The following is a 124049-nucleotide window of genomic DNA, read 5'->3' as shown; positions in this document are numbered from 1 at the left end:
TATGTGCTATCACGTTCTTCCTTTAATCGAGTCAAATCGCACACTCAGTTTCCATTGATGTGTATTCTGGGATTTGTACTTTTCCCTTGCACACACACACAAACAGAAAAAAGATGGTTGGTGCCAAACGATGATGTAATACTTAATTTGTATCATATGATTAAGTCATGTCTAATTCGATTTTAATGCGACATCATTGGAAAAAATACAACAATTTTTTACTTAATGACAAAAATTTGAGAATAGAATTAGATTCTAAGAAAATGTAAGAGTTTATTCACAAACTAAGAAACAACTGAAGAAAACAACATTAAGCTGGTTGGTCAATATGAAGCAACATTTGTTGTTCTTGAGAACAATGTAAAATAAGGTTTTCTTGCTTGTGATTATCTCTGCTCTATAGCTGATTGTTGGGTCATGGTGCTTGGTGGAGACTTTGTTGGGTGTGAACCAAGAACCCTATCTCAGGCTGCGGTGACATACAGGCCTGATAGTTGGATGACATCATGTATCCCTCGTAGGTTTTATCGTAACCTCTGACCTCGCTCCATTCTTGCTCCCAGGGAAGGAAGGAAGAGAGTCAGAGCCGAAGGAACGGCAACAAGCTCCAGGTCAGACTCCATAGCACCAAGCTGCTGGTCAGTTGTATTTATATGTAATCTAAGAAGTGATTCTGTTTTCTTGCACTTTGCGTCGACCTCCCTGGTTTTTGTTTCTATATTAAGCTTTGACAGAGTTTGTTTTGCCGGCTCTGGGTCTTCCCCCTCTACACCCTTGTGAATCCATCGCAGAGCTTTTTCTCATGGCCTTATGTTGTCGCCCCCAAACAAACAAGTATCTCAAGTCAGAGAGGGCCTCACAAGCCAAAACAGAAGCTCCGATTTCACGACAGATAAAAAGACAACGCTCGCTGCACTTTCTGATTTAGAGGACGGAACCATGCGCCTTACTACGTGTGAGGAGGACCGAGGGCATGTGTTAACCGCACGCCATCAATTGAGCCGAGCGTGTGCCTGATGGATCTAACACTTCTCACGGTGGCTCAGGTGTTCGCCTACTATCACACTGCATGCCTGTACACATCTTTGTTATTTCATATGTCCAACACCTTCCGTCAACACTTCACATTTGTGTTTTTCTTTCTGCCACGTATTATAATTGTAGCTGCACACTCTCCCTGTTTTTTTCTCTCTTTCATCCCTGTGTTTCCCACACTACGTGCACCTCAAGAGACCTAGCCCCTTTTGGCGTCAGTCCATTTGGCCGCCACACCAACAGAAGGACCAGCATGTGCGTGGGCTTCATAATAAAATAATCTTTGCCCTGGGGTGCAGAAACTCCACAGCTACTCCCTGAGAGTTTCACTTGCCCTGAAGAGAGCGAGAGGGCGAAAAAAGAGCTTTCATTGTCTGTACTGTAATTACTGTACAATAGTATATGTTGAATGAAACCGAGAAATACAATGTAAAATGCTTCACTAGAGTGATTCTAAATGTGTATTTAAGACCCTGTAAATTGCGGGAAGTTTTGATATGAAAATGAAACTGTAACAAGAACTTAACTATATCTCTATTACACAAAATTAAGTTTCTGTGGTTTGGAGGCATCAATTTACAAGCTGATACAGGAAGAGCCGGATTCTCAAACCAGAAAGTGTGAAGTGCAGTGGATTGGATCGCCGGGCTTTTGATGTAACATTAAATATTAACTTCTAGTTGTGCAACAGTTATAATGGTGCTTTACACCTAAAATGGTAAAAGTACACAAGTATAATCTGCAAAATGTAGTATCAAAAGTAAAGTCTGCCATGTAATATGGCTGAGCGATATGGCCAAAGATTATATGTGCACAGACATTGTAGTAAAAAATTCTCAAAGAAATTAATATCAACCGATCCATATTGATGATTATCAGAATAAATGTTACATTATTGCCTCTTTAAGTTTAAAGAATGAATTTTGCTCCTGAGTGAAGGTTATTGTTTTAAACATGAGCAGAGATCCCTTAGATGAATGGATGGATAAAAAGATAGATAGAAAAATAGATAGATAGATAGATAGATAGATAGATAGATAGATAGATAGATAGATAGATAGACAGAGAGACAGACAGACAGACAGACAGATAGATAGATAGATAGATAGACAGATAGATAGATGGATGCACTGCGTCCACATTATAAATTTTATAAACTAAGGTGAAATCATGATTTCTACAGTATTTATATAACTGCCAGATACATATAGAAATTGAATACAAGTGCCTTTGTATCCAAATAAGTTGAACACTTGAGTAAATGTGTTTATTCTCCACCAATGTGTAATGTTGTTAATTTCAAAAGACTACACTGGACTGCAAGAGGAGAGAGTGTGTCTGTGCCTCTAACAGCGCGTGGAGAGAGAAAGAGGCAGCTTTTATCTGGAGTCTGAAAAGGACAGGGGGAGAGGAGGAGGAGGAGGAACAGGGGGGGGAGGGGAGGACGAGTGGGAGGAACTTGTAGAGTTGCCTCTAGATTTCATTGAGAACTCAGAAAGCACCCGGCTAACATCTATGCAGTGATTCCTGCGCTTTTCCGTCTCTCTCCTCCTCTTCTCTGTGTCGGATTTAACTTTTTCCCCATACAGAGGAATACTTTTTCTTCACCTCAAGCCCACATCTGGAGTGTACCAAACTGGTGGATCTATGAGAGCCCTACGCGGGATTCAGCGACATTTGTGAAGTTGAAGAGGAGGAATGTATCGTTTCTTTGTGAAACTGACATTTCTGATTCCAGCGATCGTCCTCTCACAAGGTAAACTGAGACTCACAGACACTCACAGACACACACAGACTTACACACTCGTACAGGCAGGAGGCTGCGCACCACGGCCGATTCTCAGGAAGGAAGCTCCACCAAATCTAATCTTTCCTCTGAGAAGTTGGTGCAAAATCCTATAAACTTGATCAGCACCAGGTTCAATTCTAAGAGCCATTTCACTGTGAGCAGAAGATTAGGACTCCAATGAATCCCCTACCCTCCATCTTTTATTTTAGTAGATCGTGTTTAATTGGCACACAACAAGTGCAGGAGCCATACGCTGCGGTGCGCTGTGGCTGTGCACTTAAAAGTTAACTGTTTAGTAATGTCTGCACAGGTAATCAACTTTATGGGCCTACTTGTAATGCACAAATTAATTCTAAACGTATTATCATGTGGATTTAAACGTATACAACTGCCTCTAATTGGCTGTTTTCTTTATTCTAACCACACAGTTTCATTATATTTAACTGGAAAACAGTGAGTTTTAAGTAGTAAAGGGAATTCCCTCTCTTTTTAAATTGCTCCGAGAAACCGGTTTTAAATAACATGGGAGATAATGGAAGTCCGTGCGTGTGTTGGGGGGACGCTGGGGAGGGGTGCACCTTTTGTCTGCAAGTGTGGGAGAGTGTGGTGGTGGCGGGGGGAGGAGGAGGGGCTGTTCTTCCCGTCTGCCGGTGGTAAACAATGCCCGAGGAGAGTGTTTTATGGCTCGTGCTGGACTCTGGTTTCTTTTGTTCCGCATCTTGAGCCCCGCAGCTGCTGCTGCTGCCGCGCGTTCACCCCCACGCAAGCCACGCACCACGCGTCCGCTCTGGACTCACCGCTGTCCACTGTAAACCCCCCCCAGCCACCCAATATTCCCCACGGGCGACTGTGTAACAAATCAATTAAAAAGATCAACCAGGACTTGCAGGCGTGCGCAAGTGTGCATTAAATATTACATTCCTGTGAATAAAGTTGTATCCAGAGAATCTCACTGATGAATAATTTAAATTGGGATGCCTAATCCAACTTAATCCCAAACGGCTTGTTTGACAATGCACTAATAATATGTGTAATTTTCCATGCACTATAAATAAATGTCTGTTATATGACTTCATGTTGGATCAAGGATGAGTTTTAATGTTTTTCCTGCATTCAACAGGTCTAAAATGCTCACTACCCACTGAATCATGCCTGAATGGAGGAAGGTGTGAGGCCACCTTAAATGGAAATGGAGAATGCAAGTAAGTAACAAGCAAAACTAAAAAGCAGCAACATGCAATGCCCCATATGTTGCAGTTTAGACCTCAACTGCATTAACATTTAATGCTATCTTGCCGCTTTGTAGCATAGCTCATTGTGGTGTTGTGGAACTTTTAGAAGTGCAGTGCAGTGTAATTTTGCTACTTGAAAGGATTTTTTTTTTTAGTTGCAAAGAAAAGGGGGCCACATATTCCCCCTCTTCATTCCAGCCTTTGAGCGGGCCCCCGTGCCCAGCAACCAGAGGAGGCCCTTGAGTTTCCTCTGGCCCGGTGTGGTGCTCCTGTACCCCTCCAGGAGTCACATTGCCCTGTGAGGCTGCACACATTCCCCCGGAAGAAGAAAAGAGTTTAAGAAGTGAAGAAGTGAAAAGAGTGCAATTCCAGAGTGCTGGAGAGGTGAGAGAGGGAAGGCTGCAGACAAAAAAGCAGCCCCCCCCCCCCACCCCCCACCTCCATCAGTAGGCTTGTTAATGAATGCAAGACCCCTTCGCCGGCAAAGTGAGAGGACGCGTCCAGTCTTAAATCTTGTTTTTCTGGTCTTTCACGGGCGACAGCTGGGGCTCGCCCGCCGCCCGTCGCCTATTGTCCTGCAGTCAGAATAATGCTCTGTGACTAATCTGAGTGGGGCTTCCCATCATGCCACAGCCGCCCCACAACACACACATCGAACCACTGCCACAACCCCCACTAACCTTACCCCCCCCCCCCCCCCCCTTCTGCTATCTGAATGGATGCATCCCCCTCCTCTGTCTCCGTCCCCCACCACCTCACCGGCCTGTGATCTCCATTAGAAAGCCAGATGGCCGAGAAATGTAATTGGATTGGATGTCGAGAGAGTGAGATTAATTGGAATAAAGTGCAGAAATTTGAAGGCAAACAAGTGGGAAAAGGCAGAGAGGCAGATTGTGGGACGTTTCTTTTGGCGGGGTTGTCACTAATTTGAGATACTTAATACGCTGACATATTCCCATTAGCTGCTACATGGAAGTCTGTGAGTTGCTAACTTGTTATGTCTTGAATATTTTGTGCAAGAGGAAAAATATCTGGGATATCCACCTGTGTTATATTGTCTGTATCTGTAAAAAGCTCAGGGGTGGCCTGATCTACCCTCAGGGCATGTGGTTATGGGGCGGGTGGCAATTCACTGGTTTGCTGGGAAAAGGGGGGACCATCTAAGAGCCCATGCTACTAGCCCACGGCCACTAACTCACAATATCTAATCTGCACACTCCGCACACACACGCACACACGTGTGCACATTGAAAGTCTCCCTCCACCCTCCTCCTCCACAAAGCTGTTATTGTGGTGCCCATCTCTGCTCGGGCCCAATTAAAAAAAAGGGACAGGATAAGAGCATCTCTTCATCCAGCTTCACTCTCTCTTCCTCCTCGCTTTCCCTCTCATTAATCATTCATCCCTGCCAAACCGAGCAGCCAGCAGTCACAGGGTGCACGGGGGGGGGGGGGGGGGGGGGGGGGGGGGATTTAGCGTCGCTGCTCCCTGGGTCAGAGTGTAGCGTCCCTATACTGGGGTGAGGGGGGCTGATGTTGTGCCACAATAACTGCCAAATGTCCCTCTGAATGTGTGTTGGTGACGTGTGGAACGTCCTCCTGGGGAAACTTATCACTGACACACAGTTTGAGGAGAAGAAGAGGCTGGCACCGTGACAGCCGAGTTAATGCGATGCTCCAGATTCAGACTGATACGAGCCGCGTGAGGTTAAGATGTTTATTCCAGTTACACAATGTTCAATGGGAGGTCATAGGTCGCAATGCAAAACATGATTTAAACCCAGATATGCAGCTCCTGGATTTAGCTGCGAGTCATGTTGTGCGTTGTGTTTTTTTGCTGCTTGAGTTTAAACATATGGCGACATAGATTTGAGTGGTAAGATTTTAGGCTTAAATCCTCTTTTAGCACAGTTCCCACGAGTGTGAGAGCAGAGAGTAAAATCACATGTTGGCATAGAGAACAATGTTAGGCTTGGTATAAACTGTGGTAATCACATGTCTAATGGAAGGGTTTAGTGGGATTATGTTGGGACAAAACTGATATTCAATTGCCTTTCCTGCAGAAAGGTTGTTTTATGTGCGTCCTGGTGGTAAAAAAATATATCTGCCCTTGTTAATTTGAGTCTCGTCAATCAGGATCATCCCTGAAATTGGATCTGGCTTATGTCTTGTTTATTTAACTGCTGTGTATCTCTCTCTCTTAGTTTTATTAGGCTCAGCTTTAGTTTCAAAGCTCTCTTGTTAAATGCTGCTACCTACACTGGTAAAAGGGCAATAACAACAGAGGAGGTTGAGAAACATGTTCAGTCTGTCCAACAAACTGCATTAGAGAACAGTGGATAATGTTTTCAATATATATATTTTTTAAAGCTGATTATTTCATCAGAATAAAAGAAATAACAGGCACAAACCCTAAATGAAACACAGCCTCAGGGTATGCGAAGGAAAATCAAATTTTAACCAAACAAAACATTTCCATCCACTTTGTTAAAACAGTATAATCTGCATAATTAGGTTATTTTCAAAATAATACATTTAAATTTAATATAAAAGTAACATAACCTCAAAATATCATAAACTCAAGAGGTTAAAGATAATATTATATCGCAATTATTGTTACTTTGCTAAACTAATTACCTTCAATACAAGTTATGGAGTTTTTATTCTCATCCAGTGAATTCTACTAATGTTGTTTTTAACCCGTGGTTATGTCATGATAGATACTTTTTTTCTTTTGTCTTAAGCTAAATAACAACTCATTTTGTTCATCATTTGTTTGAAGCTATACTTCCTATGACTACCTACCTATGATGTTTTCGTACGTTAAAACAAAAGTCAATGAGTCAGATTTCGGTTTGATTTCTTTGAAAAAATACAGGATAATGTTGTATTTTATACACTCAAAATTAACAAAGAGGGAACAGCATATATTTGATGGATTAGACTTGCTTAAAATCATATTCAGTCAAACGCTTAGTTCAAAACAGGAAAGGGTTTCAGCCTGTGGAAAACTTTGTCTAGACTCGAAAGTGTGCTTTAGTTTGTGGTGGCGAATCACCATAATGGGGAAGATCTGGTCATGATTCTGAGAGGTTATCTCAAGGTCTGGGGCTTCCTGTTTCCCATGGCGCCCCAGTCATTTAGTTGTAGGTCTCTTAAAACATGTGAGGGCACAGCACCGTTTGAGTCAAATTTAGTTTCCACTTGTGAGACAGTAATGGGGGCAAGGCGAGGTCGAAAGGTTGTTGCCTTTCAACCTTGCCTCTGCGTTGCTGGCTGACTGTCGATGCCGCTTTGCTGAAATAGACACTGTTCTGGTCTGAGGTGAGTGTTAATTATAAACCCAGAAAACATCGCAACTGTCTCGCTACATATCTCAAATACTGCAAGAAGGCAAACCGAAATAGACGCAAGATAGAAAATTTAGTGAAAGTCTGATGTGGTTGTTTTGATCACATCTCTATGATCTTGCACGGAGCTTTGTGATGTTGCATGTTGACGATAAAAGGCCTCACCATTGAAGACAGTATTGAGAGAGAACAGTACCAGTAGCAAGAAGATGTTTCGCTCTCCCCTAAGGAATGCTGCTCTGCATTTGTCCTACTATAGGATTACCGGGCAGGTCTCTGTTAAAGCTTAGCTCCATGTGGGTTTAAGCGAATCAGGAGCATGGTTGGGTCAAGTGTGCCTGCTGGTGTTCAGCTTTTATTGGGGTTTAAGCTCTGCGGCTGCCACTCCCCAAGTTAGGCCCATTCCCAAGATGCCAGGGCCCCTGAGATACAGCTGTGAATAAGGTTGGGGGGGACACTAAGGAAAAAGGTTCGATCATTATTACCCTAGAGAAATATAGAAACTCTATATTGCTATTGACGTTTGATTGAAAGAAGCTGAGCTTAACCGTAAGAAAATAATCAATACATAGACTTACATTTAGTGTTGAGGTGGCCTCAGAATAACACTTAGAGACCGGGCAGTGATTGGGGATCCAGGGGTCTGGGGATCCTCAGAGCGGGATGATCAAAGCTGCACTGTCAGAGCAGAGAGATAAGAGGCTGTTTGGCTCTAGTGGGCGCTGAAAGTTTACATGCACCAGCACAAGCATACACATGTAGAGAACACAGACTGCTCTGGCAGATCAGTCAGAGCAGTTGGGCTAAATGGGTTAAATGTTCGTACACTTACACGTTTCTTTATCTGCGTTTAAATGACATGCCAGAGTGGAAAAGCTATCCGTTTGGAACAGATGGTTACCTCTCATATCCTTAATGCTGTTGGTATTTCTACTCAGACAACCAAGAAAGAGTGGGGATTAAATCATAATTGTCCCAGTTCAGTTTCCAACTCCGGATGTTGCGGCTACATGTTACGTATGCACCTGATTCATGGACTCCAGGCTATGAGGTACTTAGGCAGATGTGTTGTCCCTGATAAAGATCGTAAAGAAAAGTGGAGTGGCAGGCAGGTGCTTCTCCTTGTTGGACTGCAAGGTGGGACGTTGTGTTTTGAGAGTAATTGAATTGAATGTGCTGCCAGTAGCTGGAGGTGTATCACTCAGTCACACGCAGTGGACCTCACTGTGGAAAAGTTACGACCCTGGTGGTTTTTAGCTGGTGTTTGAGCATGGAAGTGGGCGCTGTGTCCTGGTTGGTGTGACTGACCTCATAAATCTTCTTACTGGGAAAGGAAATGGCTCAATCACTGTAAATTTATCTCTTTGATGCGTGTTAATTATAGACAATATCTTAGACAATAGTTTCAGGACCCTGTTTAAAAAATCCAACTCTATAAAGTGACAACTTCAATTTTTGATTTGCACCTCAAAATGTCACATTTTCTCACCGATTATGTCCCACTTTAAGGGTTTGCTTGAATAAACAAGACCTAGTAAGAGGGGGAATCGTTTTACAGGAAAGCTTTTGAAAAGAATAAAGTCACTTGACCAAATAATTCAATCTATATCTTTTTCTATGTATGGTGCACATACTTTTGTTTTCAGTGTTAAGCCCTTACTGCAGTTTTAAAGTCACTGATCCTTGTGCTGGGAGTTCAGAGCCCTCCAGGCACAGCACATTTTTCATTTCCTCGAGCCATGCTTTGCTGTTCTGCTCTCTGTCTTACCAACAGATGTGTACCCCGGGGGGTCAGACTTGGCTAATTATTAGGGAACATTAGCTAACTAGACAAAATGCATGAAAGAGAAAAGGACAGAGACAAATGGCTGCTCAAAGAGAAAAGAGGGTGTGGTGAGAGCGAACAGAGAAGAGGGTTATGTGTAATACTTTCGTAAATAATATGACATGAAGCGACAATCCCACACAGTATAAAAGTGAAACTCACACACAGACACGAGGACTGTACACTGGCCGCAGTCATTTACATAAGATTTTCCGCAGCGCTGGCATTTCCACCACACACTGGGGCTGGTTTTGTGTCGGCAGGATAAAGTCACCCCCAGAGTGGCAGATGGCAGATCAGGCCCCGTGGGGAGAGAGGAGAGAGAAGGCAAAGAGGCCATCCCACAGTCACAAAAGTGTTGGGGGGGGGGGGGGTCAGAGGTCGGGGAAGCATCTGCTCTGGCCTGAGGGGACATTGCATCGCGGTGAGAGACCTGTTGCCGTGGTGTGTGTGCGGCGTTTTGCAGCATGTGTGGGGTGGATCTTTATCTCTGACGGGAGTGACTTCAGGACAAAGAGTATCTATTACAGTTAGTCACACACATACACACAACCACACACACACACACAGAACGGATTTTTATACCAAAACAGTGATCATTCAGTGTGTTTTCTTGGTAACGTAAAGCAGAGAAACTTCAAAGCCTCCCCCGAAGCTTTTACAATCGTCTGCCAATTGCAACTGTCTGGGATGTGTGTGTGGGGCACACGGGACTGTTAAAAACTCCCAGATTTGGTCTCACCTAACTAAGTCAAGAAAGGGAGTTTTCAGCAGTCCCATGTGACAAAAGGGGAACGCTGTAAAAAGCAAACTGCTGGGAACTGTTAAGAGTCAACGCAGGGGGAGAAACGAGAAAAATAGATCTGTACGAGAGAGTCAAAGGGGAGAAAGAGTTGATGCTGGGATGGGAAAAAAAGGGAAATTAAATGAGGAACAGGTAAGAAAGAGGACAATCAAGAGTGAACTAGGTGGTTTGGCGATGAAGGTGCGGGGGGGGGGGGGCGTTTCAAGAGACAGAAGTTGCAACAGCTGACTTCACATGGGCTCTTTATATCCCCGGAGGAGAGGTTGGCTTGTCGGCACCCCCATCTGACAAGGGGACAGAGGGGAGGGAGGGATGGATAAGGGGAGAGAGAGGAGGAGAAAGGAGGGGGGTGGGGGGAGGAGTCGTGTCCAACAGCTGCCTTCATTAACATGCGCACCTGCTCCCTGCGGAGATAGTGGGGAGGCCAACAGATGCCGTTCCTCGCACATAAACACTTCTCATATGCACAACCACACACTCTCGCACAAGCCCCAATTCAAACATAAACACCTTTTTTTGCTGACTTAAAAAGGATCCTGCACGTGACCAGAGAACTTTGCCGCTGTACAAGCTGCATGTAAAGTCATGTCTGAGCATGGTGCAGGTTGTAAAACACAATAATTGAGATCCTCATGATTTGTCACGTTGCCAAAAAAAAACTATTCTGTGCTCGTCTTTGTCCAGCTTCTGTGTGTGAGTCTTCTCCAGTCATAAGCTGCCAGTATGAGCTATGTGACTGTAGCAACTTCTATCCTGTCCTTGGTCTGCATGGGAGAGAAGCACCAGGGGCTTAGGGCCTGAATTCATTGCTCAATATAGGACATCCTGAGGCCGGCACAGTCCCCTTGATCTCTACGATCATACAGGATGAGTGCGGACAGCGTGGGTCCGAAAGGTAGATGGGAACGGGCTGTTACGGCTAGACAATTTTGTGGCATCTGTTGTCCCAGCAGAGTGTGTTTTCAGGGTTTTGAGGGAGCCTAATCCAGAGAGACACACTAGAACAACATGCCATCCCTGTCCTGCAGCAGTGGGACATTGCTGGGCGGGAAACTTTCAGTCCCCCTCCTCGTCTACCCCCTCCTCTCATTCCCTTTTGTTTAGATAATTGTTCCCATGATAAAAAAAAGATCCCACTTTTCTAACCACAATTGCTTCCCCCCTCTCTCTCTCTCTCTCTCTCTCTCTCTCTCTCTCTCTCTCTCTCTCTCTCTTCTCTTCTCCAAGGTGTCCCAGTGACTACGTAGGCAGCCGGTGCCAGTACCCAAGCCCCTGCAGCCCTTCACCCTGCCGCAACGCTGGCGAATGCCGTCCAGTTTCCCATGACAACACCTTTGATTTCCGCTGTGTGTGTCGCCTGGGTTTCACCGACCGTCTATGCCTGACCCCCAACAACCATGCCTGCATGAGCTCCCCTTGTCGCAACGGAGGAACATGTGATCTCATTTCCCTGACGACCTACCGCTGCCGCTGCTCACCTGGGTGGTCAGGTATGCAGCAAAAACTTCATATGCTCAATGTGCATTTTTGCCTCATCTCTGCATGAACCATAATTATGAATAACATTCTTTTGGTGTGTTGTTCTCCAGGCAAAACATGCCAGCTCGCCAACCCGTGTGCCTCCAACCCGTGTGCGAACGGCGGCCAGTGCTCGGCCTTCGATTCCACCTACATCTGCACCTGCCCGCCCTCTTTCCACGGTCAAACCTGCAAGCAAGATGTCAACGAGTGCGCTCAGAGTCCTTCCCCCTGTGTCAACGGTGGCGTGTGTGTGAACGAGGTGGGCTCGTACCACTGCCGATGTCCTCACGAGTACACCAGCAAACACTGCGAGACCCGCTACATGCCATGCAGCCCCTCACCTTGCCACAATGGAGGCACCTGCGTCCAGAAGGGAGACACCATCTATGACTGTAGCTGCCTGCCAGGTATCTCACACTAGACATACTTCTACTCATAAGCATCCTCACAGCCAATCCGTTCAATCGATTAAAAAGCCGACAGCTAATGCATTTCCACCTCTTTTGCTCTCCACGCGTACTGTTTTACCTGCAGACAATCAAAGCTTGCTCAATGGTGATTGGTCAAACAGAAAGCTTCCGGCCCCATAATCATGTCACTAGCCTACTGCTTCTGCAGTTCAAATGCAGAGTCTGTTTATAAAAATAAACGCGTATGTTAGCAGAAAGAGATAGTGGTTATCTTGCAATACGGAGTTGGATCTGGTTCGTCTAGCAACAAAAACACAAACACTTTTGTTTTTCTCTTACATCAGTTGACCTACAAACCAGCCTGTTATTGTAGTAAATACTGATTGGGTGGAGTGAGCACCCCCTCCGCTCTCTCTCTCCCCCTGCCAGCCTCCACCGACAGGATGCAGTCGTACAGACGTTTCCTTCAGATAATCCTCAACAGCCACACGTACAGATGAATGCATAGTCAAACACACACAAAAATACACAACAAAAACTTTCTTTTAAGCTTAATAAAGTCAATCTATTTGGTATTTTAATTGTGTTGCAGTGTTTGAAAATCATGTGTGGTTTTTATTACTGCTTTAGCGTCAGTGGAGCAGCTGAGGAGAAACTTTTTCCCTTTAAGCCACATTGTACAAAGCACATTTCTATTGCTCTGAAAGACTCAATGCTTTTGCTGTTCTACTGTCTGATTGTGTGTGTATGACCAGCACAGAGCAGGCTGTTTAGATATGCAGATGAATAAGGATGATGTGCTGTTGTGTGTTAAAGTTTAACCCACGCTGTGTGTCTCTCGTGGGTGTCCGTGCCGGAATGCGTTTAGATAGCGGAGCTGCACAGGCACCTGCAGAGCTGCGGTTTGATAGTTAATCAGACACCCACTTGGCTGTTTGATGTTTGAGGAGGAGACAAGCCGCTCTGTCATCTACAGGGCAATAAAACAATCTGCCACGAGGATAAGGAAAGGATAAATGGACCTTATCTCTCACTTAAGTGCAGCGTGATATCGAGAGGAAGAGGGAATCTTGATTGTTAACCGTAAGCAAGTGTTGCCAGATCCTTTTCTATGACTCACCACAGCCTCCTCTTCCTCTCTGTTCAGGTTTCACAGGTCAGCACTGTGACATTAACATCGACGACTGTCCAGGTCACACCTGTCAGAATGGTGGCATGTGTGTAGATGGTGTGAACACCTACAACTGCCAGTGTCCACCACATTACACAGGTAATTGTTTTTAACGTTTTTGAAGAATATCTTCCTTAAAAAAAAGAATTTGCCCATTCTTAAACGTTCCCTTACACTGTGCTCATGCCCCTTTTTCTTTCTACCTGCCAGGTCAGTACTGCACCGAAAACGTGGATGAGTGCGAGCTGATGCCCAACGCATGCCAGAACGGAGGCACGTGCCATGACACTCACGGCAGCTACCACTGCGTCTGCGTTAACGGGTGGACTGGCGACGACTGCAGTGAGAACATCGACGACTGCGCCAGCGCAGCTTGTTACCACGGCGCGACCTGCCATGACCGCGTTGCTTCCTTCTTCTGCGAGTGTCCTCATGGGCAGACAGGTACGACTCCTCCTGGCAGAGTGTGCCCATCAGAGGTGGATCAAGGATTTTTCTAAATCAGGGGCCACAATTTACACAGAGGGGCCAATTATGGGTCCAACATCCATGCAACATTCCTGATTCAGTAAAATGCACATTTAAGCCATTATTTGATTACTGTTAACTTTATGGCTTTGAGCAAAGCCACACATTGTCGAATATGTTGTAGCATATTGTGTACTTCAAAAACAAAGAACATTTTAATTCTTAACAAGGGATACTTCAGGCCAATCAGATTTCAGCTGTGGCCACTACCCCCCCAATTCCCACCCCTGGATCTGGCCCTGGTTTACCCAGATCCTGATCTCTTTTTATATAAATTTAGTGATGAGACGTAATGATACATTTTTGACAAAGACGTGTATTTTGTCCGGCTCACAGGTTTGTTGTGCCACCTTGATGACGCCTGCATCAGCAACCCGTGTCAAAAGGGCTCCAACTGTGACACCAACCCAGTCAATGGCAAGGCAATCTGCACCTGCCCCCCCGGTTACACTGGGTCAGCCTGCAACCTGGACATTGACGAGTGCTCTCTCGGTAAGTTACAGAGCCGGCTGCTTCCTTCCTCTTCTTTAGATCAGAAGCTCATTCCTTCATAGTTATTGAACATAAAGGACCACATATGTGTGACATCTTTTTTTTTTTATACGCTTCAGGTGCCAACCCCTGTGAACATGGCGGCCGCTGCCTCAACACCAAAGGCTCGTTCCAGTGTCGGTGTCTTCAAGGATATGAAGGTCCTCGTTGTGAGATGGACGTCAACGAATGCATGTCTAATCCCTGTCACAATGACGCTACCTGTCTGGACCAGATCGGAGGGTTCCACTGCATCTGTATGCCAGGTAGGAACATCAAAACGTTTTAATCATTTTGGAGCATTATTCAACACTTGGACAATGATTTGGGTACGAAAAGAAACACATTTTCACTAATAACTGTGTAACTTTCAGGATATGAGGGTGTGTTCTGTCACATGAACACAGACGAGTGTGCCAGCCAACCATGCCTCAACAATGGCAAGTGCGTTGATAAGATCAACTCCTTTCACTGCGAGTGCACCAAAGGTGAGAACATTATCTGGTCCGGAGATATGATAGCGTGAATGGAGTCTTGGAAATAGGTTATTCAATCCTTGGAGTAGGGAAGTGGCTATAAAAGAGTGGATCATTAACGTATATATCTGTCAATGAGTAGAGTGTGCATGGTTCTTAGATTGATGTAAATGATTTACTATCTTCTAATCTTGTCAAACACACTTCTTTCGGGTGACCAGCGTGCAGCACATCAGATTGCAGAAACATTAGCATATTTGGCGGGCATGAGAGTTTGTTTTGGAGCTTAGCGCCAAAATTGGGGGCAGGGATTGGTTTAGGCCTGGTAAGCTGGAGGCTATTATGCTGTGGTTTGAAAGAGAGATTTCACTGCACAGTAAGAGCTGAACGGGGGGGGGGGGGGGGGGGGAGTGTCGAGGAATGGTTCGTTAGGACCTCCAGTGTCCTCCAGAAATACTTTAGTTGCAAATTCGTTTTTCTCTTCTTTGTTTATTATATTTCGCGCGATGGAAACGAGATGATAAAAAAATTCACCTTTAAAGCATAATCTAAACATGACTTAAATGTTGTTTTTTGTCCGATCCGATTGCAGGTTTTGCAGGTCACCTGTGTCAGGTGGACATTGACGAGTGTGCCAGCACACCCTGCAAAAATGGGGCTAAATGTACAGACGGTCCAAACAAGTACACCTGCGAATGTACTGAAGGTAAACCTGATTTTTTTGGTGCATATGTTTTACTTTAAAACTCACTTTGAGATGGTTTACACCACTAGCTCAAGCACGTCACTAGTGGAAGTACTGACTGCCTTAATTTCTGTGCACAGCTGTAATTGTCTGTGTCACTGACTTTAATGAGCATTACCATTGTCCGTCTTGATACTAATTTTTTGTATTCTTCTCATCCAGGTTACACAGGGCAGCACTGTGAGGTCGACATCAATGAGTGCTACTCTGACCCCTGCCACTACGGCACCTGTAAGGACGGCCTGGCCTCCTTCACTTGCTACTGCCACCCCGGCTACAATGGCCGCCTGTGCGAGACCAACATCAACGAGTGTCTGAGTCAGCCCTGCAAGAATGGCGGCACCTGCCAGGACAGGGAGAACACGTATAACTGTGCCTGCCCCAAAGGCACTGCAGGTGAGACTTTAAGACTTCCACATTTAACTGTGACAAATTCTTAAGCTTAAATCTCTACATTCCCCTCATGTGAACTTTGCTCACTTCTGCTCCAATTCTATAGGTTTCAACTGCGAGGTGAACCTGGACGACTGTAAGAAAAAACCCTGCGACTACGGGAGATGCATCGACAAAATCAACGGCTATGAGTGTGCGTGCGAGCCGGGCTACACAGGTGAGAGAGCACTGGGTGGAGTTTACAGGCTGCGGTGGGATTGTCCCCTGAGCTTTGGGAGGGGTAGGTAGGACAGCTGGCTGGCGGGACCACTCCTCCGGAACAATGGTGTCGGATTGCCTGTTCGGGATGTGTGTGGGTAATAGAAAGAGGCACACAGTCCCCAACCAGCTACACATGCAAACACACACACAAAGCACTAACTTTGCCGGCCGCTTGAAAGGGCTGTGATGTTTCAGCCTGTAAAGAGTCTGTAAGATGATACTTTAAAAGGAAAATCACTTGGCATTTAATCACATGTCGGATGATTAACAACCAAAAATCCCACTGATAACTCACATTGCTACTTTAAACTTGACTACCTGTAATAAACTAGAATATATAAAACTTAAATTACAAAGTTTCATCCCAATCACAACCCTGGACCTCGCTTGTCTTCGTCCCTTTCATGGGGCCAGCAGATCCGGTTCTGACCGGTAGCAGCTGTGTCATTATGCTCAAAGTGGGGCAGGGAGGAACAAGTGTGTGTGCAGGCTGCTGTGCATCCCTCCTCCTCTTTTCTCCCGTCCATCTTTTTGTGATGACGGGGTGAGTGTGGAGGGCACGGCGGGACTGAGACACAGAGGGACAGAGGACTATTGTAACTGAAGATCAGGCAGTTGGGCTCTCCCTCCCTGATTGATGAGGAACAGAGGAGGAGGGAGCCGGGCTAGGGGATCAGAGGGGGGTTTAATTGTTACTCGGCCGTGTGTGAAATGGGTCTGGCCTTCTGTCCCTGTAAACAGCCCTGGGTGAGGTTACTTCTGTGGGGGGTGGTGTGGTGCATGTGTGAATAGGGTGAGTAGCGACAGCCCACCCCCCCCCTCTCCCTGCAACACCAACCCCCCCCCCATCCAGCTCCTTATGCCTATTCAACAGGGCCCCATTCAATCAATGAGGGAGAGGCAAAAGGGCCTCCAGGGGCCGCCAGGCTAGGCACACATTGAAGCTGCCACAGCTTCAGCCTGTTGAATGTGGAGGGAGTCTTTAGTGTCAGCTCTCTCTATTGTCCGAAAGCCACACAGTGCACCTCAGCTAGCAGCGTATAAAGGCTCAAAGAATACGACAACACAAAGTGAGGTGTCCGACAGTGCAGATATTTATCAGTTCACGTCTGTCTGAAGGAATATTTGCTGCAACTCCTAAAATCAAATGTTATTGTCTTTCAGGAGCAATGTGTAACATCAACATCGATGATTGTGTCATTAACCCCTGTCACAACGGGGGCACATGTGTGGACGGCATCAACAGCTTCACCTGCCTGTGCCCAGAGGGCTACAATGACCCCACCTGCTTGTCTCAGGTGGACGAGTGTGGCAGCAACCCCTGCATCCACGGCAGATGTCAGGACCTTATCAATGGGTGAGCAAAGATCAAATTTCGAGATGAATGAGCACCCAAAAGTATTACAGGGGGACTCATTATCTAGTTTTTAAGTTTGAAAGTCAGACAAAAACACGACATCCTACGTGGAGTTAATAAACACAACTGACTTTCTCTTGCATTTTTTACTACAGCTACAAATGTACCTGCGACTCTGGATGGAGCGGGGCAAACTGTGACATCAACAATAACGAGTGCGAATCCAACCCGTGCATGAACGGGGGAACCTGCAAGGACATGACCAGCGGATACCACTGCACATGCCGAGCTGGCTTCACTGGTCAGTTATAACCCCCTGTGACCCCTCATCACTACCTTCCTTTTGCATTGCTCATGGACATTGAGTGCGTGTCTTTGTTTGCTGATATCTAACCCAAGTGTGATCTCTAATCACTGTAGGACCTAACTGCCAAACTAACATCAATGAGTGTGCCTCCAACCCCTGCCTAAACCAGGGCTCCTGCATCGATGATGTGGCTGGATACAAGTGCAACTGTTTGCTGCCCTACACTGGTATGACACATAGCTGCTTTTAAACTCAAAAGATTAGACTATTACCTGGATCGTTACTTAAGTTAAGACTCAGTTTGCTATCCTATCCTGTCCTGTCCTATCATACCCTCTACCATCCCTTTCCACCTGGCCCTGTCCTACCCTATCTTCTGTTGTTTTAAAAAACATCAGCCAGTAGCCACTAATAGGGATGGTCTGTTTTTGGCACCTCTGTGTGGAAAGATCTGCTTGTCTGCTTTGCCGGGATAACAGAGTTTGTGTGTGTTTAGGAATAACATACCACAGTGGCTAATATAAGCTGGAGTACTGGAGCCGGCTCCAAGCCCTATTCCCACTTCCGCCCTGTTCTGTTTCCTGTCTGTGATCACACAATAGCAGGAAACAGGAAGAACAGGAAGGGCCTTCCTGTTTAACAAAGTCGTCATGGAAATGGATAAGGAAGTGGGATTCAGAAACGAAATCTTTAACATTGATTTAGAAACATCCTTTTTGTGGTTTCGTTATTTGTTGTTGAAGTCGTAAAGCAGGAGCAGGTTCTCTATGTAACCAGTGCAACACATATACTGATGTTGTCCTTTGTCCTCATCCAGGTGAGAACTGTGAGATCCTGCTGGCCCCCTGCAGCCCCAGACCCTGTAAAAACGGTGGGGTATGTAAGGAGGCGGACGACTACCAGAGCTTCTCCTGCATTTGCCCTGAAGGATGGCAAGGTATATACATCCCCTCATTTCTGTTCATCATCTGTTAGACGTCCTGCCAGTTCGTCTATCCATCCACTGGACATGGCAAATCTTTTTACTTAAACTATATTTTTTCTTTATCTCAAGGTCAAACATGTGAGGTTGATATCAACGAATGTGTGAAGAGCCCATGCCGCAATGGTGCAATTTGCCATAACACGATGGGTGATTACCAGTGCAAGTGCCAGCCGGGCTATTCTGGCCAGAAGTGTGAGACAGACATGGACGACTGCAAACCAAGTATGGAACAGATTCACACCTTTGCAACTTCCCATATTGTCTGCAACTTCAAACCAGCAAACAGCAAACTTACATCCTCCTTTTTCTGTGTTTCAGATCCCTGCAGTAATGGTGGTCTGTGCCGCGATGGCATCAACACCTTCACGTGTACCTGTCTGCCTGGGTTCCGTGGAGGCAGATGTGAGCAGGACATAAACGAGTGCGAGAGCAACCCCTGCAGAAATAGAGCCAACTGCACGGATTGTGTCAACAGCTACACCTGCACCTGTCCGCCCGGCTTCAGTGGCATCAACTGTGAGATGAACACCAACGACTGCACTGACAGGTACAGGAACAAATATTTGTACTCTACTCATTCAACTGTCAAGCTTAGCGGAATTATCAATCTACAGTGAGCAAAGAAATATGTTAACATTTTTTATTCTCTTGTGTTCCTGCAGCTCTTGCTTCAATGGTGGCTCATGCATGGATGGAATCAATGCATTCACCTGCCTGTGTCTCCCTGGATTCACCGGCAGCTACTGCCAGTACGATATCAACGAGTGTGACTCCAAACCGTGCCTCAATGGAGGAACCTGTCTTGACAGTTATGGGACGTACAAGTGCACCTGCCCCAATGGCTACACAGGAGTCAACTGTCAGGTGAGGAAAAGTCTTATTTTGTCTGAGTAACTGTGTCCGGCTTTGTGTCTGTTTCACACGTTGCCTCCATTTGTACAGGTCATTAAATATGTTCTCTTTTTGTTTCTGTGATAGAATCTTGTGCGCTGGTGTGACTCTTCTCCGTGTAAAAATGGAGGTTCATGCTGGCAACAGGGAGCCTCTTACACCTGCCAGTGCCAGACTGGATGGACTGGCATCTACTGTGACATCCCTAGCGTGTCCTGTGAGGTAGCAGCCAAACAGCAAGGTACGATAGGCCGCCAAAACTTAATTGCTGTCACATGATATAACCAACTTTCCTCTCTTGAACATGTGAGTCCTGAGAGTGATTTTGGACATTCTGTAACTTCCTCCTTGTGGATTTCAGGTGTGGAGGTGGGTCACCTGTGCAGAAACTCCGGCCAGTGTTTGGATGCTGGAAACACACATTACTGCCGCTGCCAGGCCGGCTACACAGGGAGTTACTGCCAGGAGCAAGTGGACGAATGTTCACCCAATCCATGCCAGAACGGAGCCACATGCACTGATTATCTGGGAGGCTACAGTTGTGAGGTAGGGATGATAGGTTTAATAAAAGCTCGTTAGATATACCCCTTGGGTGTTAGAACCCAAACAAAGTAGATAAAAAACTTTCTTAGTTGCTTTTGAATAAAATGTTATTTAAGTGACTGATTTACCTATAATGATTAATCTTTATTTTTCTCTCTCAGTGTCTCCCTGGCTACCATGGTGTAAACTGCTCCAAAGAGATCAATGAATGTCAGTCTCAGCCCTGCCAGAATGGAGGCACCTGCATCGACCTCATCAACACATACAAGTGCTCCTGTCCCAGAGGAACACAAGGTAAACTCAACCCCTAAATATAACGTCACATGCACACATACAGGGGGTAGAGATTTCCCCTAACCCACTGTTTCCTTGCCCCATAGGTGTCCACTGTGAGATTAATTTGGATGACTGCAACCCCTCCACTGACCCACTGACCAACGAGCCCAAGTGCTTCAACAATGGCAAGTGTGTGGACCGCATTGGAGGCTACCAGTGCACGTGCCCGGCGGGTTACGTAGGCGAGCGCTGTGAAGGCGACGTGAACGAGTGTCTGTCCGACCCCTGTGACCCTAGAGGGTCGTACAACTGCATTCAGCTCACCAACAGCTACCGCTGCGAATGCCGTACTGGATATACAGGTACAGATGTTCACCTAATGGCTAATAACATGAATGCAACATGCCTGTCTGCATTGTCTAAATGTTCACGAGTGTGTTTAACCGTTGAACCTCTGTTCTCCAGGTCAGCGTTGTGATAAAGTGTTCGACGGCTGCAAAGGAAGACCCTGCAGAAATGGAGGGACATGTGCTGTTGCCAGTAACACACCTCATGGTTTCATCTGCAAATGTCCACCTGTGAGTGCAGCAATGAGATCTACTGAGACCATCACATCCCACAAAATACTGTTTTAACCTCAGGTATAATACAATATCATAACCTCCTTGCATTTCGGTCTCTTTAGGGCTTCACTGGCTCTTCTTGTGAGTATGATTCCCGCTCCTGTGGGAGTCTGAACTGCAGGAACGGAGGCACCTGTGTGTCAGGCCACCTGGTCCCACGCTGCTTGTGTCCACCATCCTTCACTGGCCCGGAGTGCCAGACCCCCACAGACAGCCTCTGCATCTCCAACCCCTGCTACAATGGCGGAACGTGCCAGATCACCGTAGAAGCCCCGTTCTTTCAGTGCAGCTGCCCCAGCAACTTCAACGGCCTGCTGTGCCACATCCTGGATTATTCCTTTATCGGAGGTTTCGGTCGGGACATCACCCCGCCTCCGGAAGTGGAGGTGAGCTGTGAGATTCCTCAGTGTGACGAATGGGCAGGCAACCACATCTGCGATTCCCTCTGCAACAACCATGCTTGTGGTTGGGATGGAGGAGACTGCTCGCTGAATTTCGATGACCCGTGGCAAAACTGCTCGGCTGCTCTGCAGTGCTGGCGATACTTCAACGACGGGAAGTGTGATGGTCAGTGCAACAGCCCCGGCTGCCTTTATGATGGCTTTGACTGCCAAGGACAGGAAGGCCAATGCAAGTAAGTATGGAAAACAGATGGAAATATATGTTTGTATTGGTTGTTTGCCATATATTTGGTCTTTTGCAAACATTTCAGTATACTTAACTGGTCTTTTTTCGGTTTTTCAGCCCACTTTATGACCAGTACTGTAAAGACCACTATGCTGACGGTCACTGCGACCAGGGCTGCAACAACGCAGAATGTGAATGGGACGGTCTGGACTGTGCTAACAACATGCCAGAGAAGCTGGCTGATGGACACTTGGTTCTGGTGGTTCACATTTCACCAGAACAACTCAAGAATCGCTCCTCGACCTTCCTCCGAGAGATCAGCAGCGTCCTCCATACCAACGTGGTGTTCCGACGCGATGCCAAAGGGGAACCCATGATCTTCCCTTACTATGGCAACGAACAGGACCTGGTTAAACATAATGTGCTGAAGCGCTCTGCAGACGGCTGGCCTGAGTGGGCTTCAATGCCTTCCAACGTTTTGGGTCAGGTGAAGGAGCGGGTTTCTGCCGTCATCAGCCCACGAAAACGCAGAGAGTTGGATCCTTTGCAAGTAAAAGGGTGAGTACCACAAGAACTGAGTGATAAAATGATTTGAATTGGCAATACAGAAAAATCGTATGAATGTTAACATATTATTTTAATTTCTGCTTGCAGGTCTGTGGTGTACCTGGAGATCGACAATCGTCAGTGTTACCAGCAGTCTTCAGAATGTTTCCAGAGTGCAACAGATGTAGCTGCGTTCCTCGGAGCCCTGGCCTCCAGCGGGAATCTCAATGTTCCCTATATTGAAGCTGTCACAAGTATGTTCCTTATAGTTAATATGTGTAAGGTTAAAAGTGGTCACAAAATTTAAACCTAAAGTAACCCTCTGTGACTTTGACTATCTCTTCAGGTGTGAGACCAACTCCACCTTCTTCAGAGCTCTACCCCATGTACGTGGTCTTCCTGGGCTTGGCTGCTCTGGGTTTCATCTGCTTGGGTGTTCTGGTGTCTCGTAAGCGGCGGCGAGAGCACGGCCAGCTCTGGTTTCCAGAGGGATTCAAAGTGTCCGAACCCAGCAAAAAGAAACGCAGAGAGCCACTGGGAGAGGATTCTGTTGGACTGAAGTAAGTAGACTTTGAAAGTGGAATTTAAATTCTACCTTTAACTGTGTTTTCTTGGCTTTTACTGGCAGCACTGGTATCGCGTGCTGTTTGTATTTAATGTCATGTATGTGGTCTAATCTGCTTCTTTTCAACAGGCCTATGAAAAACCCGGACATCAATCTCATGGATGACAATCAAAGTGAATGGGGTGATGAGGATCTAGAAAGCAGGCGCTTCAGGGTAAGATTAGCGATTTTCTCATCTTACAAAATGCTCCAATCACAACCATTTACATTTTTGCCGCCTACCGATGCTAACGTTGTAATTATCGGTTTGTCTTTCAGTTTGAGGAGCAGGCGATGTTGGATTTGAGCGACCGTACTGACCACAGGAAATGGACACAGCAGCACATGGATGCTGCTGACCTACGTATTCCATCCATCGCCCCCACGCCTCCTCAGGGAGAGATAGAGAACGACTGCATGGATGTGAATGTTAGAGGACCAGGTGCGTACATTTACATTACTGGATGTCAGACTTTCTCAATCAATACAACTTTTATCTCCTGTAAATCATGACAAATTATTGGGAACACATTATAATCCTCGCCCTTCCTCCTTCAGATGGCTTCACTCCCCTGATGATCGCCTCCTGCAGCGGTGGAGGACTGGAGACTGGAAACATCGAAGAGGAAGAAGACCCCTCGGCAGAAATCATCACTGACTTTATTTACCAGGGAGCCAACCTCCACAACCAGACCGACCGCACTGGGGAGACCGCCCTCCACCTGGCTGCTCGGTATGCCCGCTCTGATGCCGCCAAACGCCTCCTCGAGTCCAGCGCCGACGCCAACGTTCAAGACAACATGGGCCGTACTCCACTTCACGCCGCTGTGGCTGCAGATGCACAGGGAGTCTTCCAGGTAACCTCATCTCTCCAGGTCTTGATTTGAGTTTGTCCTGCAGCTTGAAAGCACTGAACTAAACAAACCTTTGTTCATGCAGATTTTGATCCGAAACCGTGCCACCGATCTCGATGCCCGAATGCATGACGGAACAACGCCACTGATCCTTTCTGCCCGATTGGCGGTTGAGGGCATGGTGGAAGAACTTATCAACTGCCACGCCGATGCCAACGCCACAGACGACTCTGGTAGATAACGTTTTATCAACATCGAGATTCACAGGATCAACAGTCCTTTAAGATCCCTCAGTTTGCTCAGGTCTCGTGTGATATTAACTCTCTTTGTTTCCTCTCTCTCTGCAGGTAAATCTGCTCTCCACTGGGCTGCGGCTGTAAACAATGTCGAGGCAGCTTTGGTGCTGCTGAAAAATGGTGCCAACAAAGACATGCAAGACAACAAGGTATGTGAAATGACATGTAATTACTCCCTTTCATGCACAGTAGTATATCTTGTGTATTGTGTATGCCTTGTATATTTCCAGTTTTTGACCTGTCTTTTTTTTTTTGTCTTTTAGGAGGAGACACCGATCTTTCTCGCAGCCCGTGAAGGCAGCTTCGAGACCGCCAAGGTCCTTCTGGAGCACTTTGCCAACCGTGAGATCACCGACCATCTGGACCAGCTGCCCAGAGACATTGCCCAGGAGCGCATGCACCACGACATCGTCCGCCTCCTGGACGAGTACAATGTGGTGAGGAGTCCTGGGCTTCACAGCGGCCACATGAGCACCTCCAGCCTCTCTCCGCCTCTCTGCTCACCCAATGACTACCTTAGCAACCTGAAGCCCAACCTCTCTGCTAAGAAGGTTCGCAAAATTAGCTCCGGGGGAAAAGGAGGGAAGGACGGGGGCAAAGATAATAGGATGAAGAAGAAGAAGTCTCTAGATGGGAAGAATAATTTGCTGGACACGTCAGCTGTCCTCTCGCCGGTTGATTCCCTTGAGTCTCCGCATGGCTACCTATCTGATGTGGCCTCTCCTCAAATGACGTCACCCTTCCAGCAGTCCCCCCCTATGTCTCTAAATCACCTACAAGGCAATGGAGACTCTCATATGGGCCAGATGAGCATGGGTAAGGATATGGTCTGCATGTCTTTTGACCTAAACCCACCGCGTCTCTCTCACATGCCTGTGTCCAGCCCAAATAGTCAGGGCACGGCTTCCATAGGTGGAGGCAGAGGAGGCCAGTGTGACTGGGTCTCCAGGATGCACCCTGGTATAGGCCAGCAGGGAGGCTTCACGCAAGCAGCGCCCTTATCCCACAACATGATGGGTCCCCTGCATGGCGTCAGCACCGCCACTCTGTCTCAGATCATGGGCTACCAGAATATGCAGACCAGCCACCTCAGTTCATCCGCGCACATGATGCAGCAGGCACATTCGCGGCAGCTCCAGCACCAGAACTCCAACTCCACCACAGTCGGCCAGTCCCTTAACCAGACCTTCCCCAGCATTGAGCTGACCAGCTCCGACATGCAACAGAACAACGTCTTGGGCCGCTCCATGCAGATCCACACTGTGATGCCGCAGGAGACACAGATCGTCGGCACCCAGTTTCTCACCCCTCCCTCCCAGCACAGCTACTCTGGCCCCATGGACAACACACCTAACCACCAGCTACAGGTCCCTGACCACCCGTTCCTCACTCCCTCCCCTGGCTCACCTGACCAGTGGTCCAGCTCGTCCCCACATTCCAACATGTCCGATTGGTCAGAGGGCATCTGCAGCCCGCCCACGAGTATCCACTCACAGATGAATCTGATCCCAGAACAGTTTAAGTAGAGACTTGTTGAATTGACTCTTAAATTCAAAGAGAAATATATAAAACAAAGAAAGAGTGACAAACCTATCCAAGACTGAAGATGCTCCTTTTTCACTATCAGCTTTTATACTAACGATAAGAACCGTTTTAGTAATTTTGTATTTATTTATGTGCTTTTTTTGACCTGAAATTTAAAGAAGATGCTTTTATATTTATGCTTTTTATTTTATTTTTTGCTTTGTTATGTATGGGGAAGATTAGAAACGAAGGAGTGTATATCAGAAATAAGTGACTCCTAGATGTGTACACTGGCTATTTATTTGTCTCTTGTGTTGCTATATTCACTGGATTTATTTTAATCTTGTTTTGCATTGGTCTTCAAAAATGGTATGTTTTGGGATTTGCATTGCATTAAGTTTGTACAGACTTTTTTTTTCCCCATTTTTATAGATTATTTTAAAAATTTCAGTATTAATTAATTATATTTTAACCTCTTTTGTCTTTTTAAGTGACACAGGTTTTTGTTACTGAACTACATTTATAAGTCTTATCACTGAGTAAGTTAATGATCAAATATATATGAGTCACCTCTCATGTTACTTATTACACTGTCCACTCATGTTCAGAGAGCGAGAGAGATTCGTAGGAGATTTTGGACCTGAAAGCACAGAACAAACTTCTCTCAGCTGGTGCTGAGTATTTAATTTGTGATCATTTATGATGGAAGGACTGTTTATCTTTATGTCATGTTGCCTCTCAAATCAATGGTTGTGGTTACCACGTTTAACCTGTAAAGTGTTAAATCGGCAGACCTGCTGTGGGAAGTTGAAATGTTACATTTGCCACGGTTTCAAATAGTGCCAGTGTGATTTTTGTTTTTCCTCAGAAAAGCAATGTCTTTGTGAGATTTCTTGTAAAAAAAACAGAAGATGTCTTCATGGTGGAGAACGTTGTTTGTGAAAGAACCGGGGACCTTTGTGTGTCTGATGGCATCGCCTGCACTTCGTGAAGGAGTGTTGTCTAAAGTGTCAAAATGTCATGTTTTATAAACTAATCCAGAGATAAAGATGTTTTTAAAGAGAAGATGTAATTCAAAGATAATGTTCATGCAAAGTTGTAGTTTGCAAAGTATTTCCTGATTCAAAATGTTTTGTAAAAATTGTCTTGATTCAATAAAAGCTACTGTCAAGCTTCAAATTTCCTATTTTCTGAACATCATTTATTTTTCTGAAATATTCTATGGTTGTCAAGTAGATTAAATGCAACAGCCATCACAGTAGAATGAACAGAAACTACCCCATCACAGCAGAAGGTGGTGTATGTCGCCCCCTAGTGGTGGCATACTGGTAGTACCATGGTACTATGGACTGCTGCTGCTAAACCATATAATTTACACAAATCAATATTCTTATCATTGATAATAGATTTTCTAATTGATTGATCAACATTACTTCAGTTATGCACTTTACTTGAGTACTTTAACCATGATCAGTACAACCTTTTCTCCTACAAGTATACCCTTTTACATGCAAACTATATACATAAAGATCATACAAATATCATCCTATAAAATGCAATATAAGGTGATATTTTATAAATTAGATTGTAAAAATAAAAATATGCTGTTAAAAATCGTCTAATTTTAGATGTATCGATCATATCATTAAATGCTGCTATCTTGCTAATGCTTTCTTGCTAAATATGATTTCGTACAGAAGACCAACTTTTCAATAGTAGAGTTACATCCTCTACTACTGAGTTATGGATCTAAATCTACTGCCACGAAACCTTCTTACCACCACGAAAGCTGCTAGTAGTGCAGAATTTACCTGGAAATGTGAGGTAGCCTAAGACTTTTTATTCTTTTGCACTTATCTGAAAGCTCTTCTTCTGAAATTATTTTTCGAAGAATGTCATTGCGCTTTCCATTGATTCCTATGTATGTCTGCTCTGTGCTTTAGTCCCTGTTGTATTTATGCTTTTTTAATTAATGTGCTGTCGATATTGACCAGGTAGAGGAAGAACTTCATGACAATGGGATGTTACTGGTCAAATAAAGGAGAAATAGAAATATACAAATAAATAAACTTAGATATGAATACTCCTTCTCAACAAAGTTGCATTGTGGGACATGTAGCATCTGGCCAGTGTCTTTGGAACCAGATCACAGACTGACCCAGTACGTCTTGGCCTCTGTTACTTTGAATCTTTCTCTGATGTCGAGTCCACTGACCAACTTTAACAACGCAACATTAAATCTCTGGACTCTTCCTCCAGGTCGATGTAGATGCAGCATCATCATACGCAGCGGATGAATCATTAAAAAAAAAAAAAATGTAAACACTTAATAATATATTGAGATATGACGAAGACAGTGGTGTCGGTGTCAGGGCTCCCTCCGCAGCGCCCTCGGCAGGTGAACAGGTGCACTACACGGATAACCCTGGTCCCCATAGAGACAGGCTCCCACAAACAGCGCTGCCCGTCAGAGCCGCTGCTCCTCGGCCTCTGTCAGCGGCAGCCTCGGTGCCACTCCGCCCGGACATGGTTCATTCCCTCGAGAGCGGCCTTCCCGAGCGGTTGCCAGTGAGATTGTACGTTATTTTGTAATTACTATTGGATTAGCTCGCATCAAGCCGCGGGTTTATCCTGCGAGGCCGGAGATTTGCGCCTCGGGGGCGGGGAGGAGTCCTCCGTTATTCCACCTCCGTTATTCCACCGTCAGCTGAGGAGCGCAGGGCCGGTATGTCGGTGTGGTAACATCGCAGTCACCTCGAGGCAGGACTCCATGAGCTGGTAGAGGTGAGTCTTTGTCTAATATCAGGTGTGTGTGTGTGTGTGTGTGTGTGCGGGTCAGAGAGCTAACACACACACACCCGGTTCATCTCCGGCCATCCCCTGGTCTCCCTCCACTGGAACAGGCGAGGAAATAACCACCAGCAGCAGCAGCTAGCAAAGATGGGTGTTATTGTTAGCATTAATTAGCTAGCTCTCATAGACAACATCTGCTTGTTCAATGCATTAACAGCATAGCAGCTAATAACTGCACCAGGGTGTGATTCAAAGGGGCACATGCATAGATTTATGGTAGTAACTTATGAATAGTGACAGTAGAGACACCTGCAGCACCAGCAGGTTGGACCCGTGCAGATAGCCCCTCTGTGTGCAGTGTTTTCTGGGATGAGCAGAGCAGGTGGTGTCTGTCAGGGAGCCGGGCCCCTTCCGTGCTTGTTGTTCTTTAGATCTACTGTGTGATGTCATGGCCCTGGTTGGGTCTGGCATTAATGTTTATGTGTCTCGTCCATTGTGCAGGATGGATGTGGAGGTGAGTGCTGGCAGGGACAGCACCTGGAGGAGGGCAGCAGCAGCATCCGCAGCAGCAGCAGCAGATGATGATGATGGAGGAGGAGGAGGAGGAGGACGAGGAGGCATGGAGGCTCAGATCGTACCACTGGAGCTCTATGACTCTGCCAGGGCCAAAATAGAAGCAAATCTCCGCTGGTTGTTTGCCAAAGCCTATGGAATCGGTAAGGCTTGCTCTTTATGTTTTAACTAGCACCATTGAGTCTCTGAAAGGGGCCTGTTTCTTTCACAGTATGATTTCATTTGTTTTATTTAATGTATTAGAGCAACCATCTACTGTACATGAACTAAACCACATCAGCAGCTTAGTGTGTTAAGGCCAAATTGTATATATGCCATCTAGTCCCTGCATTGTAGTAGCATGAACAGTTTACTTAATACAAATCCTGCTAATTAAACTCAAATTTAATTTCCTGCCAATGTCCTGGAGAGCAGGGAAAACCATACTCATTCATGAAGCTGATGAGTTTAGCACAGGACAAAATGTATGCTGCGACTAATGATTATATCCATTATTGACAAAACTCAGAACATTCTGTCTATTAATCAATAAATCGTTCGATCAATAAATGTCAGAAAACAGTGAAAGAAATGCCCAGTATTTATTATTATTATTAAATCAAAGATACTCTGTTTACTCAATGACAAAAATATGATCAAATTCTCATTTAAGAGACAGTTTTTTCTTGAAAAATAGTTGCTGTTTAATTTGCTCTCAACCAACAAATCAATTTATCGACTAATTGTTGTAGCTTTGAATGAAATAACAGAACCTTTCCAGTTCATTGCAGTATTTGAATGAGTAGAGAAAGTGCTAATTAGCAGGTTAATTGATAAATTATGATTTTTTTCATTTCTAATAATCATTATTTGGTGGTATAACTAGCAAGAAATACTTTAGTCCTATTCCCAGTTTCCGTAAACCTCCTAGGACTTTACATATCTGGCCTCAGTATCATTATGGTTAGCTGATGACTGTCTTGACAACAGCCACACTCAATAACTACATGCCTTATGTGAATGTGTGCATCTGCTCTAGTCTCATGAAAGTGAATGTTTTATTTGATTAGAGTGTATATATGTAGTAGTCTTTCTTTATGGCGAGAGGGCCCACCACTACTAAAACATAGAAAGAATCCCTGCAGTCACCATCAGCTATTAATAAATAAAACATTTCAATAGATAAATAAGTTGAATGCAATAAATGAAGCTATGAATAATGGTATTTTGACATGATGTTGTCATTAAATGGTTTATATCAGTATTATTAAAAAAAACAATAATTATTAACTGTATCTTCACCTCCATTTCTCACTTCATATGACGTCAATCTTACTGTTTACAATGATGGATTCATAGGTTGTTTCAGTTTTTAACTGCAATGTTGTGTGTAAGCAAAGTTCCCTGAGGAAAAGATGCTTACATCTCAAGAGCATAGCAGCACTCCAGACCTCGGTGGTTGTGAGTGAAGGCCTAGGTCGACATCTCTTCATCATTTATACTCAGGTCACTGGGCTTGCCAGCTCTGATGAGCTGTACTAAAACATAAAAAACTAGGGCTGCGAAGCTGCACTGTCTGGGCCTGAGCACTTGCAATCTCTAGACCTGATGTGGCCACGGGGAGGGTGGACAGGGATCGGGTGAAACATCTCTGAGGCACGCCCGTTTTGCAATCCGTGGGAAGGAAAAACGCGTGAATTTGAGAGCAGATCGGACAATGTACAGTGGTCTGATCATAGGTTTTAATGCAATGCACAGTGGAGTTAAAAAAAAAGTCCTGTTTCATGGTGAAATCAGTCGGTGACACTATGACCCTGAGTCAACATTGAAATATGGAGCTGTACAGGGCGGGACTTTGATCATAGGTGAGAGTTTTGGTGCTTTTAATCTCCATAAAGTTAAGATGACTCTCATTGAATTTAAAGTTGATCTGATGAAAGCTCTGGGGTCTGTTGTTACACACATGTAGTTTAAGGGACATTGAACAAAGTACACTGAAGTTACAGCAATTTCGTGTGTCATGACGAAATGTTTCCCGCCCGGTCATGATACATGTGTGTACAACATTTTGTGAAGATGTTGCCACCGCTGTTTCTAATTACTCCAGAATACGTACATTTTCACCAGGCCTGACGCTGAATAATCAAACGAAAAGCAATTGGTGATGATCGCTGATGATGATTGCGATGGCTGTGAGGAAATGTCTGGGAAGGACCTACTGAATGTGGGTTTTTGTGTCACTCACTGACTCCTCCTTGGGGAGTGTGAACAGGACGTCAGCTGTGCTATTCATGCAGGCCTGGGGGGGTCTCCCTGATTCTACCATCCTTATGAGCAATAATAATGAGACATTTGGAAGGAGAAACAGCGAGAAAGTTCTTCAGTAATGGAAAAGCCTTTGTCATCATAGCCAGACATAAACCGTACTTTAAGTCTTTCCATCACTGCAGGGAGATACAGATATCCTGTGCTGCAGGCAATGACTCAGGAAATGGACTGGTTCAAAATCCTGTAATTCAGAGTTCGTCATGTGTGGTGGGATAAATAGCAACCAAGCCAAGAGATAAAAACAAAGATATCAAATAGATATAAGAAAAAACTTTCACAAATATAACACATCTGACAACAAGTATTGCACCATATCAGCATGACCAAGCAACTGATGCCTTCTCATGCCCAGTGTCAGTTCCTCTCTGTGACGCTGTAATGTTCTAGGACAGACATCAGACACCGATAATAAACATCAAACAATTACCCTTTCCTCTATCAGGCTTCCTGCTTCCCATAATCTCATTGGCTCCTGCTGTCATCACTGTGCCAGGAACAGTAAAGAGCCCAATGTGATTTGACATCAGTCTAATCTACTTTTCTCGGTTAGCTAACGTTGTGTACGACTGTAACTAGCAGTTATATTCAATATCGTTATTGTTATTAATCTTCCGATTACTTTCTTAATTGACGCACAACAAGTAAGAGAATTGTGAACAATTTTCAACACAATCTCTCAGAGCTTAAGATGGCAACCTCATATTGCTTGTTTTGTTCAACCAATAGTCTGAAACCCAAAGGGATTTAGTTTAGGATGAATAAAGAAAAGCAGCTAAGTGAAAATTAAGAAATGTAAAATCTTAAAATAGAGCTTTGCTTATCAGGGAAGTTGCTTACTCACCCCCAGTTCAATGATTAATTGATTAAATAACAAATTATTTCAGTTGTAATGTTGCTGAAATTACACATTTTACATTAAATCCTAAATTTCCGAAGTATTATCTCCTTATGACTAAAAGCAACCAAATAGGACTCCAGCTAATGGCTGTTATGATTATAGGATAATCTGTCAATTATTTGTGTCAGTTACAGTTTCATTCTCACATTGCTTCTAGGCAACAACACCAAATGATGCTCAGTTTACTATCACTTACGACAACACAAAAGCAAAAAGAAGGAAATCCCCACAGTTGAGAATTTGGTTATTTTTACTTGAAAAATCACCAAAACAATAAATCTGTTATTGCAATAGTATTGAACGACGAATTGTTTCAGCTGTAGATCCAGCTTTTTATCTATCTATAGCAATTTCGATACCTCAACTCAGAGTATCTGCTGATACAGAGTACCTGTTCCAGTCCATCTTTCCATGGGTCTTTTTTTGATCAGCAGCAACAGTGGCCTCTGCAGCCAAAAGAAAAAAATCATTACTGATTTGCAGGTGCATTAAATTATATGTGGCTGCGAGCAGTCAAGAGTAGTGGAAGAAGCGTAACCCCTCGAAGCTAAGAGCTCATATATTGAAAACTATCTGCCATGATGTCTGTATACTGAAAATGTTGACTTAAAACTAACGAAGACCAGGTGGTGTGTGACGTCTGCCTGTGTGTCATCAAAAATTATTTTGAAATGTTTCTTTAAAATCTGGGTACTTTACTGCAGGGAAGTCATTGCACTAATTGTTATGTGGGTTAACACGAGGCCAGGGATATCAGGATTATCTCCCACTCTACCACAGTTAAGTGAACGTGCTATGGGATAACGTAAACACATCATTTTATCCTGACGATACAGTGACAGTGCATTTTCTTGGCCAATGCCCATTCATACCACTTAGTGAGTTGTTCTAGCCAGTATGCATCTGGTGTATCTGACCGGTGCATCCTACTCACGCTAAAGCTGGCTTACTTACTGTGTTATCACCACAGTGATGCAGTGCCAAAGCAGACGTGGACTTTTTGTTTTGGGCAGGATCTAAATATGTTGGTTGCATACTGCAGGTTGTGAAACTGCATTACAGCTAACTACCTGGAATCTATTAGTTCAGAGATTAGAAAACAGTATCTCTCATTGTAGTGGAGAGTGTCAGTGTGAAGGTCAGAAGAACCAAAACACGCTTATTAGATTAGAGTGCAAACCAAGCAACACGGTAGTGCTGGGAGGACTCTGTTTGTCTGTGTGTGCTGGAGTGAAAGTCAGAGCCAGTCACATGTTTAAGTGTTTAATGGGATTGGATCGAAAGGCTGAGTCCTTGTTCACAACACAGCCTGGTTGTTTAGACTCATGCCAGTTGGACTAATGGCCTTCGGGGAAGCATCGAAATGATTTCTAAATGTTGTTACTAGAAACTAAGAGCAGCTTTAGTTCTACAAAGGTCTGACTAGAGGAATCATGTTTTTCCAGATTTTCAAGTTGCATTTGAGACATTTTGAATCGAAAAATGTAACAAATAAAAATATTAGAGACCTGTAATGTTGAACTGGATTATGCTTCTTATTTTGCACAACTTCAAGGAAACTAGTTGTATAAAATTTGTGTCTAAATTATAATTGTGCAATGCTCCTAAGTCATGAAGTATTTGTTAACAGTATTTTTTCATAAACACAAAATAAATACAAATATAAAAACAAATATTTTGAATGAAAATTACTTTAAAATCGTTTTAGAATAATTGCAAGATATATATTGAGCAGAACATTTTAAAGTTCGAAAAAGTTTTAATACAAATTGTGTTTGTGGACAAATTTGTGTATCCTAACTATGTCAAGCATATCTTTGGAAAATCTGTTACTGCAATTTCTTTTTACCTACGTAGTGTATACACCAATAGATATATCTGTAATTAGCTAATGTTGGCTCCTGCTGTATTGTAGGATGTAAATAATACCTGCAATAATAATATTTCCAAATAACTTCTTTAATTGTGTGTGGATATAAAATATAGTGTGGTCAGTCAAGAGCCACAAATCAAACCGTACTAAGCTGAAGAACTGGGCGATTCCATAAGAGACTTTAAATTGTTTCTGCATGGTCAGACTTTCAAGTGTCACCACAGGCTTCATCAGCTTAAAGGCTGTGTTTTCTCAACATACTGTCTTCTGCAGGATTCTCCATTAAGCCTTCTTACTGGAGAGAATGGTTGTGTCTTTCCCCAGCAATGCCCAGAGTCTGACAGCCCTTCCCTGACTGTCAGCAAGATCCCTGCTGATCTATCTGACCTCGTGTCCAACAGAATAGGCACAATAGCTTTCTCCAAACCCCTCCTCTTGATTTACCCACATCCCGGGTGGGCTTTAACGCTTGGATCGGCTGGATAATAAATATCTAAGTATTATAAACTGGGATTACAGAGGAGCTCCTGCCTCCCCCCTCTGCTGTTCTCCACCACACACACACACACATACACACACACACACACAACCACCTCCTGATGTCAGGGACCATAAAACGACCCAATGAGCAGGCCTCTGTAATGAAATGGGACAGCAACCCAGCCCCAACCTCCGGCCAAGCTGGCATTCCCCCCGCCACCGTCTCCACGGCAACCAGGCAGGAAGAGGGGACACTGTGGGACAGCTGAGACTGAGGACGTGTCAGTGTGAAGAGTGTTGTGTTAAGAAAGGGGCTGGTGGGGGGCTTGTGTGATTTGTTTTTGTGGAGAGAAACACGATTGAGAAGAGAGAAGTGGCGGGTGGATGTGTGGAGTATTTCTCACATGATCTGGGATTCAGGAACATATGGGCGCAACAGAGAGTGAGAGAGAATCTGTAGGTTCACAGTCTGATGTGAAAGACACATCCGAGGTCTTCACAGTGTTTGTGAGAGTGAGAGAGTGCTTGTTTGCCACTAATCATTCATTTTGTGTTTTTTATCTTAGTCATCATGACAGTGAATATTGTGGTTACCGCACCTCAGCTTTGATGCTTTTAAAGTAGTTAAATATTGATGCGCGAATCATTGATCACCAGCTGTTCTGGTTTTCCCAGTTTTGATCTGACTCATTATCACGTCCTCTGCCAGTTACGTTGTGTTTCCACCCCTGTTTGTCTGTTTGTCTGTTTGTCTGTTTGTAAGCAAGATACTTCAAAAACAACAGGACAGCTTTCCAGAAAGCTTGGTGGAAAGATACAGTACACGGGTGAGGGAAGAACCCATCAAAATTGGATGCAGATCCAGATAAGAGGGCAACTTTCTTAGGCATATTATTTGGTAAAACTGCACTGAGACACCACGCTCCTCATAGTTGGAATAAACTTCAGGACTCAATTAGACTATATCTTTTTTTAAACCTTAGAACAGTTTAGGTTTTTGGTAAAGGAAGTTTTAGTTGATGAATGCTCCTGGTTTTCTTGCTGTGGCTATCTTATACCTTTTTTAAGAAATGTTTACTCCTCTGTATTCTAACCTTTACTTGTTTATGTAAATGCAGGACACCATTGTAAACGAGAGCTCTGGTCTTAATTGGTTTATACCCTGTCTAAATAAAGGTTATCTATGTATCTATCTACTAAACTGCGTGTGTACACAACCTAAGGTTATATCGTGGTTGAGAAAGCTGCTCAGCCCAATCTAATGGACGTGTGCAATGATCTAGCTGCCTATTCGGCATTGCTCTATTGTCAAAGGAGCAGTTCATCATTTTGGGGAAATGCTTATTCACTTTGTGCTGAGAGTTAGATGAGACGATCTATACTACTCTGCTTGCCAGAGCCAGAAGGTCAGAAAATGTCAATGTACTCCTTTAAGACATGTTTACTAAGAGAGCATGTGCCTATACCACTAAAATTCATGTGGACAGTAAAATGATTGGTGTGATAGACAGAAGTACTAATGTAATAAAAAAATTACAAATTCAGTTCAGTAATATTGATAATAAATGTAAGAAAAAATCATGAACTTCCTTTTATTTTCTTTCGTTCCTCACCTTAAACGTACATAACCAACTCACTCAATAACTCTGTCATGCACCAGTCTCTGTATTTTCTTTCTGAATCTTCCCTGAAAGCACTGGAAGCTAGATTTCGTGAGTGCTTGAGACCTTAGCTCTGGATTAACGTGTCCAACTCATATAAAAATAGCTGCCCCATGTCTGTGTCCATGAACACCAGGCAGGCTGGGACAGCACCATCAGCTTAAGTATCCCCGCTAAGTCCTGTTAGCTCATTGGCTTCAGGCCTGATGTCCACCTATCAGCCCACATTGCTACCTGGCACACTGTTGAACTGTCGACTTTGTCTCAGTGCTTTCCTCCTGCGCTGGTTTCTTCTTAGACTGTCTAATACCTTCACAGTCTGTGTCCTGGAAGCTTCTCTGTTACGTCACATTGTGATGCATTGCTGGACACGTGCAGAACCTGTTTGCGTGTGGATGCACATGATGTGATTTGTGGCTTAATAGAACTATAGATAGAAAAGCAAGTCACTGTCTAACCCAGTCTCACCAACCAGGCTTAAAAAGATTTCATTAGTTTGACATGTTTATGATCCTTCCTCTTTCTAGACAACGTCCCTGCAGACCAGCGAAACCCCTTCTACACCGACCAGTATGAGCAGGAACATATCAAGCCCCCCATCATCCGCCTGCTGCTGTCTGGAGAGCTCTACTGCCGTGTGTGTGGGCTCATCCTGCACGCTGAGCAGGCTGCCTCGCTCCAGAGCCACCAGTCTGTCATCCAGGCCCTGTCCAGGAAAGGCCTCTATGTCCTGGAGGCTGACAACACCCCCGTTTCTGATCTGGACCTCAGCTCTGCTCCCTTAAAGATGGTGGATATCTCTTAAATAACCTTTTGTCTAGTTATATACCAAAATTGATATTTGAGTGAATTACATATTAACAAAGGAAACAGGATCTGCTGGCCAATGCTTTCATACTTTTCCCCCAATCTCTTAATAGATCAGTTTTAAATTGGATTAGAGAACATTGCTCAAAAAGTAATAGATGCAGTTTTTCTGAAAATGTCGAATCATAAATAAGGCATTTGCTGATTAACTGTACTGCTCACGTCCTCGTTGGTAACGGGATCTGTGTATGAAATGCCCTGGAGTATTCTGCAGCATTTAATTTCAGATGAACCTGAACCCATTTAAAAAAAAAAAAAACATTATTACGGGGTTAATATGACTTTGGTTTCCAGAGCCAAATGCCTAGTGAGCCACGAGTATTTAAATATATAATTAATCTGTGGATGTGACTGTTTTGAAGGTTTTAGAGTGTGTATCTAAAATATTCATGAAGCAAAAATATTCAAAGACTCAGTTCATATGAATATACAGTAAACCCACTGTCTCAACGTATTAGTCGTATCCCACAGTTGTTAAAACACAAAAGGCAACTACCTGCCCAAGAAGCAGTGGCTGACGCTTTGTCCCTCATAGTATATATGAGTGTAAAGTTTGCTCTAGGCTACTTAGTTTTGTATCAAGCTCAATAGGAGACATTGAAGAGACTCTCAGACTGTCATAGTCACATATAATAGATAAAAAAAAAAAACTATGAATCGACTTATCATCTAACTGTCTTCTTTCAAAGTGATTGGAAATTAGTTGTTGATATTCCAGGGTGTGCCTATCATTTTGAAGTAAAGGGAATCAATGTCTCGGGCGTACAGCAAAAACACACACAACAACATTTTACACAGCTGTGGCTCAACCCTGGCCGTTTAGAAGCAACAGAAACAGCGTGTGTGAAACTAAATAAAGACAGCAATTGTATCATGTGTAGGCTGGTTAGGATTTTGCTATTAGACCTCCACACGTTTCAGTCTCAAAATTCAGCCCTGTTTCCATGGCGACTCAGAGCAAAGTACTACCTTATCACAATTATTTTAGGCAATATATTCTCCTATGAACAGAGCACGGATTCTAACACAGATATACACATTAGAGATACTTCTCAAGTGACTTATTATCATTACATTTTTGACATTGCAATATAACTCACAATCTGTGTTTTCCCAGAGCTCCCACATCCACCTCATTGACGCCCTGATGATGGCCTACATGGTGGAGATGATCAGCATAGAGAAGGTTGTGTCCAGTGTCAAGCGCTTCTCGAACTTCAGTGCCTCTAAGGAGCTCCCTTTTGATATGGAAGACGCAATGCTTTTCTGGATCAACAAGGTAAAAAACCAAACCACCATTGATATTGTAATGGCAGTGTTAGTTCATTCATTTGTTTGCTGTTGACTCACGGTGTCTCTGCCACTTCAGGTGAACATAAAGATGAGGGAGATCACAGAGAAAGAGCTGAAGATGAAGCAACATCTGCTGGAGTCGTCCAGTCATCAGAAGGTAAGACCTGTGTGCCTCGATTTATTCCCCTCGTTTCACACTCTCTTTGTTTTGTCTCTTTGTCCCTTTTTCCTAAAGCATTCTCTTTGTTTAACACTGTCTTTCTTGAGTAATGTTGTTGCCTTTGTCTGTTGTTCCTCTGGCTGTCTTATACACAAGCATCCTCTGCTCACTGGGTGCATTAGCTTTCAGATATGTCGTTTTTTGTCATTATAATCCAAACATTCCATGGATTATGATGTGATGAGCACCTCGTATCACCTTCTGAAAACAGATTCAAACATTTTCTCGTCTCTCAAATGTGGACACCCTGAGTCAGGGGTTTTCAAAGTCTGACACTGCGCCTCGGCCCACTCACTCAATCGATTTTCTATCTCTACTTTCATTTCGAGGATCGTTCTCCAAATCCTGGAACTTCTGCCGCCTTAATTTGAGGTCATTGGGGCATTTTAACAGGAAGTATGGTATTGCCATGAAATCGTACTTATTGAAACAAAATGCACAAACACCTCCAGTCTCTTCATTTGCCTGCTCACTAAATATTCTTAACACTTTCTGTCTAACCCTCTCTAGTCGTTAAGATCAGATCTGTCCCCATGGTAACAGGGGATAATCTGATTCCTTGTCTCTGTTTCTCACCCTTGTCTGCTGCTGTCCCTGTTTGTGTCTCCCACCTTAATTCTATTCCTTCCTGTCTCTAGTCTCCCTCCAAATGGTACTGGAAGCTTGTACCAGTAAGTGCAACTGCTAGCGATCTCTTGTGTGAATGTATGCGTGTCTTTGTGAGGTGTGTGTGTGTCTACGTGTGTGTGTGTGTGTATGTGCGTGTCTGATCAGATAGAACAGAGGAGCCTTAAAAAATAATGACTAATTTGACAGATAGTAAAACACAGACATGGATCAAAACCAATTTTACAGAGAAACCAGTGATGGTCAAAAATTGAAGATGTCACAGTGCCCCATGGTGGCAAAGGAAGGAACAGCACGCTCCCAACCCCTTTTCTCCTCTGCGTGTTTGTTTTGAGTTTGCATGAAACCCTTTAGTAATTTCTTCTTCAATTTCCATGTGTGCTTTTGCATCTAACATCTTCAAACACATCCACATCCACTTTTCCTTTCAAAACTTTTTCTGCTGTCCCCCGGGAAAAGCTACATGGCACTTTAACTCACTGTCACCATCACGCAACATGTGTGGAGCCAAGTGTTAAAATTGCTCAAATCCATTCAACCGGCCCCGGCTCTTCTCATTTCATTAACTTCCTCCCACTCTTTTCTTTCTTCCCTCACCAGCCTGTATTGCACGCTCTGGTCCATTGTGTATCAGAGCCTGTGGAGTTCTTTTCTGTGGGAATGTACCAACCATTGACCCCTTCCTTTATTTATTCCTGACCTTTACTGTTTTTGCATTTTTAACCATTTATTACATGCACAAGCGATGAAAGCCATCTCAGTGTTGTATCTGGTTTGCACTACACAATATCAACCTGATAATTACATCAGGCCTCTATGCCCAAAAGTGAGGATTTATGGCTCAACAATGATCATTTTATTCTGCAGTGTATAGTAATGGACACATCTGGGAAACTTCACATCATGGCACAGTGGCCCTAGGGACATACTTCCTGAAGAACCTGTGGTCTGTCATGTCTCACGGCCAAGTCAGCAGAATCTATGACTCAGTATTCGCTAACAATGACTTCAGTATAAGACAAGAACTTTGTGCTGTCTGAACCTGGCAATAAGTTTCATATTACTACGTGAAAGTGATAAATATTCTTGCCAGTGGAGTGAGACACAAACATTATCAATGTAAACGATCGAAGTTTGCAACATGTGACACAATCTGATACAGATATTTAAATATCATCAAAAGCTTTTACAGACAGCCGCTCACTGAGAATAATGACCTTGAGAATAATAAGTCTAATGGAAACTGATATTTCCAAATATTACATGAGAAATGGTGTGTTTGTGTGAGAAGTGAGCATGTGACTCAGTGTTCTGATCTTATGAATTTGTGTACTATATGTAAAGTCGGGCTCTCGCTTGCTGTGTAGGTGCGATACCGCAGAGATCACCTGTCAGGTCGGACACTTCAGCACTTCCCCCTGCTGGACGACCTTTTGAAGGACGTGTGTGACGGAACAGCTCTGCTGGCTGTGATCCACTTCTATTGCCCTGAACTCATCAGACTCGAAGGTATGGTAACACAGGGTGACTGAATCCAATGAAGAAAAAGATAGTTGCCTAAGGTTGTATGATTTGTTTGTCAGTCTGACGTTTTGGGAAATATATTTATATGTACGCTTTCCAAGTGAAATAATTAGATTTACACAAGAAACAGGTTAGAAAAAGCTCTTGATCTGCTTACTACAATTACCCTATGCAGTATTAGCCTGATAGTAATGACCATTGTTACCCTGTTCTGTGTAGATATCTGTCTGAAGGAGGTTCCTTCCATAGCAGACAGCATGTACAACATCGAGTTACTGCGGGAGTTTTCTAATGAGTACCTGAGCAAATGCTTCTACCTGAAGCCCGAAGACATGTTGTATTCTCCACCGGTCCTGAAGGTAAGACCAAAAACACTTACCAGCCGGAAAATACTTTAAAAGCAGGATCCAATGACACGGTCCTATTGTCCCATTGATCTGGTTTCCTGACAGAATAACATGATGGTCTATATTGCTGAGCTGTTCTGGTGGTTTGAGAGCGTGAAGCCAGACTTTGTTCAGCCCAGGGACCTTCACGAAATCAGAGACGGTAAAACACACTCACAAAAATACACTTTTCCTTTTTGTAAACACTATCCGTAACCTGTAATGGTTTTATATCTTTTCTACACTTTTTCTAGTGAGATTGTTGCTCCAGCCTAAAGCTTCTCGATCTCATACACCAATCTCCAACGTCACAAAACGTAGTTTCCTGACGTCATCCAACTCCGCTGATGTCTTGTCCATGCCCCAGAGCTCTGACCTCAGGTATTACACAGTGACTGTTTCCTGTAACACCACACAGAGAGTTTTACTTTCAACCCACAGGTTGACCAATTCATATACTGTAGTTGCTTTTCACATAACAGTTCTGAGAAATATCTCATGTATGAATATGACAAAAACCAAGTGCACTTATCGTAGCATCTTCCCATATATTTTTATTGTGAAACCTCACTACAATTGTTATAATGGATACATACGACTAGATTAATGTTATCAGAAAACCTTTCACTATATTAAAAAATTTTCTTAGATTCCAGCAGCTAAATTCAAACCTGATTTAATCTAAAAACTCAAGCATCTGACTTTTTCTTACAGCTCTTTACAAGGCACTTCAAGCTCCTCTCAATCTTTACTGCCCTTGAGGCAGAGACAACAGAAGGTGCTTGAGGAGAGCACTTCAGGTAATACAAAATACTTACTCTGTGCAGAGTCAGATCCATTAAGTCACAAAGAAAGTTCTTCAGGAAGAGAAAAGGGAGAGGAAACAATAAACAATGGGATTGTTTTTTTGTAGGTGATCTTCATGTTCCTCACGTGATGTGTGCTCTTTTATCTTTCTTAGTTTACCTCTGACTTATTCATTTAACCATTTAACTGGAATATTTTAGAATTGTAACTCTAAACTGTAAAATCATTTTTTAAAATTCTGTCTAAGTAGTTGCAACTTCAAATGTTGCATGTTTGCGAATTCCCTTTTCTGATATGGATCCTGTTTTCTTTGGTTAGTGCTCAGAAATAGGTCTGTCTCTATGGCTCGTGCAGATGGGCCGCACCAGGGCTCAGTATCGGCCTGGCAAGAGAGGAGGCAGAGGTGAGCAGCGGGATTACAGCCTTTACAGTTTCTGTTTCCATGATTCATTACACTTTGCTCATTTAATTTGTATTCCTTCCTCTGTTCCTGTCCAGGCCTTTATCGCAGCCAGTGCCCTATGCCCTGCATTATCCCATGGAGGACGACGCCGACAGTATCAGCCTTGCTCGCTCCATCAGCAAAGACAGCTTGGCCTCGAACATAATGAGCATTACCCCGAAACACATGCTGGGGTCAGGTCCTCGTCTGTCTCACCACAGACTCAGTGGTCAGAGCCTTCTGAGTCACATACGCATAGAAGACGAAGAGGAGGAAATAGAAGAGGAGGAACTTGTCGCTGTGATCCACCCCTATGCATTTTCTCGACATCGGCTTGGCAGTGACATGGAACAAGATGAGCTAGAAATCCAGGATGCAACCTCCACCTCAAAGGTTTCTAACCCTCATTGCTCTCCTCGCCCTGACCCTGGTTGTTTTACTTCGGATCATCAGGCAGACAGCTACTATCTGGAGCCTCTGATGCCTGCCATCTCCAAGCCAGCGAAAGAGAAGAGTATCAGCCTGAACAAGCAGGAAGAAAGTGGTGAGGGTCGCTGTAGAGCAGCGGCTGCAAGGAAAGCGGCCGCCATTGTCTCGAAAACGTCACAGAGAATGTCCCCTGGGGCTGAGTCTAACAGAAGTACCTTTACATTACCTGTTGCAGAGTCAGTGCCTAGCTGCCTCAGGCCGCCCACTGAGGGTTCATTGGGCAATTCTCCGCCCGGAAAACAACAGTCCCAAGGATTTTTCCTTCATCTGTCGCCGGAGCACCACAGTTCTTTCTCCAATACACTTGAGGTGGGATACGACTCTGACTCAGACATTGCAGACCTTGAGGAAGATGAGGAGGACGATGATCAGATAGAGCAAACAAGAGAAGTGATGAAGAGAGGAAAGGGAAAATATTTATATGAGGGGGAGGTGTGTGAATTCGGTGAGGGCGAGTCAGCCAAGTTGAAAGAAGACTTGAAGGTGAGTGAGCGGGACGATAAGGAAGGCGGCAGTGGACGCTCGAGCCCTTGCCTCAGCACCGCATCCTGGGCAAGCAGCTGCAGCGCTTCGGGCAGCGCCAGTGTCAAGATGACCAGCTTCGCAGAGAGAAAGCTCCTGAAACTTGGCCTCCGGGATGGATTTTCTAGTACCAGTAGCTCCCAGAAGACCACCCCTGATGGCTCTGAGAACAACCCCTGCCCTCCCTGGCAACTGAAGACTGACTGCACCTCCAGTTGGCTTGGGAAGGAGCCTGGTTCTGGGCTGGGGAATACTATGATGGGGAGCCTCCCAGTAGTGCCTTCAGAACTGCTGCAACTTCACATGCAGCTAGAAGAACAAAGACGTGCAATCGAATATCAGAAGAAGAAGATGGAGACCCTGTCAGCACGGCAGAGACTAAAGCTAGGGAAAGCTGCTTTCTTGAACATCGTCAAGAAGGGTGGAGGCAAGAGTGAAACACTTCCTTTGCCCCTGAAACACTCCCAGGAATCTGAAACAGCTGCTTATAGGAATAAAGTGAAGTCCCTGTCCAGCAGGGATGACTCTTGTCTGGATAAGCTGAAGGTCCAAGCAAAGATGGGCCATCAAGAGGGAGCACACATGAACAGAGTCAACAAGCTGAGCACCCTGTCTCAAAATAATGGGGCTGATCCTGGCTGCCCTGAGTATTCCCGCTCCATAGATCTTCTCAATGACGCGATTAGTTCCATTCAGCAGCAGATGATGCAGCTCTCGTTACAGCAGAACCTGCTGATGAAGCACAGTGTGGCCTCACCTCCAGAACGAGTAGAATCTGTAGCTAGCCCAACCCGCACAACCCCCACAACCCCCACAAGGACACAAACAACATCCACCACCTCTACCTCAGAGTCCAAATCTTTTGCAGTCCACTTTGTAGATATCGGTGGCGGCAGTTCTCTCCCTGTAGGCCGACCTCCTAAGCTTAGCTCCAGCCGCAGCAAAGCCTTGGAGAGAAAACAGAATAAAGAGAACAGCAAGCTGGCCTCTATAGCGGCCTCTAATACTGAGACCCCAGAGTGCACTCCCTCTCCTAGTGAAAGTCCATGTGGAGACCAGGGGACCAAGGCTTCTATGGAGAGCTCCAGGTTAGAGAGAAACATTCAGAGAAAGAGCACCTTCAGAGTCCATGGCTTAGCTGCAGAACGATTAACGCGCCTGCAAGACCAACCCCAGTCCCAGGACCCACCAGTCATCTCCGGTACAACTGTATCTGCCTCACAGGCGGCAGATCCAGAAGAAGCTGACAACTCAGGAAAAGAGGCTTTGGCTGGAGAAGAGAGTACCAGGGTCAAAGGTCAGCTGATTGAGGTCGACCTGTCAGAGCTTATTGATACACTGGAGGACGGCAATCAAGATGGCACAGACTGCACAGCAGAGGGCGAGCAGAATATTGGGCTGGGCTTCTTCTTTAAGGTAAAATTGCGATGTTTAGCATTTTGTGATATGGCATCATCAAGGCCACATCAATGACACGGAGAGTAGCGTCTGAGAAACACAGTGAGTTAGTGAATACATGTAATTTATCTACCAGGATGAGGAGAAGGCAGAAGATGAATTGGCGAAACGTCGCGCTCACTTCCTCCTCAAACAGCAGCGCAAAGCTGAAGAGGCGAGACTACGCAAACTACAACAGGAAGCCGACAGTGAGCTCAAACGTGATGAGATACGGTACTTTTTTCTTTTCACACACTCATACACTAATTATAGAGTTAAAGGTTTGTGTGTGTGTCATGCCGTGAAAATCTGATTGGGTTCAACTCTCCATCCTGCTCTTCAAGGCGGAAGGCGGAAGAGGACCGTGTGCGTAAGGACGAAGAGAAGGCGCGGCGAGAGCTAATTAAACAAGAATACCTGCAGAGGAAGCAGGAGTCCCTGATGGAAGAGCAGGGTCAAGGTCAGGTCAAGCCCCGTCCAAGGATGAAGTCCCGCAGGAGCAGGCCGAAATCCCTCCACCGTGAAGAGTACAACAGCCTCTCCAAAGGATACACCACACGTAAGGACACCCTAGGTACTTGAACAGCATATATGTTTCGTCTAGTGTTGTCCATTTTGTCTTGTTGTCATGTTGTTTGTGTACAACATAGACTATATATAAAGATGATCGACATGACAGCTCCCCAAAAGTGAAGTTATGTCCTCTTGATTGCCACCTAGTGACTGGCTGATGTATAGGTCACAAACCCCTGGTCAACACTATGTTTTAATTTGTTATAAAAAAATGGGGTTAAACGTCAAGTGGAGAAGCGTCGTCCATCTTCAAAATACAGTCTGCGGTTGAGAATAGTTTGTTGTATGGTTTGATTTGCTGTTGTGTGTTTGTGTGTGTTTTCAGTTAACCTCACTCATGTAAATGTTGTCAAGCACTGAGTGTGTGCGTGTGTTGTGCAGGTAATTCTCTGAAGGTGTCCATGTTGATCAAAGCCCAGGGCTCAGCAGCAGGCTGCGGGGGAGGTGAACCTTCTATCCTGCTCTGCATGATGTGATATGAGCCAAACACATCCCTTAAAATCCCTGGACTGTAAAAGACCAGATTTATACAGTAGCTGGTTCAGAATAAATTATGATCCACTTGTCTTTTAAGCAGATTTCTGTCCCTTGTTTGAATCATGGGGTTGTAGGCTGTTTGTATTTAGAGTAACGTTACATTATTCATTTGAATTCCTGCTTGCATATGGAAATAGAACAATGGGGGAATCGGGCAAACAACCATTAGGCATTAAGTCCATCTGTCATTTTCAGCCGATCTGAGCTGCAGTCATCGAGGATCGACGCTCTCTCTGGCGACGGAGACAGACAGTGTGATATCCGGAGGGGCAGAGCCGCAGAGGTGAGAATTACCAAGTTGTGTGTTAAGTCAAGCGATGATAGACTCGTCCAGTCTGCCTATCATAGTAGTAATTTCATTGACCTATATGTCTGTGCTTCAGGGCTGCTTCTGTTTGCTCTGTGGAGTCATTCCCGATGCTGAGCAGAGCATCCAGCAGGAACATGGAGAGGGACTGGGAGAACGGCTCCATAGCCTCCTCCATCATGTCCACCGAGTACAACGGTGAGTGGAGATGTAGAAAAGCTTTTAATTTATTGATACTATCACCTAAAAATTATTTGAGCATAAAAATGTCAAGACAAAGTTAAATTCAAAACATACTTTTGATCATTTTGGTGAAATGTGCTTTTTCGTATTTTTTGCTGAGAGGTAGATGAAAACCGTTATTGATTGATCAAATCTGTAAATATGAAATCAGAACCATCAGCCAATCAGAGTATAGTTTTCTGATGGGATATGCCCTGGAAACTGGACCTTTGTCTTATCAACCCAAGAGGTCGCTGTATCCAACCCAGCTGCCAGACTTATGCTCATCTAAGATAGCTAAGCTCCAGCCCCATACTTTATTTACAGATATGGGATATGTGATATCAATCTTCAAATCCCGCTAGATTTCCGAAACGATTTCTTTCAACACCTACAGAGTGACTTTAATACATTTCTCTCTCTCTCTTGTTTGTAAAAGGTCCTAAACTCTTCAAGGAGCCGAGCTCTAAGTCCAACAAGCCAATCATCATCAATGCCATCGCTCACTGCTGCCTGGCTGGAAAGGTTAATGAGGGCCAGAAGAATGTTATTCTGGAGGTCAGTGTCATCACTTGAAGTTCAATCGTTATATCTATTAGTAAACTTTGTGTCATTTATAGAGAAAGTTAAGAAAAACTGTTAATCTATTATTCTCACAGTAACATTTCCCTTCCTGTTCGATGCGATGTGCTGAATCGGGTCTCATGTCTGTTTCACAGGAGCTGGAAAAGTGCGACGCCAACCACCTGATCATCCTCTTCCGTGACGGCGGGTGCCAGTTCCGCGCCATTTACTCATACTCCCCAGACACAGAGGAGATCGTCAAGTTCACCGGCACCGGGCCGCGCAACATTAGCCGGAAGATGATTGACAAGGTCTATAAATACAGCTCTGACCGCAAGCAGTTCACTGCCATCCCCACCAAGAGCGTGTCGGTCAGCGTGGACGCCCTGACTATCCACAACCACCTCTGGCAGATCAAGAGACCAGGGAGCGCACGGAGGAAGTGAGAGGGAAAAGAAACCCTGATTTCCAGCTTCTGTTTATTTACATGCGTTGGGCCGGACCCAATAATCCTGGAAATGATTGACATGCGATCATGTTAGATGGAGGGCGTAGATGTCAGTGTGTGGCAGTGCAAGAGTGTGAACCACCTGCCAATTGAATGCATTCCTTTATTATTTTTTTAATTTATTTTTGCTTTTCTCCTGCTTGTCACACTGATTGGATTTGTTGGGACGTCCTACAGTGACTAGGCACCGTTCATGATGGATTCTTATGTAGCAGCGAAGAGGAGATGGACCCTGGAGTCGATTACTGCTGAATACTACTGACAAAAGCTAACACACACTTATACCAAGTGCGACTACAGACAGGCAGTGTTGAACAATCACTCGACAATATACCGTAACGTTTGCTATTTCAGCTCGGCAAAAAATGTACACCTTCAGCTGTGATTATTATGAGTCCGGGTTCGACATACAGAGCTCCTGTTTGTTCACCAGTAACTTCTACTGGTCAATGCTTTTCTGAAAGTAAAGAAACTTTTCTATGTAAGTATGGGATGGATGTTAGTGAGTGGTCCACGTCCAGTGTTGTTTTTCTATTTTAGTGTGTTTGAGGAAGTGTGCGAGTATTTGTGTTAGGGAAGTGGGTGGGGGGGGGGGGGGGGGAGCTGAAAGCGATGACGCCTGTGCATCCATCTCTGAATGTTTACTCTCATTTATGCTTTAAAACTGTCATGAAACAGATCGATGGAGCAAAGCAACAAGACAACTTATGTTTCTGTTTCTGGACCTGCTGTTAGGTTTTTGTGGAGGAGAGATTACGTCTTTCGAGAGGAGGGTGTATTGTACCAGTATTTATTCCACACAGGAAGCGCTTTTCGAGACTCAGTGCATTATACTTCATCAGTAGTGCATTATATATCCGTACCCACACGAGTCATCTGAGATCCCTGACAGGCTCGTATTGCTGAACCAAAATGAACTGAGCTATGCCACTGAGCCGTTCGCTGCTCATTAACAGCTCACAGGATTCTGGTGAGCATTATATTTCAATGTAGCTTCTGGCATTGTACACTAGTAATATCCCTGTGATGACTGTCAGCGGCTGGTATAATGTCGGGGGGGGGGGGAGGAATTGCACAATACTTGATATTTGTTTGCTGCATTTGTACATTTTTGAGTAGTATTTTTTGTACTTTATGTACAAGTTATGTTTACTAAAAAGCAGGCACTATTTTGAGGTTTATTCTGTCACAGGCTGTTATCAGAGACGTTATCAGACTTATTTCATTGTGTTATGTTGTTTATTTATTTTGAAGAAATATAATAAAGTGCAACTAGGTATGTTTTCTTGCTAAAGTTGTCCTGGTCTGTCTGGATCTTTATTTTTCCAATATGTTCATCTGTTACTCACCACTTCTTTCTAAGGCAGAGGGAGTGAAACATTTACAATACCAATATGTCGGCCGATATATTTACAAAAAAATAAACACCAGTACAAATACAACCAAATATATAGCGCTTATATTAAGAGAATAACATTTTTTCTAGAGTTAAATGTAAACATGATAAATGATATAGATAACAATATGGCTCTTATCGGCCATTATTAGCGACCAAGTGATGAATCAATCGAGGTCAGAGTTTTTCTGTGTCACCTGCCTTCCTGTTTCACTCCTCTTCTTGTGCACTCTGTTTCTCTGCTGCTCTCTTTTCTCTGTCTCCTCTGGATCATAAATACTAAATAGTGTTTTTATGAAAGGTTATTTCATTTTGTGTGTGTCGATGTGACACTAAACGTTAAAAGTCCTCACAGAAAATATGTACTTTGAGGAACTCTAAATTCAGAGAATATAAAATCATTGCTCAAAATTATGACTCAGATTTCTGCACTGAGCGTTTTAAGTGTTCGGCCTTGATTGCCTTCCTGAGTGTGTCACGTCAGTTGCAGATTGATGTTCTGGTACACTCTGTTCACTTCTCCCTGGTACCTGTGGCTCACTTTGGGTTGAGTCATGGTTTGCATTATCTTTTCTTCCGGCTGCTGTTTCTCTTTGGATTTCCATGCGGCATGCTGGGTAAGCTTGACAAGCCCAAACTTAAACAGGCACATGTCATGATTCTGCCACTTTGGCTCTGAACTTTTTAAGTATGAACGACTATTTTGCTTCTGTTTATGACTTTTACCTGTGTTTCCTTGTGTTACATTTGTGTACAGTTGTCTCCCCCCTGAGTTCTCCGCTCCCTTTTGTATTTTGAAATTATAAAAATTCAAAATACAGTGTCTGAAGCTTAACTTCCTGTCTTTGTACTGTCTTCCTGCCCCTGTGATCGTCTGCACCTGTTCCTCATGTGTTTCACCTGTGTTCAATCATCCCTGCAGCCCCTCTTGTGTATATAATACTCTGTGCTGCCCTGTGGCATCTTTTGTGTGTCATCTTGCTCGTTTGACATGTGCTTTGCTGCTTTTCCCTGTTTCCCTAGTGTTTCCTTTCATGTTGAGCTTTGATCTTTGTTTTTTGGAATCGTGTTTTTGCATTTTGTTCCCTTTTCTTGTGTTTTGTCACAGGAATCTGTGGTTCCTGCTCTCAGTTTGTGACAGCACATGGTTGAAGAATGATCAGAAAATGAAACAGTCACACACTGATCTCCCTTCAAAGTGTATTTTGAGCAGCATCAAAACATTTTGGCATCATACATTAGTCAGGAAGTTGACCAAGAACCTTCTTGATGAAGTTAAAAACTTCTCTCTTTATCAATCAGTCGAGAGTTTCCCAAATGACACAAAAAAAAGATTTGTGCCATAATGGCACAAAAAACGAACTGGTTGCTGCACCTGAATAATGCAGAGAATTTTTGGCAACATGATGCTGATGAAACTTTTTGAGGATTATGTGATTACTCACCTCAGCATCTCACTCTGTATACATGAAGGAAAAGTGGCATTAGAATTTACCAGCGGCTTTTATAATCTATATTTCTGTTTTGATTCTATATCCTTGGGGAAGGTTTGTTCAACACCTCAGATTAGTGATTTATGTTCACCTCTGACACTCTACACAAAGTCCTGAAAACATCATTACATAAACCAAATGACATTCAGTCGAGCTCATACCTCTGCCAAAGTCCAACAGTCCCCTTATGAAACCACATTTAAATTCACAAGATCCATTTTTGCTTTTTCTTTTTAAATCAAGGTCAATAAATTGTTTTTTGAGAACTTAATGAAGATTTTGAAAAACACACAATTTTGAAGAACGTCAAAAGAAATTCCTGGACCTGCTTCCTTGGGTCATACCCCACCCCTCTACATAATATCAAATAATTAACCCTGGCGTATTGTAGACCTGTTTAATTCCTCATTAAATGTTTATTCTTTCTGATGAGCATTGAACAGAGGATATATAACATGTTTATTAATGCATAAATCTGAACTAAACTATCTATAACTATTCCTTCATATTGCCATACTGAAGTTGAAGGCATATATCAACTCAAAGGATAATTATTAGACAACTCAATCAATTCTAATTTGCTTTGTTCTTATTGTTGCACTTTAATGTGCAAATGACGGTCAAATTAAACTCACCTACAAATATTTTCAACATTTAAATATATACCAACTCTTAAAGTTGCAATCCAAAACTCTTGTGTACAAGATGTAGCATTTAAAAAATACAGATCTCAGCCACACAGCCACAAATCACTGAGCAGTGGTGAAAGTGGAATGAGGTTCTCTGATTACTAATATACTGTAGTACGAAATCAAATGAAACCTTTATGGCACAATACAGAATATATATGGCATGGCAAATGGTTAAAAGGATTGAACTAAGCTCTAGTGGTGCAAAAACCTCATCCAACCTCAGACAGCAAACATATAAAGATACCACCAGTGTTTGTAGACGCTGCTACTACTACTACTTCTATAGTTCAGCTACAAAAGTAGGCTTCAAATAAAAGCTTTAAATGCACATTTTATTTAAGTCACATTGTGTTGAAGGTTTTTTAATGGTATATAGGTAAGAGTATGGTTCAGGTAAGTTTAGAATATCTGCATGTGGTTTCTAGGTCATCTCAAAAAGTAAAGATGAGACCGAAAATCCTCATATTTGCAACCTCTGATGCTGAGGTTCCACTTTTTCTGAGGGAGCAAACATTCGGAAAGAGAAAAGGTATAATTCTCTTGAGAAATGACAGTAAAACCAATAAAGGGTTGTCCTCTGATCTTAATTCTTTTGTTTGGCCTATCAGTTTAACTTGCAGGCGACCTGACTGAAATAGTTAAATCGATTGAGAACAAGTGCGTCCTCGACTGTCCACTGGAGCGAGCTCTCACAGAAACGACCACTCCTACATACTGTGTCTCATGAAAATGTCACAGATGACGTCAAACTGTCATCTGCCGAGGAGTAGGCACTCATATAATATAGCTGTAGACTGCAGCTCTGAAACGTTATGCCACAGGTCGTCCTCTGTCAGTCTGGACCCGTGTGGACACAACCAGACCCCCCCCCCCCCCCACTGAACAGTGCAGGGGGGTGGTGAGGAGGAGTAAGTGTACCGGTGAAGGTCAGCGTGCCATTAGAGCTGCGTGTCCCCTCTGGTGTCCAGGCCGGACTCGTGCATCTCCTTCAGGCTGCTGCTGTGGGCGGGGGGCTCATCAGGGACGTGGGCCAGAGGGTCCGAACGAATCAGGTACCTGAGAGAAAGAAAGAGGTGGGGGGATGAAGAGGATGAAATGATGGGAGCACTGCACTCCACCAACCCTTCACCATTGAGGTCACACTCTCAGCCACGCGGCGCACTCTCCATCGAACAAGAGGAGCTAAATATTGCTCACTCAATACACTGCAAAATATATGAGGGGCTGCGTTCTCTTTTTGCTGCACTAATAAATGATCACCTTATAAAGCTCTAACGGTCAATTGAAGCATGAAGCAACATTATTATTTATTTGGAGTCCTGTCTCTCAGCACCTTAAAGTGTCAACAAATGTTTCATTATTGTAATTTGATCATTCCCACTTCTCCCAGCGTCTCTTCTGACTCTATGTTACTCTGGTGAGTGGGTAAACAACCATCCACTGAGAAGTGTGTAACTCTCTGAATTGAATCAGATCCAGAATATTGAAGCCAAACTGTAGATCAGTTATAAAGAGAATTCCTTCAAACCAGTGTTTATCTCCAACATTCAGCTCTAGAGAACTTTTGAAATATGAAGAATTCTGAACAAAGGTTGGTGTATTTCGAACAGCAGCAGCTCTTCTGGCTCCTGTCAAGAGACTGATACACTTAGTTTTTTCTCGACATGAAAACCACTGGAACACGGAGCCCAGCATACTTCATCACCAAGAGTGACTGCACACTTTCTTCGGAGTTTGCCTTTCCACATTAGAACAATGCTGCAGGGGATTCTCCCCGCACATACAATTAAAATACAATTCATTACAAGACAGAAATGCAGTGCAGCAGACAGACCCGGAATGTAACACACTAATTCGATCGCGTGTGCTTGTTTACAACACATCGATACCACAAACACATATGTTATGTATATTTTTCCCTTTTGTGCATCAAACTGTTTTGCTTGGAATCATCTCTTGCACATGCAAAAATCCACATCTCATACAGTTTGAGAAAGACGAGAGGAAACTGTTATAATAATAATAATGATATGAACAGATAAAAACTGAAAACCAAAAGACACAGAGACTTTGCCATGAGGGCCCCTAACCTTAGGAAAAATCTGCCAGAAGATATAAGACTAGCAGAAAAGTGCTTTATAAATAAAGTTATTATCAATATCATATTATATTCAGTGACTTGGGAGCAATACAAAGTCAAAGTCATGCTTACACGATGTCGTTGAGCTCCAGCCTGGTGTCCGGAGAAGGGTTTATCAGGACATAAGAGAGGGTGTTTTGATGATCGTTCTGTTCATCTGAAAGACAAAAAGTTCACTCAGCAAACTGGACCAATCCCATCTGGATGATGATGATGTAATGCCTGCTGTCTGCCATAGGATCCTGTCTTAGATACTGACCTTGTAAATAGCCCAGGTTGACCCTGTTCATGACGTCACTGGCTGTCAGGTTAGTAAGGTCTTCTATAAGCAGCAGTGACACGAGAATCAGACAAACACGAAGGTTTAGAGGATGAATGCAGGGAGCTGTTGTGTGTCTCAGTTGAAGATGTGTCTGAACTCACCATATCCGGAGGTGGGGAGGCCCAGGTGCCTCATGCGGTTGCGGACCAGCTCGGACAGCTCCTCCCTCTCGGAGCGCCGGTACAGGTTGAGGCGCTGCTGGGCGATGCGCTGGGCGTGGTCCCTGCTCGAGTCCCGGCTCACCCCCTGCCACTTGCCGCTTCTCTTACTGAGCCGCCGGGCCCACTGCATGCTCTTCTTCCTCAGCAGGGGGTGATCGGACTGGTCGTTGCTGCGGGCCTCGTCCCCCTTGTCCTTGGTGTCCTCGCAGTCGTCCACACTGACTGACACCTGAGACTGAGAAGAAGATGAAGTGACCTCTGCAGCTTCCACAAGGACTCTCTGATGATGTGATAATATTGAATACTAATACATCTGTAAATTTTGTATTTTTCCACCACTGACAGATATTAGCTCAAAGCCCTGCAATGCTCAATTACAACCTAACATAGCTGGTGCATGAGAGGCATAGTCTGGTTTGGTATTCTATTGTAAACCTGAGACTACAAGCCTATTTGAAAAAATAAATACAAATATATTTTTGGAAGTTTGATATTTAACTTGAAGACTGCTCTTTGAGATCTCACCTCAGACGAAGAGAAAATGTGCGATTCTGTCCGGTAGATCCCGATGGGAATTTCGGCACTAGAGGAGCAGAGTTTCTGGAAAAGTCGTCCATAGGTGCTGATCCACAGATCCTCCTCACTCACCTTCATCTGGAACAAGAGATACATAGATGTGCTTTTAGTTTATGCAACATGAGCATGGTATTGTTTTTTTTGTTTTTTCCTGTTATTAACTAACTCACAGCACAGAGGTACCCTGATCCTGGAGTGGTGTCCAGTCCCAGCAGCAGCCTCGCAATAAGGATCATGTAGTCCTTCACAAACGACTGAGAAGGGAATCACAGAGAATAATTTACCACAGTGCACATGAACAAACCAGCGACTGAACACTAGAGGGCACTTTTGCCTTGTGATGCTGCTCTGTCTCAGCAGGTGATCGTGTTCCTCTGCTGCTTTAAAACACATCCATCTCTTTTATCTGCTTTTGAAAAGTCACATGAGGATAAATGCTCGGCCGTAGGTGTGCACCAACCTGATAGAGCAGCGTGTCCAACATGCTGATACTGAACACTCGGCCTGCAGCGAAGGGGAGTCGGAACATGAAGGCCAAGTTGGAGCCTTTATCGCGCTCTTTCTGTCGACAACGCACAAAGCAGAGCAACGACCAACAGCGTTCAAAGGTCTGTGGCTTTCTCTGACAGTGCTGAATGTTTCAATGAACTGGCGTGAAACATAAAACATTTTTTCATATTCCTCGCCGTCTGCCCTCTTACCTTCTCCAGCTTGGAGAGAGCCAGTGAATAGCAGTCCTTCGCTCGGAACTGCATGAATCTCATGTTGGACGGGTGAGTGAGCTCCGTGATGATGCTGAGACTGGGAAACAACCTGCGACAGGGAAAAGGAAAAAGAGGAGTCAGAAGACGTGACTTACGATTCGTTGTGCAAACATGGAGGCTCACATCTGTAGGTTTTATATCAAACTGGCGGGACATAATTCATCAGTGATATTGTGATGAGAACCGATGAGTTACCTGAACATCGTCTGCACATTGACAATAGTTTTGGCATCGGCCATGTAGTCCTCCTCGGCACTCATTGTACTCTCCTTATCCACAACAACCAAATTATCTGCGTAGATGATTCCACACTGCAGCAGGCTGTCAAGGCTGAACCACACATACACACACACACACACACACACACACACACACACAAAATGAGCATTAGAGCATATGACGCCAACTTACTGAGAACGTACTGTGCATCTAAAAAGAAATAAAATGTCAGAGAAAACTCAGGTTTGATTTAGGTGAGGAAGTAAATTATATATGATAAAATGCATGAACAACTGAAGATTATATGACAGCCTTACTTGTCTATGGTCCCAGCCATGTAGTAAACCATAGGGAAACAGCTGATGGCCTCCAGAAAGTGATTATCAGGCCTAAAGGAAGCATATATATATAAATGAGTGAAATGGAACCATTCTCTTTTCTATTCTCCTTTTAACATTAGGTAACGAAATACATTGTTTGGTGTTTGTATAAAATGAAACGACTATGATTGAATTGGCTGCTCACACGAGAGACATTCAGTTCGTCAGTTAATTGGAGCAAACCTGAAAGATGAATCATCATAAACCCTGAACATTTAGCTTTAGTTTTTAGTCGTTCCTTCAGGCAGATGAAGCATCAGCGATTTGCCTCCATCTGGGCCTGTCCTGGCCTCACGATGATTTCCTGAGGCATCCATTGTTCGTTTCACCTTTCTCTACGCGCCAGCTTTCTTTCTGATGGGCTGGAGTCTTGCAAATGCTCCGGCTGCTTTCCAAAACTTTTCTCAGACCTCCTCATGTGCTGCATCGTCTTTACTGACAAAGCTGCCAAGCTGGGGGAAGTCCTCCACATAGTCAGGTGGGTCACCGTCCACTGTGATGGGTGCATCTGTTTCTGCTCAGTGCACATGATATTTTAAAACTATGGCCAACACGCGTTACCTGACATTATTGACACACAACCATAATATTATTTGAGATATGATGTTTTGTTTGTGATATTTTGATATTCTGAACGGGGCAAACGTAAAAAATCAATAAAGAGAATAGCTGATCTGCATCATACCAAGCAAATATTGGTCGACAATTAAAATCTCTACGTTGCTTTCTAAAATGACTCTTCAATCGTGCCTGTTTCAGGCCTAGTAAACACTCGCTCTACTACTTTACGGCTGCTTAATGACTGTGTGTGGCTACTGTGAGATGCTATAAAGCAGTAGCCTAATAACCAGGGTTACCCTACGGTCGTGGAGCTCTCTAGTTAGTGTGTCTTTCGGCTGAGGGGTGAGTCCATCTGTTGCTAAGCAATAAAGCAAGATATTTGTCGCTTTATTGCTGCCTGTCCTCCAACATGAGCCCTGACAGAACATTACTTTATGCATCTGCCTTGTCCTGCTGATTAGAGACCCAAGGCTGTCGTCAGTGCCTGAATTACCTATCAGAGTGTGTGGGTGTTTGTATTTGTGTGTGCAAAAGTGATGGAGGGGGGGGGGGGGGGGGGCAGGCGGCATGGAGGAAGCGCTTATTGTTATGTGCGTGTGTTCTGTGCGGGTCCTGAGAGCTCGCATGCGGGGGCTGAAAAGGAACACAACAGGGCGGTCGATGACAGCCTGCTTTGGGGTTGTCCAAAGAAATCCTTTTCTCCATCGTTCTTTTCCCCTCGTAGCGATAGAATGTATAATGTTCATGTTCAAGGCACAGCATGTTACCATGGCGACTGTCTGGTGATACAGAGAGAGCCAGTTTTTTTTTTATCTTTTTTCTTTGTTGCTTAAAACACACCGTCAGCGTGAGTGGCAGCAGTAACCTATCATCCGGAGGGACAATGGAGTCCCGCCTCCACAGCCTTGGCCTAAGTGCTCTGCTGACGTGCGCTCTCGGCGTGCTTAACATTTCCCACTTGGCGGCGTTGAAAAGACAAAATGAAGGCGAGAGAAAGTGGCAACGTGTGCGTCGTACGTGTGTTGAGATGAACTCACGGGTTGTCCAGCAGCAGGACGATGGGGTTGAGCTCTTTCCTGGGCCTGTAATAAGCTCTGAGAGGCACTATGAAGTTGTAGAGGCCATTCCCGGCAGTCTCAGCCGACACTATGATGAGTTTGTTTTTAAAACCATACGCCTTAGCATCCTCAAAACTGTTGTGCCTGCAGCCCTGCACAGGAGGAGAGAAAAACAAATCGTACTCTCGGTTGGCTTTTATCAGGTGAAGGACAGAGAGTGTAAGGAATGATGAAGGCAATAAATAACTGGGTGACTAAGTTGGAGAGACTGCGACTGCCCACCTGGTCCAGTCGTAGGCAGCAGAACAGGGCTTTTTCAGCCAACAGATGGCACAAGGTGGGCGAGCTCCCGATGTACGGTGAGTTGGGGGGATAACCTTTCACATACCTGGCAACAAATCCAAAAAACATCAAACATGGCATACACTTTACAGTTTCAAAACTGGTCAGGTTAGCGGGTCGTGATTTCTTGTTTGCAGATTCACTAATTTTCTACCTTTGCCAAGGAGTTCATGTTTTTAGCTGTTTATTTGTCTGTTGGTTTGCAGGATTACGCAAAAACTACTGGATGGATTTCTACAAAAGTTGTTGGAAGGACACAGTGTGAGTCAGTAAGGCTCACACAACATGTTTGTGTTAATATGGATCAGGGGGTAGATCCATGATAACACAATTTTTGACTTTCTTCAACATTGTGAGACAGGGCGTTTTTGGTTCAGATCAAAATAAAATCAGGATCCAGTGAATTTAAATATGGTTTCCTAAGGGGACTGCAAGAATCCTTACTCAGGAGATGACTGGTCTTTCTCATCCGTGAAGACTGAGTCGTCCTCTGACTGGTCGGCGAGGAGGTCACACGGCAGGAGTGAGGAGGAGTCGGCAAGCTCCTGGACCGGAGCGATGCTGGGCCGGCGGCTCCCTGCCCCGTTTACACTGGGCGGGACCAGTTTACCCACTGAGCTGTCGGGTGGACTCGTATTCTGAAGATCCATGGCAACAGTGCCTGGAGAATATAATCACCAGAGCTTAATGAACCAGATACTTCTCAGTTTAACCGAATTCATCACACTTTCCTCTCTCACCCATGCTGGCGATGATGCTGTGCACAGGAAGCTGCGAGGGCCCATCAAAGATCCCCCCGGCGGGGCAGCCCTTCCTCTCCTCCTGTTTAAAGATGAAGGCTGAGTTCTCCTCCTTGGTGATGTTGATGTAGTAGCAGGTATCTGTGTCAGCCATTATGTGGCGTGGGCCGGGGTTCAGCAGGATGCTCTTGTTCTCTTCCCTCTTTATACCAATCAGACACACGCCATACCTGGAGATCAGGTAAAACAAGAAGGAAAATGGTGTCAATTCATTTCAATCCAAGACCTGAGATCGTTGAGAGTAAAAGGGATTGTTTAACATTTTGGGAGTTGGCCTTTCTTGGGAAGAATTAGTTTGATAAAGTCTGGAGAATCGGGAAAGCATTGAAGTGTAATATGACAATGACAGGAACAAGAAACCCATCTGAATCTTATATCACTCTTAGCAAGACCATGTAATCAATATATCTGATCTTTGTTCTACATTTATTTAGGTGAATGGAAATTATATCAAACTATGATGAGACAAAAGAGCATCTTAGAGCATCTGAGAGCAGATGCTTCAGCTCACAGGTCAACTCACTTCTTGTGAGCATGGAAGGAGGCATATGTGAAGCTTTTGCCGTTATACTCTCCAAAGAACTTGCTGTCGCACAGTCGGATGTGGTAGACCTCATTGCCGGAACAACAGCCGTACATCCTCTGCCACTGCTCAGGAGACTGTTGTCCTTCGCTGCAGTCATTCCGAGAAAATACAAGCAAGTGCACAACAGATGAGTCAAGCTTTAAACGTGTAAGAAATGAACCACTTATGCTGATATGCACACAGTCTTTGCATGGGGAAAACATTTGGAAAATTGAAACTCTCCATCTAACTCCCCCCACGTCCCCCCAGACCCTCTGGGTCAGGCTGCGTCTCCATGGTTACCAAATGAAAGCAGATGTCCTCATCCATGTGTCAGTCAGCTTGACTCTGTTGTGCCCTTTGTAATGACTTCTGGTAATTACTCTAATTGCTGGAGCACTTTGATGGAGTTAACTGGAGAGTTGCTCAAGGAAGCAAGTACTTTATTTACATACAATAACTTACAAAGCGTATTTAACACTTTCTGGCTTCCATGATGTAAGTTAATGTGAAAGGTCGAATGACATGCTGCCAATTATCATCATCACCGAGTCACGAGTCGCTTATAAAACTCACATATGTGATGCAAACACTCACAAATGTAGATATTCGCAACGTACTCCTTATACACATATGTCATATGTACCTTTATGGTTAATGTGTGAAATCTGAAAACCTCTAGGTCTTTGTCTGATAAAGATGCACAGGGCTTCACTTTCTGAAGAGCACAGTGTGTGCTGAAGCCCATTGATTCTGTTTCTCTCAGCCTTTGAAATCAGCTTTTCAAAGTCAGTCCATTTGCATGCTGTGAAAAATCTACTTTTCAAAAAGCTTTACAGGGAACATGTCCTAAAGAAAAATCAATGTAGCTGCCGCCTGTTCTCTCTTTTCATGTATGCACTCTTTCTGTTTACGTCCTGCTGATTTCCACAATGAACCCAGACTTTTTCTTCTCTTGGGCTTATTCACCGCTCTGTGACAGTGTGATGGAAGCAAGCTCCGGCTCTTGTGTATATGCTGAACATGAGCAGACATCAAGGTGTGAAGACATTTGAACTATGTGATCACACTAAGGAGAGAATTAAAAGCCTGAGGAGGTTGCGCCGGCTGACTGACCGTCCACGGGAGGTGTGAACGAGGAGCGTGACCAAGGTGGAGGTGGCGGGACAAACACAGTTGAGAGCCAACATGGCGTACTTGAACTCCTCCTCACAAACAACATGATCTGAAAAACAGAAAAAAAAAAACTAATCAGAGGATCTATGATTTAACGGGGGTAAGATGTTTTTATAATTGAAACATTTTGAAAACTTGGAAAACACATTTATTTGTTTTCTGATCAAGAGTCAATTTGACTAAATTGAGATCTGAAAAGATCATCTAGACAATATCTTTCCAAACATCAGAAATAAACCTGCCCACAAAAAGTAACACATCATGTTGTGTGTTTGTGAGGTGTCGTTTGGCATATTTTCTGGCGCTGTTTCTGTTTTTTGGTGACAACTGAAGGACGTCCACCTACACCTGCGACCTGCACTCATTGAGCAGGCATCCATCACATGGTAGCCATGCAACAATTCATAACGTGCCTCATCAGCTATTTGACTTTAAATGAGACCATGATTTATTAAAATGAACGTCATATTGGAGAAGACTTGAACATAAACTGAAACTGAAAATGTATACGGATGCTAAAAATCTAATTAGAATTCTTACAGACTTCTATAGAAACAGACTTCCTTTTGGAAACAGTGGAGTCGCCCTCTGCTGGTCATTCGAGAGAATAAAGACGCTGCATTGGCTTCACTTTTTGTACTCTGGTTCTACGTAAGTTGTCTATAAAGTTTAAAGTCATGTCTTGTGTCTTTAATTCTTAAAGGAACACTTTGGAGGATGAAACATGATCTATCGACAGGAATCTAATATATTATTCGTAAAAATGTGAATGCCAAACATCACTGACAGAATAAAAAGTCTCACCTGCAAATTTAACATGGAACTTATTCTCAGGTTTGAGTATTTGGACGTACAGGGGACAGTTTGGAGCAAAGTCCTTCACGGCCCAGGCTCTCAGGATGGTCTGATGGTCCTGAGGGAGAAACAGTCAAAGATCATGCTTCTTCTCTCTTGCATTTTAAAATTAACCTTTGTTTAATCAATGAGTTATTGGCTTCATAACACGCAGCGCTAATGAGCTGAGTCTGGGTAAACAAATAGTTCAGATTTGATAAACAGTCAGAGTTCAGTGGCTGTTCATCTTACCGCAGCCATGCGATCTACCTCGTTACGACTGCTCAGAATGAAACAAGCCTCGGCGTCGTCCATCCTGCACGAGTCGACACGTAATAGAACAAAGTCAAAATACAGGAAACAGCAAATCACTCAATTATAGAGCTGCAGAAAAAAATCACGACTCTCTCGCATGACCTTTGATGAGTCATAGGACATGACAGCAACAGTCATGTAGACAAACACATGAGGATCACCGTGAAAGGCACTCGTTAATGTATATGTGCCGTGACTGTGGAACTGATTTAGCATATTAGCACAGCCAGCAGAGCGTAGAATGCAAAACAAGTGTGGGAGGAATTGAAAAGGTGCCAGATGCAGGATTGAAGCCTGACACATACCCAGTATACCGCTAATTACCTAAACCTCCAAATGCAAATGTCTACTTTCAGGTTACATAACACAGTTTCATCAAGGTAATACTTATTTTGATGTATGTTGTTCCCAGCTTTCTTTCATTCTTTTGCTTTTAGTGAGATAGTTTTGACTGGACTGTTGTGTTCTTTTAATAAGCCACCCTATGTCTTTGCTTTGAGGCTTATGCTTATATAAGGGTGGGAGACAGATAAAAACATAAAAGATTAATCGAAGCAGCAGAAATTAAAAGCCTGCTGGGATTCTGGGTCCCACAGTTCCCACATTGCAGCATCTTTTTATCAGAGCCCAGTAAAGGTTACTGGTTTAGACTGGAAAAAAAGGTTCCTCAGGAGGTACAAGTGAAATTATTCAACTACTTTCACTGTGTGTACTACTACCAAAGATAAGTTAAGTGATTCACATGTGTAAACTGAGTATAAGTATATAAGTAATAACTATATAAGTAGATTTGTAGAATTTCCCACAAAGTCTCATTCATAATCAAATCAAATGAATGTGTATGGATCATGTTTTCTTTCGTCAGATGTTGAAAATGGTTCTTTTAACGTCTGACTTTTAAAAAAATGGGCAACGCTTGAATGAATAATCATACTGTTGTCTGAGTTTGAGGCCGAACAATAGCTCTGACAAGCCTATTTACAAAGAAAGGAATGAAAGCATATCTGAGAGATACTAAGGAATGGAAGGACAATAGATATTCAGATCCTACCGATGAAAACTTCCATCAACATTTATTTCAACAACACACGTTCACATTCCTGCGGAACATTCAACATACTTCAACCATTTACAAAAATTAAATGTGAGCCTGTATTTCACTAAACCCAGATTGCAGCTGAGACTGAGGAGATTGTAGTTGTAGGTATTCATCATCACTGATATACATTTTTACCTGATTTTTATACTGTACTAAAAGTTCATCTTCGGAGGAATATGATTATCTGTACCAAAACAAATGCAAATGCATGCAAGTGTTGAGAGATTTGACGTAAATCCTCTGGGAAACAGGACTGTCTTAATTCATCCTGTTGATATACTGTATATGTCAGTAGATCATTGCAACGTTTGACATGCTGAAGTCAGTGGATCACACATGTCAGTAGGCCTCATTCACTGCAGACCATAAATAGTTGTTTGGATATTTTTCGTCTGGATTTAAGTGGTTTGCTGGAACAGATAAAAAAAACATGCTTGTGCACAGGTATGGTGCCAAAGAAGAACTATTTTTATAAATTTTTTGTTTTAAGAGATAGATGACTAAAAATAAGTCTGGGTTAATTAGTGCATTAAGTAGTGCATTGTTTTGAGGTCATGTTTGAACACTTGATGCTTACTTATAGCACCCTCATTAGGCTAATCAGTGTAACGTTTCAGTACCACAACACAGTTTTTCAAATACATTGTCTTAGGGGCAAAAAGTCATTCATCTAAAGATTCAGAGTTTTTTTTTTACATAGCTGCTACGTACTTGGCTCTCAGCAGATCCTGGTCTTTGAGAACGGATCCCTGCAGGTAGATGACTCTTTGGGACCACAGAGGGATCTGCAGAACTCTGCGCACCTGGAGATCCATTTCACTTGGGCACAGGATCACCACGTAGTAATCCTTTAGGATGACACAACAATTACATCAGTATAAACTGTGGAATGCATGAAGAACCATGACAAAGATGCTAATGTCCCCAAATCTGTCTGCAAATTCTGTAAATGCATGTATGTATGTTTCTTTCATAACATAGTGTATATGTGTATTTCTCTACCTGCAGTCTTGGGTGGGCATAGAACTCATTGAGAAAATCCATGAGCAGGTCTATTTTGAGCGCGCTGACGCACAGTACGACATGCTTCTCTGTCTGCGCCCTGTGGCGGCTGTAATTCCCTCCAGACTTCTGTCTCTCCATCCACAGGTAGATCAGCTGCTCGAACTGACACACAACATCATGAGCCAAACCCAATAAATAACAAACGAGAAGTCATCCGGATGTCATTTCCGCGTCTTCCATACCTGAAGAGGCAGCACCACCAGCGCCACACAGATCATGATGACCACCAGCAGCTGGGAGGGCCATATGCGGGGGGTGACGTCTCCGAAGCCCACGGTGGAGAAGGTGACGATGCAGAAGTAGAAGGCGTTGAAGAGGGAGAGGTTCTTGCCCGCTCGCTCCAGGTGCTGGATTCCGCAAGTGCTTTGCAAATTACATACAGTACACAGAGTAAGTAGCTGAATATATCAACACTAGTATTACAACATTTAAATAGTTCAAATAAATTGACAAATTACAGAGAAATGATAAAGAGATTAGGAATAGATTTAAATAGGTTTAAATCGTCAGTAATGGCTTTCGGCACTTCTATTGTAGCTTCCCCTAAATACAAAAAGTATTCAACAATGAACTACAGACAATCTGATCAGAGATAAAGCTGCACAGTCAATACTTGTGTGCGCTGTATATACCTAATAGTTCATTTTACAGGGTCATTATTTAAAAACGATTTCCTTAGAAGTTTTTGAATGTGTCCTGGAATGTACTTTGGTGAACATGCAGTAAAAAGGAGGTTTTAGACTCATTCAGTTCAATTAGTTTTGTTCGAGTTTATTGATTCCCTGAGAAATTTACACAAGTTAAAACAGTCAAACCCATAATTTCTTTGTTCAATTGGATGTTTGGAGTTCTGTGTCCTGCATATTCAGTTCCTTGCCAGTTTGAATACCGACTCTTTCATCTGATCTGAGGTGCGGACTTAATAATTATTTGGAATTTTAAGCTTATAAGCTTATAAAGCTTAGTTTGAGACTATCAGACGGACAAAAACATTGGACACATCTGATATTATAACTTCATACAAGACAATAAACAACTAGAAGGTTGAACTGAATAATTAAAAATTTCAGGAAGGTTATTGTGATAATACGAGTGGGAAGATTAGAAATGTCTTTCGCACAACATCATGGAAGAAGCAGCCTCACCCAGTGAAGACCAGGCAGAGCAAGGTGCAGATGAGAATAAGGACCTGGTTGAACATGGCTGAGTTGGTCCTCTGGATGGCTCTGTGCACATCATTCTGCAAACAAAATACTTCATCAACTCAATATGCATATTAACCCTTGTATGTTGTTCGGGTCTGTGGGACCCGTTATCAATGTTTGCTAAAAGAAAAATGATGTGATATATATTTTTTTCAACCTGAGACTCATTGGCCTTGGCTCATTTTCTGTGATGATCATATAATAGAACATACTTTCAGTGACTGTACACTGTACAACCCCCCCTACACATTTATATTACATATGTGATGTTCGGGTCAACTGGACCCAGGACTACATAAAGTGTTAAATTGTATATTTCAATCACCTCTGCTCCCACATTCCTGCACATTTTTAGTAAAAGTTCTCTGCCAGTTTCTGCATCTCACAAGGATTCTGTTGATTCCCCTTTGGATTTGAAAACTCCAGCACGGATAATAACCCCAAAGTATGCAAATGAATTGTTTTAGTCCATCTCATTCCAGCTTTCTACGAAAACAAGCTGTCCCTCCAAATTAGTGCAGAACGTTTTATGTAATGAAAAGTTTGTAAGAAGGCTTGATGTCCTGCACATGAGCCACTGCTATCCGTGTCAGCCCTGGTTCCATCCTTATTACATTGGTAGCCATGCGATTTCATCATTTTTTGACATCTATATGTTGGCTGCTGATGGCCTGGCCTGGATTTGGGACTGACTGCAGATGAACTTTTTACTTAGCTGGCTGATGGTCAATCTCATCCTCTTCTTCAAACTCACTGTCAGACTCTGAATTGCTAGAAACAGGATCTTCATATTCTCTAAACTCTTCCCCTTCATTGTCTTCCAAAGATTTTCTCTCTTCAAAAATCATTTCTCATGTAGACTGACATGAGTGTGTTCAATTTCTAATTATATTTAAGAAATAGACCTCAATACTGAGGAAAATCCTTGTTAAATATTCGCTTTTTTCCAATCATATCTTGATTGTAATTGATGTTTCCTTGTTTAATTGCATTTTATCACAAAAAACGTAAAGCACTTTTATTCATAAATGTTATTTAACAGGGGTAAATGACAAATATTAACCATAAATCCTGTTTAAATTGCTTGTAATTGGGATAAAGTTAACATCTGTTAAGTATTTTTACGTATATTGTTGTAGCTGTATTGATTGAAAGACCAAATAATGCGTTGGGTCCACCAGACCCGCGAACATTGGCTGAGTGACCAAAACACTAACACCACAAAAGGGCTAAACAACCACGACAGCAAAGTCTGAAGTCCGGCAACTAATAGTCAAATCTTGCCAGACAACTAAAACAAAAAATATAAAAATACAAAATACCATAAACAAAAACAGACATTTAACATGGATATACTGAGTGTTTCTCTCAGTTATTACCACCAGGAATCATTCACATCATTAACTCTGCCGGTTATTACAGATGCTTCTTCTGAGACGCACCTTGCTGCAGAATAACAGCATGAAACGCAGAACAGGATGGTTTACAGAGAGGGAAATTAATCCTTCAGTGGCAGGGTGCACACAATCAGAGCACAACCAGTGCAGCAGCAACTCTGTTGTCAATAGCGGCAGGAAATGAGAGAGGACCTGACTGAATCGTCTGAACCGGCAGTGTGACTGGAAGCGTCTCGCCTCAACTAAGTCATTAAGACACTGATTAAAAAGAGGTCATTACCAGGAACCCTTAAGACGATAATGGTTTTAACTCACGATCATGTTCTCCAGAGCACATTTGGCGAGCCAGCAGTTGAGGAACACGGGGATGAAGATGTTCCGTATGGACGGCCAGAAGATCTGAGGAGAGAGGGAAACACATCAAGTCACTGATTTTCACACCTTCCTCAACGGCGTCAGTCACGTATTCACACTTCTCCACAAATCTGGAAAGTACTGTATACATGCTGAAAGATGCTCAGGCTATTCAACATTTTAACACACAAAATTAACTGTGGCGCAGCAGCTTGTTGCTATTATTCATTTTTTTTACAATAATGTTTCCAGAAAGTAGTAGTTTGCTTTTCAATACTTTGTACCTCCACCAAAGAGATAATGTTTTCACCCCTGTGCGTTTTTGGGGTTTGTTTGTTTGTGAGCAAGATTACACAAAAAAGACTGAACAAATCTTCAAGAACCCATAAAATGTTGGTGTGAATACACTTTAGGGGGGATCCAGAATTTGTTTTCACTTTCATTAACATCGTGAAATGTTCCGTATTCCAGGAGAATAAGGATTCGATTGATTTGCTGAAATAAATGGGGCAGTACATTAGTAACACTTAAACACATTTTCCAGATAGGAAGGACAATGAGTGTTTCAGAGAATGTAAATAAAGATGAACGATGTGAGGGCTCCCCAAAAGTGAACCCAAAGCATCTTGATCGCCACCTGGTGGCTGACTGTGGTAGAGGTCATAGACCCCGCCTCCTCTATTTTGCAAATGAGACATGAACCAGGCAAAAAAGTCAAGATCTATTTTCTCAAAATGTTTCGGAAGTTCCTTACACACACATTATTTAGTTTTATGTTAATTTCCTGGTAAGTTTGGTTTAATAAGTTAATTGATGCTAGAAAAATAGTGGGTAACATCATGATTGACAGCTGAGACTGACTCCCGATTGGTCCAGAGACTGTATCTGCAGGACCTTGAAACCATTGACAAATCGCTGCTGCACAGACCCTTCCCTCATGTCTGGATAGTGTGAGGAAGTGGAGATGCGTCGTCCATTTTTGATTAAAGTCTATGTTATTTGAGTGTCTTGATAAAGAGTCTTACTGTAATGATGAAGGGGACTGTGTTGATCATCTCCAGAAGAAAGGACACCTGGAATGTCTGCTCCCAAATGTTTCCCTGAAATCAGAAACCGGTTACTCAGTAGGCACAGGACAGACAGACGGTGAGTCACTGCACAGATCTTCATTGTCATCTGTCACTTTCTAAAACTACTTAATACTTCAACTCCACTAGATCCTGTAATTACTACAGTCTACAGTCTGTCCTTAATGTAGCCTTGACAAATGACTTGGGATAATTATACCATTTATGGATTGTCAATTTGTCAAACACTTTCGAGGACTACTTATACAGAGTAAATTATTCATGCTGGTGTGTGTGTGTGTGTGTGTGTGTGTGTGTGTGTGTGTGTGTGTGTGTGTGTGTGTGTGTGTGTGTGTTACCTTGTAGCTCAAATACATTAGTAACATAGTCTCCAGGAAACTTATGATGGCCACAATCACCTGCACAAACCCGAACAGTGATTAAAACATAATCTCACAGAGGAGCAAGCTTTTCAGAAACAATTTGATGATAAAGAAACTCACTGTTTTTATATTATTTGAACAAGTAAAGCATCTGTGAGTTGGACTTGGAACATTTGATCACTTTACTTCAAATACTGAATTAATACTCTCCCTGTTGGGACTCACTTGAATGGCCCAGACAGGAACCTTTCTGTCCACCCAGAAGATCAGCTCCCTGTCAGACACAGTGGAGAACAGCCACACTCTTAACAGTCAACAATTGATATTGTCAACATCAATATCATATATTTGTATCTATTTTTATAGATTCATTTAATGACCGACCGTTAAAACAGGACATTCAGATCACCAAGATTCCACTTATTGTACACCTTGTTGGCTATTAATAAATATTGAGCATTGATCTCATAATGGAAACACTTTATTGCATTTAAAGTTTAGTAATAAAACAAGGAGCTGAGAGATCAAACAGAATCATTATTTACTAGAGGCAACAAATTAAAGTTCTGTTGATTACCAGTTAATCTCTCTGTCCTGCACCGATCCGTTCCACTGGCAGTCGATGCTGCAGGGTAGTGATGAAGACGAGGAGAAGAGAACATTTCATTACCAACTAATGAACAGATGGTGAAGGTGAAGTTTTTTGCACAGATGCTCTTTAGTGTTCATCTTTCAGATTCTACCCAATGAATCCACCAGTATTACTTCTTCTTGCTCACCAGTCACCAGTGTAGGACCAGTCATATCATGCGTTTATTTAAAGATGTTTTGGTTGCTAGAGGTTAGGTAGAAAATGGGTCGATCTATGCATTCATCTCAACATTTGATCAGCCCAGTTTTTCACCCCAGGCGGACCATACACCAGAAGGTCTGACAATTGAAGTGACACTTATAACAAAAATTAACTCATCATAAATTTTAATGAAAGCACAAACAATGCTTAAATATTAAATGGGGCACATAACTTCTTATACAGGCTGGAAGACAACTTTTATCCAAACATATAAGACTCCCTGCAGTCAACTAGTAGACAAATAAACAAGCCAGCAGAACAATGAATCACTCAAAGGAGCTGATTGGCCCTGCCATGCATCTGACTGATAAGAGAACAGCCCCTTTTAGAAAACCATTAAGGAAAGATGATAGCATTTAATACACAGCCCCCTCTAGCTTAGTGCTTTAAATCATCTATCTGCACTTTGCCAATATCTTATCGCCATTGTTCTCAATGTTTTGTATCTTCTTGTATCAGTTCGTCTGTGGATTTGAGGATCAGTTCTCCTCTCTGTGTAGACAAACCATTTGTTGTTCCCGTTGGGAGCGTTCTGCTGGCCCGCGCTGTGGCTGCCGCCCTGACCGGGGTTGTCCGTGACCACTCTGATGATGTAGAGCAGACAGGTGAGCAGCTTCAGGGAGAAGTTGAACACTCGGATCCTGAGGCCTGACGTGGAGAGAGGGACACATTTCTGTCTTTGATATTTCTCACTTTTCAAAATAGCATGAGTCAAGACAAAGACCTACATTTAAGAGGAGACACAATGAAGAACCACAAACAACAATAACGAATAAAGACAGTGCTCACAACCTGAATTTCATACACCTCCTGTATTAAAACATCTACAACCAAAAGGTCTGTGGTCTTATTTGTACATTTCAGTTTTGCAACCCCTAAATTGAGGGACCTGAGAATTTGACCTGCACCATCCACTTACTCGATCTTTGATTTTTGATGAAGAAAAGCTTCAGCTGCTCCTTGAAGGTGTTTTCATTCACGTAAAACTCGACCTGCACCCTGACAGAGAAGAGAAGAAGGGGAACACACAAGGATCAGCAGCACAACAAGAAAAAGCCACGCAGACGTATTTTTCAAGAGGCAGTTTATAAAGTATCACCTTTTACACAGCATGAATATTCATAATGCTGTTCCTCTAATCATGTGCCTGAGGAGAGTAATTATCCATCTCTGATTCAGTTCCCAATTACAAGACAGGGTAACTGTGGGATACACAGTTTAAACCACAGGAGGCCAAAAAAGCATCTGTTCCCAGTATTAATATGAAAAGATACAATTATAAATACATAATTATTATTTGATATGAACTTCAAGCTTAACTTTTTATTTTAGAGGTACCTGTAAAATAAATAAAAATAAACTAATAAATGAAACTAATATAAATATCAGTTTCAAGATTCAATCAACTTTATTCATCAGTCATCATTCATCATTATTATAAATAACAATCATTACTATATTTTGTATTACTTTCATTCTTTTTTATTTGGATTATATTTATTAATACAATAAATAAATAAATATGGATATTACATTTTATTTCACAGTATCAATTTTAACATCTCATCACCTTTTTCCTCCAATTTTTCCATTGAATCCTCGTTATAAATCTATTATTTATTGCATATGAGTGATTTTACTTAAAGATATTAATACATATACGTAGACTATATTGAAAATGATATTCATATTTATGCTTTATGTTTCCATGCAATAGGAGTAAAATGCAACACAAGGGAACACAAACTTATATTTGGGTTCAATCTGACAGTAAAATAACAAATGTACACGTTGATTTACTATGGCTCCCTCAAAACACACAACCTACAGGATTTTGTGAGTAGTCGGGCACAACTTTCTTGCATTCACATAAAGATAAAAGAAGTACAACTGCAAAAGAGTGGAGCAGAGCACATGAAGAGAGAAAGAGAATAAACACAGCTCTTACAGTAGGAGCTCTGCAACAGAGGAACAATATTTACACTATCGGTGTACGAGTCCCTCAGAGGAGAGTGAAAGAGAGAGGAGAAGAATTTGAGGAAGGCGGGAAGCTTATGAGGATGTGCTCCGGCTCCTGCTACAGAAATCCAGAGCTCGGGCTCATCTGAAAGGCTCCCAGTGGGACCGGAGGTGCAGTGTGGGATGCAGGATGCGCTCACTTCTTTCAGGTGTGCACTGTAACTGCTATTTCATGTGTGCACTGAGGTAATAAAAGGAGAAAGCCCTTCAGAGATGAAGCAGAGAACATGAGAACGAGACAGCAGCAGGGCAGAGATGAGCTTTGGAGGTAAAGAGTCTTCAACTGAGAGCTGGCTGTCCCATTTAAGAGTTTGTTTGTTTTCTGTCTGTAGGACTATCTGTCTGACCCCCCTCCGCCCACACACAGACACACACACAAGCACACACACACACACACACACACTCATCAGCTCTTGTTGTGCACACGATTACTCTGTGAAGTGCTCTGACATTGAGTTTCAGGCTTTAAGAGTCGCAGTTCTGGAAGTAATTAGATATTCTATGATGACTAATTGTAATTCAGCGAGTTTTGCCCTGTGACTGCGTCGAAGCTTCTAACCAGGAACAGTCCTGATCACCTGCAGGCTTGAGAAGATACTCAGTCTTACAGATCATGGTGTTAAGAGCTGTGGCCAATGAAGGCAACTGGACTCACTTCAGGTTCTTGAAGATGTTTCACCTCTTGCAGCCAACATTTCTAATCATCCTCTGATATTAGAACAGATGATTAATTAAGTAGTTGAGAAATAAAATCCAGCCATTAGTCCCGGCTATCAAACAACATGCAGGCAACTAGAGCCGAGACAATTATTCCCCAATCACCATAATAGTTTTGAATTTTAATGAATTTTTAATCAAGAACTCAAAATTACTCACTGGTTGTAGCGTTGCAACTAATTTCATTTGACAGTAAACCTAGTATGATCTGGTTTAGTTTTTTAAGATTTTTTAACAGGCAGGTTAATTGATAATGAAAATAGAATTGGTTAAAGGCATACTACAATAATAATACGTATAATACTAAATACTACTGCTAATAATAATAATAATAACAATAATCAATTAAAAGACCAAATGTTGACATAAAAAATGTATTTGACATGGTGTTTCGATTCCCTCCCCCTTTTCTGACACTTGAACTGACAAGTTGATAAAATAAACAAAAACTAAACAATATAAGTAATACATTTAAATGCTAAAATATTTAGTCCAAATGAGAAAACAATGAGTCCAAACGATAGTGACATAATAACAGCCTACTTGCAGCCCTATTACGATTAAATGTATAAATACGACTTTCCTATGAATAAATACACACGCGGTTATTTCTGCAGACCTCAGCAGTTTTTGGGGGCGCACTTCTTAAACTGTTCTTTTTCATCCAACTTCTCCTCATGTCGCCTCGCTCTCAGCGCGTCGAGCTCACTTATCATGAGAATCCCTTGTTATGTCTCAGGCTCCATGTGCCCCTACCTCTGCCCGGCATCACTACCGAGAGCCTCCGACCTCCACGCGCCCACGGACGGGTTGGCCCAGGTCGGGATGACGGTCCTCGGGTCCATTGTGCACGCATGGGACACCTGTGGCTGCGTCGTGCGCCCGGTTACTTCCTACCGAAGACTACAGAGGCTCGTTGACCAGCGCACCTCCCCGCATGCACGCAGCTCTAAAACAACACAGCTCCAACTGAGTTTGTAGGATGATCAATTGATTTTGTGCTTTGGAGGGAAATCTGATTGGAGAACAAATAATATAAAAATGATCAATCAGAGACACAAAATAGAGTTGGATCAATAATTTGTTTGGAATAAGAAAAACAGAGCCTACTAGAATATTTATATATATACCTGAGGAATGTATGGAATTAATCTCTCTTTCTCTCTATCTCTCTCTCTACCTCTCTCTCTATCTCGTTCGTGCGCGGGCCTGTTGCCACAGTAACGTTGCCATGACAGGAATAACCCGAAGTGATGCTGCAGCAGCGCGCTCCTCTCTAGCAGCACTGCAGCTCCTCACAGAGCTGTAAACATTCACTGTGACATATTACTGGAGGGATGATCACACGAATCAGATAAACACCGACTGTCCTTTTTATCCATGTGGCTTCATCTTGTATCTGATCTGCATTAACACTTCCACAACCGCCAGGACATCTAGCGCCTAGGATGCATGTCTTCCTGATTGGCTCTTGCTGATGTTGAGGTTTTGGCATCATGAGTGACAGAGCGACAGAAACCGAGCGACAGTTTTTTTTAAGTGGAAAATGCAGACAAAGAGAAAAGTCAAGAACAATGTAGGAGGCGCCGCTCTGTTTCCGACTCCCCCCTTTCCCTCCCACCTCTTTGTCGTCTTTAAATTTGAAGAGTCTGAAGTGGTAATTTATAGATGACCTCCTCCATGTGTCACTGCTGTTGAAAAATACCGGAAAGAGGCAATTCCACTTGAAGCGCCTTCGCCCACACTGGTGCAGCCACTCAGTGTGGCTTTCCCAGTTGCATGTGAAGACCCTTATATATCATAACTCCTGCCTATGTGACATTTTCATTTATGCATTTATATACTGCCAAGTTTAGCTCCAAAAGACTCAACTTGAACTTGGTGAAGGGAAAAAGTATGCGTCAGGGAACAACTCATAAAATGTTGGTGCAGACCCAAGGATTTTTTAATCAGAATCAGAAATACTCTATTGTCACCTGGGGAAAATTGGGTTGTGGTACAGTTTGTCGCGCTCCAAGAACAAATACGTTTACAGACCAAGACCACAACAATAAATATTCAATTTAAGTAATTGTTTAAAATGACTAGTTAAACATTTGCAAAATGTTTGCTGTTTTGCTAGAGAACATTTCATGGATCTTGATGGAAAAAAAAACTGGCATATTAAAGGAACTCGAATGTGCTCTTCAACTGCCATTCCATTTTGAAAATGAAACGGAAACTGAAGAGAAAATATAGGAATTCAGGCAAAAGAAGAAAAAAAAAAGACAGAGAAAGAGAGACCGCCGTACACAGGATGAAATTGAGGTTAATATTTTGTTGATATTTTGCTTCGATGCATTTGTGTGCTTCTTCTGCATGTCTGCTTCTGAGAAAGGAACCTTTGAGTGATAGATGAGCTCTGGAAAGATGTGAGCAGTGACATTTGGGAGTTCATCGACTGCTGTTGAACACAAGCCTGGAGACCAAGCACTGGAAATCTAAACCTGAGGCATGAGTCGCCTCCTCTAGACTATCTGCAGAGTCCTTTTGTACTGAAAATAACAGAGAAATTGTCACAATTGTGTGAATAGGAGATGAAATTGTGAGCAGGGAGAAAACAGCGGCTGTTGCAAGGACAACTGGGTAAAGGTCCACTTTGGCTGAAAGAGGCGAGGCAAAGCTTTTTGTTTCTCCTCGTCAAATATTACAAACAGCACTGCCGTCTCAAAGGAACACTGCTGCTGTAACACCATCTATCATTATGTCTAATCATCCTAGATCCTGGCGTCCATTTGGCAGAATGCACAATTACTGCTCTGAATAAATATCTTTAGAAAACTCAAGTGAGTGTAGAACTAACTGCTGCAAAATGTGGAGCTCTCTGCATAACTCGAGCATTCACAGAAAATGAGACACGTGATTTTCCGTTTCAAGTTATTTTTGACTGTTTTCGACTTTAGAAGCAGAAACTTTCTAGACCCCTGCTGTGGCAAAGTTTTGAAACCTAGGGTAAAAAAAATTATGCAGATCCCAAAAGAAAAAAACAAAAGACTGCCACTGATCTCGTCTTGTATCAAGTTCAGAGAAGAGAATCAAGAGGACAAGAGGCTGAAGAATGTTCAGAGTCAAGCTTCATACATTCAGACACACACTCAGCCTACTTCACTTCCCCTCAAACTCACAATGCTTCACGCACCACATTGTTTTCAGCACCATGGACAGCAGCACTCCACATGCCACCATGTGTCTGGCTTCATTTCCTCTTTTACCACTTCCACTAGCACCCTGCACTCAAACATCATTTTGTGCATGTTGAAGGTTTAGACAAGTTAAACGCTCCCTGCAGTTACTCTGGTGTGACAACTATAAACACTGACACAATGATGGGTAAAAGTAAGACGCTGCAGAAAACAAGTCTGACAATCAGCCCTCTCCATGGGTGAAAGCAACTGGAGACAAACATTGTGTAATCAGGTCAAATAATCCCTTAAACATGAATTGTTATTTTCTCTCATAAAGCAAAAAAAAGAGGCAGCAGCTGCTGCTACTTGAATAAAACAAGATGTACTCAGAGATTTGGTTGACAAAAAGTAATTTTAGCATTTTCAATCTTCAAAGAAGTTATGTTTTCATGTTGGTGAGCAATATCGCAAACTGAACGGATTTCCTTGAAACTTTGTGGAAGGTATTGGTCAGGCAAAGAACCAGCAAATCCAGGCACATTTAGGGAACTAATACTGAATTTGTGTACACAACTGTACACTTTTCAAAGTGCCATTGTCTTTACTGATTAGTTTGCCTATTCTTTACCTTGATTCAAGTCCCAGCTTACAGCCTCACAATGGAAGAAGTGAACTTTTGGCATATTTATGTCAAAATTACTTTGACTTTAATCAAGTATTAAAACAGTTGCTGATTAATTATCTGTCAGTTGACTAATACAGGGATTCCCACGCGGGGGATTTAAGCCCAGGGGATTTTCTACAATTCCCTGGAGGGATCTTGAAACATTTAAAAAAAACACCCACTCACTTTTAATACATGAACTTTGCAAACAACTTTTTATGAGTTTAAGCAATGTTTCTGTCTCTGAACGTGTCAAACAGCTCTGTTTAACCTGCTTACTGTATCCCATCACATCCACACTGCGGCCTACCTGTCATCGTTCTGGAAGCTCTGGTCCCCGAGCAGCAGGTCCCGGAAGCGGAAGCGCAGCGGCAGTGGCGGCACCTCGCTCTCCAGCTGCTCCATCTTGAGGGTGGAGATGTCTAAGATGATCTCGTTGCTTTTGCTGTTGGTCTGGAGTGGTGCTGGAGCAGAGCTGGAGGAAGTAGAGGAGCAGACGGGAAGTGAAAGGGAGAAAAAGAGAAGGAACCCTAACCCAGAGCTGAAGGGAGTTGGAAAAACAGGCAACAGTGGAAAGGAAAAAGGCGCACAGGGAAAAGGAAAGGAAGCAGAGAAAGGAAACATGGGATGAGAAATACAAGTGGTCGACTGATATATCAGACAGACGAATAGGAAATAAATAAAGACATTAAGCATTTTAAGTTTTTGCTACTTTATATTTATTTTCCACTACATTTTGTTTTCTCCTTTTGATATTTTGGGACATTAAGCCTTTTCTTGAGTTGGGACAGAGTTTAGAGAGCAGGGAAGACATGGGGCAAAGGGTCAGAGCCCAACACAAGCCTCCCGCACAACCAGTCGGGCCCCCACTACATTTCATAGGGAAATATTCACTACATTTATTTAATATATCACACCAAAAATAAGTTAAGGTGATTACAATGAATTTTTAAATAGCTGAAAAGTAGTTATTCTGTGCAGCTATGGCTTCAAGCCCCCCCCCCCACACACAATCTCTACACCCCTCCCTCTTATCCTCTCTCCATTTCACCACCTCACCGTGTCTGTGTGTTTGCCCATAATCCTGTATTACGCTTGTCAAACTTATTGCATAATAGATGAAGGGTTTGTTTCCCATGTGGTTTGCAGCCAAATCCATCTAACTTAGACAAAACAAAACAAAACAAAACAAAGCCAAGCGGCCAAGAGAACCGCTTATGAGTGTTTGTAGAGCTCATGTGTACGTGTAATACACACGCACACACACACAGACACAAACACACGCACGCACAGTTGAGTCTATATGACTTCAGAGGATATTACATTGACTGATTTCGTGGAGACTTATTCTTACCTGAACCATAATTACTGGCTAACCTTCATTTTACCTATCCTAAACATAAACCTAAAACTAAACCTAAACCACATGTTAACATTACCAATGAAAAGCAACACAGATGTTGCAAAGAACACACAGAGGACCAATTATTGAAGATGTTCACTCTCCATTATTAACATTACAACCATGTTAGTATTAGATGATCTCAGGGCTGTAATAGTGACAACTGAGTCACAGAGCAAGCACACAACAGCTGAACACACAACGATGGTGACAGGGGGAGCAGACAGTGTATATACACAGTGTGTGTGTGTATATATATATATCAGTGTGTATATATACAGGTAGATGGAGCTCTGGATAAATATAATAAAGGTAAAGATAATAAAAACAAATGATAAGAAAGTTATGATCACAGGCTGCAGCTAATAATAAACATTTAAAATATCATGATGATGATTTGACTCGTCACTCAGGTTTTTATTCATCAAATGCCTCAGCTGGACACAACTTTGAGAGATGCAAGGTCCGAAAACCAAAAACCCAACTTACTCATCCTCATCATCATCCTTATATCTCCACATACGAAGTTTTGCCTCCCGAGTTGTACCTCTGTGCGCGCGCGCGCGCGTGTGTGTGTTTTTGTGCCTGCTGCTCTTACCGTGGCTTGTGCTCGTTCACGGTCCCATCGTCGTTCACAAATGACTGGTTCACGTAACACTCGCTGCACATGTTGCCCAGAGATGCTGCGCTGCCGTCGGGTTGCTGCGGAGCGGCGGTGGTCGGCGTTGAGTCCCCCTTGACGAAGTCGCCTTCCTGGGTCAATTGCATCGGAGGCTGGTCTGCCAAACCAGGAGAGGACCGCCGGAGAGAGAGAAGCTTTTTGTTTTTTGTTTGTTTTCTTTATTTCCCTCCTCCTCCTCCTCCTTCTCCTCTTCCTCCTGCTCCTCCCCTCTCACCTCCCCAGGTGCATGTTGGAGGTGTGCAGGAGTTCGTGTCCACCTGACGCAGATGAACGACTAAAGTGACAAGATAAACTGCTCAACTCTTCAGATAAGACTAAGTGCAACCATGAGGCAGTGAGGTATGAGATCCAGCTGACTCAGATGCGGAGCTCAGGTCTGCAGCAGCAGCAGCAGCAGCAGGGAGGTGATGACAGCTTTCCTTCCTGAGGTGGTGGGTACACCTAATGACATAACTGAGGAATTATCACCCAACTCCTGCTGGAGGGAGGAAGATTAGCACCATCTGTTGGAGGATCTCTGTCTCAGTCAGTTTTCCACTGTGGAAATATCTAATTTAGATGTGAATGTTCACATATAAAGACCTTTAGCCTTATCTGCAGAATTCAACCATATGATGAATAAACAATATAGAATAAAAAATGGTTACAGGAGTGTTGTGGGATCATATTGTAAAGGAAATACAAACAATGTGTAAAGTTGGGGAAATTAATCTTTGTTGGAACTAATAAATATAGCTACTTATCGGCATCTATAATAAAACAAGAAGACCCTACTACACTCTGCTCCTCTGTATTGTATCCTATAAGCCTATTGCTGTACATGTTAAAGGTTAAGTGTTTAGAATTTAGTGACATCTAGTGGTGTAGCTGCATGTTGCCCTGAGGTAGATAGAAAGTATTTAATTATAAAGAGCCTATTCTAGGGTAAAGAAAATTACAATTTGTACAATTTTGATTATTTAACTCTAGTGAAAACGTGACAAGGATTATTTTGTTTTCAATTTCTGCCAATAGTTCCCTTTCACTAAATCTTACACACTGAATCTTTGACTGCTAAAGTACAGGTACCTCAACATTGTAATAAGGTACAATGCTTGAGTAAATTGACGTAGTTACTTTCAACCCCTGCATTTTAGACAAAGACTTTGCACAAGAAACATAACCATTATCAGCAAATGCAACAATGTGATAAATACAAGATACAGAACTGACCTTTATTTACTTGACGACTTATTCCCCAAAGCACAAAGAGGACTTGCTCAACAAAGTCAATGAGGTATCACATTTTATTCAGTTTAAATTCTCAAATCAATACGAGGTAAACGCACAGACATTTTGGTTTTGTCTGCTCCAGTGTGTAATAATTCTCAGGTTTAAAGGTACATACAATGTTCTACAAGTTGTTAGAGCAAAGGAGGGGTTAGATTCCTCATTGAAATTATTAGGAGATGCAATCCAGAAGGGTATTGTTCCGAAGCAGATTGCATTTACTTGAGAAAGAAGAATCCTGCTGTTTATCTGGATTATCGAGAAATCCTCCCTCAAAATCCCATTAGAAGTTCTCATTCAGCCAACTTCGAGAGCATTGAAGCAAACTTGTCCAGCTTGAGTATTTAATGCAAGCATGGATAAGTGTGGATATTGCTGGCATGAGTCCAGTCTGTTGACTCCGAGTGTCTGACACTCAGAGGAAGGAGTTGTTTAGTTTGGTGGCCACAGAAAGGAATGACTTCCTGTGGCGCTCGATGGTGCATTTTCAAGTTAAATTCATCTGTTTTTACAAGTGTCACAGGAAGTAGGATTTTTAGGCAAGAAAACTAATTATATAAACATCAGTATGTTTATTGATTTGTTTGTCCAAGGAAATAAGAAATATTAGGATAAATATCCTTCACACAGGATGTCAGCTTATGAAGGATCTATTGTATTCCGTCGCACAAATTCTTATAAATCTTGATAAATCTCCCGATTAAAAAAAACAACTCAAAATGTCACTCTCCAAAACACATCAGGACTTTTAATCTCTTTAAGTCAAAGTATTATATGTGTCTTCATATCTACCTCATCTACGCCTAAAGACATTATCGCTAAATTGAGTAATAACATGTTTGATTGATATTTCGTTGTAATTGCATTGAATTCATGGCTGATCATGACTATAAGGTTGACACATTGGCTTGACACGTGGTAGTTCTACTCATCATTCAAATATAGAATTAAAATGCCTGCGTTTCCCTTCACCTGGTACCTGTCATCGGTGTTTGTCAATGTGAGTGTTGAGCTCAAGTGGATCCTCCCGCCTCTCACACAGAGGAAACCCAGGAGAAGCCTCACACTCTCTGACAGCAGAGAGGGACCAGAGGCCGACATCTCTGGGGATAAGAGTTAATGCTTACAGCTCATATTTTAGTGTGATGACTGCAGCACATTCAGACATTGGTGAATATGGAGCTGCACACAGAGGAGATGAAAACAATTCTTTCAGCTTAGAACATTTAGAAAAATTAGTGTGTTGTTAAACTATCCTTCACGAGGAGGCCTAAAACTGATACTGAATATTAGAGATGAAAAACCATAAAGATTCGAGAAGGACGAGAAACCAAACGACCTCCACTATGCTTGAGGACATGCCACAGACAGAAAGAAAATAAAAATAAAACACACTGAAAAAAATTGACTGACTGGATTTGTTTTTAATGACGCAAGCTGTAGCAAGTATGCAGGAGACGTGGGAGAGGTGATATGGTTCAGTGGTGAGATGGTGACACGAGGCAGCTGATGGATGTTTGGGATTGAGTCACGCTCTGACTGGAGTGGGAAGTCTTTTTCCAGCGGACAGGAGGAAAGTCTCCTCTGTCACATTATCCCACGCTGTACACGGATATGTCCTTGTAGATTCAAGTAGACAAATCTGTTTCAACGCATCACCAGGGCGGTGGAATGAAGGAGGATGAGGAAATATTGCAGATATGACATTAAGTAATTCATAAATTCCACTATGTTATTTGTGGTTTACAAACTCGAGTGTCCATGTGGGTGTTTTATATTTAGAAAACGAAATGAATCAGTATAATCACTATTATTATTATTTATAGAAACCTTTCAATCACATAAGTCTACATCTTATTTTAATAATTATATGCTGGAAAGTATTTTTTTTAATGTAAAACTTTACTTGTTATGACTGTAGTTTTATCACATTTAATTTAATGATAAGATGGATTTTAAGATTTTGACAGCTGACATAATGGCTCAGAGAGGCAGCGCTGAACATCCCTTGTGGAGATGATCAGAAAACAGAATCTCAAACTAAGAGGGCACTCAGAGCGTTTCCACCATGGCTAAGACCCTATCACACCATGTTGAAGAGAAATCGAAAAAGATCTGGAATCTACCCGTCGCAGTCCAAAATTCAGTGGGATCTGCAATGGGTCATGCAGCACTCCTCATAGAAAACAGTTCAGTAAAATGATTTATGTAAGAAAGAGAAAAGTCAGAACACACATTTCTTTGTCAGACAGAATCTTCTTTAATAAAAAAAAGTCTATTTGGTAAACAAAAATAATTTTGACCCAAAAATAAATGAGTGTATGATGAATTTGCAGAGCAGGGGTCTGATCAGTGTGGTTTGCAGTTGAGTCCAGTAGTGTTTGAAAGATACTGTGTACAATGATGGGGATTTGTTTGTATAAGATTCTGGACAGTGAACAGTAAAGCATAACATCTTGTCAGGCTCCTGTAGCTGGTAAAGAGACTTTTCACATACTTTTTCTGAGTTTAATGTTCAACACTTGTGGACCTTTGGTCTTTGGTCAAGTGTTGAAGGTGACACTGCTGAAATATTTAATTTTTTTGAAAATAGTCAAAATGAATTAATCAGATTCAAGCACATCCTGATTTGTCTCCAACACGGATCAAGCTCCAAAAACCCTAAATCCTACATTTCTCAAAATGCACTAGTAACTTTGATCTTTCATTAACCTACCCAATGTCCAAATCCTCCAAACTACATGCCTCCGAGAATAAACTGATGACATTACACAACAGACTGTGTAATACTCCAAAAGACAATTAAAGTAAATTTGATGTATAAAATGGTGGCATGCCCCTTTAATGTACACGTATAAATCACAACTCAGTGAACTTTACTGTCCCTTTAGTTTCTAGTATGTAAAATGTTCAAGTATATTTTATATTTGAAGTTACTAAATATGACATATCCACAAAGTCATGCCTTTTGTCTGAGAGCACTGAACAATTAAGTTTGAAAACTAAACTTGTGTTCGTCTTACACCGGTTCTCTGCATTAACTTTGAGGATACTATTTCTTTCTAAAACAATACTAAATTTACTCATGAAGTACAATAAAGGGGAAGAGCTGAAAATGATGATTGGATGTTATCATGTCAGAAAAGCCGGATAGTTACATTATTGTGTATAAGAGGAGCAAGTGAAAAACCAAGCAGAGAAGACACATTCGTCTTCACATGTTAACCCACGTTTCGATCATTCAGGCACTTATCCGTCACCTGTAAGCATTAAACAGAAACCCATGAAATGTATCCCAGTGTGTGTGAATCATTCCGCTCCTTCTGTGCTGACTGTGGCCACCGCTGTAACATGGTAAGCTCCTTCTCTGAGGTACGTTCTCAGACGGATGTAATGCTGGCTGCCCAGTATCGCTGCTGCTGTCGACGAAGACAAGAGGGACCCCACCAGTTCAAACTTAGAGTCCTTGGCCTCCTTAGTGCGTCCCATTGAACGATCCAAAATGAACTCCATGAATCCGGGAGTGCTGACCATTAGCCTCTGACCCCAGGGCTGAATGGCAATGGCCTGGAACACACACACACAAATATTTCAAACAAGATTCAAATGCTCTTGGAAAATATATATATATAAAAAATATATCAATATCCACAGTTGCCATGTTGTTTTAGAAGTTACTCGTTCAGTAACACCAGGAGGTTATAGTTAGACAGTTAGATTCAGCTCAGCACTCACAGTGAAAATCCTCATTGCACCACAGTGCAGCTCTGGGAAAGGCTGAGTGCTGATGGTGCGGATCATCTCTATGGGCTGCTTAGACAAAAGGTGGAACCAGGACTCTGTCAGGGCCAAAAGATCTTCTGTCTGATGCTCTGGCTGCAAAAAAACAACATTGATTTAAGATTCAGAAACAGATCAATCTCTTATTTCTGAAGATGACTTTTAGACATATAAGATTGATGCTGCACAGAAGTACCTCTAGAGTGAGAAGTTGGGATATGGCCCCCAAGCTGCGCACTCTCAGCTCCATAGCTCCAGAGCCCGCAAGCTTACTCATTCTTAACAGCACGGCCTTGAACTTTTCTCCTGAAACCACACAAAAGAATTAAGACACAATGCCAAGATCCAGGAGACACAATAAGAAAAATAAGACGCATGACATGCTGACCTGTTTTCTGCAGGACCTGCTTTCCCTCTACAGTAGCTCCGAGTAAACCCAGAGTGTCCAGAGCGACCCCGATCACCGCAGCGTCCGGGTCCAGAGCCATCTCAAACACTTTGTTCTGAAAAGCCGGGTAGGTTTCACACACCTGCTGCGGACTGTCGGCGATGGCCAGGTTCCCAAAGAACTTCACCAAACCTATAGCAGTGACATGTTGCCAGTACAGCTTAACTTTAGCATGTTTTCATGATTACATCCCATGTTACCTGGATCGCCATTTAACAGAGTTTGTTTTTGTATTTATTCACGGAAACATTTGCAGTCCTTTCTGTTTTGATGCAGCTGTTCACAGGCTGACTTGTTTTTAGAATCACATTCAATTCACCCAAGTGAAACATGCCAACAACATCATCTCTTACGCCTAGTGTTCTCCTATACAGTAATTCAACACATCTACTCGTAACCAAGCATGATAAGTAAATATACGGCCCATTAATTGAGTGGAGCGCTTTTCTAAAGTGGCTCACCAGGCAGGTAGAGGGAGGACAAGGGGTCTGTGTCTGCTCCTCTGATCATGTTGGAGAACTTGTCCATGATACCCTGCTGGGCCAGATACTGCCGACCGTGCTGACTGTGGGCTAGAGTGGTCACCATCTCTATGGCTGTGGCCCTGTTGAAAAGGAAAAAGACAGATGTTAGTTGTCGTTGTGATCATCCATACTTTGAAATCCACAATGTTCAGTGTTCAATGTTCATATTCAGTACACAGCGGCATTGCAACAGGGAAGGCAAAGCAGGTAATTGTTTCATGAAGACCCCCCCCAGGTCCTTTTTGCCTGGCCTCCCACTGTCCCTTGAAATGCTCCTGTTTATACACAGAACATCTATTGCATGTAAAGTAGGTCTGTCGGGGAAGGAGGATTCCCTCTGTTGCTCTTCTTGAGATTTCTTCATTTTTCCTATTTAAATGGGATGTGAAATGTGTTTTTTATTTTTCGGATTTGAGGGGCTAAGGAAATATGTGGATGTATAGTGTACAGATTGTTAAGGATCCTGTGGTATTGATTTGAAGTGAAAATGGACTGAGATTAATAACATGGAACTTGATTGAAGAAAAGGAAGAGATACCTAATGCAACTGCAGCTACAACATTATGTTTTTACAGACCATATCATATGTTTGCCCCTGTGTTTCTATGTTATCTTATTACCTGATCAAAACGTCGTTTCCAGTTAGTTCACTGAGGAGCTGAGACATGAGGCTGCTGCTGGCGCAGTAACCAAGAGAAATGGGAGAAACAGATGCGATTTCCACCACCAGCTGCGACCAGCAGAAAAAAGTCAGTCAATGTAAGTGTGGGCAATCTTTCAGCTGTTTACAGAGCCTGCTAAATGACTGCTGGATGGTTCCATGAAAACAGTGGAGAGAGCAAACTGAAATTTCAGCTGTCATATAATTGCGAGTGTGACTAAACGCTTTCACATGGTTATGAAATCATTTGTCATACATTAAAACAAAATAAATGCATCAGTGTCGCCCAGACTCTGGCATGATTACTTGTTCCGATTAGTCACACCTTCTACTGGTTCCTTTAGACTAGATTTCATTTAAAAATCTGTACAAGTGGTCACCTAAGCATCAAACCCAAGTGACGCACGTCTGAACGCACCTCGTACAATCTGTATCTGACAATGTCACTTGTGGCCATCACTTCCTTCATGACATTCAGCAGCTCGCTGTGGAACAATTTGTCTAATCCAGACTTGGAGTGACTCAGTTTAGTCAGGGACTGAATGGCCTGCGGGGAAAAAAACACAGTAAGTGCACCATTGTAGATTCGTTAGAAGTTCATCTTGGTAATATCAGGGCCTCAATCTTCACCTGTTTTGCCACAGCCATTTTCTCATCTCTAATGCAGTGGATGAGCGCTTGAAGGATGTCATGGTTGTTGAGGATTTTAGTGACAGCGTCGGGGTGCGCCATCATTCTGCCAATCTGCCCGAGAAAGACAGGGACACCTTATTTGGTCACGTCTTAAAGGTGTCTTTCTGTGTGTGCGTGCATGTGTGTGTGCAGCCTACCTGTGTCAAGGCGAGTATCTTGACTTTTTCATTAGGATGGTTCAGACCTGCTTGCAGCTCCACTCTGTAGTTCTGTGCCAGGTGCTCAGGGCTGAGCGCTATCAGGATGCGTTCAAGGATGTCAACACACAGTTCGACCTGCTCCCTGTGAACACAGCACATCAAATTAAGAAAACAACTTCATCCTGATTTGATGCACATGCTCATGTCAAAACACATGCAAATACAGAAACGTGGTGCAAATTACAAAAAACAACACAGGAAAGGTTTCCAGGGGACTCAAACAAGTGATGAACCTGGCTGTAGTTTAATGCTTTGAAGTTATGGAGCCTGCTACCGGTCAGTGGTAATGGAACTTAATGTGTTGCCAGATGTGAGCCCTCTGTAAATTTGATACTTAAATCACTTGGACTATAAGGCTGGTTTCAGCTTCTCAAATGTGAAGATGTCTTTTTTGATTTACATGACAGTAAAACGGAATATCTTTGGACACCATTTGTCTGTTTTCTTCACCATTATTTGACATTTTAAAGATTATTATCTTTACTATCATTATCAAAATCTGAGCTGTGACTATTAAGACCATGACACTTTTTTACTGGCTGATTCTCCACTCCAGCACTTGAATTAAACGGTGACTGTGACCTGCAGGTGCTGAGCTACCCTTTCTAACAGGGGGGTGCTCACATCCATGTTGGATCTTCTGCATCTGCACTGTGTTTCCCTCATTCCTGCACTGGGTTAGCCCTGCACACCCTCCAGAGCACATTGGATATAAAAGTGAGCTTCTCTTTAAAGCTAATAACTTGGGATAAAGGGCTAAGTGACAGAAAACCTTCCATCTCACACCTGCTGTTTTCTTTGTAGCATTGTAGCCACTTAGCATGCTAATAACTAGCACAGATCAAACACAGCCCGTTTAAGCAAGCTAACTGAAGCACCGGTTTGACTGGTGTCGCATCCTGACATTAGACTGACTCAGCAGATAGCAGACATCTCTTTATTTACGCGGTGAGCACACAGTGAGGCAGACAGACCTGTGGTTCGAGTTTAACAGAGAGAAAATGACATCGAGGCGCGTCCCGCTCACTGCGTCTCTCAGGGCGCTCACAGGCAGAGACAGCAGCGCTGTTCTCAGACCCTGCAGCTCCTCTATAGGGTCTTCAACCGCGGAGATCTCCTCCAGTAAACTGTCTATGGACGCGGCCATGACTGAGTCTGTTTGTGATTGTCCCCGGCTCGTCTACTTCCTCGGCGCCGCAATTTACAACGTGAGCGTCCAGCATCACGGCGCCTTACCGCCACCTGCTGGACAGTGTGTTGGACTACACTACAGTCCAACACAAACAGAGGTGTAGCAGTGAGGGAACCCAGTTACCATCAGCATGGGAAGGGTCTTAAAAAATAAAAAAAAATTGTTCTCAAAAAAGATAAATTGTTAGAGATGGCCAATAACATCTCACAAACAATTCCTTGCATCTAAAACAATATACTGTAAGAGCCCCTCCTCTTGTATTATGTTGTAAAATATCATGTAGTTTTACAATGCTTGTATTATGCAATGATGAGTAGTTCGATAATAGCTACGACCCTTTGATCAGTTTTTACTATTGTGTTCACAAAAATTGCTTTACTTTGTAGTATATTCATGTATAAACACACATAACCTGCATAAACTTCATGTTTTGTACTTTATTAGCTCCACCAAAGAGTTTACGTTAACTTTTAATTTTCCTCACTTCCTATCGGGTCCTGTCAATAATTTGTAGGTTGAGGTTATTCACTGATTAACCCTGAAAACATGAAAGTTTGATATTGCATAATGGGACACTGGAAGACTCACGTTCCCACATCAGTAGATAAACTGGAAATATAAAAATAACTAAATGAAACTAAAATTGTTTGGATGTTCATAGCTGCTGTATTTTTCAGATTTCAATAGTTCTATATGTTTTAAAACATGTCTGGTGGTGATCCTTAATAAATTGTTGTATGATCCAGCTATTCTTTCTCGCCATCATTAAAGTTGTATGTGTATGATGCTGATCCAGGATCCTCTCCTCCTCATCAGGTTTGTAACATTGGGTTAAGGGTGCAGAGTTTCATGCAGCTATAGAGTTTCATGAAAGTGGAAACCTTGTAGCCAGTATTGTTGCAGCACTGACAGCAGCAGGAGGTCCTCTAGTCACCCACAGCTGAAAAACCAGAAGGCCGTGTGATGCAGGTAAAGTGTCAACAGCTTATATATATTTATTTTAGTTTGTCTGGCTGTGTTCATGGTCATTCATTCTCTGTCTGTTTCTGCCAGTGCTTTCTGTTCAAGCTGCGTACCCACCAGTGGTGTTTCCTCCTCTTCAACGTGCTGCTCTTCCACGCCTTGTTGTTTGGGGCCGACTTTGTCGAGGAGTACCTCCTGCAGCCCTCGCCTGCTGTCTACACCGATGGCACCGTTGTTGAGGTGAGGGAAAGAGCGAGAAAACTGGACCTGAGCAATGCCAGGGAGAACGTGTCCCAGGTCTACCCTATCACTAACCCTGATGCCTGCAGGAACTCTGACCTCTTCCTCCTCACGCTAGTCTTCAGCTCTCCAGCGAATGTCACCCAGCGAGAGGCAGTCAGGAGGACGTGGGCCAACCAAACTCTGATCCAAGACTTTCCCGTGAAGGTGCTGTTCTTCGTAGGATCTACTCAGACTTCTGCAGCACAGGAGACCATCATGAGAGAGTCTGAACACTATGGGGACATGGTGCAGGGTCATGACGTGGCTGATTCGTCCCTCCGGGGTCCATCAGAGAGGACGGTGCTGGCACTCCGCTGGGTCATCACCTTCTGTCCTCTGGCGCGATTTGTCCTGCTCACCGAGAACTCTGTGTTTGTCAATCTCCCTGCCATCGGAGGCTACCTGCTCGGGTTGCACAGGCCCCCTGAAGACATTTACCTAGGCAGGGTGATCCAGAAAGATCCACCTGATAGAGACCCCAAAAGTCCCAGCTACCTTCCCCTCGTTCTCTACCCTGACAAGTACCTGCATGAATACTGTGACGGGACGGCGTACGTTCTGTCCCAAGATGTGGTCCGAAAAGTGTACGTAGCCTCTGCGGCGGTTCGAGCTCCTGTGAGAGCTGCTGTGTTTGTGGGCCTTTGTGCTCACAGGGCTGGTGTGGTACCGACCCACTGCGCCAGGTTCTCAGGAGAAAAACACATCCCTTACAACGCCTGCTGCTACCACTACCTGTTCAGCTCAGCAGGGATGGGGAATCGTGAGCTGGAGAGAGTTTGGGCAGACCTAGGACGGAAGGGCGGAAGATGCACACTGTTCAAGACCTACTATGGCCTAGTGAAATGCAAGGCCCTCGCATACCTGGATAAACTGTCCTAATTACATGGCGTGTGCTTGTGGGTGAGATGTAGACAGAGACAGACAGTGACAGACAGGAAGTGGGGTTGGAAGAAATAAAAAGGGTGTGCAAGGTTGTTGTCCTTGTACATAAGTGGGTGGCCAGTATTTGCTTTAATTGCTTTAAGTATTGGTGTGGCAGCACTGATCACTATAATAAGAAAAGGAAACATTTAGCCTTTTACAGAGGGAATTATAAAAACTGTAAAAATAAAATCCAGTTGTTATGGTTATTTCCTGCTGTAAGGAGGAAATGTGGTACAGGTGGATGATTGATTGATGGATGGATGGAGAGAGAGCTAATCAAGAGGGGACATACATTGGGATAAAACTTGAGGACTTGTTTCATCTGCTTTTAAATCCCTTCTTAAAATATAAAAAGTGTGAATCTCTATGTGGATTTGAATTGATTAATTTAATTTTATTGTTGTTTTATTGTTGGTATTTAATTCTTTTGTGAAGTGCTTTGTAACTTTGTGAAGAAAACCGCTATAAAAATAAAGCTTTCAGTCAAAATGTCTGCTGCAAAAAATAACAGTTTTTCAACGTTGATAGACTCCATGTACGTAAACAAATGTATTTTATCACAGCAAAGGTTTTGATAGATCAAATATAGAAAGATACAGATAATATTAATGATGGCTCCATTGCCTTTAGCTGCACCAATACCAGCGTAGGATCTGACACACCTACACACGATGGAGATAGACAGACGGAGAAAAGGCCTAAAGATGTTTTACTGCCCTTAGTATATATGTGAGAATAACAAGTGGGAGATACACAGTCTGTGCCCACACAGTCCCGAGAGGAGGCAAATTAATGAAGCAAAACAATTGAGAGCAACTGTGTGGGTGGATGTTTATTGGGCGACTTTCAAAACGGGGACAGAACAATGTGGTAGTGGTTGTCAAATTCTAATTAAAAAAAATAGTATTCATCATACAAATCTGACCAAAGTGTGATACAAACAATAAAAAATGTCACATAAACAAATAAATCTTAAGGTATGGTCCTGTTAACACACTTTTTCTCGTTGTCAGAGAATATCTGTGCTCCATGCAGTTTATTTTTTGCATTAACTATAAGAAAACTCACATTAATCAACTAATTATTCTGTCTCTCTTTCAAATATTTTATTCCTAATCTGTGTATCTCTTTGTATCTGATAACTGATTTCCAGTCTGTTGGCTAAGATTTCATGGATAAAAGATCAAGTCAGTGATTTGTAAAAAAAACTTTTTTATCACAAATGAATGTGACTAACTGTTTTTTCCAGAGTAGAAAGATTAGCAACGTCACTATTGTTTCGTTAGCGTGAATGAAAGGTGTTGGTATTGTAGGAAATTAGTTTTTTCTGCCTTATATTTTAGATCCGGTGAATTATGTCCTTTAACTTCCGTTCAAACTGCTGATTCTCTCCTCAAATTCCACAGAAGTGAAGTCGGGCCTCCGTCCCAGCACCACAAGCTGACCAAACAGAATGTTTGGGTGTTTCACAACCGTCTTCTCTTCTCCTCTGTTCTCCTGCCAGCAGTTCACACTGCAACACTCTGCTCCACCTTGGCCTGTTTCCATTGTGTCTGCAGAGCTTTTCCAAGCTGTCCGTCTCTTTGCATCACGCCAAGATACTCAAAGAACAACATCTCAGCATGTCTAAAATCATTCTGGCTGGAGACCAGTCACAGCTAAAGACCTGACTGGCGTACCATCAGTGTGAACCCGGATCACTCTCCGGGATTAATCTGGATTTGTTAGCATCAACACCTTCAGTCCGTGGCTTCAGCACCACATGATCCCTGGCCTTTCACCTTCCTGTCTGTCTCGTCCGGCCCCATGATGCTTTACTTTTAGACTGGTCACTTAAGTCCCACTTGTGATACAATGGATGATGAAGATCACAAATGGGAAGATATCCGGATATTTATTTCAGTCTTCTATGCTGCTGTTGGACTGTTAATAATGAATAATGACTGTTATGGCTGTATGTGATCCTGCTCTTTGCCCCTGTTCCTCTCTTGTCTTCCCTTTAGCTCTGCCCTGACTCTTCCGATCAATCGTTGATGACGTGTCACTTGGCTTGGAAATTGTGGTTTTATGGGTGCATCTCAGCCTGGGATTAAACATTTTTTTTGTTGTGTTTAAATTTTATGTATTGTTGTGTTAATCAATCTCATGGTTTTGGTCCTTTTAATAGTTTTCCTGTCTTTGTATCGTACCACAGACTTTATCTAAAGATAGACAACGTGGCTCTATTTCCTCCTGATATCAAGAGATGAAGACAAAATATCCGGGAACGGACCACATGCCATCTTGCGCATTTGGAGTCAGAGCCTGTGCAGCAGTGATCATGGGATGGAGCTGCCGTAGTCAGGTCTCGCTTACATGTGCTTAACCAATCGTAATCCAGTTTCAGCTGTCAATCGTAATTTTTCACTCTGTTTTATAGCATGAAATAGCTAATTAATTAGGTGGCGATCAAGACACTTTTGGGGAGCTGTCATGTCATCCATCTTCATATCAAACTGTTTATGAATGTAACAGAAACCATTAAAGAAATATCTTAAAGGGATTGTTCAACACTCATTTGCAGTGGCAAAAGTCAGACTCAAAGATCCCTACCAACAGGAAATGGTTAGCTTAGCTTCGCACAAATACTGGAAGGGGGAAAAAAGCTAGCATGCCCAAAGCAATGGATCCCTGATGAGTTACATGTTTCTTTTGGATATTTCTGTCATTTAACAAATAAGGAGCAAGTGTGAATTAATAAGCTTTAGAGGGGATTTACTTTACCCTATAGATATGTGAGTGGCATTGTATCTTTTAAAGAAAGCAGATAAATGTGTCCAACTATTCCTTCAGGGCCACAGCATGGTCTAACTTATGGCCTAATGCCCAAACTTACAAAAAAAACACTGGACCACAAACAAGTTTGTCTTCTTGCTAACGTGGAACTGAAAAAGTTGCCAAAAGTGTTTGTGAATGCAGTTATTCTTTATTTAAAAAAAAAAAAATCATCAACATAATCTTCTGGCTGAAAAACTCTGTAGAAGTTGTGTGGGAGTTTCCAAGGGAACATGGAAACAGGGTTTTGCAGAGCAGGGAAGCCATCAGACCCCCACAAACCACATGTCCTCAACGTCAGCACGCACACAAACATGTACAGACACACACACACACACACACACACACACACACACACACACACACAACGCAGCCTGCAGAGATTGTTAATGTGAGGTCGAGGGGTCGGTAAACTGCATGTGGGTGGTGCAGAGCTCTAATGAATGCTTCCCCTCAGAGGGACGCGTCCCTGCAGAGAAGGACTCATCAAACCAGAGAAACACTGTTTTATTTAGACTGTTTACACTGATGGAAGAATCCGGGGCTCACCCTGTCACCACCGCCGATTTGTGGGGAGGGTCAGAGAAAGCTAATGTCTCTGCTGATGAAAGACATAACTGTGTGTAATTTTGATTCTGTATGTGCATGTGTGTCATTGATGAGAGCATACAGTGTGTGTTGTTGTACACTGAGGAGTGTACAATTCTCATTTTCTCGTGAGTTTTATGTTCACAGCAATGGGCTGGTATTCATGTGGCCCTGCAGCCCACGGCCATTTACGTAGAAGGAGCAACCTCAAGGATAAACCCTCTTTTTTGACGACGTCTGTGGTTTCTTCTCCTTTCCCTTTTTGTAAACGCCATAATCTGTCCTCTGAGGTTTTGCTAACTTTGCCCGGCCAGGAGTTTGTGCCTTTTGTATATGCAGTTGCTTTGGACTTCTTGTGTTTTGATTATGCATCCTAAAACTTCTGGCTGCCGTTAAAGAAAGTTCCTTCATTTTTTTCAAAACAATTTGTCCATCTGGATGAGATTAAGAACAATAAACATGAAAGTTTCTAACACGTTTGTCGGTGTAAAAGGTCTAGGGGTTAACACGTGTGCAGCTGAACACTTAATAAACTTGAGGAAGTATTAAAGACATTGAGTGTGTACTATGAGGTCCTATAAACAAGTTGAAAGTTACAGGCGAAGAAAAAACTCTCTTTCATATGTTTGAATTGTATTGTAAACGGGTTTTTACAGTTTTTTACACCTTCTTTGTCTCTGATTCCTTTGACAGGTAATGTGGTTACGTTTTCTGTGTGGTGTTTGGACATTTTGTGGCCACTGGCCAGTTCATTCAAACTGATGCAATTTCTTGCTAATTGCTTCTAGTACAACCAGCCCTCCTTCCGTAAGTGGATTCGGTCAGTGTACTGGTTTTTCAAAGGGATCCTGCTGTCAGGATCAGTGCTGGGTGGAGACTCTGCCTTTAATAGAGCATATCACATCACATGTCATTAGAGGCCTGTACAGTTTTTGTTGATGGGCTCTGGTGTGGTCATGTAGCAGTTTCCCCTGTACTTTGTCGCAAATGCAAACTCCCAGATGATCGCGACATCTGCTAACGCTCTGAGGGTTCTCTCGCATGCAGCGACTGTCCCCTTTCCTGCGATATTTCAGTGTATTTCTCTCAACCATTCACATCGAAGAAGGCTGGTTTCATAAAATATTCGAGATGGTGCAAATTTATGTATCAGAATGAATAAAACATACTAAATATGAATAGAAAAGCTAAGTTATTAGTTTGTTGTTTATTTTAATTCCCATTAGTTGTTACCATGGCTACAAATATTCCATATAATATTCCATTTGTTCATTATATTGTGTGTGTATTACAAGTGTATTGAACATTTTAAATGTATTTTACATTGAAAAAGATATGGTATTTTCTTAAAAGACACTAATTGCAATATCACCACAGCACCTAACCCATACAGTTGCATTAAAAACAAAGATTTGACAAAACAGATGATAAAGTATTAAAACATACAGTCAAATACATTTTAATTTAGACAAATTAACATATAAATTGATTCCACGATCTCTTAATTTGATAATTGAATAATTTTTCGTTTGAGGCAGCATAATGTGACATTGTTAGAATAATACTGTTCTAATACAACAAGAGTCACATGGCTGTGGTGATCAGATGGTTAGGAAAGGGTGAACAAGGGCATCAGAAAATATGTGTATGTTAAGTGTTTTACAAGGAGGCCTGGCTTGTAATAATAGAAATTATAAACCAGGGTTTCCCAATAAAACCACTTCACCATCCAACACATCTAATTACAACGTCTTCCTCTGCAGCTCCACAGGAACAAATGGGTTATCAGCATCCCAAGTCCCAGAGAGTGTCTCTATGCATCTAGGTCTAATCTGTGTATCAAATCCAAACCTAACACTTTTGGTTGAGGTTTAAAGATCCAAAAGTAAAACCAACCATGACTATTTCTGTGTGACGATATAGGAACTAAATACTACTACTTTATCTCTTATTGTTTTGTAGCTCTCAGCAGTTGCTGTGGATGCTGCTGCGTCAACAAAGTTAGAAATTGGTGGCTTGGTGACAGTGTGTTCGCCGCAATACAAAAATAAAGAGTTTTGGCTACACTTCACCCTTATTCCCTTGTGTTGAACCTGCAAAGCACTAACAGTCTAATAAGAGCTCTTCGAACACTGTTGTCATGACCAAATTAACCTTTTTTTCCCAGCCTTAGTCCAACTTCATAGGTAAATTGTTTTTGAGTCAATTTAAGATTCGTGGAATTGGGTGTTTAATACTCTGCTCGTTCTTCTTACCAAAACTTTACCTTGAGTGTCTGTAATTCTGTCTTTCATTGATTTGTAGCACCAGGAGTCGTCTGGAAGAAAGAGTATCTCCAGCTAAGGTCAATGAAGCAATCTTCTCTATTTCTGCTGGCCCAGGATCAGTGGTCCCATTGTCCTCTTTCAGAATGTGATCTTAATCTGACCTGAATAGAGTTTTGTTTCAGAGAGGACTTTCAACCAGCCAGACGCGAGACACCCTGCAGTAAATTGTTTTTCCACTGTGAGGACGGAAGGCAGAGGGTTCACGGCTCTGAGATATTCAGCCTCTGATTGTCAACTGGTTCAAGGCGTCTTGTATCTGTGCAGTATTTCATATGGAATCTTATAATACTTTTTTTATAGGTCTTCCCGTCAGAACTTTATCTTGTGTTAGTAATTTTCTTTTACTGAGATTCCTTTAAGTTTAATTGAAGGAACTCTCAGTGGATGGTAAATTCTTGAGAAATAAAAAATCATGTTTGTGCTGAAACGGACACTGTCCATTGTCTCTAACCGAGAAAGACAAGCAACCATTCCGTAATAATAGCTCTGACTTGGTGTGCTCGCTTCACGAGCCATATTCTAGAGCCAAATTATTCTGTTTGCTCTCCTTTGCCTGTCTGTCCTATTATTGGGACAAAATGGAATTCATTATAAACAAGTGATACATTCATAACTGTACATTTATTCATACTTTTGATTTCTTTTGCCTCTTTTAATCTATTTCCCTCTTCTTAAACCGTGCTTTCTGATTTTCAATAGTTTTCTTTTCATTTCTTTTCTGCGTAGCTTTTTAATTTAAACCAAAAAAACATACCTGTTAGGAGTTCCCTATCTATGGTCATCTGTGATCTACCTGTTTAGCCTTTGCTCGTGATTGATTAGTGATGCCTGCAAAGTCCTGAGGGGGGAGCTGTTGGCTACGATGCCTCAATTTAAACGAAGCCACCACAGAAGAAGCATGTGGGTCTTATTTGCATTTATTCAGGTAGTTATTAGCATTTTAGCTCTTGAACCTTTACTGTATTGTTTTACTTGTGTTTAGTGAACATATTGACTGAATGTTGAGTGTTTTTTTGAGTTTAATTTGTGAATTAGCTTAATGTTAACTAGCTTAAACACCTCCCTACTGCTAAACTGTGTACTTTGATTGTGTTTAGTTGTTAATGCATCTGCGTGTAGAAGGAACAGATGATGTTAAAGTTAATTTATTATTAAATAGACTATTATCATACGTAAACATCACATTTGATTATATTTTTTAAGAGAAAATGGGAAATATCCATGGTTACTCACCTGAGAAAACACATTGATATTTATTTGGACAGAAAATGCACTTTAATTTGTAAACTCTTTGTCCTGAAGGAACCTTGTTACTATGTAGATACTTTTGAAACTCATTACATTTTCGGTGAAGTGACCACAGAGGAAGCATCATGTCTGGGAGTCCTTGTTTACATTTCCCCTTTTTCAGGGTGTCACATTTGGATCTGAGCCACCAGACACCCTAACCCTAACCAAGAGAGATGAAGGGACAGACTAGTTACCAACCACCGATGTGATGGTGGCACTATGAGCAGAGTGAGTTTCCTGTGCCTCCAGTTTGATGTTGTACTTGGGCCTACTCCTCACTGGTCAGCTGCTATGTAAAGAATGCTGGGTGAGCATCTCTGTTGTCTGGTCAAAGGGTCGTCACTCATCTCATCTGGCTCTCATCCATAACATCCTGGCTACTGCAGGAGGGCCAGTGGATTTCTTAAAGGGGTATTCACCTATTTTTTTGGGGAATGGACTTTTTAATGTCTGAGATTTTTAAAAGGAAGTGTTACAAACTGAGAGCAGACTATTTGAAAAAAAAAATCTGTATGGAGCCAAACTTGGTTAAAAAATTTACGCTATCTTGGCCATTATTGACGCGTTTAATAAATATCTGTCTGCAAGCCTTTCACATCTTAAAATTGTCCATCTTTAACAATGCACTCCAACGTGGTTGGTCTCATGGTGGAGAGCTTAAATAGGATGCAAATCAATTTGGGCGATATAGAGATATAAAGCTTTTTTTAATTTAATTTCTCTTTAATGTGTCACTTCTCTTCATTTTCAATTATTGGGTTCAATGCTCAAGTCCAGCATCTAAAGTAGACACTCAAATACTCTAATACTGGTCATATGACTTTCTATATCTAGTTCAGGGTCTTAAAGTCGTGCTCGAATGGTTTCACGATGTAAGTTTTATCCTTAATAGTCTCACTGACCAAGTCCATCCAAATACTCTAATGCTCTGAGGAAAGAAATGCAAGTCAAGTCTAACATTAAAGTCTGTCCTTAGTGATCCTATCACGAGAAGCACCCAAATGCATCCTCAATGCATTTTCAAATCTGATCACTCAGTTAGAAGACTGCTCTGGAGTTTGGTTCAGTCCTTGAATGTTGGTCTAACATTGGGGAGTTGGACGAATACATCGTCTAACGTTGATTGGCTGAGTCCATCATCAGTTTTCTTTTTTGGGGGGGCAGGTTATCAATTGCATGAATGATTAATTGCCACAGACTCTATGTGATATTATATTATTTATGTATATATATATTGTTTTTTACAAATATATTTTTCAATTATTGTTTCAAAAAACCATAATTACACCAATTTCTTAGACTCCTTCAGTTTGTACTGTGTGAAATGGTGTTTTGAGTAATCTTTGAGTAGAAAGGACTGCAGCTTTAGAAATATTTGTTGACTTTAAATGTCAACTCATACCATTTCAGTGTAGCTGTGCGTGTGTTTGTAAGTGTGCAAGATTGTGTGTGTTGTGTATTCTCCATCCTTTGGGCTTGAGGGGTGCCACTTCCTTTGATGCATGTTTTCAGTTTATGTTACACATACAGTGTGGACGCACCAAGATGCACCCACATGCATTCCTTCTAACCCTGGGGCAGCCTGAATATAGTCTTTTAATAGCAGGAAGAGCTCCACCCTTTTAAGTATAAAGTTGTACATTTTATGAATATGTTGGATTCTGTCTGCATGCACTCATGCTTCTCGCTTAAAGGCTATGATCTTGCTGTGCTAAAGTATTTACATGTGGCAACTGAGGAAAACAAATAAAAGAAAGAACATTGCGTTTTTCCAGGAATGTAAATTATATTTGATAACATAAGAAAATTGTAGCATTTCAAAATTGGTTTTGAATCAGGAAATTATAAGCAACAAGTGTTGAATGGAGGATTTACTTTTAGTGCAGAACTGTTATAAAGGTCCTGAAGAGTCTGGATTAACTCATGCGTGCACAATTGATTGACACCTTGTGCACCCCAATTACTATAAGCAACGTTATAGTGATCCTTGAAATTACTATTCACTCACATGAAAATAGAGACAGAGAAGCTTGTCATCCAATTACCTAAATCCCCACTGCAGGTGTTGCGGGATTCTGACCAAAATGAACACAAGAGAAAACACAATGTTATCTTAGCTTTACATACATTGGATATAAGAGAAGAAACACCAAGTCTGACCCTGGTCCAACTTCAAGCAGTGGTGTCACAGACTTGGAAGTTACTAGTCTAACCACCGGAAGCAGTTGGGGTTCATTGTCTTGCTTATGGAGACTTTGATACGGTAAGTGGAAAAAAGAAGCTCTAAAGGAACAAACTGCCCTGCTACAAATAATGGACAACTCTATCTACTAAAACACGGCTGATGTCTAAATTGACCTCAAAATCATATTCAAGTAGATATTTTATAAAAGGAGACCTCTGTGGCTGCTGTCTGTGTTTAGGTAGAGAAAGAAAGCTGTTTTCGGCAATCAATCCGCCCCCCCACTTCCTCACTGTGAGTTTTCTAGACATTTTCCTGCTGTATTATCATGAACATTTCACTAGGGGGCTGGCAGGAAAAGTTCCGGCAAATGTTTGGAGCAACTGACATTTACGTTCTCAAAGTCAGCCCCTTTGGAACATTTCAGGAAAATTCTTCTGAAGGCAGCTTTGATGATAGTAAAACGCCTCTATCATCAATCATAAATACTTTGAATTGCATTGAACTAGAAGTTAAGAAAAAGATTGTCACATTAGCAGCGAACTAACAGTAAAACATAGACAAAAAATTTAAAAAAAAGTACCACATATTTTGACGTAAAAACCTTACTTTCACACCATATTTCTCACTGATATACTGCACACAGACAGAGTCAACTATCTCGGAAATCTGTGTAGGAATTTAACTACCATGTATTTGACCAAGAGTTATTCTGCTCTTTGTATGAGCCCGTACAAACATGCATGCGAGAACACTCCAGAACAGAGCGAGCATTTGATCCAGTGTGGGGGCTGTATTTTTTTCATCATGTAGATAATATGAGGACTTTATGCCGCCTATCACAAATCATGCGGAGGAAGGAACCACGTACACAGAAGGTGCTTTCGATGTTTGTGCATCGGAACGTAAACATGACGAGAGAGTCAACAGGCTGGGCTTAAGGTAGAGGAAGGAGTTAAAAGGCTCACCTTTCATCTCCAGTTAAATGAAGCCTTTTGATGGATGTTTTCTGTGAAACGGGTCTCAGTGATGCCTTAGTGAGTGCCCCTCATAAGGCAGAACCCTGGCTCTACACAGGCCTGCTGTTCTACCGGGAGGTAAACATGGGGAATTCTCAAAAGTCCATCTGTCTCTTTCCGACCTGTTTGGATTTCTGCAGGAAGTTCAGCGAGTGGATATAGGTGTGACTGTACTATGATATTAATGAGTTTTGTAGAAAGGCTCCATTCAAAATAAAAAAAAGAGAGAGAAAAAAAAGAAAACAGGGCCCCACCGGGATTTGAGCTGAACCTTACATCCTGCCTGCCTCCGAGAGAATCGTCTATTTCAGTTGCTGGAACCAGAAGCAGAACTGGACAAATGTACCGGTGCCATTTTTTTATAGCTGAAAAAACATTTTGTCCCATAACCGGAAGCAAAAACCAGGAATATAAAAGAAAAGTGTGCATAAACTCAGAGCAGAAAAATATAGGAAATCGACGTAGACAAGTACTGTAGAAGTGCCCAGAGGCATTTTACAGACTCCCGCTTTAGACAAGCCTGTGATTAAGGTTTGGTTTACTGGGACAAGTGTGGCGGTTAAACCCAAGAGGCTTTATATGAGACAAGGCTGCGTAAGACTGAATCCTTGTTGGGAAATGACAGTGGCCTTACTGGTTGCTGGCACCAAAAATATACAGCTGGGGAAGGCTAAGCATTGGGTTTGGGAACATATATATAAAGTTAATTATTGTATATGCTCAAAGAAAAATATAGCTGCAGCTAGCTACTAATTTTCTCCCTGTCTCTTGACTATTAGACTCTCAGTAACAAGCCCTCTCAATGTACAGGGGGATTATGGGATTGCATTTGTTTAGTTGCTTCTTGTTGTGGAAATAATATATAATTTTGCTCTCTGTTTCTACAATCATATACATCCAGCTCAAATAATTGAGGATTTTCCTTCCAGTAATCACTTTGTAGTGTCTTATGTTTCACAAATCCTCTTTTTTTATGCAGAAGTTTAATGAATGAGCTGATTCTGCAGGATGCATTGTGCACATTTAACCACAAGAGGTAGCATTGTTCCTCTATGGAATCACTCTCAAGATTAAGATGCATATCTTTAGCCTAATCTAATGTATGTTTAGGAATATTAGAGAAATATACACTTTTCAAGTCTTTGTTTAAATATTTAGCGCACTGCCATTTTCCTGAGTAAAACTTTCGACTGCTTCCAACCCTCTTTTCTAAATCTGAGCGCTCTGGTTGTGATGCTGCTGGTTTGTTGGCTTAACAAAAAAAACATCTTATTCCTGCATTTCCACCTCGACTCAAGAGTGTGTGTGCATTTTAAGTTGTGGCGTGGGCAGCCGTGGCTACAGTTACCAAAGTCTCTCTTAGAGCCTCTATTTACCTGGATCCAGGAAAAAATTGAGGTCAGAGGGAAACAGTGAAAGAGTGTGCTAAAAATTAAAAGACCGGGAAGGTGGAGCGAGAGACAATCAACATAATTGGTGTGAATGAAGGGGGGAGCATTCTAAAATGAAAGATGTCAAATTAGAAAGGAAGCGTGCAAGAGATTAGAGGGGCCGAGGAGATAAGAGAGACCTGTGGCAGTGACAAAGAGAGGCAGCACTGTGCCCCTTCTTCTCCTCCTCTTTTAGACCTTGGAGCAACTAAACCATGAATCCAGCTTTTGTGATGTAACAGAGTGTTGACCCTTGGAGGGGCCCCAGACCAAAAGAGGGTGTTTATTCGCACACGCAAGGAGCTCGGAGCGTTTCACAGCCTCCTGCACTCCGACAGGGCCGACATACATTGACTGCCACTGGAAACGGCACCGGAACGTCTCTCTCTCCACTCCCTCCCTTCCACAGAAATAACACAGCCAAATAGAGACTGTATTCAATGTAAGTGTAAGTCCCTCCAGCGACAGTCGGTCATATGCGCCAGAGCCGAAGATTAACATGATTCCGTGTACAGTGGGAGTCCAGTCCACCACATAGGAAATCAAGAGCCCTGACAGATTGTTTGTTTGCACGCAAGTGACACTGTCTGTTATCAGTGTGGACACTTTCTGTCCATTAAGACCAATCCAGTCTGTAACTGTTGATTGTATATGACCACAGCATAGAAGATCACAGTGAGAGCTGATGCCATGTCCTGAAATATCCCAGAGGTTAGACAAGCCAGCCAGAGATCAGGAGGTTAGACACCGCCTAACAGACTGTGAACATCTGGATGAGAAAACGTGGAATATAAAGGACACTTTGACGGTCATCACTTCATATTTGTATTCTCTTGGGAACTCTCATTTAATCAATCAATTTTTAAAGAGTATAGTACGAGATTTTGAATATCCCTGGTATGTTTGAAGTTCTTCTTTGCAAGACAGGAGAAGAAGAGATTTAATCTTAGCAGTTCAGCTGAGCGACAGGGAAATCTTGGATTTTCATCTCCAGAAATATGACTCACAGGAAAGCCTCCATTCCAGAAACTGAGATTACTTGAAGTATGTGTCTGTCAGTGTGGTAATTTCTGCCCTGTCCTGTTATAACGTGACCACAGTGTATACAGCTCTGTCTGAACCAGTGTTAAAATCTACACGCTGAAATCGGCCATTTTCTCCTGAGATTACAATAGCACACCTTTATCTTATTACCGAGAGAGGGTTAGGTTTTTATCTCTTCATTTCTTCATTTGTTCGGGGGGTGACCCAAAGACGTACACATTAAAAGTTTGGATCCAGATAAAGATTCAGATCCAGGAATGTGCATGATTTTCTCAGGAAATATATCGACCAATCAGCCATCGGGGAGTTGTGTGCTCTCCAAGCGCCCTTCTGGTTTTAGTATGCCCGATAATGAGGGTATAAACTAGTCGTGAATGGTCTGTATTTATATATCGTTTTTCTAGTCCTGATCACCACTCAAAGCACTTTACAATAGTTTTACATTCACACAGTCACACACACATTCATACATTGGATCTACGTGCAGCACTTTCCAGCAATTTTGGGTTCTGTTTTTGGCCCAACGACACTTCGGCATGTGGAAGACTGGGATGGAACCGCGGACATTCTGGTTCGCTCTGACCCCTTAGCCACTACTACCCTAAAAATAGTAAAGGATGCCATACAAAATTGCTAAGACATTTTTGGGACCTAAAAATTTGACCATACTTATTAAGACCAGTAAAAAGTTAACTAATAACCAATAAATAACAAGCTAGATCAGAGGCTTGGTGTAATAGACTTAAATCAACATAGTCAGGTAAATCATTATACATTATAACAGTCTCAAGCTAATGGACTAACATTCAATGAAAGTGGGAAGCATCACAAACACAGAGTGAAGACCATGTAAAGTAAGACAGTGGAAATATGCAATATAAATTACTGTGATGTTATGGAACAAGCAGTTTTTTTTCTTCTGAAAGGCAGTTATTCATACTTTGCTGTAATTATTTCCCAAATCTTTTGTTGGTGTCCTCACCACTGAGCTCTGAGCATCTGTTATAATCCTGAGAGTTAAAAAAAATGATCATTCCCAGATTCCAACACTTACTGAGTCATAAAAACATTCAACTTTGTTTTAAAGGAATAAAATGATGCAGATTAAATTTGATGACTACAGGCATACACAAAGAGCATTTGTGTCATTTACATTATAATAATGTGTTTTGAGCTGGAAGAAAAATGGCTATTGACAATAGTTATTTGATTATCAAGCATTGGATGATGAAATATTTGGAACAGGTACCATTTGAATTACAAACAAGTTGGAAAACATCCACTACAAATGAGTACAGTTGTGGTATTTTTGATTAACTCAACATGTTTGTCATCCTCGCGTCCAACAGCATTCATTCTACCACCTTTAGTCTCTGCTAAAGTTTGTGTCCTGCTGTATCTTTATCATTTGTATGATCTCATAGTCATTAGAACCATGCAACTGTCACAAATAGTTGTCAAGATATTCCACTCAAAGCCAAAATCGTTTACCTAGCGGGAGGAAAAGAGGGTAAACATCACCAGGGTTCATGGAGAGAACACGAATATCTATGACAAATTTTATCCAATCTGTTCCTCTGTTATGAAATTTCACTGTGATCCAAAAGTATCAACCTACTGGTGGCACTGGAGGAAAAGTCACAGCAGTTATGATGATGCATCCTCTGGAAACTATTTCAAGCTGCTGCACTATTATACTGTATGCTTTGGAATCAGTGAAAACAAACAGTGACACGCAGGAGAAAATGTCAGAGGGTCAACAAAGTAGGCTTTTTTCCTCCCCAGGGGACCATGGATGTATATGCATAATTTGATATAATAATTACAATATTGATCAAAACTTTCGTGAAATGCAGCAGCTGAAGACTTACAATGAACATAAAAACAGTAAATGCAGGGGAAATAAAACCCAATAGGTAAAAGAAGGAGATAAAATAAGACAACTGAATAATATTAACAAATTGAGGTAAAGATGGCATATAATAACGTAAATTACTTTCTTATTTGGTATGTAATGTGCTGGCTTCCCTGATGTCTGTGGATGGTGTGTTCCATAGCTTTGGGGCATATTTAACATGGGTTGCAACTCTGTTCTGCTTTTGATTGCTGTTGGGAACGTCCAATAAACAGACAAACAAACAAATAGTGAACAAGGGACTTAGCAATGTAGCAATTGTCTCTATCCAGTTCACAGCTTTATAGACGAGAAGGAGGACCTTCATCAATCTTAAATGTCACAGGAAGCCAGTGCGGAGCAGCTAAACCTGGACAAATGTGCTCTCTCCTCTTGGTTCTATGTCAATCCCAATTTAACAACTGTCAAAATATTTCAATCCGTAGCAGGCTAAAATTTCTATCCCTAGAACCAGGCTGCTCATGTGGCTAAAAAGATGATGTAATCCAGAGACATGGAGACTTTATAATTCAAAAATCTGACTTTGAAGAGAAGGGCAGAACAAAGTGCAGGGCACGGTTCTGCTCTCAGATTAGAAACTGAGAATGAAGGGGTAAAGGCAGCAATGAATGCTTATTTGTCCAGAAGAAAATAAGGACCATTCTAGTTGCCTTATCCTCCAGCCATCCACAAATACACTGCAGGTATAAACCTAAGTATTATCATTACAGGTATTTATTTTGGCTAAGGTGGATGGTAATGTATTGGCTGTAACAATCTGTTGGAATAATAGGCAGTCTTGCACTAGGAGATGAAAAGGTCCCAGTGTTAGTCTAGCCACCGTAGTCCCATGTGCTTTGTTACCTCTGCCACGGAGGTTATGTTTTTACCCCTGTCCGTTTCTATGTTTGTTTGTAAGCAACATTACGCAAAAACTACTTAATTGATTTCCACAAAATTGGTGGAACCATGGTGTGGTTCAGGGAAGAAAGCATTAAACTAGTCAAAGTAAAAGTACAGATCAGGATCAAGGAGCTAACTTTCTTTAACAACGAAATTTGATTGACTTCCCCGGGAATAATTCATGTATCTTCATTTAAAAAAGACAGGTCCGTTTAGAGGACTGATTTCTGTAAGTGAGTGCAATTTGGTGCAGCTTGGTTGAATTGAAGGGGACTGTTGAGCCTTGGCAGAGGTATGCACTCTAGTTAGAGCTGTACTACTATATTGACTGAATAACAGTCAACAGCACACATGCCGTCCTCATATGTTTGTTCTCCATGTAGTGACACCTCGCCTCAGGCTACCACATTTGCAGTATTTTGAACTCACACTTCGCAGGGCATAAAAATGCCAAAGAAGCAGACAACTGTTGTCAAATGAACATTTCAAAGTGCGGAAAAAACTAAATCACTATAGTCTACAAGGTGGCTTTGTTCTACTCTTTCCCATATTTGCGCTGGCTTCTAACTCAATCACTACCATCCACACAGCTTTGATTTTTATGGGAACATATTCTCGCTATTTTTATGCATGCACCAAAGTTACAATTTAGGATCATTAAGTTCGGCGAGAGTCATGTTTATGGGTTGGGGTGGCTTACTTAATATTTCTTAAGCTGCACCGGGGGGAGGATCTTGGTGACATGATGATGGAGGACGAATGGGAAAAAGCACTGTGCAAGGTTTCTCTCACCAACTACTTCAAAGTGTTCGGAGTTTTGCTTCTAAAAGGATGGATTAAAAAAATCTGTGTGGTCTTTATCCCCACCACAGTGGGACGTGTGGCTTGGCTTTGCTCCGCACAGAGGTTCAGATTCAATTACTGACAACATCTAAGTCTGTAATAACACGTAATATTTGAATAACATTAAATAACAGTTTGTAAAATGTTGTTTTCAGGGAGAAATGTTAAAGTTGGAATATTCATCTTTGGAATATTAGACATTTTAGTAACTGTAATTGACTCAAAAACTTAAAAGAAGTTATATAAACTCTGTTTTTATGCTGCTTTTAGACGTATATGTACTGTCACAACACTGTACTGTCATCGTTTATATTTTATTTTAAATGATGAGAGGAGGAAAAAAAAAGCAGCACTCCTTCTTTCGTTCATTAAATCTTTTTGAATAAACAGCTTTTTTTTTTAAAGCAGCTTCTGAAATAACTAAATCAGAGTTTTCAGTGATCCAGCTCTTTAACCAGAGGAATGATCCCGGCCCGAGAAATACAGAATGACAAGCTTTTTTTCAGTTGCTATTTCTGCTCTTTTACATAATATAAGCCTTTCCTATTGCTGGCCAGGGGAAATGAAATGTTTATTATATAACCCTGAGGGCTTTTGCAGAGGGAGGTTTGGTGGACTTAAAGAAAGAATAAGTTCCCCTCTCTTCCCTCAGAAACTTCACTTCCTCCTGTGGCATATGAGTGGCGGGAGGTAGAGGCAGGGTCACAGAAGTAGTGAAGGAGAACTGAGCAGCAGAAGGAATAAGAGAGATGGAGAGGGTAAAGGCAAATGGGATTTAAGATCAGCAGCAGAGTCAGAGAGCTGCCAATCACCTACATGAGTCTTGGCCTCTGTGCTCTGCTGGACATGACAAATCTTAACATCTGCCCAAATAAGCCCCATCACCCAACTGGGATAGTTCTACAGCACATAAAATCATCACACCCTGCCCACTGGGAGGCTTTAAATTGGATGAATGGATCCCAAATCTCTTGAATCTCTTCCTTTTCCTTCCAAGGCTTTGATAAATGAAGGCCAAGCTGAGAGATTTCAAAATAAATGTACTAAGTTGGGCTGAATATGGAAGGTTTACCTGAGGGATTTGCTCTAGGAAACTCGAATAATTTTTCCAAGTCAAAGATTATCTGTGAACCTTTGAGACATGCTTGAGATGTCATTAATGCAAAGCCAAAGAGATGCCACATTTTACCAAGTCTCTTCAAGATGCAGCCTGGCCACACTAATGATAATGTCTTATGTCACTGTCCAGTGGAAGTAATCTCAGTGGTGTGGACAGGACACACTGTCACACTGCCCCATGAACGCTGACTCTAAGAAAATTCTGCAATTTCCTACAGTTACTGTGGCCACAGTGAGTCAGATAATATCCCACTATCACAACCGTCTGAGAGTGAATATAATTACCACGCTCATCTAACTGGTCGTAAAATCAATATTTTCCAGTGTTGTCCTTCCATGACTATAACTGTTCTGAATAGCTAAACGTGGGAAGAACAATGCCGGGCAATCCTTGAAATCTCTCCAGCTTCTAAAGGAAAGAGTCAGATATTCCAAGTGTTTCTGGTTAAATAGTTTATGGTGTAAGAGGGACACTCTTACGTTTTGAATCTTGGGTTCAATAGCTTGGTGTTGCACCTTGTTTTTAACTCCAGCACCTGAAGTAATAACTCAAGGTCTCTATCTTTTTGACTTTTTACATCTACCTCAGTGTATAGGTTATAGGTTGAGGACATGGATTCAAGGCTCAATGAATTTTCAAGTGTGTGTGTTTGTGTGTGCGCTTGCAGGTGTGTGTGAGTGATTGAGTGAGTGAGTGAGTTAGTGTATAGAGAAATGTGGGATTGATGGTGAAGAAGGAAGAATGGTGGAGCAGTAGCTACGAAGTCGGAATGAAAAACCATCTGTCTGGAGGGGTCTAGGGGATGTTGGGTCTGAGGTAGTGACCCTTCCTACCATGATGTCAGAATGATGGCGACAGAGGAGTTACAGGGTAATACAAAATTTGAGGGGAACAACCTGATGTTAAATACCCGTCTTCACTGTGTTGTTAGTAACATATTCCTTTTCCTCGTTTTCTTTACTGTTATTATCCTCATAATATGGAAGTATTATATTATTTTACTTGCATTTTCTTTTTTTCCCCCCATTTGGCTTGTATCAGGAAGGAGACAGAGTGACGCTGGGGGGGGGGGGGGGGGGGGACATCTCTGGGATGCAGAAACACTGAGCCTGGTGTAGGACCTGGTTCCGTGGGGGGAGTGGATACAGCATCATAATGACCAAGCCAAATATTTGTCTAGTCCATATTCTGAGAGCATAATGAAGTCCTTTTACAGAAGGCATCATTGGAATCTGGATACTGATTTTATGCCAGAGAGAGCAGGTTTCACTAGGGCCTGCTGTTTCCACTTAGGCTCCCCTGGTCTCTGGTGGCCCTGACCAAATCAAATACAGAGCCCTGTGTCCAGGAGAAGAATGAATTTCGGCTCTGTCTGACACATGATGATCACTGAATCGGAAATTGAGGTTGGATTTAATCGGAAGATGCATTGCACACCGAGGTGGGATTTTATTATACAGTGAATTGAATAAGAACTCGGCTGGAATTTAAAATTAAGGGTCTCTCCTAGTGTACATGCTGTCGGAGTCCAGTTTTTATGGAGGGAGGAGCCTGGAAGGTGGAATTTCACAGCGCCCGATCCGGCCAGCCTCTCTCTCACATACATATCTAAGACCCTGTGCACACACTTACAGTATATACAGTATGTCTTTTATGCTCATACTCACACAGGTGTGGACTAACTTCCTAGTGCGTTGCTCCTTTCTGATGGTGCCAAGTTGGTCCTGTGTCAATACGCGATGATGCCAAAAAATGTGTCAGGAATGAAAAGAGGCAGAATCTATACTGCCCCAGATTCTTCTGCCCCACTTTAACATATTTCCAAATATTTCTGTTGCAGGCCAGGGTACAGGACTTTGCAGAAATGATCAGGGTTGGGGGAGGGGATGAGAAGTTTGAGTTAGCAAGACTGTCCCCAGCGTTATTTTACTCTAATTGGACCTTAAATGAACAAAACATTCAGCTAAAAGTCCTCCACAGTTTTTCAAAGCAAAGCGAGACAGTTTAATTGGTACAAATAGTTTTACCAGTAATAGAGCACAGATAATTTAAAGTGGCCTTTTAGAATATAGGACTAGATGGTGAAACATCCCTTGTACTTTTGACAGTCTTCTGCAGAATTTGGGTTACCAACTACCAGTAGATTAGCAGGTGTTAGTGGCCATATGTTAGAGACATAGCTTCCCTTAGCACCTGAGCATCATCAAGTGTCTTGGCCTTGTAATTAATGATACAGGCCCAACTTGAGGGTACGCTGGGGCTAAAGGTAAATCTGACTGGCTACTGGCTTGTATAGCAGTACTATGAAGCCACGTCGCCTGCTGAGTAGATCAGACAACATTACCTCTATCGTTTTTAAACTAAACGCTTTCCCATTTGAGAGACTAGGACAAGATGGTACGTTCTGCCGCACTAATGAATGCCTACCGCCAGTTGATGTTATCGAATGTTGGTGACCACCAGCGGAGTATCAGAGTAGCAATGTGAGAGGGTAGCTCATTGTTTAAGTGTCCGGCCCACAACCTGGTTCACTCTCACTCTTCTTGTAAGCCATGTGTATACAGCGATCCTGCTATGTTTCCATCAAGAAGACTCCTCCTTATGCCGCCTTTGCATGTTTACGCTGAACCAAACCATCGGGCATGCTGCCGGCCCAGTGTGACATTTCATCCAGCATGCCCACCATGCCAGCTCTCCCTTCTAAACAGACACTGATTCTGCACTGTGACGATGTCTGCTGCCAAAAAGAAAGTTGGAACAACAATTTTGTGTTCACACCTTTTACACAGAACAGCGAGTCAGAATAAGGCCACAACATTGCCACCTTCAACAGGCTGGGTAAAATAAGCTATAGTGTCAATATCAGCTGACTCTACAAATATGTCAATGCTGCCCGCCAGTGGCCACTAAAGTCTGTTATTATATTAGTTATTTTATATAAAATATTTATAGTATTTTTCATTTGGTTTACTTAGCTACATTTTATGCTTTGGATTGTGTCTACTTGCATCATCTATTTTATTGTGAAATACTTTGTAACTTTGTTTTCAAAGTGTTTTTTTCAATAGAGTAATTACTATTTGAATGAAAAAAAGGAATGGTAGAGGTATTGGCATTTTCAAAAATTATGATAAATATAACAAATTGATAAATTCTTTTTACTAAAGCCGTCTTAAGTTCAGACATGTCTTGCGGAGGATCTTCAGGGAATTGAGTCTCCACACTTTGCCTTTCACACATGCAGCCTGAAGTTCTTTGCTAAAACGTGTTCACAACAGCAACAAATAGTCCACAGGATTTATATGAGGGGTGGTGCAGAGGCAGGATTTAATGTAAGAATTCTGATGCAGAGATTACGTGGTTGTGTTTACAGCACATCAACAACAGCTTCGCCTATTATCTTCACTATGAGATTTTCTTTTTGGGTTTTTCATTCTTTCGTCAACCCCCCCTCTTGCTTGCCGTGAATCCTGTAGAGGATCCCCTGCTGTGTTCTCACATCGTCTCCTCTAGACTTTAAGCTTATACTAGTAGGCGAAAACCTTGCGAAAATCTGCAGAAACTCAAGAGGCTCTCACTTGCATCGTTGCATTCACACATACACCTTTGGAGAAACTGCAGAGGTATTTCTGGAGTAAAGGCCATCTCTAGAAGCAGCTTTAATTTGAGCCATTGTCATGAAAAATGACAATGAAAAAGTTTAAATAAAAAACTTTTTCATTGTCATTTTTCATGACATTTTTATGTTAAGATGCACAATAAGGTAAAAAGGAGAGCTGCTAGGACAGTTAAAAAAAAGAAAGAAAAATGATTTCTAACCATTCAGCCAAAAGAAAAATACACAGCCCTCCCCCTTTCGGAACCCCCCCTCCCTCCTAATAATTTGTGTACAGTCACAGTTACAATCCATTTGCAGCAGTTGAGCAGCTTCCCAACTCTCAACCTTGAACACATAAATACAGTAAGAAAATAGCAAACATTGCAGAAATCCAACTAAAAACAGCACATGGCGGAAACTCAGCTCCATATTCGACTCTTAAACAAGTGAAGGTCTGTGTGGTGTTAGCCAGGTCCGTGAGCCTGCCACCCCCCTGTAGGTTATTCTGGCATTATTATGAGAACCCAACATGCTCATTATGGTTGTGGCACTGTTTTCGGGGTGGTTGTCTACTCTGGTGAGCCAGCGCTGGAAATGCTTGTGGTGAAGGAATGAGAGGGCGACAGAGAAAGACGCACAAAGGGAAGAGAGAAAAGGAAACAGGGCGCGATGAGGACAAAAGTAAAGAAGATAATGAACAATCAGAAATTAAAGACAAACAGAAATAGAAGGAGAAAGGGAAAGGCACCGGAATGAGAATGAGAGAGCGACAGAAACAGCAGACGCAAGTCTGTTTGACCACTTTCCACCTCCCAGTGCATCACGAAAACCATCCCTACACACAGGAAGGAGACAGAGCCGGGAACACAAACAAGTGGACAGAACCACCTGTAAAGGGAAAAACACAAACCACTGAGACGCTCCACATATACACACACATGCTCCTGTGCATTCACACACATACACACACACACACACACACATTCCTGGTATGAACGGTCTTCTTGTGTGCACTGGAGCTGAGAGAGACAGCACTGTCTGGTTCACCGCCACCACCTCCGTAACCTCTGCCACTGCCCAGCATGAAAACACACCTACACAGAGGTGACTGTCTTTACTACCTATTTATTTGTTGAGTGACTTGAGGTTATTATATGTCTTCACATGCTCTGGAAACACTACTGTATTATTGATTTAGCTAGTATCTTTCCTTAGATATTTTAAATCGTGAATGTTTTATAGTTCCCAGTGTTTTTTCATAGTTTTACTTTTATTCATGATCATTTAACTAATAAAGAGCTTTGTCCCCCTGAAACTAATCAAAACATGAAACTAACAGCAGTGACATCAGATACATGTAAATCATAAGAAATATGTGAACACCAAACAAAGGGCCAGTGCTAAATTTTCTTACATTTCACTCTGCAAAACATTTTATTGGTTGTTTGTGTGTATGTACAGTTCACAGTTCACTGTAAACACTGATATGCAAACAGCCTGTGTTGCTGTATTACTCTTGCTGTGCATCAAAGAGCAGTTTTGTGTCCTCACTAGGCCCAGGCTGCAATTTGGGCTCAAGGCGTGGCCCGGCACCCATTGGGCTGTGTCCGCCCTGAGTACCAGTAATGACCCCTTCCCTATGGGGAACGTTTGATCTGGGCTGCCTGTGTGCTTCAGCAGGGCCTATTTCTGGAGCGTGGGGGGGATAAAGGGAGCTTTCAGACGTGGTGCCAATGACCATAATTAAGCAGCTTTAAGGGGTGGCAGTGAGCGCGCTCGCAAGCGCAGAGTTTGTAATTTGCAATTTGGGGGCAGAGTCGCTGTGGCTCATTGGAAGTACATGGGAGGGTCGGGTGGCACCCGGCGCTAGAACACAAGGGACAGAGTGTGTGAAGGGGACCGTAAAGAGGACGTTAATGACTTGTGTCCATTAGCACCCACCCCTGAGGCCGGCTGACCAACGGTCTCGAGCTGAAGTACAGAGAGATCGCCGTAGCAATCGTTCCCCACCCTGACAAGGTGTCATTCAAGATGACCTTCAGCACTCAAGGCCTCTTGTCAGTCGGCTCAAAGAGAGAGCTCGGATGGACCCAAGTCACCAGCATCCTTACTCTGTCGCCTCCTCAGCCAGTAGTTTACTGCGAGCAGCCGTCATGTCAACAAGCAGTTTGTCTAAATATCTCTCCATACTGTGTTCGGCTATACTCATATATATATATATAGTGAGTTTAAGGTGGTTTTAAAGTGATAAAATCTGACTTCAGAAACCATCCAAGCATTCACCTCAAATTGATTTAATTACAGTCAAAACAAATTCTTTATCTGATAGGCAAGTGTGTGTTTCTCTAAAATGCTCAGGGCTGTTACTTTGGCTGAGGGGGGAGTGCTGTTCATTCATTGACCCTGTCAGTTAAAGGACACGTTCACTAACACTAGTCAGACCACTAGTCAAAACTAAACCAACCTCAGCAACAACATATCTCTGCGGCATCAGTTTGCTCCTCACGCTCCTCTCCGCACTGTGGATAATAACCCACAGTGCGGTTGCTGTGAAACACTTTCTACTGTTGAAGAAGTCCTCATGTAACTACTTCCTGAGAGAAGCACAAGATGTCTCATCACCCTGTGTAGTGTACATGTTCATGAAACATTTCAAACAGATGTCAGGTGGTATTTACTGGCTATAGTGTCTCTATGGAGGTCTTTGGTAGGCAGACCTCACCCTGACCCCTCTTAAGGCAATTGGGGCTGATCCAGGTGCTGCTCACCCGCCATGTCTCCATTAACACGTGTCCAACGCGGTGGGTAAAACTGACGTCTGTATGAGCTGGCCCAAGCTTCTGCACTGTGTTTAAACCACGTTATGACAAGGTTCTTGTGTGCCTGACCAAATAAGAGAGAGATAACCCAGAAAATTACAATATATGTGGGTGGAGGCTCAGGGAGGTAGCTCAGGAGGCAGAGAAGGCCGGCCACTAAGCTCCGTGGTTCCATCCCTGGATCCTCCAAACTGCATTTCGAAGTGTGCTTTGGCAAGATACTGAACCCCAGATTTACAGTCTATGAATGGTGTGTGATAGAAAAAGTGCTTTATGAATGTGTGTGATTGGGTGAATGGAACTTGTACTATAAAACTGGAAAACCATATGTGTGACTGCTTCAGTACTCAGTCCCCTTTCAATCCCCTCATTTGTCTCTAAGGGGGGATGAAAGCGAGTTTAAAAAGTCTCTGTTTTGCTGATTCACTCTCACACATCTCACAGCTATTTATGAATACAGTCAATATCTGTTAGCCTTTTCATATATCTTACATTTATATTTCTAAAGGGGAGCTGAGATTTACTTGTAAAAGTCAAACTATCTCTTCTGCTGATCAATTCTCAAAACTCTGTGGACGGGTGTCACCGGGGTTCATTCATTTGCCTCTCCAGTGCATGGGGCTCTGGGTCGGAGCCATGTGGCCACCCCCCTGGAGTAGGCGTGTAGTTGCTCGCCACAACCGCTGGGTCTGTAACTTGACACCTGGCCGCGCGGTGCGCTCTGCCATCGCTTTACCCGCAGAAAGCCTATTTAAAAAGGAAAGGGATGAGTCCTGCGCTCCTGACTCCGTAACCCCCCTCTTGAAGGACCCAGCTTTCTCTCCGGCTGCGCGGCCCTCGATCTGGATCGGCATAAATGAATGAAACACAGGGGAATATCGACAGACAAGCGCGCAGGAAAACTCTCTATCAGAGCGGCCTGCCAGTGCCAAGAGGAATTTATGTCGGGCTTGACAGGCACATCAACGTGAGTTCTGTCCTCTGGAAGTTCATCTCCAGCTTGTCAAATGCGTAAAACGGCGACCGGTGCCTTCTGCTGCCCCCCTCGCAAAGGAGTCACGCTGTGATTAACGGATCAGGTTTTTGACTGCCGGGACAAATGAATACAAATGAATTTAGGCACCCGAAGGAGAGATTGCAGAACCTCTCATCTAGACACAAAGTAAGTGAACATTTGCTTCTCATACATTTTCTTTCAGCGTTTGCTCTGATGAGAGGATGTTGCGGAGAGCTGAGCTGTGAGCGCGCACTGACACGGTCTGAGTTACAATCCAGGGAACTGTTGCGCTCCGTGTGCGTAAAGCTGTGATGTGCCGGCTGGCTGTGGTCCAGGAGTGATGTCCACTGGGGACCACTGAGGCTTTTGTATGGGCTCTGTTTAGACCATGCATTTGTCACCTTTTGTCTAATGGAATGACATTAAGCGTAATTTTGCCAAAATGGCTCAACGTTTTAACCCCCCCCCCCCCCCCTCATCAAATGTTAATTTTAATAGTACTGTAAAAAGAGACCAAGATAATAATGAGGTTTATTTGGTGACAACGTTTGCATGTTATATTTAATATAACCTCCTATCTATGTTTACTGCAAGACAGATCGTGATTAGGGCATTTCATTGTTCTGAAGGTATTTTCCATAAATACTTATGCAATGGATGCATGTAGATGTTTTGCTAAACAGTGTTTAAGAAACGGACTCATGTGGTAGAGCGAGCAAAACATCAGACCTTTATTCGGATCTATGAACTTTAATTAGAGGTTTCTCAGCATCCACTTTGGGAGGATGCTTGCCATGTTTTCCTGCTTACGCAGCCGCTTTTACGCACTTGAAATGATTGTTTTAAAAGGAAGAATGAGATTACTATCTTCAAAGAAAAGACTATAATTATTATTAGGAAGGTAAAGTAAATGACATCAGCTTATTCAACAGGCTACATTCCCTGAAAACAACCACTTATCGATGCATTTAAGCAAACACCTGCGAGTTTTACTGCTCTGGTTCATAAAGTCCAGATGTTGTATGCAAGTGTTTACAGCATAACTTTTCACAGACAGTGAAAAACTCATCGGGCCGTTGTAATATATTGAGCTTGGTGCTGGGTTGGCTACAGCAGCAGCCAGCTGTTGCACAATTGACGTATACAAGTCATTCATTCGTATGCAATTCTAACATTTCAGTAATATTTGGCTTTATTGCGCTATAAACATCTGGTTCAGATAGTGGCAGAGATAGTTGGGGCACAGTCTTCTTGAAAGTGGAAGACATTTGACCTGGTTTTTCTATTAATAAAGTTTTACAAATGGCATCAGTTGATCACACCTCCCTGCATGTTCCAAAGAAACATCTGTCATTAGAAAAGAAATATAAGAATGGCTTAAGGGGGTGTTTTTCCTGACAGATATAGCCATGGATCAACAGTGGTATATCTACATCATTCATCATTCACATTTACATGAGTTGAGATAAATGACCGTCTACCTGCTATGCGATTCGCCTTATGTCCACTTGGTGTCGCCCTCCATGTCAGACTCCTGTTTTTTTACATGCAGGTATTTATGTTCAATGCTTTGATTCTTTTAAAAGTTTTTACAGCAACTACACATTCAGCTTTTTTTTATTTTTAGATGTAACATACAGACACTTTGTGAGATAGTCACTGTTGTTCTTATAACAACAATTTTGCTTATAATAATAAACACAATAACTCTTAGTGATTCCAAGTCTCGCAGTGTATCATAATGAGTCATGTACATTTCACAACTTTCATCTCCTCTCAAACCCGAATACTTCTGACAAAGGTTACATGATAAAAAGAAATTAGTCATAAACTGTCTTAAGTGAGAGATTACTTAATTGCAGGGAAACTGTTCGTTCATCAATAGGAATTTTCCTGTGTGTGTGTGTGTGTGTGTGTGTGTGTGTGTGTGTGTGTGTGTGTGTGTGTGTGTGTGTGTGTGTGTGCGTGTGTGTGCGTGTGCGTGTGTGTGCGTGTGTGTGTGTGTGTGTGTGTGTGTGTCTGCGCTCTGGGGGCAGAGAAGGATCACCTTTGGGAAATCCTTTCAGGGAATCAGTGAGTAAAGTCCAAGCTTGCGGAAAAAAACTACACTGGCCCCTCAGTGGCTTCTTCCCCACCTCTGGCTGGTCGTTGGCCTGCAGACAGACAGATGCTGTTTTGAGTTTGTGTGAGTGTGTTTTGGTGTGTATGTGTGTGGAGAGTGGCCGATGGTGTTGTTGGGGTCGAGAGGTTAGACTCATGGTTTAGACATGGATGATGCAGTCGCGTTTTTCGGAAAAATAAAGACGGTGATGGTGGAAACATCTTGGGGTGGTGGGGGGGGGTTGATGATTTATAAAGAAGTATAAAAGGGAGGTAGAGCTGCTTGGTGGAAACATGCCATTGATATTCTTTAGATTAGACCATATAATGAGGCACATGTTTACCTACTTAAAAATATGAGGAGTGAAATTCCTCGATTATTACAAACATATTCTGACCCCCTCTCTCCATCTGCCCAGTCACACAAATGGCATCCTTCCACTATTGACTGTTAAATAACTTTTTCATGGTAAAGTAGACGTGTGTGCTCATCATAGTTCAGACGAGCTGGTGTGAAGAGAAAGATGGTATCAGCACCTCCCATCTTTGAAATGTGAGTTCAGCGACTCACAGCAAATAATCTAGGTTTGACTCTAAGGTTTAATGCATGACTCAGGAAGAAGCATTGTTCATCTGGCCCGTATTTTGTCCAATCATTGAGAATTCCCTTTGGGAGTTGTGTCATGTAGCTCATTGTTGCATGTATGAAAACCATACCAGACATGTTTAGTTACACATGGCAGCCTTACTGATTTAAATGTCCCCTGTGCACAAATCCACCTGGTGCAACATCCTTCAACATATACCCTGTCACACACACTTCCTAATGAAAATCTGAAGAAGCTACACTCAAATTTGTAATATGAAAAGCCAAAGAAATCAGCGCTGTTGCCCAGGAAACTTGATCCAGCTTCCACACATGTAAACAGCTTGAGGGACAGAATGAGTGTTATTTGCTGCAGCAGAAAAGAAAAAAAAAAAGTCAGCATTCATGACTCATTTTCAGAAAGCGGATCTCTCCTCAGCTGATAAGAAACTGACTGTGGCTGTATCCACCTGGGAACGTCTGGGAGCTACATACACACACACACACACACACACACACACACACACACACACACACACACACATGCACATACACACCCACATCCTGAGGAACCAAAGCCAGTTGTATTTTGGGTCGATTGTGCTTTAGCTTTATTGTTAACAAGGAGATAGAAGAGCAGGAGATAGATGCCACAAACACACATACAGTATAAGCCCACAATCACACGCACATACACTAACATAAGTACAAACATTCTGATTGTGTACATTCGCCACATATTGACCTAGGGGTTGTTTGAAGTAATATTTTCTAAACAGAAAGAGAAGACATCTGTGCACAAAAGTAGCAATTAGACAATGTGTATGGTGTCCTTGGCCCTCGACCGCTTCCCTGTGTCCCACCAGCCACAGCTGCTATACACATTTTCTCCCCCCCCCCCCCAACTAGTGTGTGACCATGTGTGTCTGGATGACCTCCAGCGGTAAACAGTGGCTCCCCTGCCTGTCACCAGATCTCGGTCCCCCACTGAGCGCTCAGTCCACTTGCCAATCAGTCTCCTTTAGCTTTACTGCACACCTGGATGTGGTGAGGGTGTTGAGAGAGAGCATTTTTCGTTTTTGTTTCGTGTGTATGTGTTTGTGCGTGTGTTGGTTTTGGGGAGGAGGGTTGATGGATAAGACCACTATATTTATGCCTTACAAACCACAAAGTGAAGCTTTGTGTGTGTGTGTTTTGGAAAGAAGTGCACTGAGTTGTAAGTGCTTTAGCAGAATCCACTTCCCATTTGTTATTCTCATATCAGGGGTTCAGTTGCAAAGTGTCTGTTTTTCTTGAATCTGTGATTTGGTGGGATGCAAAAACAATGATCATTCAGATCACTTTCGTTGTCACTGGAAAAATCTGTTTTGTAATCTCAGTCTATGTCCTGGTTTTTGTAGTCTGTTAAGACACATGCCATTGATTTTTTAACAGCAGCAGTTGTGTCTTCAATGAAGCAGAATTTAGGATTTGTTCAGGAAGTTCTTCAAAGTACTGGTAGTTAATACACACTTTACAAATTCTATATATGGAGTTGATGTACGCATTAAAGACATATTCCTGTTACCACGTTTTGAAAATCCCTTTGACCTGTTGGTCTGTTTGACCAACTTTACAAAAATCAAATCCTAAAAAAACAGTCAATATTTATAGTAGCTAGTTAAACCATTGATTAATACATTATTTTGATATATATGGTTATTAGAACATGTGAAACCATTCATATTTATTGGATCCACACACTGATATCATTTATAAATGATTTGTTACCAAACAGAAAGGTTAAACACCAGAAATAAATTGGATTTTTATCCAACCTGGCAACCTAAAATCTGTTAATAAAGCATCAGAGTTATTAGATCTACAATTATTTAAATATGAATAAAAAAAATCAGCTTGAATGTGATACATTTATAAAAGTACCTAAGTGTCTGTTTCTAATGTCCTTTCTACTCTTCCCACAGGAGAGCCCTACTGCTCTGCACCGTTTTATATTGTACTTGTTACCTGGGACTTACACAAGTACACTCTGAAGGTAAGACATGAATCCCACTCCTTTCCACCTATTTTCACTCATTCACTCACTTCCCTGCCTCAGTCTCTTTCCTCTCTACTGAAAAGTTTAGAGCAGAACAAAAAAAGAAAACAGTAAAAAAAAAAAAGATTGGTACACTGGAGGGATTTTGTAGTTATTCTTCACCCGTTTGGTCATTGCCCAAGTACGTAAACACATTGCTATGAGAATTGGGCCAACCGTTGCCATGACAACAAGTGTTGAGTAAGCTAAGTTGAGTGAGTAAGGGAGGGATCAGGTCATAGATACAGAGCAAGACCATTACAGAACAAAAAAACCTCTCAAATCACTAATGGCTCAGTTCTGCTACACAGAAACTGTTCTGACGGCAATCAATATATTTACAATTGCCACAATGCTTATTGTTTATCTGTCTGGTTCTCAACATAATGTTTTCATTCTATCTACGCTCTCATAATGTTGTTTCAGATGCAGCGGGCAGATGGTTTCAGTAAAAAAGTATTTTCCAAAAGTATTTCATTCAGCAGGCGGTGGAGACCAAAACAGAGCTATAGCAGAATAAATTGTGGATTTTCATTCATCAGGTGGCCAAAACAAAAGCTTCAACTAGATGATAAAGTTGCATCGGAACTACAGGAAGAATAATGTAGTGCTGGGAGTTTGCGATATCTAATTAAAAGTTGATTATATGCCTGTCTTTCCCTAAGGAGCCAAACATTTTCGAATAAGGTGCAGCATCAAGTAGGAATTGATGCAAATATAAAAAAGATCATGTTGTATTTCCTGCAGTATTGATTGCTCTAATATTGACAAAGAGTCATCCTCTATGACCATTGTACTGCTTTTTACTTTTTCTTTGATTTATTTGAGTTACTTTTCGTTCCGTTTTGAAGGTTTTCCCCTAATGAAAAGTTACAGTCCAGTGAATTGGCCCCTTCTCTTCTCTAGTTATTATGATTAAGACTGACAGGGGCACAGGGTGCAATAAGCCCGACACAGTGACTGAAAACTGACGGCAGACAGAACCAAATATCACTTCAGTTAATTACGACAAGGTTGAAACCTTTTTTCCCCCCAAATTCCAATTGTTATTCGGTTTACAACGTCAACACTCTTCATGGCTCCTGTAATAAGCTATGTAAAAGCTTCCATCTGTTATTTTAAGTGATGGCTTATTACATTTACCACCCACACACACCTCCACTATCTCATGTTAGACTTAAAAAAAACTAATATGTCAGGTGGACACAACATTAAAACCTTTCCTAGATGGAAGTACAAAAGTAGAGAGTGTGTTTTCTTTCAATTCTGAAACAGTAGCTCTGCTCCTCACACAACCACCCCACCACACACACTGCGGATCAAGGAAAGGCTAAGTATTTTATAGAGTTAAAAAGGCAGTGTATGAAGCATATTAAAAGAGTTTGATTAAAGTTTCACTGTTTTCTGATGGAGAAACCTTTGGCATTTCTCTATGACACTTTCTTGTCATTTATGAGCTATTTAAAAAAATGCATTACACATAAAGTAACATCTATGGTTTGATTCCAGTCGGAGGCCTTCGCTGCTTGTCATATTCTCTCACCTTATTCATTGTCTCTCTGTACTGCAAGCTGTCAAAAACGTAAAGTTCAGTTGCACGCTACCACGGGGTCCGTGTTTCATACTGGCCATAGATGAATGATGCATGTCATTTTCTGCCTGTATCTCTCTCCAAATAAAAACCAAATGCCAAATAAATTAGTCCCTGATTGAAACTATGTGAGAATGCCAAGATTGTCATCCATTTAACAAGTGTCGACTCCAAAAGTAATAATGTGGCAATACATGCTATGAAGATGAATCTTCTGTCAAGAAACATCATAAATGTCTACAGACAAGCGCTGGCCAGTCCAAGTGAGATGATTTGACTGTGTTTGAATGTATGAGTGACTTCATCTTCTACAAGGGATAACATTTCAGAGTGAAGAGCCTTGGATACTCTCTCTGTCCTACTTGAGTAATTTGGCAGAGAGCGAGGCTATGAACTCCAGCCATGTGTTAAACACAAGTCTGTGTGTGTGTGTTCACATCCACACAGTATTCTGTTTATCTACAACCATATAGGTTAATGTATGCCCCAGTAATAGTGCATGTGGTATTAAAGTAAAAGGTTTGGAAACAGCGGTCTACGTACAGATGCATGTAATGCCCCCCCATGCTTTTCTGCCAAATCCTGTCCTGTCCCTTTACTGCAGAGGAGACCACACAGAGAGGCTAGACTTTTTGGATGGGTATACACCGAATCCCATGTAGGTCTTGTTTAATCAGCAACTTTTATAAAGCCCCGAAGGGAAAGTCTTACAGTCCTGTACAGTGCAAGGAAAGACGGGGGTATGTAGGAGGCATGCCTACATTCAGATCACTTTTGACAGGGCCAAAAAACCTGTTTTGAAGATATAATTTGACAAATGAATGATGCTTTCACAGACATATCAGTATTGACTTAGAATTTGATTTCACAGAACAAAGAATAAGGAAAACGTGTATTTCCTAAATTGTTATTTTCAATATATTTGGTTGAGTGTGTGTTATGAGATCTTAAAGTCATTGGCAGTTTTTTAAACATATATATAAGCCGATTTTGGCATGGGCCCCACAAAATCCAATTCGATCATGCGCTAGTGTGATGTTTGAGTGTAATGTTGTTTTAAATCCACTGCAACATTTGTTAAAACTTGTTATGTATTAAAAGTCGAGTCTGGACAGATCAGTTTGAGTGAATTTGTTTTACATGATATATGCAAAACAGTTCTCAGATGCTTTCTCCCTTAAGCCTAGTTACTTTATAACTACCACTATTATCTGTGATCAGATTCATATTCAATACATTTTATTAGACTTTATATGCAATTGTATATTTATTTATATTCTAAGTCTGATGCCCCACAGTGGTCTATTGATGCATGGCTGGTATTATAGAAGGACAAGCATCTCATTGAAGCGCATGCTCTCTCTCCAGCTCATGAGCTATTGTTGGGACTGACCATCTGCCTTTCCCCTCGTCTTTTCCGCTTTCTGTCATCTCATCAACATTGCATGTCCACTTTTCTGGCTCATCACAAGCAGGGCTTCTGTACACATGTCCCCATTAAACAAGACCCAGTGAAAACAGGTCAGAGCGAGCCCAGAAACAATAAAGATGGTGAGGGGCCTCTGTCAGAGATCATAGGTCATATGGAGAAACACTGGGACCACTAAGACAGAAACACTGAAAGGAGGGTCAGCTGAGAGGATGCAAACTGTATTCTGCTGCACTGACTCGTGGTGAATGTCCAAACTGACTATTGACAAGGAGAGCAGAGAGGAAGAAGGAGAAGGGGGATGCTGTCGGATGATGCCAATGCCCTCTGGTTCATTAACCCCCTACGGCCTTAAAATAAAGAGGCCATGCCTTGATATCACTGAAGCAACCATTTCCAGCACTAATACTTCCGCATACTTTAACACGCAGGCGGATTTGTTAATTGATGTGGACATTTTTACAGAAAATCTACATTTAGAGACTGAACTCTGCCCTCTGTGGCTCAAAATTCTCAGTGAACACAGTGAAGATTAGGTCCTTAGGATTAGGTCATTTAGCCTGATTGTGCATTCCTGGTATTGGCTGCTTTGGCCTTGACTGAGCCCCTTCACAATAACCTCTACAAGCCGTCATGTTCCTGACGACAAAGTGAACACCAATGACAAATTCTTGGGACTTTGAATCGCTACAAGAAAATATGTACAGTGAAGGGATACATATATCTCATGCATTATTTTCTCTCTGTCTCATGAGTAGTTGAATTTTTGTAACTTGATATCTGTAAAAAATAGCAAAAAACACAAGCATAACGAAACAGCATGACATCTCACCGAACAAAGACAGGACCAGTTAGATAAAGCTCATACAATTGCAACTGGTGTACTTTGATTTAGCTTTGAAACTTTAAATTATTTTTGTTTCCCTAAATGTTCAAATGTGGCCACATTAGGATTACATTGTGAATTTTATGCCTGCATGGAAATAAACTCCTTGTACCATGGGGGCACTTTGTTGTGTGGCTGCTTAAAGCTGCGTTATGCTTCACAAGAGTCATACAATGAAAGTTATGCCACAACTTGCAGTGCTGCAGAGAAGCATAATTCTGCAAAAACCACTGACATTTGAAACAAAAGCCACCACAGCACCATCTACCCACTAAGACACACAAACCAACCAGGAGCAGTCCATGATCCCCAACCGTCAGCCTAGTTTTATGTCTGTCTGGACCTATACATAGTTATTTAGTTTGGTCTAAAGTTGCAGTAGACAGCTCACAGAAGCAGTTTGGTGGTCCCGAAGCCCAACGAGTAGTTTATTATTCTTTTTATGTCATTTTTTGTTTCAACTACCTTTTTTCCATCTCTTCACCCTGCGGAGTATATTCTCCCTTTCTATGTGAACTGCTGTTCTGTGTTGGCTGAGAGATGAGTGGGACAAGATGTATGGATGTGATGCTGCCATGCCTGTCATGTGGTTCTGTTTGGTTCATATAAAGTTTTGTAAAATTGGAATGTAACCCAGTGTAGTCAATCAAACTGCCACTTGCAAAGATAGATCAGACATTTAGCTGAGCCTCACTCGTAGCAGGGAGAGCAAATTCTCACAAAGAGCTCAGAGAGTAAATTCTCACCGAATACCCTTTAAAGTTGAAATCTAATATTTTTCTTCTGAATGATTGTTTTCATTTATGTATTTACTTACTGTTGCATAAGTGTTTGTTGTCCAGTGTCCATGTCTCTACCCATCAATATATATTAATATCTCCATATCTCCATTTTTGCCACATATAGTACAAAACTTTTAAGCCAGATGAAAAGTGTAAAACTAATCACTCGCCTGTGCCCTTACAACTGCCCTGCCATTGTCCTTGTGTAATGAAAACTTCCCCTTTCGCATCCATGCATGAAGCCATTTTTCCTTTCCAGGTTTAGAAGAGACTGCAATAATAGGCTTTTGATTTTCCCTTTTGACCGACGGCACTGGTGCGTGGCCTTCATTAACAAGCCTGTCATAATTATTTGCAACTCTAACACTGCTCTCCTCTCCATCTAGATGTGGACATCCTCCAAAAGTTGGGGCTTAAGGGAGAAAAGCCGTCACGCTCGGTGCCTGCAGGGGTCATTCCATTCAGATCAGGGATCATCATCAACCAGCGGGCACACATCGAGGCTCCATTGCACTCAGTCTTCCCAGCAGCCGTCGGACCCAACTTGGCACTGGTCCTGAGTGTGCGCTCACACCGTGTCAACAGTGCTTTCCTCTTCACCGTTCTCTCAGACCACAGGAAGATCCTTCTTGGTCTGCAGCTTGTACCTGGAAATCTGGTCCTTCACACGGGACCGAACACCTCGGTGGCACTGCCCTATGAGCCCCATGATGGTCAGTGGCACCAGCTTGCAGTTGGGATTAATGGACGGAGAGTGACTCTATATGCCTCCTGCGGAGAGCAGAGTGTTCATGCAGACTTTGGGTCGGACAGTGATGAGGGACTCGCTCCAGAGCTCCAGGGCTCCTTCCTGCTGGGGCGGACAAGCCAGCAACAATACTCAGCACACTTTGAAGGAGCCATCTGCCAATTTGATCTGGTCCCTTCTGCACAGGCAGCTCACAACTACTGCAAGTACATTAAGAAACAGTGCAGGGAAGCTGACACATATAGGCCTAACCTTCCTCCCCTGCTTCCAATCCTACCACGAGAAACAAACATCACAGCCACCGCTGCTACCCCTAAACGTAGTGGCCCAGAAACGGCCAAGAAGGCCACAGGGCAGAGCCTTGCCAGGAGTGTTGCAGCCGCTGCCTCAGCTGTCAGATATGTAGCTTCCACCCAAACAATGAAACCCAACCCTGGGACCATTCCTACACCCCTGCTGGGAACTGTGATGCCAGTCACAGTCCAGCTAGGTTTGGCCTCGCCGCCTCCGAAGGCCAGGACAGAAACAGTCACAGCACCACTCAGGACAAGAGTACCCTCCACCAAACCACCAATCCCAAGACCCACGACTTTTAAAGCTTCAAATCAGAAACCCTCCAAACCTACTTCCCCAAAGCCCACACCTCATAACACCACCAAAAGGACAATCTCAAAAACAGACAACAAGAAAAAACCTACAATTCCAGCCACTACCAGCACCAAACCTTCCAAGACAAAACCTGACTCTACTTTATCAGACCAAGATGC

The 124049-nt window shown here is 42.5% G+C and overlaps 6 protein-coding genes across 8 annotated transcripts in view; 4 read left to right on the top strand and 2 right to left on the bottom strand.

Annotated features, from left to right (window-relative positions):
* Positions 1 to 2495: 2495 nt before the first annotated feature.
* Positions 2496 to 26683, top strand: notch1a (notch receptor 1a). Its single transcript, XM_053447642.1, has 34 exons — positions 2496 to 2791; positions 3945 to 4026; positions 11263 to 11525; positions 11625 to 11963; positions 13114 to 13236; positions 13348 to 13581; positions 14002 to 14157; positions 14277 to 14462; positions 14571 to 14684; positions 15265 to 15378; positions 15580 to 15813; positions 15917 to 16027; positions 17236 to 17428; positions 17584 to 17729; positions 17849 to 17962; positions 18553 to 18672; positions 18790 to 18942; positions 19039 to 19267; positions 19383 to 19584; positions 19699 to 19852; positions 19973 to 20157; positions 20316 to 20448; positions 20535 to 20792; positions 20896 to 21008; positions 21116 to 21687; positions 21798 to 22238; positions 22335 to 22480; positions 22573 to 22786; positions 22921 to 23005; positions 23110 to 23272; positions 23389 to 23687; positions 23770 to 23917; positions 24032 to 24129; positions 24244 to 26683. Exons 1-34 carry the CDS (start codon positions 2734 to 2736, stop codon positions 25504 to 25506), a joined length of 7443 nt encoding a protein of 2480 aa, XP_053303617.1. The 5' UTR covers positions 2496 to 2733; the 3' UTR covers positions 25507 to 26683.
* A 1383-nt stretch (positions 26684 to 28066) lies between these two features.
* camsap1a (calmodulin regulated spectrin-associated protein 1a) lies at positions 28067 to 47969 on the top strand. The gene is made up of 20 exons (XM_053411307.1): positions 28067 to 28288; positions 28799 to 29013; positions 36617 to 36879; positions 38074 to 38235; positions 38326 to 38406; positions 39108 to 39140; positions 40464 to 40605; positions 40840 to 40979; positions 41073 to 41169; positions 41261 to 41387; positions 41721 to 41806; positions 42132 to 42216; positions 42312 to 44682; positions 44801 to 44937; positions 45048 to 45262; positions 45658 to 45720; positions 46009 to 46096; positions 46197 to 46318; positions 46782 to 46900; positions 47062 to 47969. The coding sequence occupies exons 2-20, from the start codon at positions 28800 to 28802 to the stop codon at positions 47350 to 47352; spliced, it is 4836 nt and encodes a 1611-aa protein (XP_053267282.1). The 5' UTR covers positions 28067 to 28288; position 28799; the 3' UTR covers positions 47353 to 47969.
* A 3964-nt stretch (positions 47970 to 51933) lies between these two features.
* On the bottom strand, positions 51934 to 75600 carry kcnt1a (potassium sodium-activated channel subfamily T member 1a). 3 transcript variants are annotated; one of them, XM_053411269.1, is made up of 28 exons: positions 75506 to 75600; positions 69551 to 69630; positions 69176 to 69279; positions 68004 to 68048; positions 67755 to 67814; positions 67354 to 67428; positions 66290 to 66373; positions 64518 to 64612; positions 63555 to 63735; positions 63310 to 63474; positions 63019 to 63155; positions 61146 to 61209; positions 60864 to 60972; positions 60000 to 60108; positions 58842 to 58991; positions 58259 to 58488; positions 57963 to 58179; positions 57459 to 57564; positions 57156 to 57328; positions 55495 to 55566; positions 55154 to 55288; positions 54896 to 55007; positions 54655 to 54756; positions 54365 to 54448; positions 54144 to 54272; positions 53559 to 53853; positions 53208 to 53292; positions 51934 to 52051 (listed from the first exon to the last, which is right to left on the bottom strand). In XM_053411269.1, exons 1-28 carry the CDS (start codon positions 75598 to 75600, stop codon positions 51934 to 51936), a joined length of 3411 nt encoding a protein of 1136 aa, XP_053267244.1. The 3 variants fall into 3 exon arrangements, with proteins under 3 accessions (XP_053267244.1, XP_053267245.1, XP_053267246.1); XM_053411270.1 differs by lacking the exon at positions 55495 to 55566; XM_053411271.1 differs by lacking the exons at positions 55495 to 55566; positions 58842 to 58991 and having other exon boundaries at positions 53559 to 53874.
* A 5184-nt stretch (positions 75601 to 80784) lies between these two features.
* psmd5 (proteasome 26S subunit, non-ATPase 5) lies at positions 80785 to 86049 on the bottom strand. Its single transcript, XM_053410857.1, has 10 exons — positions 85829 to 86049; positions 84792 to 84936; positions 84592 to 84705; positions 84380 to 84508; positions 83921 to 84030; positions 83238 to 83380; positions 82717 to 82908; positions 82525 to 82634; positions 82284 to 82424; positions 80785 to 82115 (listed from the first exon to the last, which is right to left on the bottom strand). The coding sequence occupies exons 1-10, from the start codon at positions 85999 to 86001 to the stop codon at positions 81858 to 81860; spliced, it is 1515 nt and encodes a 504-aa protein (XP_053266832.1). The 5' UTR covers positions 86002 to 86049; the 3' UTR covers positions 80785 to 81857.
* Positions 86050 to 87009: 960 nt separating this feature from the next.
* On the top strand, positions 87010 to 88170 carry LOC128425207 (beta-1,3-galactosyltransferase 9). The gene is made up of 2 exons (XM_053411740.1): positions 87010 to 87015; positions 87100 to 88170. Exons 1-2 carry the CDS (start codon positions 87010 to 87012, stop codon positions 88168 to 88170), a joined length of 1077 nt encoding a protein of 358 aa, XP_053267715.1.
* A 24650-nt stretch (positions 88171 to 112820) lies between these two features.
* The window catches only part of col27a1a (collagen, type XXVII, alpha 1a), a 65224-nt gene continuing 53995 nt past the window's right edge, over positions 112821 to 124049 (top strand). The window contains exons 1-3 of the mRNA XM_053447742.1: positions 112821 to 113248; positions 117734 to 117804; positions 122921 to 124049. The exon at positions 122921 to 124049 is cut by the window's right edge and continues 376 nt beyond it. Coding sequence (XP_053303717.1) covers positions 113196 to 113248; positions 117734 to 117804; positions 122921 to 124049 — 1253 coding nt within the window. The 5' untranslated portion in view covers positions 112821 to 113195. The remainder of the gene's footprint in view (positions 113249 to 117733; positions 117805 to 122920) is intronic.

This window comes from Pleuronectes platessa, chromosome 19, assembly GCF_947347685.1.
Source record: "Pleuronectes platessa chromosome 19, fPlePla1.1, whole genome shotgun sequence".
NCBI lineage: Eukaryota > Metazoa > Chordata > Actinopteri > Pleuronectiformes > Pleuronectidae > Pleuronectes > Pleuronectes platessa.
The sequence above is the reverse complement of the archived record's forward strand: the minus strand, read 5'-3'. Positions and strand labels throughout refer to the sequence as shown.

What these genes read in the sequence shown, in the direction of transcription:
- camsap1a (XM_053411307.1), top strand. Translation starts at nt 28,800, where the DNA reads ATGGATGTGGAGGTGAGTGCTGGCAGGGACAGCACCTGGAGGAGGGCA. An exon ending in CCCCAGAGCTCTGACCTCAG is followed by an intron (nt 41,388 to 41,720) that starts GTATTACACAGT and finishes TTTTTCTTACAG; the next exon opens with CTCTTTACAAGGCACTTCAA. An exon ending in AGAAGAATGTTATTCTGGAG is followed by an intron (nt 46,901 to 47,061) that starts GTCAGTGTCATC and finishes TCTGTTTCACAG; the next exon opens with GAGCTGGAAAAGTGCGACGC.
- psmd5 (XM_053410857.1), bottom strand. Translation starts at nt 86,001, where the DNA reads ATGGCCGCGTCCATAGACAGTTTACTGGAGGAGATCTCCGCGGTTGAA. An exon ending in GGAAACGACGTTTTGATCAG is followed by an intron (nt 83,381 to 83,920) that starts GTAATAAGATAA and finishes CCTTTTCAACAG; the next exon opens with GGCCACAGCCATAGAGATGG. An exon ending in CCCAACTTCTCACTCTAGAG is followed by an intron (nt 82,425 to 82,524) that starts GTACTTCTGTGC and finishes GTTTTTTTGCAG; the next exon opens with CCAGAGCATCAGACAGAAGA.
- kcnt1a (XM_053411269.1), bottom strand. Translation starts at nt 75,600, where the DNA reads ATGGAGCAGCTGGAGAGCGAGGTGCCGCCACTGCCGCTGCGCTTCCGC. An exon ending in TAATGTATTTGAGCTACAAG is followed by an intron (nt 67,429 to 67,754) that starts GTAACACACACA and finishes TTCTGATTTCAG; the next exon opens with GGAAACATTTGGGAGCAGAC. An exon ending in CCTCCCCACCTCCGGATATG is followed by an intron (nt 53,293 to 53,558) that starts GTGAGTTCAGAC and finishes TTTGTCTTTCAG; the next exon opens with ATGAACAGAACGATCATCAA.
- notch1a (XM_053447642.1), top strand. Translation starts at nt 2,734, where the DNA reads ATGTATCGTTTCTTTGTGAAACTGACATTTCTGATTCCAGCGATCGTC. An exon ending in TCACTGCGAGTGCACCAAAG is followed by an intron (nt 14,685 to 15,264) that starts GTGAGAACATTA and finishes ATCCGATTGCAG; the next exon opens with GTTTTGCAGGTCACCTGTGT. An exon ending in TGTCAGGACCTTATCAATGG is followed by an intron (nt 17,429 to 17,583) that starts GTGAGCAAAGAT and finishes TTTTTACTACAG; the next exon opens with CTACAAATGTACCTGCGACT.